At 38.5% G+C, this 144,179-nt stretch overlaps 3 protein-coding genes across 3 annotated transcripts; 1 reads left to right on the top strand and 2 right to left on the bottom strand.

Annotated features, from left to right (window-relative positions):
* Positions 1–43,122: 43,122 nt before the first annotated feature.
* TRAT1 (T cell receptor associated transmembrane adaptor 1) lies at positions 43,123–48,523 on the top strand (the record flags this gene model as incomplete). Its single annotated transcript, XM_079539178.1, has 5 exons — positions 43,123–43,228; positions 44,887–44,923; positions 46,040–46,101; positions 47,078–47,139; positions 48,260–48,523. 5 exons carry the CDS (start codon positions 43,123–43,125, stop codon positions 48,521–48,523), a joined length of 531 nt encoding a protein of 176 aa, XP_079395304.1.
* Positions 48,524–52,709: 4,186 nt separating this feature from the next.
* HJURP (Holliday junction recognition protein) lies at positions 52,710–68,958 on the bottom strand (the record flags this gene model as incomplete). The annotated part of the gene is made up of 11 exons (XM_079549733.1): positions 52,710–52,833; positions 54,280–54,367; positions 55,566–55,629; positions 56,160–57,754; positions 58,431–58,479; positions 59,205–59,303; positions 60,350–60,423; positions 65,165–65,192; positions 66,105–66,157; positions 67,369–67,435; positions 68,881–68,958. The coding sequence occupies 11 exons, from the start codon at positions 68,956–68,958 to the stop codon at positions 52,710–52,712; spliced, it is 2,319 nt and encodes a 772-aa protein (XP_079405859.1).
* A 17,947-nt stretch (positions 68,959–86,905) lies between these two features.
* GUCA1C (guanylate cyclase activator 1C) lies at positions 86,906–119,919 on the bottom strand (the record flags this gene model as incomplete). Its single annotated transcript, XM_079534072.1, has 4 exons — positions 86,906–87,036; positions 89,389–89,476; positions 92,128–92,277; positions 119,716–119,919. 4 exons carry the CDS (start codon positions 119,917–119,919, stop codon positions 86,906–86,908), a joined length of 573 nt encoding a protein of 190 aa, XP_079390198.1.
* Positions 119,920–144,179: the final 24,260 nt, after the last annotated feature.

Genomic DNA, 144,179 nt, shown 5'->3' with positions numbered 1-144,179 from the left:
GCAGCTCTTTGCTCACTTTTTACATCTCAGGAAAATTCAGACCAGCCTCTTGGATGGTATTTAAGTCACTTGAGTTAACAAAAGCAAGTGTAGAGTCTTGCATCTGGGGAGGAATAATTGCATGCACCAGTACAGGTTGGGGAATGAGCTGCTGGAGGGGAGCTCTGCGGAGAGGGACCTGGGTGTCCTGGTGGACGACAGGTTGGCCATGAGCCAGCAGTGTGCCCTTGTGGCCAAGAGGGCCAATGGCATCCTGGGGTGCATTAAAAAGAGCGTGTCCAGCAGGTCGAGGGAGGTGATCCTCCCCCTCTATTCTGCCCTGGTAAGGCCTCATCTGGAGTACTGCGTCCAGTTCTGGGCTCCCCAGTACAAAAAAGACAGGGATCTCTTGGAAAGAGTCCAGCGGAGGGCCACGAAGATGGTGAAGGGCCTGGAGCATCTCTCCTATGAGGAAAGGCTGAGTGAACTGGGTCTGTTCAGCCTTGAGAAAAGAAGACTGAGAGCAGACCTGATCCAGGTCTATAAGTATCTAAGGTGTGGGGGGCAGAATGGTGAGGCCAGACTGTTTTCAGTGGTGAATGGAGACAGGACAAGGGGAAATGGCCGGAAACTGCAGAACAGGAAGTTCCGCACAAATGTGCAAAGGAACTTCTTTACAGTGAGGTGATGGAGCACTGGAACAGGCTGCCCAGGGAGGTGGTGGAGTCTCCTTCTCTGGAGATGTTCAAGACCTGCCTGGATGCCGACCTGTGCGACCTGCTGTAGGGAACCTGCTTTGGCAGGGGGGTTGGACTCGATGATCTCTGGAGGTCCCTTCCAACCCCTACAATTCTGTGATTTCAATTAAAAAATTAAAACACATTATTTCTCATCATTGCTCATCCCAGATTGTTTACCTCGATCCTTCTGCTAAATAGCTCTTGCCAACCATTTGTTCCCGGCAGGTTACAGCACAGGGCAGAAAAGTATTCTCCCCAGACATTCACTTAGACTGAAAGCAGCGTGTTGGCCGACACCAAACAGTCACACTTCCCAACACAACTCGTACCAGGAAGGTCAGAAAAACAAAGTACTTCCCATCTGAGCTTTAACCAGACCTGAAAGCTGATCAAAGGCTCTGTGCGGTCTCTAGATGGCACTGTGACTCTAAATAAAAGTTAATCTAAAATGAACAAGTTTTTGTATTGCCAATTGGGCAAGAATTCACAGCTGCCAAGCGACTACCTTCCAGATCTTTATCTATCAGACGTGCAATAATTGCTTTATTTATAGTGTTTAATTACTACTTGGGTCACAACACAAGCTTCACAAGATAGCCTCTTGAGTTTGTTCACAGCTCATACTGCAAATACAGCCAGATGGCAACTGTTGCATGTTCTTTCCTAACTAAAGCGCATTAGCTAATTGGGGAGTCACCTAACTGCCATTCAGTCCGTGCAGTCCCAGGTGCGGTACGGATTGCCAGGTTGTTGTGTGCTAGAAACACTTAACGAGGCGTTAATTGGCTGCTCGCAGCTGCTGGAGATCTGTGTGATCTGTCAGTGCTAGCGAGTCCACTGCTAGCCATCATCTCAATAGAGGCATGGAGGGATGTATTATCCCATTATTTAAGTCAGTAGAAAGATTATTTTTTTCTCCTCAGCTTCTGAGTTAAATGTTAAAATAAAAATCAGCTTTCCAATCTGTTAGTGTTCACAATCACTACTTCCAGAAACACTGTTGTAAGTAGTGGTACACAGACCAAAAACAAGTTCAAGATCATGGAAGGGGAGGGGAGGAGGTCTCCTGCATGATCAGGGAGACTGGTATTTAAGCACCTGCTGATTTACATTGATTAAAAAACAGTAACGTTATTTCCTTGGTGGAAAGCAGAGCGGCAGCTGTCATGATGAACATTGAGGCTTAGCATTTTGTCTAATTATTCTGTGTGTTTGGGTTGCAGTTGGATAACAGCTTTGAGAATGGTACAGAATTAGAACGAAAGAACACATTTTCACTCATGTACAAGCTTCGTCTGTTGCAGTCCTTTAGGAAGGCCTGTGCATTATGTTATCCATATTACCCTCTCATTTGTAACAAGTACTTCTAAGAAGTGGTATGCGTTGTCACTACGTGGGCTTATGTAGCACACTGTATGTCAACAAGGCAAATGATAAAATGAGCACTCAAAGGAAGAGTAAAGTTAAAGTACTAAAATTCTTTTGCTGAACTCACATACCAGAGAATCCCTGTTTTATTGCCAGCTCTTCTACCGCTGGGCTGCAAAGATGATTTCAGTGCAGCAAAACTGAGGAAGCCTAAGTCAAGCACATGGTGCTACACTGGAGGCAATAAATTGATTCTGTTTCTCTCCTCCAGAAGATGGACACAGTCTGTGTTCAAACTTCATTTTTGTGATTTCTTGGCACACTCATCAACCAAGATGGTAAGAGGACTGTGAGAAATAATGATCACAAATGTATTCCACTGAAGCTCAGACAAATCTCTTGATGTTGCTAACTTACAATACTCAACAGGAACCAGAGACTCTTTCAGTGTAAAGATAATTCATAAGTAAATATTGCTAATTCATAATTACATGTTCTAGATTTCAGTGGGAAAAAGGAACTCATCAGTATAATTAGCAAATTCTCAGCTAGATTAAGAGAGAAAACTTAAAGCTCCCCCTTGAACAGTAACAACGTTCTTATAAAAAGCAAGACCCTGGATGCTTGATGTCACTTTGCTCCCTGGATATGTGCACGCACTTGCTGCAAAAGCAAGAGAATATAACCCAAACAGAGTCCTGTTCTCACCCCTTTTGTGCAGAAAGATCAGGATCAATGGTTTTGGGCTTTGTGTGCTCATGGGCACACAGTCACGCAGAGCTCCAGCAGCTATGGACCAGCAAAGATGGTTTTCAAGTGCTGCATTTAATTCTAATGTTTCTGGATGAGCATCCTCCATGATGGACCTGTTTTGGACTCTTACAGTGCCAACTGCCACTGCAAGAAGGAGCTTTAGCAGGTGTCTCCATATCAAGCAAATCTGTGCCTGGTCCTCAGAAATAGGTTTGATTTGCATTGGAGGAATGGTTCAGTGCTGTCAGTGTTGTTTAAACTTGCTGCTCTGCAAGCACTAGAATGGTGAAATTCCCAATTGCACATGAATGACTTATGAGCCCCCTCTAACAATTAGGCATTGCCTGCAATTTTGGTGCCATACAATTCACAGAACCAGGTGGACAGAGGTGGACAGTTACAACAATAAATCAGTTTCTAGCTGGTACTTGCCTCAGTTTTGATGAGAATGCGTTCTGTCCTGCTCCTTGATAGAAGTTCAAATTAAATGAGAAGCCAGTCTAAATTAATCTAGTTATTTTACTAAATGAATTCCATCTATTTATCATTCACGTCCAGAATGAAAACAGAAGTGAAGCCACTTATTTATTGAGCAGTAGTTGAAGCTTTTTAGACCAGCTCCCCTTTCCCATTGCTTTGTCCATAGGCAAGAATAAATTGCACATGTACAGTAAAAGAGGAAGAGGAGAAGAGCTTCAATAACTCTGCTTCTCATTTGTTAGCTTACACTGTGGTTCCTTGGAAATCTGCAGATTCATTGCTTTTAATGAGCTGTATTATACTAATAAGCTACAACAAATGGCTTAGCAGTGAGGTCTACTTTCTTCTTGTTCTTAAATGACATATACTTAGAAATGTAATTCCAGAACACGAATTCATATTTGACTACTTGTACATTTTCTGTTATGTAGCAACACTGCTACAACAGTAGCAACAGCTACTACAGCTGCTGACAACAAAAGCTTGTTCTCTGACAAGATGGGAATTATATTTTAGAACTAAAGTAACACTCAAAGACAATTCACAAACTAGGCTTGCAACTCCGTGGAAAGCATCATTACAAAGGCTAAGAGATGTACTGAGAAAGACTGGGAAAGAAGGAGGAACAGCACTTTATTTCTAAGGTATCTGTGCCTTAGATACCTTAGATGCCTTAGATTTACATCCAAACTTACCCACTTAGAGGGGCCCAGATTTCAATCCAAAACCATTTATTTAAATACTCCAGGTTTTCTTCTTCTTCCAGGAATATGGCTGGGAAAAAAAAACAAAACAACAAAACCCAGAAAAATAGTTTATTTCAGTTCAAAGATATAAGAAGATTATTTTGTTTCAAGATCTGTGCTTCGAAATGTTTCAGAGCTTTGCTTTGAGAAGGGGCAGCATTTAACTGTCTCTTTTCTTCACAGGAAGATGAATTCCTTTTCACAAGTACCCAGATTTGTACCAAGATTTTCTTCTGCTTGGTTGAGCAATCTTTGCTCGAGATTGCTATTAAGCAATTATTTAAAAATGTTCTCTGGTTAAGTAAAGAGAAATTGCAAGGATTCTTCAGTTAGATGATAACACCAAAACTCCAGCATAAAAACAGTCATTAGTTATGATCAAGCTGTAAATTTCCTGAGAAAATAAGTGAAGTTTTAACGAATGGTACCTTGCATCACAGAGGTTATTTTGAGCATGCACTAAGCTTTCCCCCCAGGATCCTCAGGATTAATTAAGGATCAAATGCTTTAACCACAGTCTTCCTGTAACTTTTGGTGAGCACCCTGCTAAGCAGAGTTCCTTTGGGTTATACCAGCAGGACTGTCTGTGTGCTGCCATCTTAAATGAAGCACGATGAATGGTATTTCTCTGCCCTCAGAGCACCTGCTGCATCCCACAGCTGAGGTGTAGAGATGGGGAAACAGTCAAACGCTCTGTCAGGAAAGTTTCTCAAGTATCATTATGCCTATTTGCACTTTGCCTGCCCCAGAACTGTGAAACGTGTAGCCAAGTCTGCTTCCTGCACACAGAGTAGGAGCTTGGGGGGTTTGCATAGAGAACAGCCCGTCCTACCACTTGCGATCAGCTACACTGCAATCTCGCCTGGCTGCTAATGTTTGTTATCTTCTCTGATAATTCTAATTCAAATTACAGAGTTTTGTTATAAATTAGTATTTGCTATAAATTAATTCAACTTACTGATGATAATAATTGGGAGACATTTTAAATCTATTTTGCCAGTACTCTCTTCAGAGTCCTGAACTTTGCAGGAGCTGTACAGAACTTCTAAAATAATAACAACAACAATCAGAGGACTCATTACAAGCTTTCAGCATTTTAACCCAGAACTTTCCCTGAGGCTCTCCCTGCCTTTTACTTGAATTTCAAGTTTCATTTATTTCCTTGCGCAGTGATGGGGTTAGTTGAGTGCAAGTAGTTACTGAAAGGTAACATTGTTTTTTGGAGACTTGCTTGTTCTTGCTGCTTCTTCTGTCCGTAGTTCCCCTTACTTAAGCACTAGAACTACCGTGTTTGTACACATTTACAGACTGATAATTGTAGTGGGTCATATCTTTCACTACCCCTCCTCTAGCAATTACTTCTGCTATCTTGATATTATCCATGTGCTTCTGATCTACTTCATATCTACTGCTCTATTTTTACTGCTATCTTTTCTGTCTCCTACAGCAAGAAACATGATTTGCATGTTGTCTACCTTTTTAAGATAGCTTTTGGACTTACTCATTTAAAAAACAACAACAACCACACACAAAATCACCCAAGCCATCAGCACAGTGGCAACACGTCACGGCTAGGCTTAAAAAAAGGATCTGAATTTGTGTGTACAAATCCCGCTCTTCTGAAGTTCTGCTCTCTATTGCAATAATTTCAAGTAATACTAACATATTTTCTTTAACTGACTGCTGTTAGCTATCTCAGAGCTATCTAGCATTTAGTTCCTTAGAATTATAGAATAGCTTAGGTTGGAAGGGACATTAACAATCATCTAGTTCTATCCCACTAGCTTAGGCTGCCCAGGGCCCCAACCAGGTTGGCCTTATATGCCTTCAAATATGGGGCACCCATAGCTTCTCTGGACAGCCTATGCCAGTGCCTCATTGCCCTCTGAACAAAGATTTCTTCATAATGTCTAACATACGTGTACTCCTTAGACTTGCCATAAAGCAGGTGTGTCTGCATTTGATGTCAGCAGATCAAACGCTGGCATTTGCTTTCTGCTATTACAAGAATGAACCTTGGTTTGCAGGCCACATCCAGGCCTCATACTTGTGGCTTACCAAAAGCCAGTGCGGTTCTTGTTACTGGGTTAGTGTGTTTCTAACCGGTTTCAAGTGTCCTGCCCACTTCTTAATCCAGACAGTAATCACATCCCACATGCAAGCCCCAGGTAGGATTTAAGCATAATCTCTTCACCTTCAAGAGAGAATAGACTACAGCCTGTTTTGTCATGGCAGAGCTCTAACTAAAAGAGGACTTGCATGGTAATCAGCTTCAAGGGAAGCAGCAGTCCCTGAGGTGAGACTGTCTTTCCCTCAGGCCAGCAATAGGAGCCTGTCAGAAACCATTCTTGCAGGTATGTCTTCCTGAGGCTCAGAGATCCTAGGGAAAAAGGGAAATCCTATCTGATCAAACACTCTATCCTGCTCATAAGGAGTCAGAAGAAACTTCTTCTGACGGTATGATGCAGCTCAAACAGCAACCAGGACTAGCCTGCTTTCTGTTCCATTAGTGCAGCTCCTTGCAGAGGAAATATTAACTTTAATTATAGCAGCATAAAGGAGAAAGTTTTGTGATTGCTCAAGTTGGCAGTCTGTAACTTAGGCATTAGATCTCTGCCAATACAGAAATTTAGTCATAATGCGAGTCATTGCTAAATGGAAAGAAGGATTAAATTTTCCTTTTATTCTGCTGCCAGTCAGGAGGGAATCCAGGGCATAAAATAACAGTGCAGAACTGTTGCAAGTGAAGGGTCTTGGGTTCTTTGTAATTCCCTGTAACAATAAGGTAATTACTATTTTACAATTAACATCTTCTATACTTTCATGCTTCATATAAATATCTACAATTGAGTGCCGTGTTTATGGTAGTCAACCTCATACATTTTATTGAATAGTACTTGTAGATCTTGATTTCTGGAGAGTATATCCTATGGAATTAAAGTTGGAGAACTGAGTAACAGTATTATTTTTCTCTGTAGTGAGGATGAAGACAAAAGGCTGCATTTATAAGGGATGTTCTTTTTGAGCATATTGGAGTGTGTTCTTGTGAGATTGTATAGCCCATGGACAAAATGACTTTTTTGTGTGCAAAGAGAACTTCTCTCTTAAGTATCAAATGAAGTCCCACTTTGTAATGAATCAGAAGGCCCACACTGTAGCAATCACAACATTTTCTTAGAGAAGTGCAAATACATCAAACCAAGGATGCAGGCTAAAAGGATGCATACTTACACTGAAATTATTTTGAGCAAAATATTTAATGCTCATTTTGTAAGTACAGAATTCAACAGCATGTAGTTGAAAATAAGGCACTGAGATCATTTAGGGCTCTTCCCCCATTCCTCAAGCAAAGTGTTGTTTTGCATTTGAAGGTGCCTCTGTGACACAGATGAGAGACCTTTCATAAGGTCTTTGTCCTCAGTGAACTTACTCAGCCACAGAATATATTCTCTGCACTTGGGCTTCAATGTATAACTTCAGTTAGATCACTAAAGTCAGAATAACTTGAAGTCTTGAGTACATTTCTGTATTACTACCATGTGCTTTGAGACAAAAGAAAAGCCTTAAGTAAAAACAAACCGCAAAAGCTAAGTGGTTCTAGGTCAGCTGATAAAAGCATTCCTTTCAGATGTTACACAAGACCATCTACTGTCCACACAAAACAGTAATTTGAAAAGCAGACACAGCTACATCATGGAAATTTCTCAGGCACACTCAAGGCACAAAGACAATGACTACATTTAAAAGACTTCTTCTTTATGTCAGTTATTAGAGAAACATTTTATAGCAATCCTGATCTGCCAGCTTGAAAAAAATGTATATTCCCCATGTACTCCAAACCTTTCTGCTATTGGCCAGAATGGCTTCATAGGTTGGCCAGATTTGTAGAGAAGAGCTAGTACTACATGATCTGAAGCGCACCATTTACATTTTATGTACCCTACAAGGCTGCCAATTTTTAGCTGTGTATCTGTATAAATAAACAGTCACCTCAGAAAGAAAAAACACTTCAGATAGAACAAAGGACAACAGTAGTGTAGAAGACATACATTAAGGGTTCTTAACATCTTTCCACATCTTATCCTTGCTTTTTAAAGGATAAAGACTGTATCTTCAAGTATATAACAAAAAATAATGCAGGCCAACACTGGGACATGAGCTTAAAAGGACAAGCAGGTGTGTCTTGGAGTGGTCCATATTTTTGCTTTTGCAATGGAAGGCCTAAACCATTGGGCTCCCATGACCAGTCAGAAGCAGAACTAAACTTTTGTTTGTGTTTCACGCATACACATTTGTTGAAATAAGAACTCAGAGTCACTGAAAGTAGCATGTAGCTCTTCATATGAGAAAAGGGTTCTCATGTGAAATTCAGCACTTTGTGCTACATATTTCATTTTAGACGCCTAGGTAGGCCTGAAAGAGTTTAATTCCTAATTCCTTGAGCTCAGTTCAGCATAGACAAGTCAAGCATTTAAGTAAGTATCTTCCTTCAATAACATAGCATCATTTGGACCCTTTATTCCCTGCTTTGGGACTTACTCTGACAACAAATATTAAAATTACTTCCAAAGCATACAGAAGCAAATCAAAGAGTCCCTCAGAAGTCTCATAATTCCAGCTCAGAGATGGGCTGCAAAATTAAAATATCCCTCAACGCTGCTCACGAGGCAACATATTTACAACTCAGATTCCAAACTTCTTTTCCAAGGAGAACAAGAGGTCAAAGAGGAACAATGTATATCACTAATGAAATTGAAAACAGTATCTCTTACCTTCTGTGAGCACTTCATTTTTTGTTCTCAATCCACTGTAATTCCAATTCAAGACAGAATTGCTTCCAACAAGTAAATGGTCTTGGGGATGAGATTTAGATGATTTGATTAATGAGATTTAGATGATTTGCACTGGAGTTCTTCTCTCCTTAGCTTTCACTGGTGGCAGAAGGTTGTGTGTGGTGCCCTGAGCTGGAAGGTTTTCCATATGGTTAATACACTAACATAGGCTATCTTCCTCCCTCCCAAGTGTTTTCTGTATGAATATACAGCATTCTTACTGCAGTGATGCCAATAGTCACATCATGTGGGCACTGCTTATAAACAGGTGACTCTTCGGTATTGCTAAAACCTGGAAAGAAATGAGAGATGTCCTTGTTGGCTGAGCTTTTGAAGAAAGAAAAAACCAGAACAAGCAAACCCTCAGAGCACTGTATTTGGCTATACACTAGATCACACAGTTTTTGTTTCAACAGGAAGGGTAGAATTGTTTAGTGCTTTGCAATTGAGACAGAAACGTTCATAAAGAACTTGAACCAACGCCATTATATCATGTGTGTTTCCTCACACCAAGAAGCATCAGCTGTAGCTCACTGCTGTTTATCACACCAGTACAAACATTTTAAAAACACAAATTTTGATCAGCAATTTTCATTGCCTGCAGCCCATAATGGAGTTCAGCTTTGGACAGGAATAAATTGCAGTATCTGACAGATGGATTTGCTGACGCAGCAAGCTCATTCAACGTCTAAATGAAACACAATTTCCCTAAGGCTAGAGGTTGGCTGAAAATTATTTACCTACAGATAAGTTATGTCCATGGGCTTATTCCATTACTCTACTGCTGTTCATTACAGTCCCCTCATCTACTGTGTGTTGTGGTATATATTTAAACTTAAATAATAATAGGCTGTCTGAAAAGACTTTTTGGTTTTTCACAGATTCAATAATAGAAAAGATATCAAAGCTAAGCATCTTAAAGATGAAAGAGAGAATACAGCAGTTGATTAAAAAAAATTCAATGTTTGCTCTGAAAACTATTTCACCTTTCTTTTTTTGAAGGAGATTACATTTTAGAACAAAAGAAATAATTTTCAGTGAAGAGTAATCATTGGCGAGTCAAGAGTAGAAAATGTATAGATAAACTTCACCAACTCCTAAACGAAGGTGTGGTTATAACTTTGGAGTTTCTGTTGTGTAAGTCTGTGCTTTCCAGTGTGACCGGAGTGTCTCTGCCTTGTGGAGCCTGCTGCATTCTTCACAGTAAGCAGGATTTGATAAGAGAGGACTGTTCCAAATCTCATCTAATAGAGCACTCAAACACATCCTTACATTTAACTAGGCAAATACCAAATACTCCTGCTGAGCTGACAATATGCATGCAAGACAAAACATCTGCAAAACTAAGTGCCTTGCTGAACTGAGACTAGAATACACATATGCTGCAAGATCATATCACATCACACAGGATTTATTTTCACTTTGAGCATTTACAGGCTGTAAAGTGTAACACTTTACACCAGGAAGTTAACCAATTTTAAATTTCAGACTCTATATTGCATATTTTATCACTAGGGAACATATAAAGGTTGCTCTGAAAGTCATGCTTCCTATTTATTTCCATGGAAACTACAGCAGATACAAAGAGCACAATAACACCACTTCATAGAGAAAATCCTCAGTAACAAAACAGCCTTTTTCCATGTACTCACCACCATTAGCTGTACATTTTTGCCAGAGATTAATAAATGCCTGCATGATGCACTCATAAATTCCTGTGCCAGTGGAAGTGACTCACTGTCACCACTGCTGAAACACACCACCCACCTCCTCTTCACTGTACTCATATCCACTGTTTGGTCTCCAGAAACATTCAGCAAGCATTATTGAATGCCAAGGGGTACAATATTTTCCTGTATGGAGGAATTCAGTGGCACACCTTTGCTTCTTCCACACTTCCATGTCAGATGCTATTTTGTCAGACTGCCCCTCTGCTGCCATCTGTTGCACACCAACAACATGTAAGGCAATGTTGGTGGGAAGGTTCCACCTCTACTGCTGACAGTTGCCTCTGACATTGCGGGCCAACAAAAAATAGGAGGCATTTTTTTCAGAGCAATCCTTGTATAACGAACCTGTGTTTAGAGAGAGTGGAACATAACATTTTGCAACAAGAATCTCATGAAAATTGCTTTTGCATGTAACTTGATGCTACTGTTTCTAACTTTAACCTTTGCTTTTTTTTTTTTTTTTTAAACTCTCTTTCTAATCTCTAACAAACCAAAATAGAGAGAAATAATCTACTTGACAAAACAAGTTTCAGTCATTTTTTTTTTTATAAGAGTTTCCAGGTTCAATAATATTAATAAAGAAGTGTTAAATCTATGTGAACTTAACAAGCAAAATTCATTTCACTATTGATTTAAATATATATATACAAACACCCCCTTTCATTTTCTGTTACTCACAGCTTTAAAATGGTGAACGATGCCACGATGGGTAGAAACTTGTCCAGGCTGTTGGAGAATTTTCCAGTGAAGTACCAACAGAAATAGGAGGTGACTGAGAAAAGAAAAACAACGACCAGATTTCAGGATTCTCTCACAGAAAGGATGCAGGGCTAAAAGAATGACCTTGAAGTGGCCAGGCTCAAGCACTTGTTTCTCTCCTGCTGGAGAGAGACCATTGCCCATGAACAGCTTACCACTAGATCCAGGAGATTCAATACATATCAAAATGACCTCCACAGCTACAGCCTAGAACATTGTTTATGTACTTGTCATGGCTTAAATCACAAGGCAAAAATCATAATTACAACCACCTCAGTGGTATGAAGTATGTCCACATGTGCAATTACTTGCAGAGCCATTTTTATGGACACAACTACTACACATGGTCTTCTGAATCTCAGAGAGACCCAAGATACTCTTTTGTATGCAGCTGCAGGGTGATGTCAGTCCAAAGATTTTGCAGTTAGACTAGTAAATAGGAGAAAATCATCTGGTTCAAGCTCTCCTATAATTTTACCTTTGCCATCCCCTCCTGTGCCCTGAGGGACCCTATTGCTACCACACTATCTTTTCTTCTGGGCTTTAGTGGGAGTGTAGAAAGTCAATAGCTGGAGGAAAAGAGGCTAGACAGAATTTAAAGATGGAAAGTATAAAGACACTCTGCAAATTTTGCAGAGATACCTCCCAAAAATCCAGACATCCCAGCCTGTCCTATTCCTACACTTTCCTTCTAGCCAGAGGTGGCTTGACTGACCTGTATCATTAACAAGGGATTCTGGTTGCCCTCAAGCTGGAGAGCCTCAGAGACTGGCTCCTGTACTGGCGGAGGTGGCCATCAGGAGTCCCAGGCAAAGAAGCACATATGCTGGAGAAAGTTGTGTTTCACACTTTGTGTTTCAGCAAAGCAGGCTGGGAAAAGATGACCTTAGCAAAAGCAACACTTAGCAATTCCATCCACCACTGCCCTTCGTCTCTTATTTTTCCATTTGCCCTTCTTCCTTCAGTCTAGAGATTTTGGATAAAGAGAACTGAAACTGATAACTTACCATGGGAACACTCAAACCTTTTCCCCGAAATGTGAGTATAGTTTCAGCAAATGTATTTTACTTTTGCATGACTTATCACTTCAGCTGCCAATGTCCTCCGTCATATTTTCCTGGGCATAAGAATGGTTTGCCAAAGGCCATTTGGTAAAGTAATCTGAAGTATCTTCAGGTTAGTGGGGGGAAAACAGGAATTAAGATGTAACAAAGTGGTGAGATGCAAGAGGTGCTTGGTTCAAGGCATGTTTTCTTCCACAGAAGAAAAGCATTCTAGCCAAGAAGTGAACTTTTAAACATTTTTCTTCACATAGAAGATAATCAACACTATGATACATTAAAGCATTCATACTAGTTAACTTCTCCACTAAATAAAAAAATTTAGCCTGTGAAAAGGATTTCTAACATCTGATGTAGAAAATTTTCTTTTCTGAGAATGCAGAGAACTAGGCAGGTAAGAATTTCCCTTCACCACTCTCTCCATATTGATGGAATGATCCAGTGCAGACCATATCATACAGAAGGCCTTCACTGCTGACCACTGAAGCTGTGTGATATAGTTAGGAAGACTGAAGTAACAATGGTTATTCAGGATTTGCTCAAACTGAGTCAGTAGTGTTTAGTTTTTGCATCCTACACTAACATTGGCTCAAGCAACAGTCAGCAAAACAGGCTAGATGAACCAAGCCTTTAGTCTCTAGAGCCAAAAGTAGTGTGTATACGAGAGCTACTGGCTTTTGGTTTTGCTGGCTATGGATAAACGCCGCTTTAGAAGTGACACATCAGAATTAGAATTCACAGCAAATGTTTATAAGCTGATGGAACATCAAATATTAGCAACCTTCAGACACAGCACTTCAGTAATTAAAATCTTAACTTAGCAGTTCAAAAGCTAATGAGGCATCACAAGAAAGTTCTACAGTAGGATTGCATACTGCATCCTTACTCCTATGACAGGCCATACCTTGTTTAAAATCTCATAAAAAAATCAATTTACTACCCCTTCACCTCCTGTAACACTGAGAATAAAACACATTCTAACCTGATCATGAGGCTCCAAGAGCAGGATTCTTGTTACATCAAATGCCTCTATACTACAATCCATTCCCTGGAAGGAAGGCTGTTTCTGTACACTTTAAATACTCACCAAGTGCATTATTTCTAAGGAATTAATTTCATTCTGCCTTAACAGCTGGAGTTATAGTTACAAGCTGTTTTCCAAATTTCATGTACAAGGTGCTTTTAATCTATAATGGAAGCTTAGTTCCATTCCACCAGCTTGTTTTTCAGAAAGAAAGGCAAGCAGAACCTTCTGCAACACTTTTCCCTAGTCATCCACGACAAACTTGCAGACACCCATAAAGGAGCAAGGTAATTGAAGCAGTCGATTGAAAAATGAAGGCCATTAAAGTGATCTACCAAACCTTACAAATAAATAAGAAGTGAATGAGAAAATGGAAGCATGACATCTGTAATTAATTATTATATAATGAAAGTTTACATCTGATATTCCTTAAATCTTTCAGATTACTATTTTTTAGTTCAATTTCTTGAAGAACTGTACTGTTTAAAGAGGAGTAAGAAATAAACCTTGTTTCCCTTTAAGGGAACACACCAGTCTTAATTATAAAAGCAAGAATTTACATTTAGACTTAATTAATGAACTATATAGGTCACTTCAAAGCAATGGCTGCTACTTATTTCCATGGAAACATAAAGCACAACAGATACAAAAAGCACAATCACACTATTTTATAGTGCGAATCCTCAGCTACAAAACAGTATTTTTTCAACATAATCACCACCATTAGCTGTGCATTTTGCCAGCAGTGAACAAGAGCCTGGCATGCTGCACTTGTAAGCCACACATGACACTATCAGTGCTATCAGGAGACAGCATTAATCCTGTGCTGCAGATAGTAACCCAAGAGCTTTAGAGTGGTGAAACCAAACTGCAGGTGCTTTGGCTCTAGGCTTTGGTTGAGAAGGTTTAACTCTTCACTCACTAGTTCATTAAGTCTATTAATATTCACAGGGATTACCATGACAGAGAAAGAGCAGCTTTTACATCTATTCGCTGGTTTTAATTTTAGCTTTGAATTTATCCTCCTTAAAATTTTCTGAACCATTTTAACCCTCTGTCCACAGGTGCATTTTTTTAGGTTTTTTCTTCTCACTTTCCCAGCTGTAATTTTGATTTATATGCGGGGAAATGTAAAGATCAAAACCAGCAGCTAGTGGAATGCCCAAGCTGCTAGAATGAGCTGAATTATGCAAGCTGAGTGTTTGGTAAGAAACCTGCCTACTTACTTCGGCGGCTCCCACAGCAAGCAGCTTAATTTGCTATCTGTAGGAAGATGTTCAGAATCATTGAAGACATTCCCATCCATCCTCTTCCCCCAGTCTTTGGGATCAGTTGGCTTGAAAGAGTCATTATCCCTTTATCCATCTCCCTCAGCCTCCCCATTATTGCATTTTATTAGTATGTGTCATGTGAGTGAAACATTCAGGGTTTCATTTGTAACCTGTGCAATATCCAACTAAGGACATTGCTGATAAATGAAGTTCCAAGTTCTACTTAAAACATTATTACATAATACATCAGTTTTATGTCAGAGGTACTGATGTTTTTATGGCCTCTCCATTCAGAGTAATGGGTCTGTACTCACAGGGGCTTCATAATCTGAAATTCAAGCATCTCTGAGATTGACGAAGTCATTTATAAAACCTGCATCATGAGACAAGGTTTCCTTATAGAGAGAACCACTCTGGTTTCCGCTGACAGTTTTAGTCTGCATGTTTCCTAAAGAAAATCCTAATCCTTAACATGAAAATAGCATGATGCTAATGAAGGCATTTTTAGCTTATAATCTTGCATAAACAAATTTTGGCAATGTTTTTTTGCAAATGGACACACAGAGCTTAATTTCCTGAACAATTTCTTTCTCATGCCATAGCCAACATAAGACCCCACAAATTCTGAGGCACAGCATCTGCAACAGCTCTTCTGATGAACTATAAGTTCCTTATTTGGCCTAAAACATTCTGGGAAAAGAAAGAAACGATGCAAAGAGTCTTCACCAAGTGTTTCTAAGCCCTTCCGGTGCACCTGAAAAACAGCATTTTCAGCTAAAGAAAACAAGTCACACATTACTAAATAGGTATTTTTTTTAAAATATATTACTTAAATCTAAAATGTGTTTGAATGTCTTTTATATGCAGCTCTCCAGTAGGTGAAAAAGTAAGGAAGATTTGATTGAATGTATGAAGGAGTCCAGTTGTAAACAAAGCGGGATTTGATGAATTAACCCAAATTCTCGCTGCAGGTCTCCTCTTTTCATATGATTTTTTTTCCCCATTCTTGTCCTATTGCTTTCCCAAAGTCCTGACAATGTGAACAAAGAAATGTTCATGTCAGACATTATGCTGCATTCTCTCTGTCTTTGTTTCCTAAATGCTAAAGAAGCACATTTTGTAATTCAAATTGCATTGTATTGTAAAACTTCGGTGTGAAAAACTGTTTTGCAATGCCACTCTGATTTTGCCAATACGGAAATGAACATACTTCAGATCTTACACGTCACTATAAACCACTCTACTTGAGTCTGTTTGGCCATACATTGCCTCTAGTTTCTCTCTGACTCAGCTTTCTCTTTTTAGCACTGTTATTCCAGTGTGGCATCAAAACGGGAAATAGCTTTTTAAGGCATTTTCAGGAAAATAGTTGGAAAGCTCCAACTCCACCTCAAATCCTAAAATATACAAGTGAGAAGGTTTCTTATTGACTTGTAATGGTCAAAATCAAGGAACAGTTTCCCTTTTGATGCAAAACTACTCAGAATGACTTCAAATCAGCCTTTCCATCCCATTACTGAAGCAGGGATTGTCTCACTGACAGCACCTACCAAACGCAGCATGCTCCCCTCTGAATCCATTACAATCTCTTTCACACTTTCCAAACCAACTCTATTCCAAAGCATTTGTATTTTAAGTGATGGAAAGGAAAAGGGAAAAGGAGAAGAAGAAGGAGAAGGAGAAGGAAAAAGGAAAGAGGAAAGAGGAAAAGAGAGCCACCTCACCTTAAGTGAACAACTTTGGACATTAGTATTTTCATTACTAAAGAAAAGCCTAAACACGAGGAGAGGAGAAAAGAAGGTATAGTTTATAGGTTAAGTAGATGTTCTGCTAAGAAGACTAAAGGTTCCTGGGCTTAATGCTTTCCCTAAATAAGATTACTTGAAAATAGACTTACGGATGTTGTTTATGATCTCCATGAGACCCAAATCTCTGTCCGTGCTGGAGGGACAGATGATCACAATTGATCACAAACGATCTATTTTCAGTTTATTTTGAGCTCTACCTACCATGTGTCTTTCAGTTTGCAACCACAGATAAACACAGCCCCTCCTCTAAGATGCTACCTTCAGAGAAAGGAGGCTACTGAGCAGAAAAAGCAATAAATTGTAACAATGACTAGATTTTACTTAAATAGTACAGAAGTTATGCATGTAAACAACTGAGTTATTTTGGGAGGATTAAGCTGCAAAGAGATGCGTGTGTGTGCACACATAGGTATGTATATATGCATATATGTAATGTACAAACAATATATGTATAAACACATATAAACAATGTCGTATTGACGGTCAATTCTGTACAACATCTAGTTTTTCAAACAGCACTCCTATTTCTGGCATCCCAGGGACTTCAGCACCCTTACCTAGATTTTAGATGCAATAACTTAGTTGCAATAAAATCTAACTCCAGTTAAGATATATCTTTACCACTGCAAGTATAACGTAACACACTAAGCACTTTAATTTTTTAAGTTCTTTTGGGCTCCAAGTAAAATCTCCATCTGTTCGATCACATTCACAGCCATGAAGAAATTCCCTGTTGTATGGGGACACTGATTTTGCAAGGCTGAGTACCAAGAAGGAAAGATGAACAACACTGAACTATAAAAGTCATGATTTCCTACTCCTCTTGCCTCTTTCCTGGAAAGTTGTGTATTGAAATAATCTACTGATTTAGCATTGCATGCAAATAGCAAAAGTTTCACTTGTTTTTTTCTTGATGGTATTAGAATTTAATTTTGCATAGCAACTTGCAAGGCAGGCACAGAGCCAAGAACAAACTTCAGTTCCTAGCAATTAAGGTGGTGTTCACTTCTTACAGTTATGAAGGGAGCAGTTGTTTAATGGCAAATGTTGATCTCTTTAAAATATTATGTTGATGTCAAGCTGCTTTTTGTTCCTTGGCCTCAAGAAAATAGTTTCCTTTCCTTTTCAGTGCTCTTGATAAGCCATCAACAGATTTGCCTTTTCCTTCCTCTTCCTCTTTTCCCCTTTTCCCAATGAAAATAACGAAATCCCAAGCTGAGCTCCACAAACAACATGGGTGCACCTGTTGCCTGTGTGCTGCACTGACCACGTATGATGACTCAGGAGTAATTCTCAGTGCAGCATATATAGATATATATGTTTTTTGGCCTAACATCAGGTCTGTTAGTGACTGGGTGTTTGCAGTACGCTTCTATTTCTTAACACTTCTTTGTTAGATTCTCTATTATTTTCCATTTAAATGCGAACAATACACAGTATCTCTTTGAAATTACCACTGCTCTTAGAGACAGCTAAAAAAAAAAAAAAAAGAAACAAAACAACAACAGGAGAAATACTGAGCAGCTCAGCTGCTCCTCTCAGGACAACCCACTAATGTGTAACAGTCACTGAACACCACGTGTTAATGGAATGTGTTGCTGTTCACTTGCACCACAAATAACCACCTCCTGTAACTCCCATTAGTTTCCCATTAGCCAGTATTCATAAAGGTCATTAGGAACTGACATATTTACTTACCTGGACTAGGTGGAGCTGCTTTCTATGTTCTGTGCTGCAGGCAGTGCTGCATATTGCCACGAGTTTGCACAGAAGCTTAATACTTTAGAGTGTTACAATCTGATTTTTCAAAAAACATTTTCAAGATAATCAGTTTCTTTTTTCAAAGTCATTCTCAGCACAGCAGTGATCTCACATTTGTGGTGTTTTTGCCTGAAATGAAGGGGGAAAAACAAACAAAACAACAACAAACCCAAAACGTATCCAGCTGTTGCTGCTTTGTTGTGTCTAGCTTACAGAGCTAGTTATTCAATACAAATAGGAGTACATATGTACCACAAAGTCATCTAGCTTCTAACTTCCTCTGTGAATATCTTGGCATGAGAAAGAATAAAAAGAAATGTGAAGAAATGGATTGTATCACCTACTAAAATCAGAAGACAGACAAAACAAAAGCATGTATTTTTCTTACAAAGCAAAAAGGAAGTAGATGAGGTTAACCAGCCACTTTCTTCAGCCAGAGAATTTCCAGGCTTTGTCAGACTTTGGGTAATGGACTGCACAAAGCCCAAAATTCATCCACCACATTCATTTTAACACCAGTTTTTAGTATTCATATGACATGTATGTGTCCACCTTCCCCTTTCCCTTCATCTCTTTCCATGGATGTTTAAGATTCAAGTAAACCCTAGAAATAAAACCAAGTGCCCCTGCAACATTATCCAAATGCAACTCCATTTTCTATCAATATCTCTTGATGGAAAAAGCAAGAATTTGCTTTTCATGCTCTCTCTTACTGTTGCACAGTAATGAAGCAAGTCCTAGAGCCAGGAAGAGCAGAGCTGTAAGCACTGACCAAATGAAGAGCACTATTTATGACTGAGTTCAAATGAAAACACAATAACTGCCCTAATCCAAGAGAGGGAAATTCTAGAGAAAGTACAGCAGAGGGCTATGAAGATGACTAGGAGCCTGGAGTATCTCCTGTATGAGGAAGGGCTGAGAGACTTGGCACCTGGAGAAGGCTGAGACTGGATCTTATCACTGCTTATAAATATCAGAAAGGCAGGAGTCAAGTGGATGGGGCCAGGCTCTTTCCAGTGGTGCCAGCAACAGGACAAGGGACATTGGGCACAAACTGGAACACAGAAGTTCCATATGAGCATAAGAAAGAACTTTGCTGTTAAGGTGACAGCATGGGCATAGGCTGCCCAGAGAGAATGTGGAGTCTTCTTGTCTGGAGGTATTCAAAACCCGCTTGGACGCCTTCCTGTGTATTCTAGGGAACCTGCTTTAGCAGGGGGGTTGATTGAACTAGATAATCTGCAGAGGTCCCTTCCAACCCCTGTGATTCTGTAAAGTACAGTATTTTGGTGGATTACATCCTGTCATTTCCAGGTGCAAACAGCCCACTCAAGGACACAATCACTTGCTCAGCTATGCCCAATTCAAACCAGAGGTGAAAGGCTACTGGTGTCCTCTCACCAGTTGCCCTGAAGCCTGCTCCCTTCACCACAAGTGAGTTTAGTTCTTCATCACAAAGTGTCATTTAAAATGACACTGGTGGTTACGGAGAGTGGGACTCGCATGTTTTTCTCACAGCCTCCCTTAGTGAAAGTCTTTTGAATTGGGTCCTTTCTTAAGCCTAGAATTACCATGGTAACCCTTCTCTGTATTGATATTGCCAGTGTTTCCTCCAACCATTAGTTTATGTACCCAGTAGGCAATTTCCTAAATTTATGCAGCTCCTGGTAATGAGTCTGAGCTTGCTTTACTCGGAGCCCTCACAGTTGTTTTGTTCCTGACCCTCACAAGGAAGCTGACTGCTTCCTCTCCTCCCTGGCCTAAATTATTCTTAGTAATTACAAGGAGAAAGACTAAGGTGCAAGCGAGTGGCTAAGAGGTCTTAATGTGAAGCTTGACCCCATAGGCACCATTCTGTCAGAAGGAAATTAATTTTCCAGGATGCTACATCTCCAGCTGCTACAGCTTTCAGTATCAAAAGGACAGCTCAGTTAGCATTACAAGCACTCTGCACAGCACAGTTAGCTAGCCTTTAATTTGTGCAGGAAACTTAAATAGTCTCCTTTAGCCTCATTTGTGTCTAATAGAGGTGAAATAAGGGATACAGGATTGAATGAAGATTTGAAGACCATAAGGTGAATCATATCAGCTAGAACTGTGATGGTTTAAATGGGCTTATCAGCTGGTCAGGCAGCCAGCAACATGATCCCAGATTACTCACTGTGCAGTAGCACTGCGAACAAGGGTTGGATATCTTGAAAGGCCAATGGCCTTTCCTTGTACCTTTGGCATTTATCTACTTAACCATTATCTAAATCCTCTATATTGCCAAGCTGCATTCAATAGGTTGCACAAGATCTGGCCTCACAAATCCCTTTCTGACTGCTGACGCTGTTCTCATTCACTGGGAGCCCCAGAACACATCTTGGGAAGTTGGTTACCAGTCCCATTATTTTGTGCCCTGAGAAAAGTGTCTTCTACCAGTACATTCTGAGGCTTGTTGGGAAATATGACCCGGCAGAGTCAGAAAGCATTCTGACCAGGGGGGAAGCAACTGATCCCAGCTCACTGAAGTCTTCAGCAAGTCTCAGCATGGGCTAGCCAGCTATTTCTACCACACATGCTAGTTACTTGCTAGAGATAAGGAAAGGATATGATCCTGGAGCTCTCCTAAGAGCTCCTGGAGAACTCACCTAAGCCTACTGAGACAGTTCTACTTCTGCTTCCCCCACTCGACCCCATTTCCTATTGGTTTTACCATACTTCTCTTTCCCTGTATCTCTTCACACCTCATTTCAACACTGATACAATTCCCTCTCTTTAGATTCTGTTGTTTTTTAATAGAATTGTCCTTTCATCCAGTTAACTTTGGTGCTATTCAGTGTTTGGCTACATGTCTTTTGTTGCCCTAAATTACTGCTCCTTGACACATACTTTACTACTTCCCTTATATTTATGTGCTATTTTCATTTCATAGCCTCCTGTCTGTTCAGTCCTTGTTTAACTTTCTCAGTCCAGCTTAACTTTCTCAATTTCCCCTGCACTCCCACTCGAAGCAGTAAATACTGGTTTTCAAAATAAACTCAGAAAAGCATTTGATTTCCTTTCTGCCCATCCCTTTGCTTACGCAACTGCTGCAGTAGCAGCCAGAGGGTGCCACTGAAATGAAGGTTTCTATTGTGCTAAGCACTCTACAGGCATAATAGTCCGACCAGTTGTTACTTACAATACATGCTGACCTTTGAAGAAGCTCAAGTTTTCAAAAAGCACCAATCCCAAAGGGGAAAAAAGTCAACCATTTCAAATGAAATTCTGCAAAGAACTGTTTATCTACAGCTGCTAAGGGAAGAAACATCGCAAAATGATGCTGAAACAATTTTCAAGAATTATTTGATTAAAACAAACAAACAAACCAACCCAAACCATTTTTAACGAAAGGTTTCAATTTTATTTCAAGTGAACTTGCAGTGGAAAACTCTTGGAGCCAACACTGTTTCCATCTGTAACTGTGAGCTTCCTAGGCAGTTTACTTCAACAGAAGAAGGTGTATATTGCCTTTCATAACAGCACTGTGTAAATGCCAAACTGAGAGGAAAAAATTGCTGCATGATGCTGGGTAAGCCTGCACCACAGTCTGATGCTAAACACTAATTGTTCTGAGCCTCCTTCCAGTGCCTTGGTCTCAAAGGCTTCCTCTCAGAGGCTGTTCCGACAATCACAATGCCAAGGAGTGGACCTGCTCCCAGTTTAAGAAAATTAGATTTGATCATCACAAATTCTAAAAGGGAAAGAGAAACAAAAAGTTTCCAAACTCTTCCTTTTTGCTTTGTTATAAAGTCATAGAATCTTAGAATCACCAAGGTTGGAAAAGACCTCTAAGATCATCTAGTCCAACCACTCACCTATCACCAGTATTTCCCACTAAACTATGTCCCTGAATACAACATTTAAACATTTCTTGAATACCTCCAGGGACAGTGACTCCACCGCCTCTCTGGGCAGCACATTTCAGTGCCTGACCACTCTCTCAGAGAAGTTTTTCCTAATGTCCTCTGGAAAATCTCTAAAAATGCTTCAGTCTCAACCATTGCTGCATTGCTTAGTGGCGAAGAAGGAATGGAAATTGTGTGCTTAGTTTGAAGCTGGAATTAGGGAACCAAAAATGCTTGCCAAAAAGGATGCAGAATAATTGGACCCCCTTCAAGTTCTCAGTTGCAAGACGTGCCTACGCGACCAATGTGATAAGCAACAAGGTTTCTGCAATCCCCGGCTCAGTTGGAGGGATGGGTCAATGCTACACATCCTCGTTCCCTGCATGCACAAAATCTGACTCCCACCTACACCCACCTTGGAAGAAAACAGCAGATACATATGTGAAACATCCTCCTTTGTACTTTTTGTATTTTTGCCCAAATATTACTGGACCAGAGACTAAACTGGAACCAAGAGCAATGATCTGGATTTTCCTCCCCTGTCTATCCAATTTATTTTTTTTTTTTCCCAATCTCTTTTCCTGACCCCTCATCTCTTTTCTCTCTCTCTCGCTTTCTCTGTCTTTTCAAGTTATGTAGGAATATAAGTCATATAATCATAGCTTATTGCTAATAAGTTATAGATATGTAAATTAATATATACACCTAGTGTTATGCTAAGTATCATAGTGAGATACAAATAAACATTCAGCTGATTGGTGTCATTTCACCTTAATTTAGGCTGAGGGAGTTTCAAATCCTCATCAGCTCTGATCTGATTGGGTTGTGACAAGAAGTAAGCACAAACTCTCTCTATATCATGCACATTAAATTGAATCCCAAAGATTGTTCTTGTTCTGGAAAACAGGGTTTGCAAGAAGAAAATCCCCATGACTAAATCACCAAAGGGGAAAAATCACAAGCATGTAGCATTTAGCTATCTACAAGGTAACTTCTAGAGGGTTTTTTTTCTCTTCCCTGCTTATCTCCTGACTTTATTCAGGCTGTGTGCATCAATTAGAGTTCACAGAAACTTAGAGATGGAGAGCATCCAGAATTCTGGGTTTTGTAACTTTAATATTTGTCAAATCTGTAACTTTGGAAGTTACCAGCTGATGGCTGGCAAGAGATGGACAAAAAATGAGACTTATCATAATTTCCAGTGCAAAACCTGTGCAAAAAACTTCACAGCTGTACTGCTACACTAGGAATTTCTGCTGCAAACTGTATAAACTAAGCGGAAAAAAAGAGAAGAGAAAGCAAAAATGAAGAAAAAGTAGGCTGGAGATCCCATAACCTAACATATGACTCAACTCTTCACAAATCTTGGGCTTCACTTAGAAGCTGAACACCATGATCTATAAACCTATTTTTCCATTAATGACCTCTGGCACATCTCAGCACTAAGTGGTGCTGGTGTGCAGCAAAAGAGGCAGCTGTGTATTTCTGTACCTTAGGAAGCAATGTTCCTTGTTTGCACATTGTCTGGCAATAAGAGGACAGAGAGATCACAACGCAGGAGACACGGGTTGGAAGGTCTTGCTGTTCCTCTCAGAACTCACTTGAAACAAGCTTCTAAATTGGAAAGATGAAGGAAGGATCTAACATCTTTAAAATATAAGTTTTTGGGTTTTCGCTTGCTTGTTTGTTTCTAAGATAGAAGGTGATGTACTCACACTTTTCCCTCAAGAAAGGGTACTCATAAGAATGCTTTTAATTCAGTAATCGTGGATTTGGAATGATTCAATTTCATGCCCACTATGGCACTGAGCAAGAGGCCCATATAGTAGAGAATCAGTCAGAGATAGAGACCCAACAAAGGAAATTCTGCTACCCCTCCACAACAGTGGGGCTGACCGACAGCCAGAGAAGTGATGAGTACTCCAGAAACACCTTCCTCATTTTTATGCAATGCTAAATTCTAAGGTGACCACAGTGCTGTCTGCATGGGAGCTGATATAACCCTCATGACCTGCTCCCCTGCACAACAAACCATGTCAGCATGGTCTACAGGGTGTTTCCAGCATGGAGCACACAGAACTGTTGGGTAAGGCTGCAGCCCACTCTGCTTTCAGCCAGAAGGCTGAGTGGAGCTGGCACTGCAAAGGGCCCCTGGCAGTCTGTGGAAGCTTGACAGGCTTTTCTAAGCTGATATGGAAACAAAATACCATGACGATAAGGATTAGGCAGGCAGCTGATATATTCAGCAGGTACATCCATACACATCAAGGGTGCTACCTACGCCCCTTCTTTGCTGGGATTGCTGAAGAGCAGGGCAAACCACGTACTGGTAAAACACACCTTATCTGTTGCACCATTAGCAAGGGCAGGCAATAGTGAAAACATATTGCAACTGACAACTAAAATCCAGATTAAAGCCTGCCTTCAGAAAACTGGCAGCAGTTTGACTAAGGGGAAGAAAAAGGAAAAAAAAATACTTTGTATGCAGATAGATCATTTTCTTCTGCATCAGTAGGTGGTGCTCTTTATATGAGGTATTGCAAGCTGCTTCTGAGAAACGGTGTATGCATGTCCTGGGGAGAAATCTCTAAGTGCTTTTTTTTTCCATAGGTCCCTCTTCATTTCCTTAAACTGTCAGACCTTCTTCCCCCCAGAATGGATAGGCAATAATCATATTAGCTCTCAGTCAACCAGGAACTTCAGATCAATCTCTCACGGGAAAGCCAGAGAACGTGCAGGATTTCTGTACCCCTCTGGAAGGCTATCACTCAGTAAATACTAACACGAATCTTCCTTTGGAAGTGTCACAGAAGGCATCTCACCATACTCCTACCCACAGTTGCTTTGGAAGGAATGGGCTGAGCAGCAGTGACATTGGATCTGACAAAGCCCAAACACAGCACATGCTGGTACAGTGTTTCAGGTCAGCATGTAAGTTTCACAAATCACAGGCACAGCAAAACCACCCTAGGTCGTTCTGTATCATCACTTTTTCCATAAGGCTATCAGAATCCCGTATATCCCAAACAGCCACAGTCAGATAGAAATTCTGAGTGAAAATGTGTCCTGGGATCCCCACAGGAATACCAGCATGATGGTGATGGAGCACTGGCACAGGCTGCCCAGAGGAGTTGTGGAGTTTCCTTCTCTGAAGACATTCGGGATCCATCTGGACACTTCCCTGTGCAACCAGCTATAGGGAATTTCTTTTGCACAGGGTCAGACTAGGGGTGACCTAGAGGTCCTTTCCAGCCCCTGATTCTCTTTTCTGATCCCCAGAGCAGAGGAATTCACGGTGCAGCCAGCAGCAGAACCAGCCGTCCTAACCTCCATGGCTCGGCACACATTGCCCTCGTCCTCTGGAAAGGGAGTATTGGACATTTGTTTGTTCCAGGGTAACTCATGAAGGTGAGGGATTATCACACAGCTTTTAAATAGCATCAGGGGCATGACAATACAGAAGCAAAGTTCTGGGATAATGGACAATAAGTCCAAGTATACAGATACATATAAATGAAGCGAGTTGGCACACTTACATAAAAGTGCTATAAATGATGCAGTGCAGTGCAGGACTCTTTGTCCTTTCCTAGCTGCCTTTTAAGTCTATAGATTTCTACAACAGACACTCATTTTTTCATGTCTTCTTACTGTGTCAGGCACTAAACGTTGCTCTGCAGTCAGTGTGTTTGATGAAATGACCTGGATTTATGAAAAGGAATGAACTCCTAGCACTGAACGCATCCGGCCCGTGACAATAACAGCAAGCCCACAAACCACAAGCACTGGGGCTGGCAGCACTGAGGAGGCAAAAAAAAAAAAAAAAAAAAAAAAAAGAAAAGCTTTTCAAGTTAGCTTTGCTGCCAGAAAACAAAGATAACAAGGAGATTTGTTTTACATTTAATGCCTTCTTAGTTCCATAGGAAACTTGGTAGGGGTGCTGTTCTCCAGAGGCCTGAGGCTGAATTCCTTCATCCTTGCTAGGGAAGGTAACGCACAATGAGCCACAGGGAAAGAAGAATTGGTTCCTCCACAGCTTTTTAAAAACCATTTTTAAACTCAGAAATGTATCTGTGTTTCTGTGTTAGTTGTCAGTCCTTTGCTCTTGTGCGCCTCACCAGGAGGTGTGATACTTCCATACTTCCCTACAGCAGGTGAGGGAGAGAAGCAAGTATCTGGACATGGTGTTCTTTCTTATTCTTCAAACCTTCCACAGATTTTTCCAGATAAATGGACAAGTCTTACCCGGCCATTGCCTGCTTCCAGTGCCCTGGAAGCCTGGAAGCCTAGGCACAGTCCCCATGCCAGGACACAGTGCTGGTCTCGCAGCAGACCCCACGAGGGTTTTGGGAAGGACTCATTAGCCTCACTATCCAAGGCTGAACGCGTGGCACATGTCACAAGAACTTCTGTTATCTGTCCTTTAGCAAAATGATTTCAGTTCTACTTGATGTCTTATATCTCCTATATCCCTTTCTCTATTTCTTACCACTTCTTCATCTTAAATCGTCCCTCTTTTCCTTGCAGTACCCCCTGTTGCCCTCTCCAACGAGGCCCAAGCTCCCACTCAACTCTGGATATAACAGGCTCATTGTTAAGCTCAAGCACCGATAACCCGGGGAACTTCTTGAGAACAAAGAAATTCATCTTCAAAACGTGTTGCTGAAAAGCATGCACAGAGACTCCGGAACTCAATCCCTCTGTCTGTACTTTCACAATTTCTTTTTGAGTGAGAATATTCACCTCCAGATAGCACTAAATATGGTGTGCAGATACAGCTTTGGCACTCAGTCTGCTCTCATTTTTTGCCTGTCATCCTAATGAACCAATGCAAACCCCAGCACTTTTCTGCTGGCTGAACCCTTGTTTATGATAGGTGTTTTAAGGTATAGAAAAAGGATTTTTTGGGCTGCCTAAAAAAAACGCTGCACTGCTGTGGTAAATTGAACTACATATCTTGACCAGACATTTCCTATACATCTCTATGGGCTTGTTTTTACTCCGTGCTCTGCTCTCTCAAGCTAAGCCCCCCTTTGAACGTGGGTGGGAGGAAAAAAAGGAAGGCAAATAGGGATGAGGAAAATCCACTGGTGCTGCAAAAAGACTCCCATCTCCTGCTGACTACACCGTGCTTGTTCAGCACTGAAAGCACAGAGATGAGAACAAAACAAAACTGAGCTGCTGCAAAAGGGAAGCAGTATTTGAAGAGCTCTCTAAATTAACACAGGTGTCTGCTGAAAAGGATCTGAAGTTCTGGCTGCTGAGCTTATCATCACAAGAAAGTGTTCACGCAGGACAGATGGATGCATCGACTGCTTTAAAATCCTCTAATTAAATTGTAGTTTGGGTTAAGATAGCAGAAAAGTCCTTCTGTTTATCAGAACTCAGACACTAGTAGGCAGGCACCAGTTATTGATCCCCCTCCGGGATAGCAAACATCTCCATCTCGGGGCTGCAGCAAGGCAGCTGCCAATTAGCGGCAGCCATGGTGTGTTTGTGGGGGAGAGGGAACGTGGCTGCTCTGCAAACACAGCCCTGAGCATGGCCACAGAGCATCACAGGGCCTCTCTGACTACTGAGAGACTTGTGTGTTCTAAGAAAGTGTTAACCACCTTGGTGATATAGGATTATAGAATCATTAAAGTTGGAAAGACCACTAAGATCACTCAGTTCAACCATCAGCCCATTGTCTCAGTACTTGACAAGCGTTTCACAATGTTTAAGGATTTGAATGCCCTCCTCTTCATCTCCTAAAAGGTGACATCAGTGCCATGCTGCCTGGGGCTTGTGTTTTGAGAAGCCTCTGTTCCTCCTGCTGGTGCTGCCAACAGCAGGCTGCTGCCTGTGCAGCCCGGGTCAGGAGTCCCTTGCTCGCCTCTGACCCAGGATCTCAAGTAGGCAAAGCAGATATAAAGGGACAATAGTGGAAGCACTGCGAGGCACACACCAGTTAACGTCATTCTGATAGTTCTCTGCTCCTCTCCCTTGCTGCTCCAAGTCTAAAATCGAACCATTCAACTCATCAGTACTACTACAAAAACACTGACATCAAAGGCAGTACTGAACGTGTTATCAGGCTCCCAAGAACATGCAGTAGCGTTACTGAGCTGCTGCACTACTTGTGTTATAAAACACAAGCCTGCTGGGTAGGGCAGAAAGTCCCTTGCTCATAAAAGTTAGAAATACTGGTACAGTGCCCCTTCCTGGAAACCTGGACACATTTAGCTGTAACTGCATGCAATCACCAAATTTCTCCTGTGCTTAAATTAGATGTGAATTAGCACTCTCAGCAAGTCATTTGAGGTCTCAACTTGCAAATACAGTGAAACTCAGGAGAAATACAGAGCCAAAAATTTGGCTGCATACAGAATTTTAGTTTGCAAAAGGAGAAAAAATTAATCCAGCGTATGGAGGAAATTGTGTGCTATTGCATTCCATCAGGAGAATCCAGCCTGCGCTTCTCATCTAACAGCATCTTGGACATGAACAGTCTCACAGGGCTGCTGCAGCCTTACAGATGTATTCTAAATCAGAACTGACTGCAGTTCAATGCTGCATGTATGATCCCGTTGCTTATGATACAAAGCATTTTTACAAAGACTTCAGTTTATGAAGCATTTTGGTATGTTTCAAGAATACACAGCCCTGTATGAAGCCTTTTCTACGAAGCCTTAAGAAGCATTTTAGCACAGACTCATTTCTTTATAGCTTCCCTCTGGAATTCAGCATTGCTTAATCTGAACGAATGGGAACATTAAAACACAAGATTCCATTATAGGATGGCAGCAAAAAAGTTAGCATTGAGTCACACACAGTGTTAAGTATGTGAATTATACATGCTTAACTGGGGAGATAGAAAACTTCTGCAGGAGACAAATGGGCTCAGAGTTTCTTCTGTCTCAATTAAACAAACAAACAATCAACAGTGTCTTAAAAACAACTTCCTTAGCCTGTACTGTATGGATGGACATTCTGGTTCACGTGCCATGAATGTGTTTATTCAAAAGAATTATCTGGGCAACCTCTTATGTACTCTGAAAGTTAACAATTTTTTTTTTTAATTAAATAATTCCATCTTTTCTTTGCCCTCCTTGGTCTTGTTACCAGGAAAGCTGCTTGCAAAGGAAGTCAGAACTGTTGTCTCTGCCTTACACAGTGACCTTCAGTGGCTATGACAGAATCATAGAATCACTCAGGCTGGAAAAGACCTTAAAGATCATTGAGAATATAAGAGAAAGCTGCTAACCAGAACGATCAGCATTCACCACAACTATTCCAAGTAGCTGCAGTACACAGGGTGTGACTGTCCAGCTACAACAGACCACTGCTTCCAAGGATTATAAACAATAACATATCCTCTCCATTTTAGCCTGATGTCATACTCCTAAAACACGGATTCACTTTGATTAAAGGATAGAGTGAGGTATAAAACCGATGCTTTATCCATGATGCTATGGCTCACAGCAACGATGAACAGTTTTAAGCATGCACTTAGTCCTGTACTGAAGTCTCAGAGACCAAATTGTAACGCCTTTCCCTTCCTTGTCTTACTTCATTTTTAAGCTTCAGTGATATTACTACATTCTGGTTTTCCACTGAGGTGTGGGCACAGCACATAATCAGCCTCAGCATACTTCTTCAGCCCTTGTAGTACCTAACAACATGGCAGCATTGTGTGAGGGAGGTTCAGGCGAGGCTGGAAAATGGCTGGCTCTCTCCACCTGTCTCTTCACCTCTTAGGGAATGTTGTCCAGCTCCTGGACTGCCTTGAGGAAAGCTTACCTTTCCAGCAGCTGCAGAGCATGGCCTAAAGGCTTGTTCCACCAAACTATTTGGTTGCAGAAAACTTTCTGCTACAACTTAAGCAGTTTTAAAGACCGAAGTGCCATCTGTTCCTGCAGTGCTCACACAGAGGGATGGCATTGCTGGCTGCTTTGGCATAATTTGTCCCCCACCCATTCACAATGCCTGTACTCCTGGTCAAACGCAGAGAGAGCTGAACCCAAACACATACATCAGCAGTGGTGTAGAAGGGTGTGTGGCTTTAATTTATCAATTAGATCAGCATTTGAACAGAAGTATCTAAATAGCAATCAAATCATACAGTTTCCACCTTTAAACACTTCGCTATTTTAGCTTTCAGATTACAGAAGGAGAAGAGCCATTCATGCAAATATTTTTTGCGTCTCCAGACAATACTACAAAAAAAGCACTATCTAATCCACATGGCAATAATTTTTTGCATCAAATTTTTCCCAAGCATCTACTATAGAAATAGGAAAAAGATGCAGAGATATTTATAAGCAGCACATTTTCAAAAGAGAGGAAAGCACTTAACTAGTTAAATAGACTCAAAATAAAAGTCATTAAGCACCAGATGTGAATAGAACGATGTAGTACCCTAGATGAGAAACAAAACCAAAGCTGAAATCAAAGGATCACCCTGCTGGGTTACAAATCTGAAGTGGCCAGAGCAGAGCTCACCTAGAGCCGATCAGTATCCCAACAGTGCCGTACTTCTGGAAGGATGTTATCTCCTTGGTCAGGGATCTCAGTGAAATGTGTGGCATTTGTTGGGAAAGCTTGCTCCTCCCAAAGACACAACCTTTGCTCATGACAAAATAAGGCCTCCATGATGAGCCCATAACCTCATTTTTCAGCCAACACATAGGGACAGACATTCAAGTCCACGTCCTGGCTACTGCGTTCAGAGACTTTAACCCAAAACTCCAAAAAAAGTCCACAACCAACTCCTTAAAAATATATAATACTTTTTCTGTCCTCTGAGAAATATCAAAACATGTGTGTGAGTAGAGGAGAATCACTCCACAGCCTTGCAATGCTCTGTGGCACAAGGCAGCCATTTTCTGTGCACCTGTGCGCTTCTTAACAAATGCTAATTGCTGACAGTTTTTACTACAAGGAAACTAGAACACGCTTTCCTTCCTGTACCCAAACTCACTGCTGAGCAGGAAGTAGTAAGAAAACAACTTTTTTTAACAGCTGTATATGGGGCGAGACAAGAAATTTTATCTGCTTACCAGATATTTATTTGAATAGAGGGATGGAACCACAACACTATTAATCCAAAAGGTTTAGTAGTTGAATGATTCAGGTCAAATTCACCACTGTAATGCATCACTGACTGCTTTTCAAGAGCTGTCTACATAGTCATTACTCCAAGTCTTTATCTCAGTGCACGTGCACACGGGTCAGATCCATGAGATCTCACTGGTAATCAGCTGTGTTGCAGAGATGCCTGGGCTTATCAGCAAGTGCGTGCAACCACAGAGCAGACTGAAGCATGCACATGAATTGATATTATTTTCCTTCTTACTGTCTCTGACTTTGCAGGCTCACACCCAAGAACGTGTCTATTGACTCCTAGTGCCGTGGTACTCCTATTGCCCCTTCAGCAAGTGTGTCACAGTGGGGGAGCTGAGTGCCTCGAGGATATGAAGGAGGGGGGATGGTAGAGCAGGAAACAAGGGCACTCAATTGCTTCAGATGTTGTACTGAGGGATATGGTTTAGGTGGGAAATATTGGTGTTAGGTGGATAGTTGGACTGGATGATCTTAGAGGTCTTTTCTAACCTTAGTGATTCTATGACAAAGGGAGGTGGGAGCAGACATACAGCCAGGGGTGTCTGACTGCTAACAATACCCCAACAGAACAGTCTGCCATGGGTCTCTGGCAGCTCTTGAAGAGCTCAGAAGTTTTTCTGTGTCCAGAAGAGGGATTAGGCCAAAGCCCAGGTAACAGTCAACACAAACCCTTCCTTGATAACACAGGTTGTGTGTCAAAGGGGAATTACAAAAATCCAAATAAGTGGATTATATCAACTTTACTAGGAAATTCATTTTTCTCGTGGCTTTTGAAAGAAACACTGTCAGAGATTATGTCTCTCTCAGAATACAGCAGCTTTCTGAGCAGAAAATAAAATCCACTGAGTTCAGTGAAAAAGATGCGCTTCTGCAGGTTTGGGATGAAGGGACCTGAACAGTCTGTTTGATTTGTGCTGTGCAGAAACTGCTCAGCAATTTCACATTATGCAACACAAAAAACCCCACCCAAAGCTGCACAAGTGTGCAGTGTTAGCTTTCAGTGGAAATTTTGACAGCGCAGAATTACCAAGATAAGAGAAGTTTTCTCTTGCTATCCCTCTTCAGTGTCTTTGATAATAAGGTTTTGTAGCATTCAGGCAAAAATAACCTGTGGTTTCCCCACAGGAAACCCACGATACTGCTTGTAATAGGAGCCATAATTTCAGGGCAATTAATGAGATAGCATTGTGCTTAGCAGTGGTTTAAGATAAAACACAAAATTCACAACATTGTCTACAACGCAAAAAAGACACCAATTAATTTTAGCCTAAGTGCAAAGATCCACTGCATTAGTCAGAATCACTCTTTGCAGCATTTGAGGTTGGCTCTCTTTTGGCAGCAGCTTTATGCCAGCGTTTCTGCTCATTTCTGGTTACAACTGATGGTGCACCAGGTCTGCACCTGCAATCTAAGCAAAGAGCTACACACTAAGGTTTAAAGAATGTTTCTACTTCCTTGATGTGTTCATGAGATTAGAGACACCATACATGACACTTTAGCATGAGCTCCCCTCAAAGCATTTCTGCTACGGTTATTTGCTTTCCCTAGAAAATCAGAGATGATTCATGGCAGCCCCACTTCAAACAGAAGCCTACGAGATGTAAATGACCTTTATCTACATTTTTCAAGACTTTTACTACAACCAGTATCTTTCACCCTTTGCAGAGGGGTTTTCCATGGCACCACTTACCACCAAAAAAATGACATCATTTTGTTCCAACTTTATCTTAGGACAAAGTTTTTGTTTTTTCCCTTCAGAGCGTCTGGTATGATGCTATGTTTTGGCCGTAGGAGAAGAACACTGTTGATAACACACTGATGTTTTAGTTGTTGTTGAGCAGAGCCAAGGACTTTCCAGTTCCTCTGTTCTTCATACTGTCCTGCCAGCAAAGGGTCTGGGGGGCACAGGGAGCTGGGAGGGGACAGAACTAGGAGAGCTGGCCTAAACTAGTTAAAAGGATATTTCATACTACATGACATCATGTGGAGAAACTTGAAAAACAGCAGGGAGCTGAAGAGGTAAAGAGCTGCTATTTGGGAATGGCTGGGCATCAGTCAGTTGATGGTGAGCAATCACTAGCACACCACCTGTTTTGTATATATACACGTTGGGTATATACACATATATGGCATAAACACATATATGTATGCATTATCACTATTATATTTTTTCCTCTACTTTTTCTGTCTTATGAAACAGTTTTTATCTCAACCCATGAGTTCATGCCACTGGGAGGGGATGAGCTAACGACTGTGTGGTGCTGAGCTACCTGCTGGGTTAAACCACAGCACATTTTTAAAAGAAAGCCTGTAATTTGAGTAGTGATAGAGAAAGTAAGTGTGTGAGGCCTGCAGCTACTGTCAGTTGTGCACTTTATTTCACTTTCAGCAAGTTAGAATAAATGTGCATTCTGAGGCCTTCAAAAAGTACCACTCGCTGACAGCATGAATGTATCACAAAAATGTACTGAACTAAATGAGTTCACGAGTAAATAAGAGATGTAAATATATGAAATCAAATGTATTGGAACCCTGTGCCAACTGCTTCTCCAACTACATTTGAAAAATGTTATATTCTGTTTTAGTGCTCATTTTCTATGAAACGGATAAGGCGGTCCCCAGAATTGGGGATAGCAAAGACTTTCTCACTTGAAAATAAGGAGGGCCTTTTGATTTCATGACAAAAAGGAAAAGGGAAGTGCCAACTCTTAAAGGACTTTCAGGTCAATAAGGCTGAAAACACTTTTCCCTAGAGATTTTCAGTCACACAAAGAAAATTCCAGGCTTATCAGAGGGCTGGAAGCTGTTATGGATTGCAGCCACAGTAAAAGTTCCATCCTGCTAGAGGACATCCAGAACCAGAAAAACACTTTAAACATTTAAGTTCCAGTAATAGCCTCGCTTCTGCAAGACAGCTGACCTCCTCTGGGTCTTAGCAATTTTTCCTTAATCAGCCACTGTCTGAGCCCCATGTCCTGTAGCAGTGGCCAGATAGCTCATCATAGAAAGTGGATATATGAAGGTCACTCTGAAAGTAATACGATCTATTTATTTCAATGGAAACTACAATGGGTACAAAAAGCACAATAACACTACTTGATAGAGCAAATTGTCAGCTATGAAAACATATTTTTCAACAGTCACCACTGGCTGATTTGTGTGGATGAGCTGATAGACGATGTGCTTCATTTTGTGGTGTGACAGCTGCGCATGGCTGTCTAGAATATGTCTTGTCTTTCACATCGCTGTCGTCTCTGCTGAAACACACCACCCACTGCCTCACTGTTATCACATTCATTGTTTGGTCTCCAGAAACATTCAGAAGAGCACTGATGAATGTCAATGGGCGCCGTTTTTACCACATGGAAGAATTCAGTGACATACCTTTGCTTCATACGCACTCCCATGTCAGATACCATTCTGTCAGACTGCCCCTCTGCTGCCATCTGTCACACAGCAACAACATTTAAGGGAATATTCGTGGGAAAGTTTAATATCTACTGCCACACCTCCAACACTTTGATTTTGTGGGCTGAGATAGTAACAAAGGAGTCAGTGCTTTCAGAGCAGCCATCATAGATGGCTACCACATGGTTAGCTCCTGCTACTTATCTTCCTCCTCAGAAATGTGCAGAAACCTTTCAGTTCCATATGTGCCACGGATGCAGATCATACAAGTTTAAAGAACTTCATTGTAAGTGCAAGCTACAATTATCTAGAACGAGTACTTAACAGAAAAGAACTACCAGAACCAATAACTATTCCATTATGTAGACAGCACAGCAGATTTTCGAGGAAAAAAATACAGATCTGTAACATACTACTTACCCTATTTTTTGTGTGTTTTATTCCTAACATCAATATCAATATCGCTAATATCAAGCTTAGATTCAGATAAGAATCAATTTAAGACCCATCTTCTCTCTTCTGAACACCAAGTTGCCTTTCATACCTGCTTTAGGATTCTTCTACTTCCTTTCCCCAAAACAGCCAAGAAAATACCACTTCATAAGCTTTTTTTTATTTTGTCAAGTGATCTCTCAGTCAGCTTCACGTGACCATCCAAGTTCTCTGCCAAACTGTACTGTTAATCTGACTCCAGCTGAGCACAGACTTACTCCTTCATACATGCCCATGCACACAGATATTTAATAGTACTGTTTACCTTTTTGGAGAACTTATGTAACAAGAACCATTCCCAACCGAATCAGAAGTCCATTTGACACTATTCATATCCTGGAGACACCAGCAGCATAAGTTTGCCAATGACCACATAGGTATTTCAGCAGTGAAATATACCTCTCCAGAATATGCACCCAGCAGCTTAGCTCAGGGACTTCAAAACCAGAGGAAGCAGCTTTGTACACAGTACACGCGGCACTGCTTTGTTATGCTTTTCTAAAATTAGGCACAATTTGTCCTTGCCTTTACTGTCCTGAATAACCGCATTTTAAGGAGGTTGCTGGTTTTTAACTTAGCGCAGCTGTAACAGACAGGAAAGAGAATTAAGAAGAAATATTCACTATAGATTTCAGAGCCTGCAGTGAAACGTTTCTTGCTATTGAAGAGGACTTGCGGTGTGTTGCAGGCTGCTCAGAAGAGCTTATCAAACTCATGCCTCATCCAACAGACTTTGTTGTTCAGCAGCATCTTTGGCTGCAGAAGCAATGATTTGCTCTTGGAGAACAGATTTTTTTTTAACGTGCTACTCCAGGCCTACAGAAATCCCCTGCTGCATTCTCACTATTCACCTATCCATTGTGTCCTTAATTATCTCCAAAGGAATTTATTCCTTATAATCTTCTTGTTCAGGCTAACAAGCAATTCATTATGAATCCTCTGCAGATCTCAGATTTACTTCTCACGCTGTCGGCTGAGAAACTAAGTAGCTGCCTCAATTAACACAATATATATTTCCCCACTATCTATTTTCCATCTTCTCACTCAACTCAAGATCCTTCTTTTCCTTCACTAGAGACCTCATTTTGAGGTTCGTATTCCCATCATGTGGCTTCGGGACTCTTCTGTTCGACTGAGCCTACAACATGGAATTGTTAAATCCAGCTGGTTGAGTCCTTCTCCTTCCCTAAATGCATGACAAACCTTTTACTTTCAAACATATCAGTTGCAATTAGCATTTCACAGAACTGTATCTTTTCTATGTTAAAAACTTCAGTTTAGACTACAGATGATAGCGTGCATCACTTACTGAGAGGAGCTCTCATCCTAAATCCCATTTTTCAATGAAATGTGATGTACATGTGCTTTTTCATTTAATACTGAAATAATATCTATATTTAATTTTGATGCTGCCCAAATTTGAGTAGGATGTCTGAATTTGGTAGCTAGGAGACACCAAAGCTATGACCAGTTTAAAATGTCATTTTTCATTCAACTTTTCATCAAGATAATTACAACCTCAAAAATAATGCTCATTATTTCTAGAATAATTTTTCATTATTAACATGCTTCATTCTGATAAAGCTCTGAGTAGTTAAGAGCTGTTCTTGCCTTTGGACTCAAATGAAATAGTATATCATATTAAGACTAATTTGCACCTGCAAAGAATGCTAAACCAGTAAATTATTTCTTAAGCATTAATCTAAGCCAGTTAATAGAAAAATAATATCTAAAAGTAATAGTATCCCAAATAAACATATACAGCCAAGGACATTTCCTCCTATAAGAGCATTTCCTAAAGAGGATGACTTTGCATCATTCCTTAGATTATACTAACTAAGGACAGTTTAAATCCACGTATTCTAAAAAGATAAGCACAGACAGGTGATTCCCTTTTTTTTTTTTAAGTAACACTTCTCACTTCTATGTTATGCATAATTGGAAATAAGATCAACTACTCTTAAAAAAAAAAAAAAAAAAGCAAAAACCAAAACCACACAAACTCTCAGAGTTTAAAGAAAGTCTCTTAAAACAGTTCTGTACAAGCTGGCTTCCTCTGGAAGAAGCAACTGCAATTCTGAGAATAAAATGGCTTCTGTAGCCAAACACAGGCACGTTTCGTTAAATTTAAAAACAAACATTCATGATTTACTCTCTATTTACTCTCTATCCACAACTTGCTGTTGATCATGGGCCCAGATTCATAGACTCGAAAGAACGGTGGGAGAAAAGCTGCAATGGTATAATTTCTACATCATGCCACTGCATCTTTTACTTCTTACAAAACTGTAGGCTCTCTCAGCAAAAAACTTTCCAGGCTTGGTTTAGAAACCTCAAGGTAGAAAGAGTCAAATAGCTTTCCTATGGAAAACATTCCTGTAATTGAGTTTAACAGGCACCCAAATACTTTTGTGAAATTCAACATAAAAGCAAAACAAGACACCTGACAGTATGGTTTCTACAAAAGTATGCTTGTATCATATGAATTGAACAAATAATCCTACACATACTCTTCTGTGGCAACATGGGTGGATATTACATGCAAGCACACATATAGACTTTTTATTCCCTCTCAGAATCGTATGATCAAGGAGACTGTCAGTTTGCTAGTGAAGTTGTAAAAGCCTGAGCTACATTTCCTGTTTGTAAGAAAGCTGGTGAAGAGAAGACTAGAGCCCTTTGAGATTGACGGCAACTCCAGAGATAGATTTGTGCTCCTAAGTCTGATATAAAACATCATCCAAGGTCTACCAACATAACATAAGTTGATTTCCTGTTGCATAAAGAGGTGTGGGGCATTCTTACAAGCAACATAACCAGGTAAGTCTTGTACTTTTCGTACTACGCATTTGAAAACAACAGAATGATAGAAACGTACTTTGGTTGACTACCAGTCCACTATTCTGAAGTCAAATTATTAATAATAATATAATGGTGAGGACGAGTCACCATCACTTGCTTAAACCTTCATTAATCTTCAGCAAAGCGGACAAAAGCATAAAGGCTTGTTGATGAAGGCTAAGCATTGGCATCATTTTTGTGCCTAAAACATTTACTAAACTGAGGATTTCTTATTTTATGGTGGTGCACTTCTTCCCTTCTGAAGTACGAAGTTGATATCTTATAAAGCAATTAGTTGTGCACTAATTAATTGCAGCTTAAGGAATCCTTTCCGGTGAATTAATCCTGTCTTAAAAGCTCACACAGATGGAAGCATTATTAATGTTAATTCAACATTCATCAGACTCTTAATAAGTTTCTTTTTAGAAGAGGTCATTAGTACAGAATATTATTTATCTCATCATTTAATTGGAGAGAGGAAAAATTAATTTTGTCTCATTGTTGAAAACTTTACAGAAAGAAACAAGGAGAAACAAACCATTTTATGCTCCAGCTTATCTTCTAAAACTTCGTAGTGATCAAGTAGTCATTCACACAAGCAGGTTTATGAATTGATACTATAGATGACATGTTGTTAAGCAACTCCTGCTTGACAATTATCTATATTCCCTATCTCGTTTCTCTTCAATAGGAAAGTGTAGTAAAAGAATTCTATGTTCCTTTCTGATGAAAGTACATTAGAATATGTATATATATACTAAATAAAGTACATTAGAAAATGACAGAACACAGCTTAGTATTTCTGCTACATATTCATATACTGTTAGGAAAATAATACTTATTTCTAGCCCCACACTGTAGAATCTGGTTCTTTTCACCAAAATATAAGTACATAATTAGGAAAGGATGATCATGCTCATTCCTTCAAGTTGCAATAATTGCAGAATTGCAGAAATTAATCCTAGAAAGATTAGAGTGTTTTGTTTTTGGCTTTTATCATAAAACCATAGAATGGCTTGGGTTGGAAAGGACCTTAAAGCTCATCCAGTTCCAACTCCCAGCCATGGGCAGGGTTGCCACCCACCAGCTCAGGCTGTCCAGGGCCCTATCAAACCTGGCCTTGAACGCCTCCACAGGAAGGGGGCATTCGTAGTTTCTTTGGACAGCCTGCCACTGCCTCATTATATTGTGAGTGAAAAATTTCCTCCTAATATCTAAACTTCCTTCTAGTTTAAAATCATTCCTATTTGCCCTATCAGCTTCTGCCGAGGCAAAAACTCAATCTTTACCTTGTTTATAAGCACTCTTTCTAAGGACCAGAAGGCTGCATCGAGATTCCCCTGGAGCCTTCTCTTCTCTAAGCCAAACAAGCCCAGCACCTTCAGCCGTTCTTCATAAGAGAGGTGCTCTAGCCCTCTGATCATCTTCATGGTCCTACTCTGGATCTGCTGCAACAGCTCCACATTCTTCCTGTACTGGGAGACCCAGACCTGGACACAGTACTCCAGCTGAAGCCTCACGGGGGCAGAGTAGAGGGGCAAAATTACCTCCCTCACTCTGCTGGCCACCCCTCTTTTGATGCAGCCCAGGATACAGTTAGCCTTCCAGGCTTAAAATGCTCACTGCTGGCTCAAGTCCAGCTTTTCATGCGCCAGGACCCCCAGGTTCTTCTGCCAGTCTGCCTGGGATCGCCTGAGCTCAGGTGCAACACCTTGCACTTGGCCGTGCTGAATCTCATTAGATTCTCATGGGCCCACTTTTCAAGCCCGTCCAGGACCCTCTGGATGACACCTCTTCCTTCTCTTGGGTCTACTGCACAGCTCATATTGGTATCATCAGATCACTCGCTGAGGGTAAACTTTTTCTGTTTTGCCTTTAATCCCCATTCTAATTACAGCAGAATAGACTGTAAACAAACAAACAAACAACAACCTAAAAACAAGCCAACAAATGCTTATTTATTTCCACGTCTTGTATCTGTTGGTAGAAAAAGCAGCCAAGAGACCTAAAAATTAAATAAACTACAATTAACAACGTACTTAGAAAGGCTTTTCTGTGCCTGCGTTTTATTAACTGAATACAGTATGCTTAAAGCAGCGTAAATATACATATACAGATACACCTCCAAGTTTGATCCTATTTCTGTACTAGAAATGAAAGAACAGCAGAAAAAGAATGCTTCCAGAATGTAGAGATTATTGTATTAGGTGTTCAAATTATTGATGTTTTTGTGAAGATTAAGTGTAGTATACTCCTCCCCCCTGGAAAGTAGAATTAACTTCAGACTGAACACTGGAAAAGCACAGACCACACAGAGGAGCATGCTTGTGTGAGAGATCAAGGCCTTTGGTATGCTTTCATGGGTAACTGAGAACTGATTTTGTTTCTGAAGTAGTGTTGTCTGGCAAACAAATAGATCATACTGCAAGACAGAAAAACATTCAAAGAGAAGACACTTAAGTCACTTACATGTTAGTATCCATTATACTGAAATACAAGCAGATGGAATCAGAATTTTGGGAAATTAATTTTAAAATAATCCAAGTGATGTTCAGCTAGGAACAAATTATACTTTTGTTTCTATCTCTCCCCATGTATTTTTCTAAACTACATATTAGAAAGCTAAAGTTTGTAAATTTAAAAAAATTGGTATGATTTATTAGAAATTCAGACTTCAGGCCTTTTTTTTTGCTTTAATACTTTGAAATCCTAGAGAAATAACATTTTGCCAACCTTTATTTTTTTTCCAGTCAGTAATTCCAATTTAATTCAGAAGTAAACTGTGAAAAACACCCTGCTTGTCCTCTAAAATTTAATTCTCTTGTTCAATTCAATTAAGAATTCTCCTACTCCAAGGAAATCAGAATTCCTGAAACAGAGAAATGAAGTGTAGCCTTCAATAGCAAGGATCATAGAATCTATAAACACTGGAAAGGATCACTAAAGTAATCTATTTCAACCATCAACCCATCATCAAGAAGTTGAGAACTCAGGTCCAAGCTCTACGTTAGAGATCTACTTCCTCTTTTTATTCTAATGAATCACAGAATAGTAGTTTCTGTCACAGATACATGAGAAGGAAATCTCTCAGGCGACAGTATTGCTTTTCCTCATTGAACAATGATTATTAGGAAAAGCAATAGGAAATGAGCATAAGAAAAAATGAAAGGCAATCATATAACAAAACATAGAAGGGAAGAAGGAGGAAATATTTAGGCACTGCATTAGCCATAAGGATCCTGGTGTTGACATCCAATCTGGACTACCGTTTTGGGCAGGTTGCAGACAATGCAAATTTTGTAGACCTATTGTAAAAGGTTTGAAGCACTGGTTGTTTTTGAGGTAATAACATCTTCTCAAGGTGAGACATCCCTTTTAATTCTTCCTCTGGAAAATGGGAATACATAGCTGCTTCAGTGCAGTGTCTTGTCTTAAATGTCTGTATCTCACTGTAAGAAAGTGTTTCTCAACAGGAAAAGTGTTAATGCAGTCATGGAGAGCCCTCAAGTTCCCTTGAGAGAACTACAGTAGCAGAAAAGAAAGCAGGGAAAATTGAATATTTAATTTAAAAGGAAGGGTAAATGGCCACTGGAAGGATCATATGAAGAAAAGCTACCAATCTGCCAGAGAGGTACAGCTTATTTGTTCTTTTTTAAGAAGAGTTCTGAGCAGGAAGAAAAGCTGCACCTTAGCCGATGCGACTCATGATTTGGCACCACATGGGATTATTTATCTTACTTCATCGTTGTAAGAACATCTGTGGATTGGAATAAAACAAAACTAAAAGATCTCCTGCAACACCAGCGTAATTAGGGAAAAAAACCAGAAGGGACACTTCCTAAGGTGAGCTGGAGCCAGTGAGCAAAAGAGCAATTCCTTCTATTTTTAGCAGGACCAATACATTGCCCTCGCCTACAAGATGGGAATGCATACTCCTTTACATCAGCTTTCCTTTAAGAAGTAAATAAAAACTTAAGCCCTAATGGAATCCAGCTACATCAAAAACAAATGGGAATATTATGGACGTGCTTAAATCTCACTCTGACGGTACATCTAACCTCTCCATTGACTGCTCTGCTTCTGCTATACTTTTTTGTGCGCCATTACTGGAATTCATTAAGTCCAGAATTTATTTCAAGTACTCCAAATCTAGAAGAATGTGAAAAATGCCTCTAGGAAATGTGAAGAATTTAGATTCACGCTCGTTTCACCATTTTGCTTGGCTAGTATGTCTGCTGTCAGGGAAAGGTTTCACAGGCCATTTGCAGCAAATGCTGATCATTTTGGCCATCAGACCATGACAATTAGTCTACTGTCATCAGAAAGCTTTGTGATGGAAAATTCATATGAGCTACGTTAATTGATGAATCACTAGATAAGATTTATTGAGTATGGGTTCCTTTTTGTGTTTGTAACAGGACTTCAGCAAGAGGCAGTTTTAGCACAAGGGGAGCTCAGTGAAACAGAACCACCTGGTACAGGTACTTAAGGAGCTGCTCAGGGTTTTCTCTGCAATTGTCCATGGGGTGTCCAGCTCCCAGTTTCTGCTCATCCTTAGCTACTACACCATTTGCTTTCTCAGGAAGGAGAGCAAGGATATGAGTAAAGATAAGTGGCTTTAATAGGAGATGCAAGAAAACACACAGCCAATCTTTGAAATCTGTTGCACAGAGAGAAATTCCCAGTGAAGTTCTATCCAAATTCATTTTCTGAATTTCATTCATAAACTCTAACATTTAGCAAAAACTTACTGAAAATTAGAAAAATTTCAAAGCTATTCATTAAAATGAGGGTTTTTTTTCCATGTCAATGTCTGATTTTTACTGCATTTTACAGACAAACCAGTATCTCAATCTTCGATTTGCTGTGAAACAGCATCTCTGTTAAAATTTACAGGTTTTTTATTATTTAGCAGCTGGTTTGGATATTAATTGTTTAGCTCTTCCAGCTATACTTCTTGTAGCGTGGAAAAAAAAATACAGAAGCTTGAGTTAAAGGAGGGAAAAAAAAAAAAAAAAAATCAACAAGCCACAAAAAATACAGCATGATTTTTAGATGACATGTATTGTAAAACAATTTTCTTTCAGTTACAGGAATGGACTGCCATTATTCTGTCTGGGGAGTTTTGGCCTTTCTAAGTTTGGCTCTCATTTTTTCATTGATACTGAATATTTCACACTATATGAAAAAGAAACAAGAAGGTAAGCAAGACTGTCTCTGTAAGGGATGGAATTTAAGAGCTAAAAATATCTGCAGAGAATGCTATTGATTTTGGCAGGTGTCAAACCAACAAACTACTTCTCTGAATCTTACAGTTATCTTTTGACTAGAATGATTCCAGTTGTGAGGATGAAACTGTTCAATTATTTAGGAGAGTCAGATAACATTACAGGATGATCACTAGCTGCCTAATCCGCTACTAAAAGCAGCTACTCAAATTCATCCTCTGAAGATAAACTAACAGCATGTGTATATGGTGAAGAATTTATTTCTGGCTAATGTTTTATTTTTAAAAGTGTATTTTTAAGATGAATAACTCCCCTTTTGTAGAACATTTTTTGATGCAACTGATTTAACATATGTACTTTAATTTAAAAGTGATTTTGAGTAGCTGAAGTAATACAAAATACATTTAAGAAAATTGTATCCTCTTCAAATTCCTAAAAGCTTATTTGAATTTCAGATATAAAAATTCTGTACTCACTTTATTTGGAACAAAAAATTGCTTTTCATCATGGGATTCTAGTGCTTAATCCAGTGTGTCAATAACAATAGTAATGTGTTTAGTCTATGGAACTAATTTGTTTTATTTATGTTAGAGCATGACTACAGTCATGCTCTGTTTTTGTTAAAATTAACTAAGATTTTTCACATAACTGCCTAAGGGAGTAATACCAATCAGCTGTACAATTCTCACCATTCCCATTCAGGAAAAGTGACTTTACACTGGGAAATCTGCTCCTTGTGCTGCATGCATGTGGATGGGCAGGCAAACACAGGTAGATTGAACCACTTGAAACATATTCACATGCATAGATAATTTAGGTAAGCAGGAGGCTTACACCTATAAGCAGAATTCACGATGAATAGCTGACAGGCTATTAAAAGAGAGCCTGGAGTGTTCTGGGAGAAGGAGGAGGGCGTTGCCTTTTTGTTTTTTTTGTCTTTTAGTGTTACTAGGCAGACATTTGTGTGATGAAAAATCACAGCCATTTACAAAACTAACCTTGAGCAAGGTTGCAGTCAGATTGGCTGATGCTACAGTATTCATGGTATCAGAGTTTTACCATGGCAAATTCTGGAGTTCTGGAGAACAAGATAGAAAGTCATGCGTTCTTGAGTTATTAATCAAGCTCTAGCAATAAATCTTTCTGCCTCAGTTTCTTCATCTGCAGATCTCTCTCTTTCAGAGACAGGAGCAACTCTGAACTGCCAGTAAAACAAACGAACCTTTCATTTTCTAATATAAACACATGATGTGCCTCCTTAGGCAGAGGGGGAAAAAAAAAAAGAAGAGTTAGAAGCAGAAAGAGGAGGGAACAAGAAATTAATCCCATGTGTTACAGTATACTTCTGGGAGAAGGGACTGTATTTGATGCTTAACAAAATAGAGATTGAAGACCTTCTTGTAAACTAACACAGAGTCTGTAGCATAGCACAGAAACATAACACAAGCTTTTTAAATTATTATTCAAAAGTAATTGAGTGAAACGGGACAACTGAAAGTGCTTAGATGCCACAGCTTTCAATTTCACTCTCTACAGTGAAGTCAAAAGCATGTCAATTAAGACAATTATCTGAATTGTTCTTAAGGAGCACATTTCATTATCTTTTCACTTTTTAATTTTTTTTTTTCCAGCTAAAACGTATAAAGACAATGAAGACAACACTGAAAGGTAAGCTGTATAAGTAATCCTTTTCTGAGAAGAGTAAAATAAGCAATAAATGGTGATAGATGTCTTTGAATTTTCTTCTGTGCCACCCCTCCAATATCTTACGTGGCCTGCCTGGAGATACTGGAGAACAGAATGATTGTTAAAAAAAAAAAAAAAGAAAAAAAGAAAAGAAAAGGCAGGGGAAAAATTTTCATGCAAGAGATGCCTTCCAGACATTTCATGAAGAATAAAAAACTGCATGCTGATATGGTAACCTTCAATACTGAAGGAAGCATGATATATTGTGTTAAGGCCCTATTTACTACTTGGAATCAATGAATCTATAGTAAAGAGAACACTCAGAAAACAATGAGGAATTATGATCTGTTATTTCATTCTTGTGGAACAATAATTTGTATTTGCATTTCTTTTACACATTGCATTCCAAAGCAATAAAGCAGTCTGCATTGATTCCAGATGCTGGACAGCTCCCCATCTGTCACCAAGTTTGTTGAATTTACTCCATATTAAAGTTACTGTGGAAAACAGAGATGGAAGGAATTTCATCTCAACTCAAATATATCAGGCCCTTGAATCAAAACCACAAAAGCTGCTGCTCCTCCTCCAAAATCAATCCTCATTAACATACTCCCTGGAAACTGGAAGTCCCTCTGCTTTGTTTCTTATTGCCTGCTCAGCTGAGAAACACCACTGAAATAAAGTAGCATATTTCATTACTTTATCCTTGACAAGGCACAGGATAGGGATGCAGCAGGATCAGACAACGAACCTCTCAATAATCCTCATTTTTACAAACATGTTTGAAAACATTTTCAAACAACACCAGGTAGCAAAACACAGAATGCCATTAAGAACTCAAAGTGAAACTTTGCTTTCATCTTGTTTAGGTGCATCGACATAAGAATTTCAGTTCAATTTCAATTCAGTTTTAGTTTAGAATATGGGAAGTGTCCTTTCTTCTCCTTCTGTGAAGTTGGAGTTACCATCGCCTTGGTTTTTAGGTCACATACAGTCTTCTGCTATGTGTGTGTAAAATGGTAAGGTAAGAGTAGAATAGTGGGGTCCTAAATAAAGATCATGAAACAATTTAAAATTATCTTTCTATCCCTTTTCTAGCTATAATGACTGCTACAGAGGAGATGACCCAGTTTATGGCAATCTCAGTCAAGATATTTTAGGTAAGTTTCATTTTAAGAACACTCGTCTCTTCAGTGTCTATAAGAAATGCAGAACTAAAAGCAGACTGGCCAACACATTCTGTGTTTCTCAGCAGCCTTGAGAATCTTTCCCTTTAAAAAAAATGCTTCACTCATACCTACTTATTGCCTACATCGAATTACATACTGCACTATTTGTAAGATGAGGTCATGTATAGAATTTGACTTTTTTTTTTAAAACCACCCAAACAGTACTGTTCAGTCAAATACTTTGAAACCAACAGCTTTACTATATGTAAAGTTGCACCCATTTAAACAACACACTTAGCACACACACTTCCAAGCAATCTAAGACACAAATTGCCTTCTGTCCAAAGTCAGTGCCCCCAGACAAGCTAGCAAATAGTAGCACATACCTGCTCTCAGTGCTGCCCATTCACAAATGAAAGATGTTAACAGAAATGCTGAAGCACAGCCCACGGTGGCTGGAGAGTAGGCAGACTGCTTCACTGGGCCAAAGTGAAGAATCATCATCCATACCACATTAGAGACAATAAAATCATAACTGCAGCTGGATATGGACCGGTGGATGGTATAACACTCAAAGCCTACTAGTCTCTGCATAGCTCTGAAGCTGAAAAGTTGTTTGTACTGACAAATATATAGGTATGTCAAGTTACTCTTAATCGAAGATGTTCTAACAGCTCCAAATAACGTCCAGTTAGGGAATGAGAAACTTCCTATCCACCCACATGGACAGTATTTTTTGCTTCAGAGTGTCTGCGTCAGAATTTCTTAGCTGATTGCCTCTCTATAAGCAGAGGAAGACAGAAGCAATATCTGTGTCACTACCAAACAAGTGAAACTTCTAACGTAGGAAACTGGGGGGGGGGGGTGAGGAGGTACTTCTGTAACAGAGGATTTGTTAATTGGATCTTTTAATTCTGAGTAGTGTGTCTTAGTAACAGAAATACTTTTCTGCTTTGGTACATTACAGAGGAATGTTGTTACGAGCAGATGAAGTCCCAGCCTCAAAGGCCAGTTAATGAACTACAACAGGTACCTTCACTTTTAATTTTGGATTTCTGAATCACAGTGATGTGGTCTGTCACAGAGTTCTTGCATTTATTCCATGACAATTAAGTATCAAAAATATTCCTGCTGCACATCACAAAAATTCTTCATACTTCAGTGTCTCAGTTTATCAGAGAATTTAAGCACATTTGAATTTTTGTTCAATCTGGGTCATTAGTAAAGGAGGAGAAAGATTACAAACAGATCATTTCCATCCATGTGGCATGATAATGCTCAGTCACAAGCACGCAAATCAGGCTCAGTTAGACATGCATCACATGATAATCACAAATTTGACTGATTCTCTCCTGCCCAGTATGAAAATCTATATTCCTTAACTTGTTAAAGACAACCAATTTTCTATTGATTTGTATTTTGTTGTTACTTGAAAATCTAAAAGCATACAAGTTTCAATTGAAATCTGTCTATAATTGAAGCATTCCCAAAATCAATTTTGGAGTTGCTTTCTAGGTATTTCATAAGGAATCATTCCCAGTCTCTCCCTTTTTATTTAAAGATTTGTTTTCATAAACTTCACAGAAAATTCCAGCGCCAATAGTGCTCAACAATTTGGTTTGAAAAACACAGAGAAGCAGTGGAAACGAAACATGTATTTTACACTAGAAATCAGATAACATATGCAGAAAAGTCACCCGTTACTACTTTTTTTCTGCACAAAGTCTATGAAAAGTATTGTTGCTAATAATGGGATTCCAATAAATCAATTTGAGTGAAGAAAAACAGATCAAACAATGCCCTGCATCTCAAAGAACCTGGAACGATTACATAAACTGCTCTTATTTCCCACAGAGAATCTTTGAAATGATACCTGGAAGAGGGCTTCCTCTCTGCCACAATTTTAAGGGTATGAGCCTTACACAATTGTAAGGATATAACATAACTTAATTAGCATTAAGTTACATTGGTCTGTTTTCTGTGCTATTGTAACTTAATCATTTGTACTTCTAATAATGTAGTTTACAGCTAGTTCGGGTAAACCTCAGCCCCTACTGTGATTATCAGGTAGACATGTTCAAAGCATGAGACATAATTTTAAAGCAGACACAACTACTGAATGTTAATTATAAAGTAAACTTCCTTCCAGGTGGAATCAGTTGATCAGATGTGTTACGCCTCACTTGATCACAGCACCAAGGGAAAACGCAGAAAACCAAGGAGGAAGAAAGACCCTCCATTAGAGGATGAAGAAGAAAGATCATCTAAATCCACCATTACAGCTTCCAAAGCTTGCATTTACCTTAACAGTGAGCAACTGGCTGCTGAAAATACAGCAAACATAGAAGCCATTCATGACGATCCCATAAGATTAATGGGTTTGATTCATAGGACAAATGGAGAGAACATTTGAAGTGGCTTCATGAACCAAGTATGAAATCAAAGTGAGATCTGCTTTATTAATTCTGGAGGAAGAGTGAATGATTAGAGACAGTACCCTGCCAAACTTAAATTACAAACAATGGTGTGAAGCAGCTAAGTAAAACATTCCAAATCATCTTCAAAACACACCTATGGATTAAGCAAAAAATAGCTGTAGGCTCATGCTGCCATTTTAAAGGGACTTTCCTTCTGAATACATTGCGAAAGGGAGCTGTGAACACAGAGATACCAGCTTCTACATGGTAAAGTAAAAATTAATACTTTGTTTAAAAATAACCATCGAACTTCATACAGTCCTAGAAGATCCACTAAGTTGCCTGTAGAACTCTCACAGAGTATGACTACTCTTCTACATAGGTTTTAACAGTACTTTTGAAAAGAAATGGCGTTTCACATATGCACACTTAAGGGTTCAGATGCTTTCCCAATTAAAAATAGGTCCGCATTCAAGATTGTGTATTTTCCCATGGTGAACAGTCTACAGCACGGTGTCCAACCTTTCAGCTTGCCTGGGCTGCACTAAGTGAGAAGAAACTGTCTTGGGCCAATGTTTTGGTTGCTGCTGAATGATGGGGTGTGCTAAGGACCAGCTTGGACTGCTTGGTTGGGAAGAGCCACTGCCATGATGGGATGGGGTGGGGAGTGAGGCTAATTACTAGCGGTCTTGGGCTTCATGCAGCCTGTTATATATCCTCACTTTCCTTTTGTGAGCAATATCGGCGTACATCTCGAATCTTCACTCCTCTACTAACGTAACACTTTTTTTGTATAACACGACTTTTTTTGTACTCAAGAATAAGTAAGGATACTGGCAAATGATTTCTAACCATCAGCCTTTGCCAGAGAATTTTTCTAATTTTCTATTTTATATTTAAATTCCTAGTGCCTTTGTCAATAAACTTCTTCACAAAAGTAGAAAGAACTACATGTTTCCCCATGTAATTTACATTCTATGTGCACATTCATCTTTACACTTTCAACTCATCAGAAGGTAAGCTTTTATAGAGTGGGGATTTATTTTTACGTGGCACATTCTGGGAGTCAGTAAGCAGCAGAAGGAAACAGTAACACATGTTGATGTGCTATGCCTACTCTCTAGGTTTTGGACAGTTCTGTCTTTAAAAACAAAACAAAACAAAAAACAAACAAAAAAAAAACCCTAACAGCAAGTAAATAAATACACCCATGCAGAGCATGGTGCCAAGGAGCTTGAAATGCTAAAGGGCATTCAGAGTGCCAGTGTCTAAGGTTCTGAAGGAGACAGTAGCTCTAAACCAGTTACAAGAACCAAACCACCTACAGTACAAAGAGCTAGTCCATAGATGCAACATATATACGAAGGGGACAAAAAAAAAAAAAAAAAGAAAGAGTTAAAGAATTCTGGTCCATGTTTATTTTAGTTAACAAACCTCTTTGAACAAGCTGTCTTAACTCCTCTTCTAGACCAAAAGGAAAAAGCAAACCCCTGCAGACCACGCTGCTCAGTAGTACTATTAGCTGTCTTGAGCTGAAATCAAATCAATACACATAGGTCAATCCAAAATAATGCCTCCTATTTATTTCCATGGAAACTACAACAGACGCAAAGAGCACAACAATGCTACTTGATAGAGCAAATTCCCAGCTACAAAAGTTTTTTGGTATAGCAACCACCATCAGCCATGTATTTTCACCAGCAACAAACAAGAGCCTCCATATTGCCCTCACAAAAATCTGCGTTAGTGGAGGTGATCAACTGCTGCTGTCACCACTGCTGAAACACACCACCCACAGCCTCATTGTGTTCACATCCGCTGTTTGGTTCCAGAAACATTCAGTAAGAGTTGATGAAAGTCAATGGGAGCAATGTTTTTCAAATGGAGGAATTCAATTACACGCCTTTACTTCATATGCACTTCCATGTTACATGCCATTTTGTCATATGGCCCCTCTGCTGCCACCTGTTGTGTGACAACAAAATATAAGAGAATATTGGCAGGATACCTGTACTGCCACCAACATCTGCCTCTAACATAATAAAATAGGAAGTACTACTTTCACAGCTACCCTCATAATTATAACAAAATAAGAAAAGGAGACGTTAGGTACAGTCTCAGTAACAGAACCTGTATTTATAGTGTTATATATATTTTGAAGCAGAGGGAAGCAATGTAAAACTTTCTCGCAGAAAGCTTAGCACTTAAAAGCATGTTGGAGAAGCATATTATATGGTGGCAGAAGTAGAAGACTTTGAAGGGAAGAACAGAGACAAAAGCAGAGTATTAAGTAGCACCACTGAATTTTCACAGGTCTATGCCAGACATCCTCCAGCAATCGCAACAGACTCTTGGTGATATCATACTTTCTAGAATACAGATAAATTGGATGTTGGTGGATCAAACTCCAAAATAATTACGTAACTCCTATTTGCCACTGCTGACACACACAAAAAATAATGGTACTGGGATAAGCTTATCTTCCAACACCTAAAGTTTTTCAAGAACTATGTTATGATTCCAAGTAATTTCCATAGATGAATGAACTATTTCTGTTCTTTAAATAAATTTGCTTTCATACCTGGATAAACTTGTATTCTGTTGCTTTTCAAAAGACATATCCAGATACATCCAGAAAGCTAATTACAGTTTACATTTAGAACAGATAACATGGAATTTCATACTCTCTAAGTACTTTCTCAAGAACTAAAGGGAAATAATTACCTTAACAAATCCAATAAGAATGTAGTTCATAAAGTATGTTTCCTAATGTTCATCTATACCCAGAGCCAGAATAAAAGTGACCTACTAAAACATTTCTAAAAGACAATCTTAAATTGTTGAAGAAAACATAACACTGGAATGATGTAAGATACATTGAGTGCGCATGCACATTGCAGAAATCACCCACTGAAGACTGTCATCTTACGCTAGTGTAGGCCTTACTGAAGCTGTTTCTTTATTCCATTCAACAGCACTTAAAATCACCAAAGTCTTGATTAGAAGTACTGCAACAGTGTAAAAGCAGGAACAAACAAGAAAAACGACATCAAAACCAAACCAAAGAGCACATGCCCCAAAATGAAGTTCAGTCAAATAAATTTATCCTTTTCTGAAGTTTGGAAAGTTGACATGGAGCAATACAGTTAAATAGAGCATACTTGATCTGATACCACTAAAACTGTCTCCTTGCTAAGAAAGAACACAGGAAGAAAAACCCTTGGGACCCTGCCAAATCTTTCTCATGTATTTGTTGTAGATAGGTAAACCTTTCCTGAGAATTTATTCCTGAAATAAAATTTTTAAAGCAGTGTAATGCAATAGAAAGCACCGCAATGACAGCAGAGCAACAAGATCCAAGGCTGCAGCAAGGGAGGACTTGCACAAATGCAACAGCTGTGGGCAAAGAAATAAACAAAAAAAACTGCTTACCTTCAGAAGGCCTCAGGGACACAAGGATCTCCAGGTAGGACAACCTTTCCTCCACTGCCAATCCCTAAAAGAGGTCTGGGAAGGGGTGGAACCAGGATCCATCCCCTTCTGGTTACATGGGTGCACTGCATGCACCTGAACTTCCCTGTCTTTGCCCTGCCTTCCTTCCAGATTCTCCGTTACTTTTTCAAGCCACAACTCAGCATTTCCACTGCAAGCAGGTATTTCTTCAGGACATGTATTTATTGAGAATATACGGTATGTCAGGTAGAATTTTGATAGGACAGAGAAGAACATAACAACCTAGTTTATTTCAGGTATTTTGTATTGACATGTTTGTACAACAGGAATGGAGCAGAATTCAGCAGACACTGAGTTTGTTAAGGTCTTAGTACTAGTAGATTAAGAATCAAGATTAAAATCAAAATTGAATCATAAAAGTTTATCAGCAGATAAAAAGATAACACAAATCACATTCTAATATTAAAAATACTGCTAAATATAAAATTCAAATAAATTTATACAAAGGAAACCTGGTTCCTAGCAACACCTGATGAAGCCCAAGAATCATGGGCACTGTAAGAAGAATGCTGGGTTAGTTCCTGAAGATTAATGTTACAGGGAAGAATAAATCAGCATTAATTGTGTATTACAGTAACGTTCCTATCTACTAAGGATCTCTTCCTTAAAATCCTTAAGTGGTATTAATACATTTGTGATTCTTGAGAACAAACAGACCACAAATAAAAACTATAAAACGTTATTTTCTCTGTATGCCATAAAGGCTCCTTGGTGAGTTTTGATCAGGATGTTGTCTAAGGGATTGCTACGATTTCGGTCCTTCCCATCGGTGTAGCTTAGTTTTCTGGATACCCTGTACGAAATAATAGTTTAGAATAAAGAAAGTTACACAAAAATACTTTAATTGCTGACTACTTAATGCACAAAATGAAACAAACAAATCACTGAAGCGAGATATCTGAACACCTTGACTATGAACAGCAGTGGGACTCCTTGCAGCCTTCCTATGTGTGTTCAGCTGAAGGGGTAACTTTTTAATATCTATTTTAAATGAATTTGGCTTACACTGATGAATAAGTGTAGCAATGTAGTTATAGGAAAGCATTCACATTTTCTTTTCAGAAATGTCTCTTTCATAATCAATTTCTAGATAAAGGCAGTCCTTTCCTTTCCACAACTGGCTACAACGCCATTAAAGTTTCACTCCTGGGATGTTTCTTACAAGAACAGAAGGCTAAGAATCTCACACCACAGGCCTAAGGAATCTTGCCACTTTACAGTTCGTTTAGCTACAAATCAGCAAATATGCAGTTGCACAATTAATGAATGAAAAAATAGATTCCAATGCAGATGGCTCTGCAAGAAAGCACTTTGACATTCTCATTTCCTCTGCTTTCTGAAACTTCTCTATTTGCATGCAGTAAGAAAAGAAAAACCTTTTCCTTCTTCTGAACAATTACTAATTGCTAAATAATGAACTGCCTTTCTGATTATGTTCTCCATACAAATAGCTTAAAAGTACATTCAGGCTTCCTTTGAAATTTTAATTTGCATATTGTCAGAAAAATGTTTTATCAGCTGTTGGATCATCTGAAGCATAGTGAAAGTATTTACTGGCTTTGAGACCAGAAAGGTAGCAAATTTTGTGGTGCCAAGTGGGATCTTCTGGCAAAACATTTAAAAATTATTTTATAAAATAAAGCAAAACTATTAGAGAACTTCTAATGCTTTTTAATTATGTGCCTATTAAATTGGCTTGTAATTAAAACCCCAGGAGATCAGAAACTTGAGAAACCTTCAAAAGTCATATTTTCTGTGAAAAGTAGATGTTATAGGCCAGTAATCAGGGCACTGAAAGAAGTTTTCTTGTCCCAGAGAAAACAGTTTCGCTAATAGTGACAGTCGATTTGAATGATAATACACTGAACTTTCCAGAAGTTAAGGATCTGAGAAGACTTGCCAGCTCAAGTACACAGCCTGAGTCAAAAATATTCTGTAGCTAATCATGGCTGAAATAAGAAGTACCCCCTATAATGAACACAAAATGAGCTACCAGAGTAGCTGTTCAAATAGGCAATCTTGTTTTCATTAACCATCTATGTTGGCTTCTGGCTAGTTTTTTCCACAGACGCTTGCCTCCTCGTGTTCAAGCCTACAGGTTGGATTAATTTGAGCTCTCTCGAGAATCCATGCCCATTTTCATTTTAGAAGTACTAATTTAAGCAACAACCTCCATACCATTAACATAAAAGTAGAACAGCAAGAATTTCTGACATTTCTTTTCTCCAAAGAAACTTACTTTTGGGGGCATTTCAGTGCATTTCCAGGGCTACTGTAATGTGGCATTGTCCTAGGCCAACTAGAGTGGACATCTGTATTCTCCAATTCTGGTGATGAAAAATAATATTATGAAAAGGACAAGAACTATACAGAGTAACACAAACACTATAATACATGGTTAAAATACTTCAATCATATATATATATATACTTCAATCAGCAAATTTCCATATGGAAATATTCTAATGAAAAAGGTTGTGGCAAAATTCATTTTCAAAAACATGCTATACCCCATACTTGTAAGTCTCAAATACACTCAAGAATAAGCATTTTGAAAAACTAGCTTATCAAGACCATTAGTAATAAAAGCAGAAGAAAGAGATGATTCCAGGAAAAAAAAAAAAAAAAAAAAAAAAAGGAAAAAAAAAGGAATGGATAAAGTGTGAGTTAAAATTTGAGGAAAGTAAAATAAGACAGATGGGAATATTCAAAATCTTTGTAAAACTTATGTATCAGTAATGAAAATGCAACAATGCAAACAAACAAAACAAAACAAAACAACCCCAAAACTGATGCAAGCAAATGCATTTCTTTTACCATTTTCCCTTTGTTTTGTAGTTGATAATATTTCATGAAGTCTTCCACAACATTTTTCCTTACACTTTGATTAGTTATTTGATGACCAGAGATCAATAAAAACAAAGTATAGAAAATAAATATTGGTGATTTTTACTAAGCTAGGAAAAGAGTTCAGGTTATGTTATAAACATGCAATAATCAAAATCAGATTATTAGAAGAAAACTATAAAATTAGTATCTAGAATCTTAAACTAATACAGCCTTTCAGAATAAAATTCTATTGTTCTGAATCACCAAAAGTTGCCTTCTTCAGATCAGTAATTAAATTCACCTACACAAGTAACAACAGCCACGAAACAATGCAAGTGCAGATTTTTGCACAGCTGAAGAATCTAAATAAAAGCATTTGGTTATTCAAGTGGTTATTAAAAAGCTATCAATTTTCTGAAAAGTAAAAACAACCACCAATATAAAAAAAGAGAAAACCACTAAATAATAAGCAATACTTTAGTAGGAAACTTCTTAAACTGCTGTTAACATGCAAATCAGGAAACCCTGATTTCTACTTAGATTCCTTACTTACTGAAGTAAAACTTAAACATATCCAAATATTACTGAGGAAGAAGAGCCGTCACCTAGAAATATGTGTTTACAGAGGAAATCCATAGATATACTCTTTAAAGAAGCGATTGCTAAAGCAGTAATTCATATAGCCTCTGAAACTAACCTTTCAACGAAACATCGGGAATAACAAGAAAAGTTTTATCTGAAGAAGCGTGAAACCCAGAGTCCTGAAAAGAAAGCATCAACCTACTGTGTCAGTAGAAAAAAACTCCAGTTATTTTTTCACTATTTGCCTTAGAAGAAGCAACAAGGAGCTTGGCAATAACGTCTTGATTTAAAACAAGCTTGGTAATTCCAGCAGCGCTCAATAAAACTTAATTCCATTTTATCCATGTATGTAGTAAATAAAATACAATCATTTCAGAAGGACAATATGTTAATCAGCAAGGTCACTGAAATGATCTTAACCAGTGACATGGTGTACTAAAAACATGAGAAAATCTTTTAGTTAGGATTTTAAAACAACTTTCAAAGTTACCAAGCAGTGAGGTTCCCCACAGGAGACTTAACACAACTTGAGGTTTGCACAACAAATATTGCTGTGCAAACAAATCTCCTCAAGTTCACAAAATTACCAAACCAAACAAATAGTGCTGGAATTGTGCTGTCACTAGTCTGAAGTCCTTTCAGCACTGGTCAATTTAAGTGTTTCTCCAAGTAGCAGCAAAACAGTCATTTTCACAAGATCTTTAAGTACCTGATGATGACAGTTGTGACTGTTAAAAAATCTGGTGTTACTGCCATTGTGTAGCCTAGCAGAATCCATGCCAACTGTCTGAAGATCACCATATTTCTTGTGAGAAATCTGCTGACATTTTGTTGAAAAAAAATGTTCAGGCATATTTTTCAGTCGCTTTACAGGTGAAGAAAGAAGATCATTTTGAAAATTTCCTAGTCTCTTAACTCTGGGAATTGCATATAAAGATCGAACAGGTGAGTTAACAAGAGCATTTACAGTTTCTGACATCTGTATTCCTTCATATTTCCTTAAATTTGAAGCTCTTTGGAAACCAGGAATTTTTGGAACCACCTCACTAGACAACTGCTGATAAATCTTCTCAAATGCGATGTTATACTGTATATTGGATCTCACAGAATCACTGAATGTATTCTTCATTATTCCTCCTTTCTCTTCAAGCTTCTGTGAGTTTGAAAGTGGTCTTGTCAATGTCAAAGGCTTTTGGCTTCCTCTGGAAAGCAGTTTGTAGTAGAGTTTCTCAAAGGCATCTTCGTATTTTTGGGGTGTCTCTGAAGGACTCTGCTTCATAGACAATGAGGAAAATGAGTGTCTGCGTTGCAAAGAATTCTGCCTCTCAGAAATTTTTATTTCAGGATTTATGAGCAATGTATCTGATGCAAGATAATAGTCTTTGGTAGGTGTAAAAGTATTACTGTTCTTAACAATACTACAAGTAGATGAGCAAAAACCTGATGTATCGTCAGAAAGAAAGTCATTTTTTTGAGCTTTACTTTCTTTTGCCAGATGAAGTGCCACCAATCCTGAACTGGCAGAAGATGTTCTAAACGGTGGTTCCAAAGAATGTTTGTAAGTCAAGTTTCTCAAGTTTCCACTTTTGTTATATTTTGAACTGTACAACGAGACAGTAGTCTGTAATTGATCTTCTGCTAGAAAAGTCTTTCCCATTCTAGCCAAAGCATTAGCATTCCGTTCAGAAAGTTTTTGGTCCTTTCCAAATACCAAATGATAATCTAAACTTGAATCAGAGCAGTCCATTTCCATGTCGTTTGTGTCACTGTCTGAAAATGGCACCAGACCAGATGAGTTATTAATAAAACACTGATCATCACAAGGTCCGCTATTCTGATTTAGTTTAGTTCCAAAAGTTTGATTCTGGATGTCAGTACTACTGCTGCATATGCTGGGTAGTGCTTTCTTCAATTTGAGTGGTCTGAATTTTCTTATTTTTTCTACAGTGATACTGAGCTTTGGTCTTCTAGCATGCCCTCTTTTGTTCCTATAGTGTCCAAACATGTATTTAAATGTTTTTTTCCGAGTTTCCCTTGTAATAAGCTTTGTCAGCACCTCTACCATTTTAGGATACAAGTCTGCAAGTGTTACATTACTCCAGGAACAACTTTCATCCGCAGACTGATATTCTTCCAATATACTATTATAGCAAGTTTCACTCATTTCTTGAAAAGATTGATGCCTGGGTACAGTTATTGTATCTGGTAACATAGGAACGCCAGAAAATTGTAACTGGTAGGGGCTGGAAAAAGAACATTCATTTGCCAATTCTACTTTCTTTCTGCAAACATTGCTTTGGTTGCCTATTCAAAAGAGAAAAAAACAACAATTAAGACATTTTAGTAACATAACTTAAAATATTGCATGTGGTACAGATATCTCCTATATCACTGAGCTTTTTTGCCAAGTTAAATGAATTATTAATATACCATTAGTTAGGAGAAATTAAAAAAATTTGCTTAATGACATTGACTTAACAGATTATAGAAGACAGAAATGAAATGCATTGGGGAAAGAAAAAAAAAAAAAACACCAAACAACTTTAAAGTAGCTTAATATATAGACAGAAAATGCATTTATTATAGAGGCAGACTGCTTTGCTCTCTAATTTCTGACCAGAAGGCACAGCTTCATCCTACAGATGTTAACGTATTTCTGTATTTCTTGAAATCTTTCTGTTTAACCAGTACCAATGCAGCTTCCCTTGAGGTAAAGCATGATAAGAATCATGCTTCTTGGAGCCTTCAGGCTTGAAACATTTACACCAAAATTCTATCTAAAGTTTCCAGGATCAAGTCTATAGACATGTTACTGGTTAAATACTGCTTTGACTACCAGCACATCCAAAGCCAATCCTTGAATCAAATATGAGCAGTAACAAAATAGTCATGCTTTCATTAAATTGAACATACTTCTGTTGAAGTCTGTAATATTTAATAACCAACATATTTGACCCACACCCAGATGATATAGTTGTACCTTTCAGTTCTCGTACTGGTGAAGTGAAATGACTTGATGAAGGCTCTACCTGAAAAATGAACAAAGTAAAAAAGACACATGAATCCTAAATTTATCCTGAATTTTTTGCATGTTAAAAGTAACATCAACATTTTGTTTATGACTCCTCCTGCTCTCCCCTCAATATACTAGGTCCTATACACTCAAATTATAAAAGGAGGAAAAAGCCTAGTTTAAGACTTCAGTAAGATTTCTTAAGAGTTCAGGGAAGTTATTATAATCTTTGCAGCTTCTACATTACATAGTATATTTCAGTCTTTTTTCCCAGATTTGAAAATTTATAAGTGGATATATATATATCCATATGTTAACACACACACGTCCACATATAAATTCTGAAGTTATATAAATTTATATCGATAATCTACATATCTCTGGTATATATGGTAAGAAATGGATGCTGGAACATGTACTGTAAATAAATTAAATTCAAAATCTTAGTTCTTTTTCCCCTAAAAACCTCAAACTGAGGCTTTTCATAAGATCTACTGAAGTGAAAACTAATTCACACATCAGTGTAAAAAACAGTAGGAATAGAATTCAAAGAAGTACTTGGATATTGTCTGCTAAGTTTCTTATAATGATTGCCATCAAAGATTTGAGATACTGTGATATTTACACAGGCAGCAAGCTGCAGAGAAGTTATATTAAGATTCATTGTGCTACACATAGCTACAGAATCAGTGTTTTTCTAATTAGCAAATAACTTTTAACAGAGCAGGAGAAATACGTTACCATAATCCATTTGGGAATTTTTCTTTCATTATCTTGTACTATCACATCTACTTGAACCTGTACTTTCTCTTGCATTTTCACATCATCTACATCCAGATTCTTAAGGGAAAAAAAAAAAGAATGAGGATTTAAATACAAAGAAGTCATTGACACAGGAAAGCACAAATTCATTACTTAGTTGTACTTCCAACGCCAATTCAGACGAGGATTTCCAATGACCGTGGAAGTTATTTCATTAATGTATGTTTTAATGTATATTTATTTTAAAAAAAAAAAGTCTCAAGAAGGAACTGTATGTCAAAACAGAGATAAGTAGCTAGTTTTTTGATCCAAGGAACCTACTGACTGAAAAACAAAACCAAAACAACTCAAACCCCACCCAACAACAAAACAAAAAAACAACAAAAAACAAACCAACCAGCCAATTTCCTAAAAGCCCCATAAAAACCAGCAAAACAGCTCAATTGATAAGTTACAGAGCGATTTGGTGATAAATGACAGGTGTTTTTAACTAGTGAAAATAACAAGTCAAATGTCTAGAACTTTTGCTAAACAAAATAGAAAAGTAAATAACTTTCTGGCAATTGTATCTGAGCAAGTAGAACACAGGATTGGAATGGCTTCACACACAAGATGCACGCTGTACTTTACTTCATAACTAGTTTGGGTAGTCCTGATACTTGTAGCATAGCTTTGGCAAAAAAAACCCATTAGATTCTATTCTGCATTTGTTACACTAGTCATTATTTCAGGTTTACTTTTTTAAAATCATGTTCTCACTTTATATCAGACTATCAAAAAGAACAATTATATTTAAAAGGTGTTTTTACTTTGTGATTCATCTGGTTATTCTTTTTGCATACCTACAAGAGCTTTTATCAGATTTGCCTGTTCTGTACAGCATATGGTTTTCTCTGGTGTACTATTACTCAAACATCCTAACTATTTCAATAAATAATCTCATGGAGAACGATACAAACTTCTAATTTGCTCTACTCACTATAAACATGCATTAAGATGCACAATGCAGAGTCATCTGCTGACAGTCTACTAACTCTTCAGGCAAATACAATCTGTAGAAGTAACTCAATTATTTCTACTAAACACAAAATTATTCTTTTGCATTAGACACCAGAAATTTTTACCTGGAAGTGAATGTCTTCAAATCTTCTTCTCACTGACACTATCTCAGCATCACTTTCTTCACTTGCAGTTTGATCTTAAACAGTAAATGAAACTTAGTTTTTCTCAAAATCAAAAATCAGGTTTCATGGAAATGTTTTAAACAAATGCTGTGTAACACTGACTAAAGAGGTTTCATTGCAGAAAATTGTTTCCTACTATAAAGCTTTCCATGTGTATTACATTTCCATTTCAATCCAATTGAAAAACGTGATTTATAGGCTTATAAATAACTTGTGAGAAGACAGACAAGAGTGAAGATAACTTGTCTGCAGCCAGTTCTTCAAGACATACGTTAGCAATTTCAGAAGGTAGAATATCTTCAAAGCATTGCTCTGATGGCATATTCATACACTATTCCCACTTCCTTCCTGCTACATTTCTAATTATCCCAGCAAACACAGTAAGGAAACAAATATCGTCGCTTTCTTGTAGCATGCTTTTCTCACTACTTACTATTAAGACAGCCTTAGAATTGCTAAGTGAGACTTGAGAATATTACAAAAACAAATGGAAATTTTCCAACTCAATTTTTGGATACTCTACAAGTAATTCTCAAAATGATTTTGCTAGAGGTAGCCAGATAGTTCAAATCATCACTAGCTAAAGCCTCAGCCTTTCATGACAAATATAACACTTGACTGCATTGTAAGCCCCAATTTATTGGCTTCTTTGACTGTTATATTTGTTCCATTATCACCTTCAATCCTGGAAGAGGAGAAAACCCCTGAAAGGGAAAGTGAGTGAAAAAATTCTTATGAAACTGACCTAACCACTGTGCTTTCACAGAATCATTGAATGGCTTGGGTTGGAAGGGACCCCAAGGATCATCAAGTTCCAACCACCTGCTACAGGCAGGGCCATCAACCTCCAGATCTGATACTAGACCAGGCCCAGGGCCTCATCAAACCAGGTCTTAAGCACCTCCAGGGATGGAACATCCACAGCCTCTTCGGGCAGCCTCCAGTGAGATTCCAGCACCTCACTGCTCTCTCCGTGAAGAACTTCCCCGACATCTTTCATACTGTTCTTAAATCACTAAATCAGAATGAAAATTTTTCCCAGATAACACCACGTTCCTTTTTTGTTCCCTGTCACTGCAGTCATCACCTAAAGCTCTGTGGGCTGCTGCCACCATAGAGTTAGGATAAAGAATAACATGACCAGAAGACCAGAAGCAGGTTTTTTTTTTGGAGGAGACCACAAAATTTTGTATCCTCTTGTAAAACTGCTCATCAATCAGAGGCTTGGCTTCTGCAATCTATCTAACTTGAGTACAATTATTTTATTAGAATTGAAATGTACACCAGCCAGATTATCAAAGTTTCTTCGAACACGACTGCAAATCCCTGGAACATTAATTATTAGTATAGAAGTGTGGCACAGCACAGAATGGAAGAAAACAAAGCATCCATCTTCTTCAGAGAACTTTAAGATGTTTTTAAGAGCCAAGATGGAAATAAAATTAACACTTTTGTTCCTCAAATGAATAGGTAAAGAACAATGAAAATTCATTTGCCATAAGAAACCAAAGAAGGTAGGTCCTAATTATTTTCCCTATTAACTATAGAACAATACTTATAAGTGCGGGTGAGAATTGTTTTTCTGTACCATCCTTCATATATTTTTAGAAAAAAAAATAGTGTCTAATAACTGGAAGAAACAACTGCCTTCACTTAGAAGGGTGAAGCATCCTGTATGAATACTACAGATGGACAAAAAGAAAAACGAATCAAAAAAAGTTTAGCTAAAGCAACTAAAGATGTCCTTTTTCCTTAACAGTTATCCTGACCCATTCCTGATCTTCTATATATTAAAAAAAACAAACAAACAAAAAACAACAAATCAACAAATTCAACTTTTAAGCAAGGAATCCAAATCCCCCACTTCTAAGAAGCTGATTTCTAGGTTGCACTGTATTTGAATAGAGCTGGGGACTCATTGAGGTTGCTATAAGCCTCTCCACTCTTTTTCTAGTACACCCATAGGAGAAAGAGTGGATAATCACATTCTATGAAGATACCAGAGTCTTAACTACATGCACTCATTTATCCCATGAGTGCAAAAGACAAAGGAAATTTTAGAGAATCAAGACTACAAAATCCTCTGAAACTTCTTTCCTATATTGTATTGCATAGGTTGAGAAAAAAAAGAAGTCACATTTTCCAAATGTGCAGAAAAAGTCTGTTTTACCATTCAATATATAATTTATATTCTGCTCAAGTAATAGGAGGGCAAATTTCAGTGTAGTTTTTATATGAAGAAACTAATGTACATACACCAACGTATTTTAAAAAAACACTGATGATATTAATGCAACTACTGTTTCAATCATTAAATGCTGTGTATTGAACATTCATGCTTTAATTCAGTCAAAACTGCAAGTTTTATATCAAAAAGAATCAAAAAGATCTTGTGTAATGCAAAACTAAAGTAGTAGGGCTTCTCCAAAAGTAATGCCTCCTATGTTATTACGTTGGCCCACGACTTCAGAAGCAGATGGTGGTGGTATGGCAGCAGATTGAACCTTCTGTTACATGTTGTTGCCGTGTGACAGATGGCAGCAGTGGGGCAGTCTGACACAATGGCAGCTGACATGGGAATGTGTATGAAGCAAAGGTGTGGAACTGAATTCCATCACGCAGAACAAATGTCAGCTACTTGTGACACTCACTGACGCTTTTTGAACATTTCTGGTGACCAAACAGTGCATGTGAGCACACTGAGGTGCTGGGTTGTACATTTCTGGGGTGGTGACAGTCGGTCACCTCTGCTTGTGCATATGTGCAATGCTTTAATAGTACTAGCAGTACCTCTCAAGCTCACAGCGTTCAAGAACTGTATGGACAGCGCTCACAGACACCGGGTTTGAATTTTGGATGGTCCTGTGTGGAGCTGGGAGTTGCAGACAGTGATCCTTAAGTTTCCTTTCCAGCTAGGGATATTCTGCAATTCTATGAAAACTCTACAGCATGTTCATAATGTTTTGGGTTTTTTTTTGTTGTTTTGTTTTTCTTGCAAGGGAACCTTCCAGAACTGCTATGCCTGCCTTCATTTACAGATCCATCATTACTGGTCCATCAGCAATCTTTTATTATTTTCCCCCATTTATTTCATAAAGAGAAAAAATATAGAGTATAAGATATTCCATATTTCGGTAAAACTCATGGAGCAACATTTCCTCTTTTCACATTTCAGTTTCTGTATTATTCTATATTACCTACAAGAACACTAACACTTAAACTGACCAATTAAATAAAATCCACACGTAGGGGAGCAGTTATCTTCACACAAATCTTACTTCTGCATAAGCTTATTTCATAATTAGCCTCTACGCCAGATATTGTTGTTAATAAAATTACTGAAAACTGCTTTGATATAGTTGTAAAAAAACAAAGAAACCCATGCATTAAATCTCTTGTCACCTCATTAGATTTAAAAAAGTATCCACAAGCTACAATGAAGTTTATATACCATACATATAAAAGTTATTGCCTAACGTTCTTACTGCACAAGTAACAGAAATGTGATCTTTCCCAAAAGAGAGCATCTTTATCTTCAAATATGAGACAATGCTGATACTAAGGCTATAGCAGGACTTCTCCTGACTGGGTGGACGAGACCGACTCATGCAGACTTAAAGACTGAAAATGACATGTGCACTTAGCAAACATGCTTACCCTACTCAAGATGGAGATTAAAGAAGCTTCTGCTCAGTGCAGAATTTACTGCTCTTGCTTTTTCTGTATTTGTTTCCAGATAAACTGATGTCAAATATCACGAGGGATTTATATTTTATTACATCTCAGATCTAACTGAAGCACACAGACATTACTGACTCGTGTAAATACTTTAAGTATTCAAATTATACCATAATTAATCTTGCTTCCTAGATCAACATTTTAATTTTGTAGAATGATTTAAGGTATATACCTGAACTTTGTACAGACACATTTTTGGTAGAATTACGAGAAGAGAAAGAGAGACATTGGCTTTTGTTTTCTCTTCACATATCCAGCATAGAAGTTTCTGTACTATATACACCATAACATCCCCCTGTCAAAAAAAAATCTTTTACTTTATTGGAACATGCAGCTCCTTTTAAGACCAAATGTGAAGGGGGAAGTAGAACACCAGAAGACTAAGTAGCAACAGAACATGTGCAATCTTGATTTAAATTCCTTTGTGGTACTTGATCATTTTGACGTTGTGATGAGGTGAGACATGGTTTAGTGAGAACTATTGGTGATGGGTGGATGGTTGGACTGGGTGATCTTGTGGGTCTTTTCCAACCTTGGTGATTCTATGATTGACTCATAAAGAAATATCTACATTTTCAGCAGGCAGCCTAATTCATTCAGCTCACAGAATAATCTGCTAAATTTTGGATCACTCATCATGCAACTTGGTGAGTTTCTTTTAACATATTTCTGACTATGTCTACTTGTGTTGTTCCTTTCAAAAAGCTAGCAAACTCCAAATTCCTCCACATGGACACCTAACTCAGGGTAGGATTTGTAGATTCAATGAACATCTGACAAAGGCTAAACAATACAATAAAAGCCTGTCTATGTAACTGATAAGAGACATTATTTTAATCAAGTTGTGATGATAGCAATGTCAATCAGAATTTATTTACTCATTTTAAATGTTTTATCTAGGCTTCAGAATCCTTACGAACATAAGCATTAGTATGGGTTTTTGGTCAATAGGCCAACTTATCCAAAAGAGTCTTGACTTTGTAGAACTTAACACTGTTTGTATTTTAAGCACTCTACCTGCAGTCCTTTGACTTCTTCCATGATGCTGCAATTAGAAACAGGAAAAAGAAATGTCAGAAGAATCTTAGAATAGTAAAGTAGCTTCAACTGAAGTCTTCATTTTCTTGCAAGGAGGCACTTCCTAAATAACCATTCAGTTTCCTTCAGCTTCTGCAAGGCCTTTCCAGCAAAGCCACAAATACACAGTAAAAGATGTCTGATCTTTCATACTATTACTGTTAAAATCACGATAAGAACATCTACTACAGTTACCTGGGCACAAGAGGAGCTAAAATAGAATTCTTCTTACAGCTCTTAATGGAGTAAGTCTGAAAAGTTGGGCAGACACTCCCTTGTTGCAATGTTTAGTAGGTGATACACATAAAAGAGAAATACAGCCACATTTCTTTCTCCATTAAATCTACTCTTAAGCTCCAAGACTGAATTTCACCCTCATCTCCTTGCACTATGGGGTTCAGAACAGTTTCTGTGTTAGGTAATAAGGCACACTACACAGCTTTGCTGCCTTTTTTTTTTTTTTTTTTTTTAAACAGGTAACATAGAAAGCATGGCAGCAAGGTGGCTCTTTATATTTAGTGAGAAACACTGAGCTTTTGACAAACCTCTTTTATGTTCTTATGAAGCAGTTCAGGAAACAGAGTAAGAAGTGACTGTATGTACAACATCTCTACTTAGAATAAAAATGTACAGAAAGCATGCCCACAACACTATAAATAGAAAACACTTTTCCAGCTTTACTAATAGTATATAAACATCTACTTCTATCCCTCTCATGTGATATTCTTAGCCAATCCATTCTAAAAACCTACTTTAAAGTAGTTATTGATATCATTGATTGATGCCTCTTGCATGTATTAAATGACACAACAAAATTAGAATCTATTGCTATAGATTCATAGGAAAGAGATACAGAAATATTGACTATATTATTAGGTACCTTCAATAGTTTTCTAAGCTCCTTGATTGATAGATCTCCCCATTGCTTTGGTCCTAGAAATCACAAGAAACATTAATGCAAACACAGCATTTATAAAACTATTTATCTGTATTGAGTGGTAGTAACAAGAGGATCAAATCTGAACAATCTTCAGCACAATGGCTGAAACAAAATTTAATAGGAAAACAAAACAAGAGAACAATGTAATTTCAAGTTAAAATTGAGAAGTCGGTTTAAAAAAAAATAACAAAAAACAACAAAAATCCCCACCCTGCTAGTCTAACAACAGTGAGCTAAAACCAAAGAGCATTAACAAACCATCCACTATGAAGCATGTAATGAAAAAGCACATTAGTTTGTTTCAGTAAATAAGTTTTATTTAGTTCATGCAGACTGCATGGAACTTGAGGATGTTTAGAGCCATACTAAAGTCTTTATGTACTGAAATCCATAATGACAGACCATGTGCCTAGAAGCTACTGAATTAAAACTGTAACCAAATCCAAGACTGAATACTACAGTGCTGTATGTATACGCAGTCTTCACTCTGCCCCCAGCTTTGGTGAACACTCAGTGCATCCATCACAGTGAGCTTGAAGCTGTGGTAGCACTTCATGCCTACACTGTTCTCTACAAGAACTAACATGTCAATTACACGTTATAATCCACAATTCAGTATGGACAAAACCTGCAGTGTTTCACCTCTCAGTAACCATGCTACTAAATTATAGGTTTTTCCCTCTCCGTAAGTATTAGCCACTCTAAAACAGATTAACAGTTATAACGAAACACTGCAACATATGACATGGCATAACATGATATAGATTTATGCTAAGTACATGAACATTCAGTGAAAAAGACACTACTTATCTGTTCTACCCTGACAACTGACACACTAGAAATGTTTAACTCAGAGCAGCCTTAAGAATACTAAGCAGAGCCGAAATTACAGAACCCAATCATGCCTATCAGCTTCCTGCTACTGCCTCTACTACTTTGTTCTAGCCTTCAGCATTACAAGCCACTCAAATATTAACTGCTGTTTTCCTGTTGTCTAAAATAGAGCATGCAAGGACCTGAAAAAGTGCATGTAAGCCATTCCTCCTGGTACTACTACACTCATAGCAAAGTTCACAGACAAAATGCAGTTCCTGAATGGACAAGAGCCAGAATTTGTTTGTAACTGCCAACAGCTACAGCAAACTTCATTATGTGTAAATGCACAGCATGTAAATATAATATTGAAGCTGAAAGAAGTTCTTACCATCAGGTGTGTCATAAGTGAGGGTTTCCATGGAAACAACGAAGTCATCCTCAAAAGGATAATTATACTAAATAAAAACATAATTAAATATTAGCATAAGACACTGAATCATAAAGTGACTTGAGTTGGAAGGGACATCAAAGATCATCTAGCTCCAATCCCACTGCCACAGGCAGGGACAATTAGATCAATCACCAGACCAGGCTGCACAGGGCCCCATCCAAGTTGGCCTCAAACACCTAAAGGGATAGGGCATCCTCAACCTCTTTGAGCAATTTCATTCAGCACCTCACCACTCTCAAACTTGGACATTTCCCCCTAATATCTAACCTAAATCTCCCTCCCTTTAGGTTAAAACCATTTTCCTTTGTCCTATCATTACCTACTCATGTAAAAAACTTGACTTCCCTCCTGTTTATAATCTCCCTTTAAATACTGGAAGGCCTCAATGAGATTTCCCCAGAGACTTCTCTTCTCTAAGCTAAACAACTCCAGTTGTCTCAGCATTTCTTCATAGGAGAGATGCTTCAGCCCTCTGATCAGAGGCTGATCTGATCAGAGCCCTTAGTGCTCTGGATTGTCTCCATCACCTCCAAATCTTTTTTGTGCTGGGGGTCCCAGGCCTGGACACAGTACTCCAGATGGGGCCTCACAAGGGCAAAGCAGGGGGTGAACAATCCCCTCCCTCTCCTTGCTGGCCACTGCTCTGCTGATGCAGCCCAGGATACTGTTGGCCTTTGGACTACAAGAGCACACTGCTGGCTCATATCCAGCTTTTCACCAATCGGGACCCCCAAGTCTTTCTCTGCAGGGCTGCTCTCATTGATTTCTTCTCCCCTAAATATAGGTAAATAATTAAAAACAATTTTAGATGGAATTTTAAACGTAGTTTACATAATTTTACATAATTTACATAATTTTGCTTCGACTGAAACTCTCGGTGTGTTGTTTTATTGGTGGAAGTTAGAAGCCAGCATCTGGAAACACTATTCCAAGAAAAAAAAAAAACACATTTTAACATGAGCCATTTAATTTCAAAATATAAGCCAGAAACGGGGAAAGCGGGGATTCAAAGAGTTCTTAAAGCGGAAAACGTTACAAGGAGTCGCCTGGAATTAGCTACCAAGCACAGATGTGCAGCTCACGACCTATGACAACATCCAGCCTAAGGCCAGATGAAGACAGCGGGGCAGAAGCCGCCTCGACTTTAAGGCCAGCACCCAGCACCATCCCCAGAACGTGAACCAGAGCAGCTGCGTGACCGCTGACCGCTCGGCATAAACACACGCATGCCTGCACCCCGCATCTTTATCACAAAATGTCTGTGAGGTGAAGCCTCCTGAGGGAAGCTGTCAGAGTTCGCGAGAGCGCAGCGACGCCCACGAGGACCCCGCCGCCCCCCCCCCGCCAGCAGCGCGACCCGTGGGGCCTCACCCACCGCCACCGCAACGCGGCCTGGCAGGCAGGCCGGCCGCCAGCCGGGACGCACACACCGCTCAGCTCGGTTCTCACCCGTTCCAAGATGCCGAGGATAGACGTCTGGAAGCGGGTTTTGCTCCGTCGCAACCACTCGTCCAGATCCAATGCCATGACGCGAAGCAACGCAGCCCCTCACGCCCCGCTGCCGCCACCGACAGCCTCCGCCCCTCCCACACCGATTCAAACTGCGCGCGTCCCTCCCCGCTTCCTACCTTCTATTGGGTGCCGCTCACGTCAGTCCAGACACAGCAGCCATTCACAGTGCGCTGTGCACGACTCTTTTCTCTCTGATTGGTTACTCGGGCAGTCAGTCCGTCTCAAAACCCTCCCATTAGACACGGGGCTCGCGCCGGGACGGAAGCTGAGCGCTGCGAGAAAACGGCGTTCTACATAGAGGCAGTCCCGTAGCGCGAGCTGCCATTGGCCACGGCCAATTCCGTAGGCAGCTGTTTCCGCGTCGTTCCGAGCGCCGCTTGTTTATGGACGGATGGAATTCACTATCTTCTTGTGCCCGTAGTCAAATCTTGTACCCCTAACTGTAGAGATGCAATTATGGTGTTCAAGTGAGCAGGAGTGACCTCCATAAGCTTGTTGATAGTATTCCTATCACAGAATCGCACAGAATCATGGAATGGCCCGGGTTGGAAGGGACCTCAAGGATCATGAATCTCCAAGCCCCCTGCTATAGGCAGGGCCACCAACCTCCACACTTAACACTAGACCAGGCTGCCCAGGCCCCCTTCTAACCTGGTCTCAAACCTAAAGGGATGGGGCATCCACAGCCTCTCTGGGAAGCCTGTTCCAGCACCTCTCCACTCATAGTAAAGAACTTCCCCCTGCACCTGCTCACGTTAGCAACTGTAGCCGGTAACTTCTAAGCTAGGCCAAACTATCACTTCACAGTGTGATGTGGTGAAGAGACAATTTTTAGAGTCATAGAACATCCTGAGTTGTTAAGGATTCACAAGGATCACAGAATCATAGAGACATACAATGACTTAGGTGGTTGGCACCACCAAGTTCCAACTTTGTGCCCTGGGCAGGACTGCCACCCAGCAGCTCAGGCTGCCCAGGGCCCATCCAACCTGGCCCCGAATGCTTGCAGGGATGGGGCATCCGCGGCTTCTCTTGGCAGCCTGTGCCAGGGCTTCTCTGCCCTTTGAATAAAGAATAACCTCCTAATATCCAACCTCAATCTCCCCTCTTTTAGTTAAAAACCATCCCCCTTTGTTGTATCATTACCAGATCATGTAAGAAGTCAGGTTCCATCTTGTTTATAAGCTCCCTTGAAGTGCTGGAAGACTGCAAAGAGGTCTCTTCTGAATCTTCTATTTTCCAGGCTGAACAAGCCCAGCTCCCTCAGCCTGTTTTCACAGGAGAGGTGCTCAAGCCCTCTGATCATCTTTGTGGCCCTCCTCTGAATCCACTTAAATAGCTCTACATCTTTCTTGTGCTGTGGGTACCAGATCTGAACACAGTACTCCAGATGGAGCCTCACAAGGGCTGAGCAGAGGGGGACAATCTCCTCTCTCACTCTGCTGGCCACCCCTCTTTTGATGCAGTTGGACCTCTCGGCCACAAGCACATGCTGCTGGCCCATGCCCAGCTTTTTTGTCAACCAGAACCCCCAAGTCTTTCTCTGCAGGGCTGCTCTCAATGAGTTCCTTTCCAATTCTGTACACTGCCCTGAGGAAGGTGCAGCACCCTGCATGCTTGGATCTACTGAACCTCATAAGGTTCAAATGGGCCACATTTGTAGCTTGTCCAATTCCCTTTGGATGACATTCCCCTTCCTTTAACAACCACTTAGTTTGGTGAATGCCTGTACCCACTGCCCTGGGAGCCTGTTCCAGGGCCGGACCATCCTCTGGTGCAGAACCTGTCCCTAACCCCCAGCTGCCCCTCCCCTGACACAGCTCCAAGCCGTTCCCTTGGGCCCTGTTGCTGTCACACTGAGCAGAGCTCAGCGCTGCCCCTTCACTCCCCTCATGAGGGGCTGCAAGCCACCACGAGATGTCCCCTCAGCTACTCTGCTCTGGTCTGAACTAATCCAGGGACCTCAGATGTTCCTCATATTTAAACATGTTAAGTGCCATTTCTTGTAAAAGAAGATTTTTTTTGTTCAGCCAGCTTTTTTCAGGGCTTCCCAGGGCAGCAGTGCCTCATTGTAAGGGAACAGTGTGGGTACGGGTTGTAGAGAAAGCCACACAGAATATTCACCTTTCTGCTTGATTCGGCAGCAACAGCCAGAGAACTGAATTCTGGAGAACTGGTTGCTAAATGCCCACTGCAAATCCTGCCATTGCCAGCCTTTCTCCAGCCAGTCCATAGGGTCATGGCCCTTAGGTCACAGAGGAGGGCTTGTCATTGGCATCACTGAAAGTGTAAACTTCCCACCATTATGGAGTTGTTGGATGCCATCCCATTCCTGTCCAGTACTCTTCAAGCAGCCATTTATTTTCTATAAATAAAGATTAAAAATAAAAATGTGCTCTCAGCACATCAAGTGCCCTGGAACTGTCCTTTAAAAAAATGTTTGCCATTTTGCCAATGCAAAGACATAGATGCATTTTTCATAATGGCTTATAATCTACAGTTGATTTATATTTATCTACTTACTATTTGTGAGCTCCGTTGCAATAAATTTCTTTCTGAAATGCCAGAACTACAGAAACATCAATTTTCTGCATTATTACTGTTTCATGGTGGAGAAGTTTCCACAGCTCACAAGTTCTGCAGTAGGGCTTTGCCCTTTTTCTGGAATTAGCAAGATGCAGTTTTTGTGTCATCGCTGCATGAAATTCTGTGCTCAGTGGTTAAACCATCTGTGTGGTGAGTAATCCAGTCACACTGATTGGGGGCAGCATGAAAAGAAAGGACAAGTATGGTGATTTGAAGCTAACAAGCAAGATTGTACCCCAACACTTACCACTATCACTCAGAATCATTCTGGAGATCACCTAACTATATTCTTTATTTGCCAGATATCCCCCTAGGGGTGGATTTGTTACTGTTCCCTTTGACTGAAGCTACGATTGGACTGTGTAAAAGTTTATATAAACTTTGTCAGATTTTTTTTAAAAAGTACCTACTAGGAATAAACTCAAATCTATGCATCTCAAATTAAGTTGCCAAAACCACAGTCCCAAGTCCTTCTAATCTTTCCTTCCCCCTGGGTTAAAGAGGAGTATTATTACTTTTACTGTCCTGGATACTGGAAAAGTAAATTCTACAATATTTCCAGCATAGTCATATATTTGGATAAGTCAGAATATTACTAGGAATTTTAAAAATAGACAGATAAGTCTCTCTCTCTCTCTCCATATATATGTATACTCAGGACAAACTTCATATGACACATAGTAAATAAGAGCTCAAGTCTCCCTTAGCCATTTGACCACTCTTGTGGCTCAAGTTCAGCCAACAATGCCAGGTCCCTTTCCCTTGTAAAGCCTTCCCAGGCACACTGCCCCCAGACATGGTCACATTGTGACCAAAGTGCAGGACTTGGCACTTGTTCTTATTGAACTTCATTCCATTTGCTTCAGTCCAGTGATCCAGCCTGTCCAAATTCCACTGTAGGGCCTTCCTACTCTTAGACGGATTGACAGTTCCTCCCAGTTTCATTGAGTTCATTATTATCCATGTGGAAAAATAAAGCATATCTTAAAGTCATTGATTCTTCGCTTTAGAGTCTAGGGTTGTGACGTCATTCATTGTGAGGTTTTGTGCTGCCATTGCCATGCTTTGATAATTAAAGGTTGAAATACAGTACATACAAAAGATGAGATTAATTAGTTTCTTCTGAAATTTTCTTGGGAGCCACTCATTTTAGAGTTCTTATGTCTTGTAATTTATTAATATGTAATTTTATATGAAAAATAATAAAAATAGCCCCAATTTATTGAGGTAATTGCTAACCTAAGAAAATAGAGGAAGTTGCTTTCATTTCAGTTGCTGATAGAAGATCATTCAGCCAGTGTATCCAGATTCTTCCAGATAATTTCTTTGAATCCGTGTGACACCACAAGAATGACAAAAACACTCAATGGCAAAGAACTTTTTTTTTTTTACCATTCAGGTCAGAAAATGTGAGTGGGCATTCAGCAGTTGAGTGCAAAAAGTTGTAACTAGTTTATTTGATAAGATGGTAGCAAAAAATGACCTTGAGAATCACAGCTGACAAATGTTAGGTAATGCTTTTGCCTGAAGGAGGTGTTTATACAGACTGCAACGTAAGATAGTGTATTAAACTGCAAACAAGCAAAAGAAAGGACCAAATGAAAAACAATAATGCTAAAACTTTGTGTGTTAAAACTTCTATAAGAGATAGAGCAGCTGTCCAGGAAACGGAAAATGTTTTCTTAGTGCTCTTCTGTATTTTCTTATGTCTTCTGCTTGTTATGCTTTGCTTAATTACTGAGACTATAAATTAATAGAGACTACCCATTTGTCTTTCATTTACACAGCACTTGGCATAACAACATCCTTGTCTTAAGTTCTATTCCAGTAAGGATGCTAAACATGTCGTTGCAAAATCATGAATATTTAGGAAGTGGCTTGCAGTATACATTTGAGTGGGGGAGACTGGACTGTAAAGTTTTAATTGTGCTGTGCACCATGAGGAGGCATGGATCTGGAACAGTACTGGCAGAGATGTGAAAAGGTCCTGTCCTGCAGTCACAGTATGCACCCAGACTTCTGAGGCTTTGCTGTTATAAATAGGTTCTCACTCTTTCTCTGCTACAGGTAAAAGGCATGCTGATATCAGCAGGAAATTTCCTACAGTGTGAAGACTGCCAGCATCCATTTAATCTTATGATTAAATAAACATTGCTGTCCTTTTTATTTTTCTTGCTATAAAAGAGAATATTGCAGTTTAATATGTTGCAGAAAGCCAAGCATTTCATGAAAAAATATCTTTGGCCTCTGTGTAGTGCTAGAAGCTCATCCTGTTTTGTGTCCAAACTCAACCTCTTCTGCAATTCTATTGAGTAGGTCTGCACAGAAATGGTTGACAGATGATTTAACCTCAACTCCCCTTTAATTTGTTTGAATTATAGAAGAATAATTTGTAGGACTGTTTCAAATGTGCCATTGCTTACCCTGTGGTGCGTTGCCATATGTAATTGTTTTATTCATGGTGTTTACATCAGTGATATATATTTCTGAAGGACTGTATTCTCACTAGCTCATCAGTTAGCTCAGCTTCAAGCTGTATTTTATCCTTTTAATCTTTCTCTTTCTCTTTTATTTTAATAAATCAAAACATTTGTGCTAAGTGATCATTTTCACTATTCCGCTCTGAACTCTCTCCAGTCAGTCAATATCTTTTACTATTTAGGCATCTGGAGTAGTAAATCATTTTCTGAAAGCAACCTCTGAAGAACTACAGTAAAAGCAATTTACACATCTATTCTCTGTAAGCATTGATCTTTAGATACAGCCAGAGCAGCACACTGACTATTTAAAGGGTAAACTCTTATCCCTCTAGTATATTTCTTCAGGATAACATGCTGCTCTCTTTGTACAGGGAAGTATGAAGACATAAAATAACTGTTCTTTTCCAAAAAGCCTTGCAGAGCTCAGCTTGTGTGAAGTCAGTGAATGTAGTCAGGCATTCAGAGGCTGTGGAAAACCACAGAGTGGTGGAGCCAGGAATAGCTGTAGGCTTGGAAAAGAGCTGTCTGCCAGCATGGGAGGCAGCGTAAGCATCCTAGGAAATCACAGCGTACCTCTGTTTGCAGAGGGCAGGTGCAGTGCCCTGTGAGGAGCCATGTCTTACCTCTGAGAGAGCAGGGAAGGCAAACACAGTATTTTACTCCCCCTTACTCACAACTCTATCCAAAATAAACTCATGGCAATTGACTGTCAGAAAGCCATCAAAAATCTTGCCCATTGAAACAAAAACCACTTTGCTGTGTTCCCACAGTACTGGGTGGAGGCTCCTCCAAAATGCATGCACGCCTGCTGGATGGGAAATGAAGATCTATGCCTGCCCTTGCTGTTTTGATCATTCTCTGAAGGCTGTATGCTGTCTTCTGTTGTTTGAGAATATGTTTATTTTTGTGGGGGAGTAATTTATTTGGCTTCAGCCTAATCACTCTGGGGCTTCTGGCTTTAGCAGCTTCTGACTATTTTCATCTCTTTCCTGATCTGCTGGATCTGTCTGGGATGGAGTTCACTTTCCTCATAGAAGCCTCTACGGTGCTGGATTCTGGGTTTGTGACTAAAACAGTGTTAGCAAGACATTAATAGTTTGGCTATGGTTAACAGTACTTGCACTGTGTCAAGGCTTTCTCTTTTTTTCCCCACTCTGCCCCTCTTACAAATGAGAGTAGGCTGGGGGCAGGCAAGAAGCTGGGAGGAAACACAGAGGGACAGGTGACCCAAATTGTCTGAAGGGATATTCTATGTTATATAACATGATATTCAGCAGTAAAAAACTGAGGTAGAGGAAGAAGGTGAGGGCTTTTCCAGAGTAGCCATTGTTTTGAGACTAGTGGGGTATCTCTTTGCTTGTGGGAGGAAGAGAGTTATTGTCTTTACATCACTTTGAATCTCTTGTTTTGCTGGTGCCCACCCCCCACCCCAGCTTTTCCTTCACCTGCTCAACTGTCTTTATCTTGACTCCATGTTTCTTGCATTTTCCCTTCCTATTTTCTCCCCTGTCCCTCTGAAGTGAACAAGTGGCCCTGAAGGTGCTTGGCTGCTGGCAGGACTCAACTCACACTACCTGGTTACTTCTAAAGCATTCTGTTGGCTGAAATACTTGTGCCTGTAAACTCATTTGTAAAGGTAGGTGTGAAGTTCAACCACTGTCTAAGAATAGAGCAACAAGTACTTACCTTGAAATGGTTAGTCTTCTTTTCATCAAATGTGGAAATGGAGAAATGAGAACAGAAGTCACTTTTTTATCACTGAAAAAATCAGGGCACAAAGCTCAGGAATCAGAGCTAATAATATTGTACAATAAAATCCAAAAATGAGAATGTCCTTTAAGAGGAATGAGTGCTTCTTGCCCCTTTCACTACTTTACTCAATTTCTCCAAACTTTTTATTATCCAGCATCTTGTAGAAGTACTTCCTGCCTGGATTGGCAAAGATCTGAGTGTCACCAATTTGCTGAATTAATGCCACTAGTCAACAGTCACATTATGCCTCTACTGCATAGATTTCAAGTTATTTCACAACATATAGTAAGAATTATTATTCTTGCTTAATAGTCAAAAAGCCTGAGTCAAAGAGCTAAGTGATTTGCCCATGGTTATGCATGTGACATTGGCAGATCAGTCAGTAGGCTGCAGGCACACCCTATTCTAGTCTAGCCAGCACAAGATACTGCTCGACAGTACTGACATCTAAATACTTGTAGGTAGTTCCTTTGAGTTCTTTCACACTCATCAGCATAGAAGTCTTTGGGTTTGTCTCCACTATGCCAGCCCTCCTGAAGAATGCACGACTATCTGTCACATCCCTTTGAATCCTCCTTTGAAGGAAAGGAAATGACAGTTCTGCATGACCCAATCGGAACTGGCTTGCAGAGATGAATGATCACACTCAGATGCATTGAAGGTGATATCAGAACATACTCATCTGTGGTAGAGGTCAGTAAAATACAACCAGCATGGCTACCTACCTTCTGCCCTGCATGAGCAGATTGAATTGTTTGAAAATGTTTGAACACAGTACTCATTGTCATCAACGTCACTGTGTTGATCACATCAGCAGGAATGAAAAATAAAGCCACATTTGCTGAAAACCAAATACTGGCAGTGCTTCAGAAACAGGCCAAGGGCCTATTGAAAAGAATATTGATTGAGCCAAGAAAACACCAAGCAGTTATAAAAGTTTAATCATATTCTCATTCAAGCCTGTCTTCAGTGCCAGGAATTAAAATTCTCACATCTCTCAAGGACGGAAGATGTATTTCCATAATGTTCTGTAAGTTTCATTGCTCTGCATCTGTACCAAACAGTAGAATTATTCACTGCAAATGATTTAGCTGAGATACATAGCCCTTTCGACTGTGAGCATACAAATTATGCATAAACAAGCTGTGATTTTTTTTTGAATTTGTTTCTCATTTGCAATCATTCAACAAAGAACTGGGCAACCCAGTGTGAGCCAGCAAGGTATTTTTGGGCTGGTCAAAAATAAATATTTGGTCTGCATGATTCAACAACATATGAAACCAGATGAAATTATTGCTGTTCCTCAGCTAGAAAAGATTAGTTTCACTAGAAGGAAGTGTCTGCATCCTTCTTAAAAAATTGCTCATAAACATTTATAGCTACCTGAGAGAATTACAGTATACAGAGAGTGTAAGGTTGTTTTCAAAATGGCAAGTGCCATTGCAGTGCCTGGATATAGAGGCATTATGTGCTTTAAGAGCACAATGGGAGGTATGAGCACAGCAGAGGCAGCAGCAGCTTAGCAGCTTCCCAACAGCTGAAGTTGTAACACTAGCAAGGAAGGTAGTGATGAACAGGGCATTGAAACTCCCTGTACAGATCTTGGAGCCCCTGAGCATACTGCTGTGTTGTAAAGGGTTTTGATGCAGTAGCTAAGCTAGGTACCTTCTGTCACCTGGCTGGCAGTGCTGAGTCTGATGCACCACCACGTTTGTTGGCCCCTTTGGCTGCCAGGGCACACTGCTGACTCAACTCAACTTGCTACCAGCCGGAACCCCCAGATCCCTTTCCATGGGGCTGCTCCCTTCCCAGTTTAATTATATCCATAAACTTACTTAATACACCTTTAAGTCCTGCATCCAAGCCATTAATGCAAACAATAAAGAGAATTGGCCCTAAAATGGAGCCCCGGGGGACCCCATTAGTCACAGGCTACCATCTTGATGGCTACTATCTTTCTGTCTGACCTATCAGCCAGCCCCTAACAGACAGGGTCAGTCTGACCCTCTCTATTTACAAGTAACAAATCTAGGAAGATATCTTTACTGGTTGGCCCCCTTACTACCTACACCAGGAAGTTATTATCAAGGCCTTTTAGGAATTTCCTGGATCCACTTCTATTAGTTGTGTGGTGTTCCCAGTTAACATCTGACAAGTTGAAGTCACCTATAAGGACAAAAGTAGCTGATCTAGAGGTATCTCTTAGTTCCTTAAAGGATCATTAATCTGTGTTGACTCACAAAACAACATGCAAGATCTGTACAGCCCAGCCCCTTCCACACGCACAGCCAAGAATGAACCAGGCACACAGCATCAAGGCACTTACCAAGCTGACATCTGCCTACAGGACACCTCAAGTCATCAAGAGCAAACAAGGGACTCATTTTACAAATGTGATGGTGTATTGGACCTCTGTATTAGGGACCTCTGTATTACCATCTAGCTTGATCTTTGGTTCACACCATGAAGGAGTGGAGTGCATGGGAACTATTAAGCCACAGCCTGAACCACTGACTTATCATCTGGGGAAAGGACGCTCAGCCCTGGGAGCACAGGTGAAGGCAATTCAGCTGTGTGACCGGAAGGGGTGGAGACTGGCTGCACCTCTCTTACACCCCATTTAATGGCTGACTGACACTGGAGAAGGATTTCTGGTTGGAGATTCCTCCCTTGTGGAGTTTTTCCCCACAGGCCTAGATCCTCAGAGATGGGTGTGCATTCCTTTCCTGTTTGTCCTTTTGCCATTTCATTCCTGTATTGCCTTTCCACTGCATTAATCTTTCTGACTGTAACAGGGTTCTTTAAGAAACGTTCATGTTCACTCAGTCTCCTCTAACTTTGTGCTCTTTTCAGTATCACAGAAACATGTGGAGATAAATCTGTAGCCAAATACTAATCTCATAAACTCTGCAAATACTGACTAACACCATCTGTGGCAATTTTTACTGCAGATTATTCCAACATGTGAGGCACTGCTTTCAATCGGATAAGCAGAGCCCTGCCACAGAAATACTGTCACAAGGCTTCCTTGCATTGCGGCTCGTGCTTTCAGACGTGTCTGTTTCAGATATGTATGAAAAGATGCTTTATTATCTCTCGGCAGTAAACAGGAAAGTTCATTTTCTTAGGGTGCCTTGAACGTCAATGCAAAACAGAAATCAAAATAAGTAGCAGGAGTAGCAGATCTATGAGGAAATAGTTTCTTCTAGCACAGTGCTAATCCCCAGATGCTGGAAAGTCATTTTTATCTGTTCCCCTCCTCCTTTCTCTTTGGGTCTGGCACTTTTTGGGACAAGAGGCAGAGCAGATGAATGGACACAAACCTGTTTTCTAGAACAGTGAAAAACCACCAGAAAATATCAAGTTAAGGTTTGTAATTGTGTTCTCCAGAGGCATTTACTAACACTGGCAGATTAGTAAATAGCTCTTTCTTTTTCTTTTTTTTTTTCTTTTTTTTTTTTTGGTGGAGCATTACACCCTTATTTTGTCCATTTATTCCTATCAACCTCATTTGACAGTAATTCTGATGCACCTCTAGAAGTGCTTCCTCTTTCCACTGGATGTCTTGGGAAAGTCAGTTCAAAACTTGGGACTCTCACCAGATTAAATACTTTGAAAAAAAAAAAGTGACTGATCATTGAAAACCTTGTTTTTTTTATGGGATTTGTTTTCCCTGTTCACTTTGTAGTCCTAGAGAAAAGTCCGAACTTCCTTGGTAAACAAGAAAAACTTTGTTTAGAATAGTAGGTAGGTGGTTCTGGCTGTAAACTATGATTTGTGTTTTGTGAGCTTTGATGTGTACTGTCAGAAGTTATTTCATTAATTAGAAGATCACTAATTATTATGATTGTCACCAGAAGCTAATTACTGTATAGCATTGCCATATAGGCTGAGCTGGTGAACAGGACAGAGGGAACGTGGGCCTAATTAAAAGCTAGGTCAAGACCCTCTTTTTGTATAAGCACCTTTATTATAGTAAAGAAGCAAAGCAAGAACAAATAATAATTAAAAAAACCCTACTTATTTAATTACAAATGTTTGATTTCTTTTCCACTAAACATTAGCAGCTCTTTAAAGTGAATGTGCTATAAATTTGAGGGGTTTTGAAGTCCTGCAGAATAGAAACAGACTGTCAGGAATTTGTAATTTAAATAAAGAGGAAATTCACCAATCCTTCCCATATCGTCTCCAACCATTACAGCTGTGTGCCGGAGGTACGCTGCCAATACACACGCACACAAAGAAGCCCCCAGACATAATTTTTATTGATTTGACTTGGAGACAGAGATGGAAGGAACAAGTGGACAAATGCTAAGACCAAAAAGTCATGCCTGAAGCTGAATGGCAGTTTAGTTTCTTTTGATACGCTCAAAACTATGTCAGTCCATTCCATGAATATTTCATTGTTTTTATTTTAAACAGGAAGATGATCATGGTGCTAATATGTTCCTTCTTTCAAATTCTTCTCAGAGTATTTATTTCCTTGCAGGAAATACTGTGTTGCATAAAAGGCCAATAAGATTCTGAATAAATCAAGAGTTTAATATATTCTTTAGATGTTAGTGTGAAGAAATTCTGTTCAGATTTGCAGTCAATGGAACTGTCAACTTGCATGGGACTGCAAAGGGTCCATAAGTTCACATTCATTTATCATTCAAGTGTGCTTAGTGTTTTCCAAGAAAGGTAAAGTTTAAGAGATCTGTAATTACTACACATATTCAAAAAGCCAGAAAACTAGATCACATGGAATAGGAGAATGGAATACCAAACATTTTCCCCTTAGATCTGTTGCTCAGTCTCAGCTGTGAAAAGTAATGTTTACATATCCTTGCCATTCAGAGGGTGTTCAGTGACCTGAGAGAAGGAATTGATGTTTCCTAAATAAATGGTTTCTCACAAAATGGAGAATTCTGTTCTGTGCTAAACAAATACACCTGTTGGCACACTGATAACCTGGACAACTAATTAACATGATTTGGAGAGGAGTGAAAAAAGATAAGCAGAAGACATCTTGAGTGGTTAATTGCCCTGGTATTTGAGAAATTACGTGTAATTAGTACTTAATTAGAGCTTGGGTAGAAAAAACTGTGCAAATCATCACTGTTTCAGTTCCATATTTGTGACGTTACCATTCTGATTCTTTCTGAATACTAGGCAATCTCAGAAGGCAATTTTGGTTTGCACTTTTAGCAGGAGATTGGTATGTATGGGGCAGAATATACGGCCTATTTTAGGCTCTTCATTGAATGGTGCATTGATGGAAAAATTATATTAGAGCAGCAAGGAATGCCGAATCTCAGATGAAATGCTATGTACCTTCTGTTTAAGGTTGCACTGAGCATAGTTTTACAGCCTTTTTCTCTTATCCTTTTTCTTACTTTGGTATTTGGCTTTTTCTCTATAGCATGGGTGTCCAACCTTTTGCCTTGCCTGGGCCATATGAATGAAGAGGAATTGTCTTGGCTTGCATATAAAATATATAAAGTAGTTTATATATGTAAGTAACAAAACTTCTTTGTAAAAATATATTTCTTACTAAAACATAAAAAAAGAGGGCAACAAAAACATAAAACTGGTGGGATGTTTGGCCTTGTTTTGTGAAGGCAGTGCACAGATAAGTTGAAACAGCACAGACAAGTTGATTTTTCACCTTGAAGATGCCTGTTTAACTCATTTAAATGAATGATCAAATCCATCAAAAGTGCTAAATCTGTGAGCTATTTTTCATCTTCAAGTTCTGGCATAAGTTTTCCTTTTGATTCGAAAAATGAAATGTTATCATTGGCAATCACTGCATTTGAAATGTGTCTCATTCATGGATTACAATGAGATTGAACATGACAGGCCTGAGAGTTAGTATTTTGCTATCTTCTCCACAGTGTTCTGTTCCCTCTGTAGTTTGCACCAGGACTGTGTACAACTGACTTGTGAAAAATATTACCAAAAATCACATAATGGTAAAAGTTTATGAACTAATGATGCTGCATCATTAGTTGTCCCAAGCTGCATGTTGTCCATGAGCCACAGATTGGACATGCCTGCTCTAGAGCATGTTCCGTATGGGACAGAGGTCATGACAGCTGACATCTCTTTCATGTCCTCCTTCTCTCCCTGTTCAGCTTTCCTCCTCTGCTTGTTTTTCACCCTGGTCTTTTTGGATGTTCTGTGCCTCCCTCTCTTCTGCTCTCCCTGCCTCTCCACTAGTCTGTGTGGGATGCAGTGGTGGCTCCATGTAGAGTTTTTGTGAGCAGTACTGCTTTAAATGAGAAAAGGAGTTCTGGCCTTATGAAAAGCAGTAGAACTTCATGATTTAACAACTCAAAAGCTAGTATTTCATTACAGTGCAACAATTCTGTACGTAGCAGTCTTAAATTATTCTTTGTTTTCCTGCCTGTGGCAGGGGGGGTGAAACTAGATGATCTTTGAGGTCCTTTTCAACCCAGGCCATTCTATGGCTGTCCCAGTCAGACCGTAGGAGTACAGGGGCTCTTGCTTGCTGCATGTACCAGCTTAATAGCATCTCTTTTCCTAATCCTTAAGACAGAAATTGTCAGCACTGGAGAACAAAGCAAGTGTTCACCAAAGCCTCATTATTAGTGTAGAAATGCCAGTGATGGAAACAGCATGGGCAGGGATTGGAGAAAAGTCTGTCTTCCAGCCAAACTCAAGTCAGCTACATTTTACCATGTTTAAAACCATGCACTTGAAGTGTTTTCTCCCACAGCTTTCTTACAAAGGCATGTAAAAAAGTATAAGGCTACATTTTTTTTTTTATGCTTCACTGTTTTAGCTGAAGCTTTAAAAATTGTATTTAAGAATTTCTCCTTAATTTCTTCAGCGGTTTCTGTTACACTGTGAGACTTTTAGAAATCGTTCCATAGATTCATAGATTCATAGAATCACCAACGTTGGAAAAGACCTACAAGCCATGCTGTAGATCTTGAGCCAGTTTCATCAAGTAAGTGGATGTATGTCCTAGCACAAAGGGAACCTGAGGTTTGATCATTTTGCTGAATATTTAGCTGTTATGCTCTGTATGTTATGGCTAATCTTACATAAGGTCAAAAAAGTAAATGCAGCTATGACATCTTTCCCACAGCACAGCAAGCTTTCCTTCCACTTTGTCAGGGATGCTCAGCTATGGCCTAAGGTTTTATCATGCCTGTTAATGCTTAAGCAATTTCGTAACTACAAGGCAATTTTCTCGTGGCTTTGAATTCCCAGATTCTCAGAAGAAAAAGTGCTTATTTTCTTTCCTAGCATATTGAGCTACCAGAAGAGAAAAGGAGATAATGTTAAGACAATTATGAGTTGTTTGAAGGAGGGGACTGTCACACTAATTGCCTTTCACTGTTTGGATGCAACTAAAAGAGCATAAAGTCAAAAGGATTTCTTAACAGTAAAAGAGATTATAATAGAAGAGAAACTACCAATTACCCTGTTGATTGGCTAAACTCGCCCAGCTGCACAGAGTGAATTTGAAACCTGTAATTCTTTTGAACGTGAGTATGGTGACAAAAAGTCATTCTCAGTGCACATCTATCCTAACTAACACCTAACCCCCTGTGATGATGATAGAGGCATCAGCTTCTCCAGACTCTCACAGCTGGCATCTGCATCAGTCTTGTTGATAAAGACACTTCCTGGAGAGCATATGCTGTGGTTTTTTTGTTTCTTTGTTTCTGTAGCGGTGTTCCCTTGGGGTGGGTTCTGGGTCTGGCCATGTTCAATATCACAGAATCACAGAATCACAGAATTGTAGGGGTTGGAAGGGACCTCCAGAGATCATCGAGTCCAACCCCCCTGCCAAAGCAAGTTCCCTACAGCAGGTCGCACAGGTAGGCATCCATCTTCATCAGCCACTTGGATGAAGGGATAGAGACCACCCTCTGCAAGCATGCTGATGATACAAAGCTGGGAGGAGTGACTAACACACCAGAAAACCGCAATTCAGTGAGACCTGGACAGGATGCACAATTAGGCAGAGAAGAACTTGATGAGGCTCAACAAAGGCAAGTGTACAGTCCTATGTCTGGGGAGGCTTAATGCATGCGTTAGTACTGGTTAGGGGCTAACCTGCTGGAAAGGAGCTCTGTGGAGAAGGGCCTGGGTGTCTTGGTGGATAACAGATTGGCCATGAGCTAGTTGTATGTCCTTGTGGCCAAGAAGGCCAATAGTATCCTGGGATGCGTTAAAAAGAGCACTGCTAGCAGGTTGAGGGAGATTATCCTAGCCCTCTACTCTGCCCTTGTGAGGCCACATCTGTATCCAGTTCTGGGCTCATCAGTTCAAAAAAGTCAGGGACTACTGTAGAGAGTCCAGTGGAAGGCAACAAAGCTTATGAGGAGCCTGGAACATCTCTCTGATGAGAAAATCCTGAGAAACCTGGGACTGTTCAGCCTGGAGAAGAGAAGACTGAGGGGTATCTTATCAATGATTGTAAATATCTGAAAGACGACAGTCAAGTGGATGGGACTGAGATCTTTTCACCAGTGCCCAGTGATAGAACAAGAATTTGGAACAGAAGTTGAGAAGCTCCATATGTATGTGAAGAAAAAATTATTTCCTGTTAGGGTGATAGAGCACTGGCACAGGCTGCCCAGGGAGGCTGTGGAACCTGCTTCTCTGGAGATATTCAAAACCAAACTGGATGCTTCCTGTGTGACCTGCTAAGGGGAACTGCTTTAACATGGACTGTTGAACTAGATGGTCTCTAGAGCTTCCTTCCAACCCCAATGATTCTGTGATTCATCTTCAGCACCTGTGTATCAAATAATACTAAAGCAGCTAGTTGAACTTCATGTTAATTAAGTAATAAAAATTTAGATGGAATCTTACAAGGACCCTCAAATACATGTGGAGTTACTGTATGTGAGTATTTTTTGAAATATGATATGCTATACTAAACAAAATACATTTTTCCTTAATTATACAGATTTCTTCTAAATTATTTTATATTGAAGTATGGAAGGTGAGAATGTCACATGCCCCTTTAAAATTTAGATTAAGAACAACAACAAAAGAATAAGAATTTCCTTGCAAATGATAATTTTAATACAAAACAACACTCTTCTTGAATTGGTAATTCACTTCATGTAATTACATTTACACACACAAAAAAAAGGGTAAATTCAGATATTCTTTTAAAAATCCATTTATTAAAAAAAGAAAAAAAAAAAAAAGATCCAGCATACATAGACAGTAGTCAGTTTCAAAGTCAGCAGTCATTAGTTTAAAAGCAAGAATCCAAAACAGAGCTGTTAACCACACACTCAAATTGCTTATACTGGACAACTGTATTTAAAATATTTTAAAGCCTGTTTTGAAGAACACCACCCTCATAGAATCTAAATGTAAAAGAAGGATATTAAGAAAAGTGATTTTTTGAAGCCTAGGTGTAAGAAAACTGATAATGACAGTGAGATATTAACATGTCAACAATGAATAAATACAAGAACTTAAAGTTCACACCCACCAGAAATCTCATAGATCATTTTTCTTTTTTTTTTTTTTTTTGAAAAAGATACACAAGATTCAAATGTCAGAATTATAATGTCAGAACTGTTTATAATGTCAAGTGATGCTTGCTGCATACTTTTAGTATATTTTATTGATCAAACTAGAACCTAAGATAATTGCAGATGATGGAGCATATTTCTTGTGCAAAGGGACATGGATTTGTAGTGAATTTAGATGGAAAGCTTTTTCATATGGAAATTTAGTAACTGTTTATTTCAACCTGCATCAATCCATGCACTAATTATTTTGTCTTAAGTTGATGATTCTGAGAGCGTTTAGTATTAGTGTCGTGGCACTGCCAGCCAAGGAGTACTTATAATTGTAGTGATTTGATACATCTTGTTGCAAACTTGAGAAAGAGTCTATCCCAACAGAACCAGAACCAGAACAGAACTAGAAATTTTCACTTTTTAGACAACCCATATAATTACATTTCAGAACACCGAATTACTCTTGTCTATTAAAAAGAAAGGTTGAGTTGTTTTAAACTGTTTACTAAGAAAATGAGGCATCTGTGATCATGCCATCTACAAATCTCTTCTCTACACTCCTAACAACTACAACTACCACATTCAGAGATGATTGCAACCCAGTTTGAAAGAAGGTAGAAGTCTCAAAGAGACTAAATGGCTAAAAGCTTTCGCCCAAGTATCTGGGCAGGACAGACATACCATAATTTGTACTCCCTGTCAAGGAAAGGCAGGAAGAATGCAGCTATTAAAGTCTGTTTGGCAGAAGCCAGCAGTCCCACCAGTATGAACTAGTCATGATACTTCTTACCTTTTGTCTCATGCTGCCATGGCAAAGAACCCAGTGAAAATGAATTGTTTCGCAAAGAAAAACATATAAGTGAATGGACACAAATCTCTGGAAACCAGATGATGTTTGTTCCAGTGCCTAGAAAATCATTTGTTTTAACCATTCTTTGAAATTCTAATTTTACTCTACAAAGTAAACAAAATGTAATTCCAGTGCTTCTCTAAAGGTTAATTTGAAAGAACAGTAGCTGAACCTTGCCAAAAGCATTAAAGCATCATATTATTCTAATTTAAAGATGTAATAAAATCAAGAGGATGCACATCTCTGGAATACTGAGCTGACTGAGGTATTTCCCCAAGAATCTGCTCTTATTTTGAGCACTGAACATTTAGAGCAAATGTTAAGTTAATGCAAACTAGGCTTTATTTTTAATGGACCCAGATAGAAGCCAATCCTACCTATCACCACACTAAAATAGTAGGTTAATGAACCTACACTTGAAATAATAAATGTATTAATTCCATATCTTCCAGAAAGGCTGCTTTTTACAATATCGTCACTGTTTTATTGATTACCCTGAGGTGTTCATAGAAACCAAACAAATTATTTGTACTGCATCAAATATCTTTTCTATTACACATGGGCAAAAGTTTGTGTTCTGTAGATGCCAAGGTCATTAGTGAGAGACAGAATAAAGAAATGGAAAGATGTGGAATCAAGAGTCAAAATTCCGAGGGAGAATTTTTCTTAGAGCTGGTGGGTCAGTACTGTCTGGGCTGGTTTTCACAACATCAAGCTCTCTGAATGTAAGAAATATTATCTTCCCTGAGTTGACGACACAGATGCAACATCCATCACTGAATCCTTCAGATGCTGTGCCGCCTGCCGTTCTGTATGACTTTGATTACATTGGAAAGGTCAAAACTTTTCGTAATCAATTCCATTAGATCTTCGTCTTTCTCCACACCAGTGATAAACTCTTCTAAAGTCAGTTCCCCTAAAAGGAAATCAGCTCTTTAGGAACCAAGGAATGTAACAATCATTCTCAATGCAACACAAGGCCATTCAAGCTGAGTTGCATCCCTCAAAAATATATCTCTATTCTTCCCTGCTGGTATGCAAATACAGGAAGAATATTTTCTAATACATTCCTATTTTGCAAACTCCAGAATTCAGACTCACCTTCCTCTGCTAAAACAGATCAAAGACTGCTATCGCAGAAGTCTAAGCCAACTGTAGTGCTTAGACTGAATTTAGCTGCACAGACCTATTCTTACCAAGGTAACTGGAGTTTATCTTGTAGGTGGCTTTACCAGAGACTAGGGAATGATTTGCTGAGGATTACAAGGCATGGCCTCTATGTTAACTATTAGGATTATCTAGAGCCAGGATAAGATGTAGTAAAAAATCTATTAAGTGGTTTGCTGAGAGAAATTATTCTAAGCAACTAAAATGGTGTTGTTTTTTTTAGATTTCTTTTAGAAAGTGATTTTTTTTTGGGTTCATGCTAGAATCGGGTAATACTTTGGAAGTTTCAAGACAACTACAAAACCACAAAGGTCAGTCCAAGGCATGTGTCTGTTGGCAAGGTACACTTGAGTGTACACAGTTCTCCATTTAGAAGTTATTCCAGTGATGCTGTTTTTCTCTGAGAGGGGAAACAGAGCTTGGTTTAAAAGGAACACTGATTTTTCCCTCTGGGAATGTTTAAAGTTTTAATTCAAATCATAAAAATGAATGATTTCTTACTGAAATAATAAATTACAAGAGGCCAGAAGAAGAGAAAACAGCTGGATGACTTAGTGCCTGTTCAGTTATGTGGTACTACCTGCACTGTAAGCAGGTTCATATGCACACTATTACAGTGAAAGGACACGTTCTGATGCAAGTCCTGGCACTTAGGCTGCAGCAAGAGGAGTATCTGCTATTTCAAAGTAACAATACCAGAATGCAATTGTATAAAGAGTACTGCAGTTATGGGTGAGAAGTTATGCTGGCATGCCCAGGCTCACTGGGACTGTCTTAAGCCTCAGATTTCCTTCACATAATGAAAATAAATTGGAAAACCGTCAGGAGATTTGTTTTAGGAATTGCTCCCCGCAGCCATGAGATTATTTCTTGTATTTTAATGTGATGAAGGAGATCACAACTTATTTTTTGATTTACATTTTATTTTTATTTTATATAGATGTATATTTAATAAGCAGCTAAAAGATGATGGCATAGTTTAAGATAAACTTGGAAATTTTTGTCTTATTCCTCAGGTTGGTTTAATCCTGCTGCTTTGCAGCCATTCAAAAATAACTAGCTATGGAAAGCAGCTTGAAATAGGGGCATTATGAAGAAGATTCTGAATAATTCATGTTCTCACATCTCACTGCTAAAATTAAGACACACAAATTACTTTTTCAGCTAATTGTCTAGCTCAGATACAACTATTACTTGCAGTGAACAAATATCAACACAGAGGCCAAAGTAAAAATAAACATAGTTTTGAGGTTAGATTCTAGAATACGACTTTGTTGTCTGAAGTCTATTATTTGCCTTCGCCCAAACAATGGTTCCAGTAGGTAGGCAAAAATGCTTTACCAATCATTCATATGCATCACAAGAGCATTATTTATGTTCTAATTATATATTGCAAACAGCTTTCTTAAAAAGAAACTGTAATACACAAAGTAAGACCTCCAAATAATGAACAACAATATAAAAGCCTAAAATCCTGCCTGTTTCTGATCTTGCTCAGCAATGCTTTCCTGATGTTCCTAATTTGTTAACAATTTCAGTAGATTCCAGTTGAAGGAAGATTTTCATGGTTAGAAATAGGAGGGAACATATTCACATGACACATCTTATGTTAAAAACAACTCCAAAGCAGTAAGTTAGATCTTTACTTTCAAACTGCAAGTCCAATTGGCTTAATCTAGCTCTCTTGAGAAGAAACAATAGCATGTGTCTTAGCATATGTTAACATTCAGATTCCGAAGAGACACCAAGTATGCTGTCCAAACTTTTGAACACGGCATGTGCAACCTTGCATCTTGGTTTTCTTCATTTAGGCAAGTTAAGACACACGTTTAGGCAGATTTTTGATCACATTGGTTTTGCTGAGCAGCCAGAGGACTGGCATTTTGGATGAACAGTGCAAGACCTTCACGTTTTAGCTACTACTAGGCACAATTCCTGTGCTAAGTTAATAGAGGCAATTGATTTACATTTCACTGTAAATTTGAGAGAATATACATTCAGATTTTCAGTTCTTCGGTTGTATGCTCAGCTCCCTTTCTGATCCTGCACTCCCTCATGGCGGGGTAAATACTGCCAATACCAAGAAAACCTAGATTCTTACCATCATTGTTCACATCTATCTTCTGAAATATCATGTTAGTGAATTCTTCAGCAGTCATGTTGGTCTGTCCATTAATAGCCTGGATAGCCTGGAGACAGAAATGCAGAAAGTTCTTTCAGACTTTTTTCCTTCAAGTCATGAAAACAATACACTGGCAACTGCAGTAATTGGAATGCAGCTCTTTAGTTCAACAGCCCTTCAAAAACACTAAATAAATTGCTATTTCAAGTAAATCTTCAGTAATGAGGATTGGAAATTTAATTAACATCACACAGCCTGAAGATTAGAGACTGCATTTACATATCTCTGAAGGTCTTCTGAAAGCATGTGACACCTCTGTTGTTCAATGCACTTATTCAATCCACACCAGCACTTTTTTTTTTCACCCTAGAGAGATCTCTGTGTTCAGGGAGTGCCCTATGATCTGTGTGATTTAAATATAGTATTATTTTTCACAGCTGAAAGCACTTGATGAGAAAGCCAAAGTTTATCTTTTATTAAAACATGTTTAACTTACTAATCACCAATAAAGTTAGAGTGGCAATCCCAGAAGTTGGCAGAATTCAGTTGTCCTCCAAAGAAATTTAAAAAAGAAGTCTCTCCTCTACTTTTTCTATGGCAAAGGTATCCAAGAATAAAGATACAAATGAATACTGCAAAATTCTGTCCCATTCACTGAGGCAATCATTTTTGCATAATGTTGATTATTCTGGTCGATAAAATAGAAGCTTATATGTTAATAAACGGCAGTCCAGATGCAGCAAGCACATACTGACAGAGCCAAACTCAAAATCAATATAATAATTATTTATTAAGTGACGGGGAAAATAGATAAAAATATATATGCAAACACACATGTATGTTCTATAATGGACACATTATAGACATTTTTAAAAACTTTAAAATCATTTTGAGATGAACTGTACTGTATAGAACAAATACACCAGTCATTTCTTTTGGTATTCCTGATATTATTTTAGAAATCATCATGTTTAATTAAAATGTATGTTAAATGAGTTCAGCACTGATATGGAATTCCTGACCATCAATGCCTACCATACTTTGTACGGAGTCCCCAGAAATGGCAAGAATTTTACAAAAAATAGGTACATAATCTTGTTTGTATTACTCATTCATACTTCAGATACTCCTTGATATAAGTCTGACCCCAGTGCAGCCTTCATAAGGCTGTACCTCTGTCATAGTTAATTTTGTTGTAGCACTGAGAGTAAAGCAGTCATTCCTGATGTGGTTGAATCACTGACTACCATAGAACTCCTCTAAATAATAAAATAAATTAACTAGGCAGTTAAAAGAGCGCCGACAGGGTGCAAGGTGGTCTGGGCAGAATTTTGATGGCTTATAATGATCTGCTCGTCCAAAGTTCATATAGCTGTAGGGACCAATGAAGTTTTAACTGGACTTCTTTGGTCTAAATTAGAGTCTCAGATCTGACATATCTTTTTGTATAAGCCTTTGTTTACTCATGCTTGGTATAAGCAAAGCTCTTAGCGGCTGTGAGCCTGCATTTTTATTTCTGTTTAGTGCCCATTTATTTTAATCTAACCTAAGCAAAATGACTTGTGTAGGTTTAAGTTCCTTTACTCCAGAAGAGAAGCAAACACCTGGAAGCTTGAACGGTTTTAAAACAAATTAAGCAAAAAAAAAAGAATCTTTACATTAAAATGATTTTAATTCTCTTTTCAGATAAAGCACAAGACAAAGGCAGTTGCATCAGTGCCTTCAAGTGAAAAATGGTTGAGAATATCTACATTAGAAAGATGACATTAAAAGAGAAGAAATCTGGGCTGTGCTGTGCAGACTCTCCTGCCCTTAGAACACTGTTCTTCATAAAGGGATGCATCAATTTCTTCTGTTTGGTCACATGGCTAATCTGGCTCTGGCTCCTTTTATTTGAGTCAGTAGCTCTTGAAAGTGCCTAGCCAGGCACCAGGAGCAAGACAGAATTTGGCAAAAGTAAGTTCCTTGTTTATTATCACTTTAAATAACTATTTAGATTTTATGTTCCCTTCAGCAGAACCTTGATCTTCGTATTTGCAAGGAACCCTATAATACTTTTCAGATGAAAGCAGCTACTGAAGTGCAAAAGAGTCATTCACTAGAACAAGTTGAAAAATATGGAAAACATTTTACAGAAAAAAATCACCCTGCTTTGTTTTCATAGGCTTGAAATTGACCCATTTTTCTGCAAAAATTTCTGCAATATTTGAATAAAAATGTCTGTTCACGATTTAATGACAAATTATTTTTTTCCAATTTAATTTAAAAAGAAGAGTAATGGCATTTACAGTAAACAAATCTGAAAGCCTTTCAAAAAAAATTAAAACATTGAAATGTTTTGATGACACCTATATTGTTTCCCGCATGAAGTTCAATTGGAGAAGCCATTTTTCCACAACAAAGTGGCACAAACCCTTGTAACCATCTGTTTTATTCGTTATGCTACCTCAATTCTACCCTGCCTCACGATACAGTTTATCAGAACAATGTTTTTACTGTTTCTACAGTTTTTCACTTTCACTAAAGCAGCATACAGCTGTAGACCTATGGTTTAAAGTAAAACACTACCGTTCAGTAAGCAAGAAGCTGGTAACCAGAGTGTCGCTAGCAAGAGCAATTTTGGCTTTACAACTAGTAAAATACAACACGTGTGGAACCATCGTTTCAGAGACAACACGCTATGCCAGATGCAATTGCTATTGGTCATAATTTGCTTACCGCGAATATGCTCAACAGTTCTTTTTTGTCAATACATCCGTTTCCATCAGCATCATATAGCTTAAAATACCATTTCAATTTTTGGTCAATTTTTCCTCGTATAACCAGATTTATTGCCGCTATGAACTCCAAGAAGTCTATAAATCCATCCTAGGAGAGAAAAAAAAACCAAAAAAACCTGTTTAACAACATTGGCTTTTTGCTCATTCTGGCATTCACGGAAACAGGTCATCGAATTCACTATAATACAAGCTGATTTATAAAGCACCTTAGCATAGAAATTTCCCCTGGCATTTAGAAAGGATGAGCTCAACTGGAAGCACTATAGGAAGGAGTGTTAGCACAGGCAGTTTTGTTCTCCATGGAAAGCTGTGGGGGAAGAAAATCACAGCAGTTGTTTTTGACATTTTTGAGAAGAAGAAAAAACAGGTTTGTGGTAGACTTCCACATAAGAAAAAGGGGAGTCTTGGATATCCAACTTCATACTGGTGAGATGTTTGCTATGGAGCTGCTTACTATGGAGCTGCTTATGTTCACATGGGTACTGCAGAAATGTGGATGTTTTCCACTGCAACAGAACTCCTCCAGGAGTTATTAATCTGAGAGATCATGCAATAAATATTGTATATGGTAAACAATAACCCAGCATGAGTGATAGATACTGTAGTTTATTCATATAAGCATCAGGTTTCTCTGACCAATAAATTTCACATGGGATATAAAGCCTTCAAGTCATAAACAAGTTTCTGAATAGTGAGCATGGGGGGTAATCATAGGGAAGAAGCATTTCAGATTGATTTAATTCCATACGTTTTACTTCCTTCTCTGATGTTACTGAAGGAAACTTGTCAAGGATGGGACTCCATGGTCAAGTGGTCTACGCTACCGTGACGATTCCTCTGTTTCTGTAAAAATCTGGTGAGGGTGGAAGAAACAGTTGCTGAATTTGGAGACTACTAGCTCCAACTGTTTGCCATGTGGATATAAAAAGAATTAGCAGCTGGTAAATTTAATCTTGTGATCTTTATATTGGTCAGAATCCAACCACTTGGAAAACCTTGGAAAGACTGTCATCAGCTTTAGATGGCTTGTGGCTGAGAGATTAGATGAATATCCAGTAGGTTTAACATGTTACTTATTTTTATTGCCTTACATCAACACACATCTTGCCTTCTGAGGTTTCGCAATCAGCAGGCATTAGTCTGTCCTCTAGACTGCACTAAAGTAAAAGAAAAGAAGCTTTGTAAAAGTGTGTTGTGGCCCATTGCCATGTAGTGCTTGTTTTGATTTCTGTGCAAGGTGTTTTGGCACTGTAGTACCCAAGTTTCAAATACACCCGAGTCAATGTATATGTAGATAGATATTGCACATGCATAACTTTTGCAGGCTGAACATTGCTTCACAGACTCTCTGCGCAGGTTCTGTCATTATTGCTGTATTTAATTGCTGTATTTTAATTACAGCAAATTCGCTAAAGACAAAGGTATTTCTCAACCACAGATTGCGTTAAAATGAAATTTAACAATACCTGCATGTAGTTTTCAAGCAAGTTTAAGTCCACCTCTTTGGTAAAGAGATGCTTTACCAAAAAAATGACACAGTATGTACCACAAACTTTATGTTTTTTTCTGGAACACAAAATTGGATTCCAATTTTGGAAATACTATTTCAAAGCAATACTGTATCAGATACTTTACTGAGGGCTCCTTCTACTTTACCGATTATATTTCCAACCCTGGATTTTATAGCTCTTCTAAAAATGTGATCACATTGCTGTCCCTTTATAGAATTTCATACTATTCAGTTAAATTACAGATTAATTTTAGGTTTGATAGATATTCATGGCCAGGCTCATTTTCTTTTTTTCTCCCTTACATTTCTTTTGAGTTTTGGAAAACAGTATTTTGTTTGTTTTCTTTTATGTCTTTCAATTCTGTGGGTCTGACCAAACCTAACAAATAAACAAACCAAAATACTTCTGAAATATATCTGAGACAATGTGGTTTTTAGAGAAGCCCCAGTCACATGGAGTTGTAGACATACAAAGACTGTGAACACCATGCTAACCTCAAAAACACCAGGAATAGAAATACTAAGAAGCCCAACTTTATCTGTACAGTATGGAACCAGAAGCACTGCACAGTGGCACTGATAAGAAATGTGCCATTTCTCCTTTATCCACAAAAAATGTACATGGTAGGTAGAAAAGAAAATACTTGTGAGATCTGAAAGCTGTAGAAATCTTGTTAGACATCCAGAGTTTTCTCAGATAAAAAGAAATATTATGCTTTTTGTAGTAGCATACAGGAGCCTCCGAATAGTGCATTAAATAATGGAAAAATCATAACAGTAACCTATGAAGATCATCCTGTAGCTCTATGAGCACAATAAATAGTACAATAAATGTATTATGATGTTATTAAAAGAATACTGCAGTGCTGATTTACCCATCTGCTGCTCTGTAACAAATACACATTATCTATGTCCTCACATGTCTCTGGGCTCTCTAAAGCCTCATGCTGTCCACAGTAGACATGCTAATGTATCTGTTGCTTATTAGGAAGTCACTCAATCTCTAGAAAAGGGCTACTATAAAAATAATAAATAATAATAAAAAGTTTAAAAGAATAAACAGAGCTGTTTATTAGTGGAAGATAAAAATACTTTACTTCTGTCTTTTATTGTGCTATTCCAAAAGGCTAATTCACAATATTTTTTTATTTAAAATAGTTAGTATTGGTGAAGCCTGCTGTTTTGCCATTTTAGGACACCAGGATGGAGGTGTGTGTGAGTTGATCGCCCCTTTGTACTTTGGTGGTAGTGTGTTGCCCTCAATACCACAGGTGTCTGGAGTAATGGTGAATTCATACTCACTTCCCCACCTGCACACATGAAGACTGCTGGGTTAAACTCACAAGATATGCTCTCAGGATAAAGGTAAAGGAGTAAAATCTCCTTTCCAAAATAGGAGAAAACCTCCCAAAAGCATTGCTGAGAAACAGGCTGGAGAGCCACCAAAAATGCCCCCTACACTTCTTTTATTTGCTCCTGAGTAAGACCTCCACACTTACTCCTTGGCTTAGGAAAAATAACTAACTAAATTTTTAGTCTTTAACAGCTTGATCAAGTGAACTAGAAGGTTTAAGTCAGATCAGACCACATGACTATTGCGCACAGCAGTTCCTTTGGATGCTGTGTTTAAGTTACTTAGATCTCATTGACAAGTGTTTTTGAAGTCCTTTGTAACAAGGTTTGATTCACAAAACAAGTCCAAAAGCAGACTCCTAAATTGGAAGGAGTATTTTTTGATTACATGACACAAATCCTCAGGACCTGCTCTCCCTGTCCCCAGGCCCCATGGAGAAGTGCAGGCTCTGCCTGCAAAATGGCCATCCTGGGCTTGCCCTGCCCTATCCAGGAAAGCAATCTGGGCTAGCAACTCCCCAGCAGGACTCTGGCACATTCACCCCCAGCCCCTACAGGGATGAGTTCTCTCTCTCTTCCCAATCACTTTCCAAGACCTGGATAGCACTCTGCACCCTCTATACAAGCCCATGCTTCCAAGATGAACCTCACACCTGAAGGACATGCCTTGGACACCAAGCCTTTGGATTTTCTAAGTTAATTACAGCCATCAACTGATGTCAAGCAGGCATTTATAAAACAGCATGATGGAGATTTCACTAATTATCATAGAATCACAGAATGAATTGTAGAATGGATTGTGTTGGAAGGGACCTCAAGGATCATCAAGTTCCAACACCCCTACCACAGGCAGGGCTGCCAGCTGCTAGATCATGTACTATATCAGAGTGCCGACAGCCCCATCCAACCCATCCTTAAATAACTCCAGGGATGGGGAATCCACAGCCTCTCTGGACAGCCTATTCAGGAACCTCACCACTCTCACAGTAAAAAACTTCCTCATGACATCTAATCTAAATCTCCCAACCTTTAGTTTAAAACCATTACTCCTTGTCCTATTGCTATCTACCCATATAAAAAGTTGATTTCCCTTCTGTTTGTAAACTCCCTTTAAATTTTTGAAGGCCTCAATGAGGTCTCCTCTCAGCCTTCTCTTTTCCAGGCTGAACAGGCCCAGTTCCTTTAGATTGTTTTCATAGGAGAGGTGCTCCAGCCTTTGGATCATCTTCATGACCTCCTCTGGACCCTCTCCAAAAGCTATGCACCTATGGAACTCCTTCCTGTTGTTTTTAACATCCTTCACCAAGTCTAGTTCTATGTCTCCTTTGCTTTCCTAATCCTATTTTGGCAAATCTGGACAGCATTCCGGTATTCTTCCCAGGTGACATGCCCTTGCTTCTGTTGCCTGTACTGGCCCTTCTTTTCCCTCAGTTTGAACAGCAGATCCTTGCCTATCCATGCCAGTTTCCTGCCTCACCTGCCTGCTTTCTTATTCTGAGTGATTTAGAGCCCTTGTACTCTCAGAAAGGCATCCTTAAAACGTAGTCAGCTTTGTTCCACTCCTTTGTCTATAAGAACAACTTCCCAAGAGATTGCATCCAACAATTCCTTAAACAATTGTAAGTTTGCTCTTTGCCAAGCCCATGTTCCTCAAGATCACAAACTCAGCAAGGCCATGGTCACTGCAGCCCAGGCTGCCTCCAATCTTAATGTCTTTAACAATCTTCTCCGCATTGGTGAGCAAGTCCAGCAACGGTTCACATCTGGTCAGGCTGTCCAATACTTGAACTTGAAAATTATCAACGAACTCCTGGAGTCTCCTGGATTGTTTACAGCTTGCCGCATTGTCTTGCCAGTGGATATATGGGTGATTGAAATCCCTCATCCCCCCGACAGAATAAGAGTCTGTGAGCATGAAATTTCTTGTAGCTGATGCAGGAAGGCCTCATCAACAGGTTCATCTTGATCAGGTGGCCTGGAGTAGAGCCCAAACACCAGATGTCCCTTATTGGTCTCATCCCTAATTTCAACCCACATATCTTCTACCTGCTCCTGACTGTTTCTCAGAGGGAGCTCTTCACAGTCTATCCACACTTAAGCATAAAGGGCAACTCCCCCAGCACTCCAATCTCACCATCCCTTCTAAAAGCTTATAGCCCTCAATGATGCTGTGCCAGTTATGTAAATCATCCCACCATGTTTCAGTGATTATACACAGCAGAATTTGTCCCTTTCATTTTAGAACACCTGTAGGCATGTAGGCATCAGGCTAATTTCAGAACAAGTTTCCATGCAGTCAAAAATAACAGTCTGAGTGCCTTGATTCTGCTTAGCAGAAGCTTCTGGCACTGCCTGACTCCTGGTCAACCAAAGGCTGTTCAGAGATGTTAGGATTAGAGAAAGAGGACCAAAAGCAAGCAAGTAAAGCCTTAGGAGTCTAAGCTCAGTTCCCCACTATTGGTGAGGTTAGAAGATATGTGAACTGGAGCTGGGAAAGTCTGGAGAAAAATATTCAGGTGAAGAACTTACAACTAAATTGGTTTTAAGCAGAAGTTAGTCTAGATCAGGCTAATCACAATGATACAGCCCACATACTCAAAGGAATGGTGGCAAGGTCTGAGGATTTACCATCAAAAAACTGTTTTGTTTTTTTTGTTGTTGTTTATTATGTGTTCTCTACATGCTTGAGAATAACTGTTTTGAAAACCTAGCTAGAAAGTAGCAAATGACAGGTGACATCTTCCTTTGTGCCGAACACATTAAGATTTACGTACAGCTAGACAAAGGCAAAATGGTGTAGAAAAATGGGGTGGTTCATTAGTTACGGGGTCTGCTGAGACTACAGTAATTTAATATTAGCTTTTTATGAGATGTTTTTTGTTCAGAACGTTGGCTTATGTACAATTGAGTCTGCTGATTTTTATTCAGTCAGGACAGCCTGCAAAGGAAAAGCAGGACAGTAAAAGAATGGCAGCCTTATGCAACAAGAATTAGTACTCAAACCCTGTAAGACTGAAAAGGCCATTATGCTTTGATTCCTAGAATAGTGTTGCTAATCTTCACAGATCCTTAAAAAAAACTCTCACAGCTTCAAATTATTTGAATGCAGATTAAAAATAATTGACTTGGAAACTGTGAATACACAGCCAATGCAAAACAGTCCAGTTACTCAAGGGTGGGCTAGAACAGCCAGATCTGGGCATTTTGGCTGTGTAGCTCTTGAACATCGATTTCTGGTAGCATTGATGCAGCCCTACTGAGATTGCTGCTGAGTTAGCCAGCCATCTCTTGCGGCACACAATAGTTACACATACAGAAAAGTGTGGTTTCTATTCCTGTAAAACTCTACTAATTGTAAATTCATCATCTTACTTAAGAGTACTGAGGACTCATATAATAACATACAAAACAAATTGGGGTCTTTTTTCAATTTTGCCACTGAAAAATCTCTAAACTGCACAGAACTCAACCCAACAGCAGGAAAATAGCTCAACAGACTTCATCTGGATTAGCAAGAATGCAAATATAGACTGTTTAGGTATTTCAAGCCCAGGGTTTAGAATGTTAAGCCACCTACCCTCCCCACCCCTTATACTATTACCCTCCCTCCCCTCTTAGACTATTACTTAAGCCTGATAATGCAGAGGGAAGCACTTAAGTATATATTGGCACAGGTCAAAGAGCAGATTACAACAGCTCTGAATAAATTGTGTGAAATTTATAGCTAATCCTGTGTGCTCCTCCATTTCATAGTACTGATTTCTCCATTCTCAGAAAAGTAAAGGTGGATTCATTTTGCTCCATTTAATCTTCCCCAATTTCAACATGTCCCTAAGTCTGATGTCGGAGTTTGGGGCCTGAAGAGGACTCTAGATCTCTGCCAGGCTATGGCTGGAATCATCAGATTCCTAAGTAAACAAAGCTAACATATGTCACAGTGACAGAGGGGAAACTCTTGACATGCAAAGGCTGTTAGGTAAGGATGAAGGAAGAAGCAGGAAATTAGGAATGGCAAATCATTACACGGTTTTGTGATAGGTGCATACTCTCTGTTACATAAAGAGGCCAGGTTATATTGACCAAATTGTTATGCAAAGTTCTGCCTTGTCCAGATGAAGACGACCATTTTCTAAGCTTGGTGGCTTAGAAAATACCAGGCTTTCAGGATTGCTGGCAAAATTTGCGGAAATCCAAAATGCTAAGGTGACCAACAATTACATATTTTTTAAATCTCTCCTTCCCCCGCCATCTGCCCAACCCCTTGCAATCACTTACTATTTTCTTTCAAGGTTATTGAGCAAGGAGGGAGACAAGGATGTCACCAAGGCACAGGGCTGGGGCTTACAGCATGATAAAACAGTGTCTAGGAGAGCTGTGCAGAAGAAAATTTTGTGCTCAAATGATGTAGCCCTCTGCCATCATCTCTTGGATGATTCAGCTTTCTCCACCCCTAATGTTGAGCCTTTGCTCGTGCTTTTAGGAGCAACTTCCTTGATATATAACAAAGCTGTAGGTAAGACAGAGTAAACTAAAAAACACAACCATAATCACAAAGCCTTCTATTTTTCAGCAAATTTCTTGCTGACAGTTCAAGCAAACTTTTCTTTTTTGACAAACCTATAGAAAAAGAACTCCAAGGACATAGATGCATTCTAGGGGCAAGGATACTCTCTTTTTTAGTGGCAAAGATGCACTCTTTGGCAAATAATCACAGGTGCTCCTGCATCACATTTTAGGAATTAAAGTCTCAAAGATTGTATGCAAGAAGAAGGTTCCCAAAAGTTAAACACATTTCCTATTATTCTCTGAACTACTCCGTATTATCACATAAAGGACCTCAAGGAAGGAAAAAGTTAATACTCTACTTTCTTTACCTCAGAGGCTTTTTTCATTTCTACAAAAAATGAGAAATTATATATAAACTTCTTATCTCAAGAAAGCTGTATACATTTAGTGTCACTAATTGGGTTTGTAACCAGGTTGGTTAAAACAGATCATCTGATTTCTGTTGCACTTTTTCTGCAATTCTTATTCCCAAATCTCAGATCACTGACATTGTTTTCACCAACGAATATGTTAATCACAACTGCGCATACTTTTGGGCTTAAGCAATGCTTAAACAATAAAGGGGAAAAAGAACAAAATGTAAACTAGGAGTAGCCTTCATTTTCTCTACACATAAATAATAAGGCAATAAATAGAAATAAATGACAGCTGTCCTTTTGAAAAAAAACTTAATATTTCTTTAAAAAAAACCACATAGAGATTAATGAACTCTTTCCCATTAAAATTACTGTTCTCTTTATCTATATAATAACTTAACAAACAGTGTTTAAAAGTAATTATGATTAAGCGTACAAAGTTAATCTTCATTGCCTGCTCATATAATGTGACAAAATTACAGTGTTAGCTGGTAATGGTAGTAATATACTCAGTAATGACTGTAGAGTACATTCTAATTTGTTTATACTTAAATGAAAATTTCAGAGAAGCCCTACATACATTGTTACAGAAGCGTAATTGCTTCAGTTTTGTGCATGATTTTGGTCACTGAGTAGCTGCAGAGAAGACAGCTCTAAACCTTTCCTTATAATTTCCTTTTGTAAAGGACCTACTGGCTGGGCTGACTTAACCCATGAATCTCAGGTACTCCAATGGGAACTGGACACTGACCTCATTTTAAGATTCCACTTGAAGAACCAGCTTTTCCATGGTTGATGATGCAGTGCCTTTGCCGGGAAATTACTCTGACCTAAAACTTTTAGACCAGAACTCATACCAACAAATCTTCATTTAAGAATTCAAAAATAATGACATTAAGCAAGGGGCAGTTCTACTAATAGTGATAAAATAGTCTTTAGGCTGGTAATGTCACACTATCACAGCATAAGTTAGTACTATTACAGCAGTAAGTCCTTTGACAAAGCACTAGAAAACAAAATTAGGGTTGCACAATTGTACCAAAGATTGTCTGAAAGTTCTTAGAAAGTAAAAGAATACTACAGCTTTTTCACAGTCAATATAAAACTGGATTTTAAAAAAAATTCTAGAGGTAGTTAAGAAGTAAAACAAAGACATTCTTTAAGACAGACAATAAATGAGTAGTGTTTAGAGGAACCAGACTAAATAGTTGTAGAGCATTGTTTCTATTCTATGAATTTTTTTTAATAAGGGTATAGTATCTTTAAATGGCACTTAAGCACAGTGACAAAAATAATATAACTGCACTACTTTGAACACAGCAAACTATAATCTCATACTTACTTACAGTAATCAGACTAGTTACTTTATGTTTGAAATAAACTTATGCAACATTACTCCAAGATTAAGGCATAGCAAACTGTCCTGCTTTATTGGTTTTGTTGCTTTCATTGCACTGTGTCCAAAACTAATGTGAAAAGGATATCTACACTTACATGACAACTCCAAAAAGCTAAAATATTTCAAGAAGAGCTGCAGACTTTGAAGTAAGTGCTGTAGACATGTTGCTTCTGACAGAAAGACTATTTCTTGCTAAGATACATCTCTGTTCTTATTTTAATCTAGCCCTTTGTTTAGAAGCTGATTAACTGATTGACACACAGGTTTTATTGCAGACTCTACAATGTGACAGCTATGATTGTTGCAAATAGTGTTTTTTAAAGTATTTCCTGTTGTGCAAACTTAATTAGAGGCAATTGTGAGAATGAAGAAGGATTCAAAACCAGAAAAAGCAAGAATCATATTACTCTGAACAAAGCGATAGCACTATCCACGTGTAACACAAAAATCTTAAGTAGAAAAAATAAATAGCATGAAATGTAGTGTGTATTGCCAAGAACAGTACCAGCCTATATGCCTATATGGCTCTTGACCACTTGCTGTAGCGTGTAATGCATTTGTTGCTGCTGCAGCCTTACATCTTTGGTTAAGCTGGTTGGTTAGAGTAAAGTAGGACAAAAGTATTTGCCCTGAGAGTTTTTTCAGCCTGAAGAGATCCCTAAAATTATGCATGCAGCTGAACTTAAATTTGTGCAAATATTTGAAGACTTAGAATTAAAAAAAAAAAAAAAAAAAAAAGTCTGAGAAAATATTCCTATGGTTATCATCCATTGCCAACTATCACATCTAATGTGAATCAACTTTGGTAATGTCTCCAGAGATGAGGGGATGCAACAGTGTAGGCAAATCCTTGGTTACCCTAGGAACATTTAGATGAAGACAGTGCAGGAAATGAAGCTCAACTGGAAAACAAAGTTTCAAGCAAAGGAGAGTTGGCAAAAATACCCTGAGTAATTCTAATTAAATTCATGGGAGATGGGAACAGTTAATGTGTAGGTTTCAGGTAGTGTTTGAAGTATTGCTCACCAGCAACTCTTTATGAGTTTTTTATCCTTTCACAGGAACATGGAAGGCAGCTGTTGTGTAGTGATATGTAACCCTTGCATATTTGGGTCATGTTAAAAAAAAAAACAAACAACATTTTCATATCAGTGAAAATATTTTTCTGTTTCTTATTATGATTAGGAATTGGGAAAAGTGGAGAAGCAAAATAACCCAAAGTCATTTAGTTATATTAATCACCAAAACATATATGAAAAATATTAAATATTTCTTTGTATGTTTTTCTGAGAATATGAGCTGCACCTCTTCTTTCACACAGAATTTCATGTTCAAATTACTTGCATTTCCTTCTGCTATGATATCCAAGAATAGAAACTTGCCTAATCCAATTCATGCCAACATAGCCCAAGAAGATAACATCTATTTATAGTTAGACCACAAATTCAGACAATGAAAAGTCTACCTGAAAATCACTGGAAATCAAAATAATAAAGGCACAGAAGTACTGTAGGGAAGGAGCTAGGATGAGAAAATGAGAAATAGCAATCTGCCTCCCAACACTTGTCAGCACTGTGCAAAGTAGAAGGGGTGAAAAGAAACTTTTCTTTGGGGGAAAATAAAAAGGTTTTATATTTAGTTTTCATTGCTACATACATCATTTGAATCTCTGAAATCTGTTATATATTCTCACAGAAAACCAAGTATACATCAATATATTTGCCAACTACTTAAGTACTTTAAATAAGCATAACTGTTTCCTCTCTAAAATTCATCACTAGGCTACATAAACCAGGGCTGCATGACAGTTATGCCTGAACTGAGATGCACAGAGAGTAAAATAAGCACTTTAGCTTATTTTTATTTGCTACTTGTCTTTGGTTGTAGATTTTTCAATTTTTATTACAAATAGCTTAAGAATGAAGACCGTGATCATTTTTTCCATAAATGGCATAATTAACTATGTCATTTAAAAATGAACTTTTTTTGCACTTACATTTTAAAGAAAACATTATTTTGGTAAGCTGTGACAAAAGATAAACTCACCATTTATTATACTGCCAATGCCGTGATATAAATAATGCTTACAAGTATTAACATATGAGCTGTGAAAAAACAACTACTGTGCTACCGCAATACAATTTTCCTGTTTACTGGCAACTTTTTGTTTAAATGACAATCCTAAAAAGGAGAAAGATGTCTGTAACAGACCAAAACTTGAAGGACTAAGGCTAGCAAGGAGGTGAAATGCAATGCAAAAATGCAAACTTTATTTTTTTCCACACAAATCTCACTGGCTTCCTATGAGACTAATATTCCACACTTTGCTTGCTAGAAGTTTCAAACTGAGCATATACGAAACAGATAAGAATGCCTATGGACTTTTAAAGAGCGTTTGACCATCATATTCACAATGGAATACCCCAAGCATGGATGACCCCAACTTGTCTCAAGAAGCATTAGGCTGCTATAATTGGAAGTGTAGATTAACCTCAGGCCTAACACTTCAACACAGCTTTCTGAGGAGATTCCTATTTGTATGAAAACAGAAGCCTGAAATAGAAGTGAGAAATAAATATTTTATCCTGACAACGTAGGACTTGATTAAATGACTTAAGTTTTCCAAAATGAGTTTCTTTAAAGCAGGCCACAGATGATATAATAGCTTCAGCAATAGAGGTCATGACTATTTTAAATCATAAAAGCTCCACTTGCAAACCATGATATTGTCTGGCCACAAAAAGTTAGACAAGGGAAAAAAACAGGTCATGTATCTATAAATGTCAGGCGAAATATGAGAGAAAGTTCAAGTTTGCCTAGCTAAACAGCTCTGATATATAAAAGGAAAGAAAAAGGAAAACATTTATATCAAGAAACTTTATATACTCCAGTGCTCACTGTGATAACAACCCCTTTATTAGAAAATAACAACCAGACAAGAGTGAAAAGCACAGGAAATCAAATTTTGAATACAAACTTGAGAGATTTCTGTAGTTCTGAGTGAAACTGAATGTGGGCAAAAGCCCAAATAATCAAATTATTTCTGAATCCATATGTATTGTTCATGCAACTATTCACATGCATTAACTTCGGTGGTTTGCAGATGAAAAATTATCATCTGTTTAATACTGTGCAATGTCTAAATGTTCTACATAATATTGTAGAAAGATAATGACCCCTTATTTGTAGAACTGTAGTTGCTATTCAAGAGACCCCAGTGCAGTAAGCTTTCCATTGACCTCTCACTCTTCACATATCTGTTCTTAACTAAAAGCACTTTCCAAGATGAAAGCTTATTTTTCCACCAGAATCCTCTATAGATGAAAAAAGCTGTATAAAAGGTAAAGGACAAAAAGTGAATATGTGGAATGAGGAGATCCGCTTATTTTACTTTATCAATAAAGCATTCCTTTCTCCTGCTCTAAGAGGCTGCTTTATTTCCAGCTTCACCACATAAAAACCATCATAGACATATACTTGAAGAGTATTTGATTGATATTTGTTATGTCTAAAACTGTGCCTTAAAAATAGTGGTTATCAGTCTTGAAAAAAAGAGTACTGTTATAATATTAGAAAAAAAAAATCAGAAATTCAGGCTGTAACAGAAAGGCAATCATTATACTGCACAGAGATAAAAATACAGCAAATCTGTTGGCATGGGCTCAGGTTATAATTCCTACATCTCTAACTCTAACATTACAGAACAGAAACAGAGGGGAAAAAAAAAAAAAAAGTAGCAGAAAATATTCTCTTATATTGGCTATACAGCCATACTCTGCTGTCTCACAAGGACATATTTCTGAAAAGTGCAAAGGTTAGTAATTCAGTGGGTAGCAAAGCAATTTTTCTGAGATACTGAATTCCTGGCCAGTATCCTATTTTTCCATCCTTTCCCCATGACTTATCTTGTTTCAGCGGATGAAGATGAGGATAAAGACAGTGACAGGTAAAGTTTAGAAAGAAGTAACAAGAACGTTCCCAGTAAAAGAGGCAAGTTCCTCTCACAGATGAAGCAGTTGAGATCTTTCAGGACAGAGATCCAAGAAGCTATGTTAAAAAGACAGCATGTCCTGCAGCTAACAGTCCCAGCATGGCTCCTCCTGCCTCCTTCTGCCATGTGATATGTACTGTCCCTTTACATTTAAAACACATTTATTAAGTACCTGTTTGCATCTGCTCACTAATTCTTATAGGAAAAGTTACTTCACTGTCTGGCAGCCTTACTGCTTCATGTATGAGTGATGAGTGTCTGCAGAGCAGGGTGACAAAACTCTGAAACACCATACAGAGAACTGACCATTAGCAGGGTGTTGCCATTTTGTGTCCAGCCATTGCCCTGGCAACTACATGTGAGCAAATTCTCCCTCTGAAACCCACATTTATTTCACTCTTCACACTTCTACATCAATCCAGAATCTTAAGGTCTGAAAAATCTGCAGAGCATGTGTTGGTAGATACACTGCAACATTGTGATGAGAACCTACCAGCATAAAGCAATCCTCAAGACAGACCAAAAAATGCCCCACACTTGTCTGCCAATCAGGCAGTTCATGTTATCTTTTACCTTCTTCCTTCACAACCACATAGTCTAAGGTCACCTACACCTCATGAAAGGTGCTACAACAAATACTAGATGGACAGAGTTTTGACATTGCCTGTTCCCTAACAGGCAGCTACATTAGGGAGAGCAAACTGCAATCACAAGCACTTATTGCAGTAGCTGGAAGAGTAAATTGGAATTATAGCCAAGAGAATTTGCTTTACCTCTTCATTCAGTCTATCAAGTCTTGTAATTTGCACGCTGTGTATTATCTCCTTATCTTAATTACATTTTCCTCTTTGCCATACACTCAATACAGTACTTCGGGCAAATTTGTTTTTCTGTGATGCGCTTCATTGGTTAAGTAGAGATCATATTTTCCCTTTTGTCTAATATTGTTGTGAAAAAGGAGTTCATTAACTTTGTATTTGATCGTATGAATATTTTTATATACTCACATACAAGCATTGGATAAGCAGTGGATAGAAGAATCACCAGTGAACCTCAAATTACATCTCATCTTTAGAATTGCTTCTTGACATTTTTAAAGCGTTCCTGAAAAAGTACTAGCAAGAGTTCTACTCAAAGCCCACAAAGGACGGTCCCACCTCTTGGCCTCTGGTGCATCACAGCAGCAACCCTGTCCACAAAAGCAGTTTTTTGAACAGAGCATAAAGAAAAGCCTGAAGGCTACAACTCACAAGCAATAGTTTACGATTAAAAAAGAAAAGAAGATTTACCTGGTTCAGATCAAAGATATCAAACACTCGTTTAATGTATAGATCTCCCTGTGGATCCAGCCCTTGCAGATCAAGGAGTTTCTTGAATTCATGCAGGCTAAGTTGCCCAGATGGGCACTCTCTCATAAATTTGCTGTAATAATGGTGCATCTCTGGGATAGGGCCATCACCTGGTAAAGATTCATTGGCACCCATATTATTATGCAGATGTCTCTTTTACTCTATTGACAATTGTGTCTCCCAGGTTCAGAGTCTTGCACATCACCAGAACTCAGGCAAGTAACTGCATTTAAAGGGCCGCAGTAAACCTCTTACAGCTAAGCTTCTCTTTTTATTTAGTGACTCTTTGAACCCATGTGAGATTACCTTTAATGCCTGGTCCTAAACAAGATGGGATTTCATAATGTGGTTAAAGTAGAAGTTTAGATTACCAGACTCAAATAATGGTTTGTGAAAATCCAAACTCCCACTAACTACAAATACACACATTAGAAAAATTGGGAGATTCTCAAAATGGTTGGCTAAGAACAATTAGCAACACATAAAAGTCTAATCCTGGACTAGCTGCAAGAAATAGTTATAATTTATGCCATAAATAAGGATGAAAAAGTTGAGACACCAAGTGGGCAGCTCACTGTTACATCTTCACTGCAGGAATATTAAAAGCCTTTCTAAACACAATCTTTTGGACTCTTCCTTGAAGCACTTCTTACCATGGATATGCTAGTGATTTCTTGCACCTGTGTGCAATTGCACCATATTTGCTCCATCAAAGCATGATTTCCAAGTAAAATATAATTTTCTGGTCATCAGCATAGTGATAGATCTTGAACAAAAGAGGAATATTTTATTTCTTCAACAAGAATCAGCTCAATCTGCTGATTAACTAAAAGGTCCCTTGTTGTAGGTCTGTGCTGTAGTCCTGCATTTTGTTTTATAGCTTTCTGTACAGCTTTTTACAGGAACTGAATTATTTCTTCCTCTGTAAGATCAGGGAAGGGGCTGGGTATCAATAATACTTCTCTACTGATTAGCTTCTATATAGGGAGATGAGCAGCTCAGGGGCATTACTAGAGCTACAAATAGTAGTGTAAAACTATAGGATGTTAGAGACATAGGAACAAGGCACTCCCACTCATTCTTTTCATTTGCAATCACATGGTGAAGTTAAAGAGCACAGTCCTGTGAGATGCTGAAAAACAGCAACGCCCCTCCAACCGAAAGAGGCCAGAGAGCAATCAATATTTCATGGGACTGGGCCTATTTTTAAAGAGATTCCACTTGATCTTCGTGGGTTTTGCTAAAGCTCTCTCCACAGGAACACTGTGAAGTTCAATATCATACTATATAGTGAGGTATATGTGTAAGAAAGCTGCACACTCCTCAAAAGTGCTCAAGAACTTATGAAGACTGAGCAGGAAGATAAACATTGTCCCGACTTCAGACAAAGTTGGTTCAGTAGGCAGAGCATATACAACAAACTAGGTGGTGGTAACGCAGTCCTTTCACCAGAGACCAGCTCTGATTCCTAGAGCTTCTTCATGATGCCAATGATGGATTGTGGGGATGCATCCAGGTAAGCATGTGTCTGCTGAGTTTGTGGGGCCAGGGGGGTGCAGGGAAGAGCCCCAGACTGAATGAACACTAATAAGGGAGAGCAGGAGAGTCCATATAGGACTTAGACCATATATTGGAGCTGGAGTCTCTGAGCTGAGGTAAAAAAAGGAGGGGGACATAATACGATCCCATCCATGCCACAAAGAAGGTCTTCTCTGCAGAAGGAAGAGCATCCTAGCTTACATCATAGCTTATATCCACTGCCTGTCTGCAGATGAGTGTAAGGTGGGGCAGTGGTAAGGAAGAAAAAGGAAGCAAGGACAAGAGAGGTGAAGGGAAATAAGCAGACAAACCTTTTAGTTATGCACAGTGACAAAAATCTCATTTTTTCTTCCTCAGTCATCATAACCTGCACTTAAAGCAGTAGACAACCACTGTGTCAAACACCACAGAAAGACAGAACCAGGGATCTGATTTAGGCTGCTAATTTCATGAAATGAGATTAGTTAAACACTGTCCTTCTCCTTACATCTCTTCTCTCATTCAATGGCAGCTTTCTTCACGTCAATGGCATCTCTTCACGTTACCTTCTCCAAAACCTGGATCCCACTTAGGCAAACAGAACATGGGAACTGCCCACATCAGTTGATCCCTCTTCACTCCCTCCCATATTTCTCACCCTTCCACACCAAAACAAGTCTAAGGAAAGCATATCCATGATGTCTGAGGCACATGACAAAGACTTCTGCATTGACTTAAAGATGGGGCCTTAAAAGTCAGACTTTTGTCAGATTTTGCACTTTCTCATAAAAAGCATGTAAGGAATTGTTACTTTAAAATCATTCCAAGTTTACTTTAATACTTGTTTTCAGGATTACCTGTTTTCATTTAATAACAATAACTAAAATATTTGTAAAAGACAGCAAAAATGCCTGAATAAAGAGAGATCTGATTTATAGTTCACTCTCACAGCATCCTTCACCCCGAGTGAAGGACTGAAGCAGTATATAATAGCTAATATTACACCTGACAAAAAAAAAAAAGAAAAGAAAAGAAAAGTGAGTTTTATGGAGCACAAAAAGGCAAAAATTTATAGCCTGCTGCGTAGTTTTACAGCACTTAATAAACTCACAAAGTGTGTGCTGAGATAGTAGAAGTTCTACAGAAATTGCCTATTCCTGAAGCCAATGGCAATGGAACATTTCTACTTTTATAAACAAAGAAAAAAAGAAAAGAAAAAAAAAAAAGGAAAAATGTCATAACAACAAGGAATTGAACTGAAGAAACTAATATAGTAAAGCCATCTCAAAAGCACTAAAACAATGGGTATAGTGTCCACCATGTATATATATGTGTGGGAAGCCCAGTGAAGCAATTTCAAATAAGCAATCTGTGTCAAAATGAACTGATGCTAAATTACAAAAATAAAATTTCAATATCCATTAAAATCTACACTGGAGATGGCAAGAAGCTTTCTGTACAATGTTTGTATTACAATAAAATACAATTTGTACAATGTTTTACGATTTAAGAAAGAAGTACATACCAGTAAGAGGGAGACTATGCATTTGCACTGAAAATGACAGTCCTATAATAAAGATTACTGGTTCCAGAACAGACTGCTGCAAAGCTGAAAGAACACAAGGCACACAGAAAATACACTCTATAGGTAAAGCAAAATTGTCTCTGTAGGCAAATATGATACAACAAAATAAAAATAGATTCATGAATCCTGCTCTGAAAATTGTATTAAATCTCATTGTATTAAATCTCAATTGTATTAAATATCTCAATTGTATTAAATCTCATCCCTGCAATTGTATTAAATCAGTTTTGAAAGGGATGATGCTATTTGATTTCTTTACAAATTATTAAAAAAAAAAAAAGTAGCTCCTTTAACATAGGTTAAAAATAGTGGTTGCTCCTCTTTTTTCTTCTTCTCTTCACAACAGGGTGATCAGGAACAACCTTGATAAGAAAAATGGCAGAAAAACAATAAAGAAGACATTCTTTCTCACTTGGGTATTACGAAAGTGGTGGCGATTGCAATTGTAAAGAGCAGATACTAAATCCTTGTGTTGTGAAACAAGGTCACACATCTTCAGACTGTGATATATTCAACTGAATACTACCTATATGAAGTGTAAGACAAAAAATGACAGCCGTTAGTGCTTAAAGTAGCAATTACCAAGCATTAAATGCACTTGAATAAAAATCACATTGTTATCTTAAAGTTGTGTTACCTTTGCCTATTCACTTTTTTGTCTTCTTGATTTTTTAATCCATTCAGGCTCTTACCAATGCTTTTCCTTCCTCAACAATTCTTACCTGCCATTTGTTCTGAAAAGTGCCATTTCTCTCTCCCGCATGATTTGGCTTTGCTGCTGGACTTTGCCTCTCTTTTTCTTCTTGCATTCCTTTTCCCCCTTGTGCTTTGCTGCTATCAGATGATGTTGTACTGTTACTGAGAGCCTATAGACACCTGCAGCTGCTGTTTATCGTCACAAGGCATCTGTCACTGCTTGTTTCAGTTGTAAAGGGGAGCTACCTACAAAGCACCACGGAAAGCCACATTGCAAAATTTCTCATATCCCTGTCTAGCCGTCTGAGTTAGGAGCATATTTCCCATTTTCCATCCTGTCACCTTCCACCATCACTGCCATCTCCGCACATGCATATAGCTACTTCTCATCCCTTTCTCACCTCCTTCTTAAACAAGAAAGCTTTGCTGGTGAAGCAGGTTTCTAGCAGGACATAAGCTCCAATCTCTCTTTCAGGAAGGAGAGGATTCGCTAAATTCCTGCTAACTCTGGCATCAGGAGCAGGAAAAGAAGGGTTTTCACTGTTTCCTATGGTTTCAAACCATGGTATATGCATCAAAGTATGTAGGGATAGGTGTAGTTACTTGATTATTCTTTAAATGAAAATGCCAATCAAGCAGCAGTACAATTTTGTCAGTTAACAAAGTTCATTCTATGCCTTCTATTATATGCCTACATACAATTAATTTCTTGGGATTGTGTGTAAATTTAAAACAGAAACAGAAGGCAGTGACCATTTAAAAGTACATCTACAGAAGCCTTTTGTGTTTGATCCCTTTGTATACTACTATTACAATATCTACGGTTATTCCTGACATGGAGATTGTAAGAATAGCACAATGATACATGTGCAGCTGATGAGATAAGCAATTGTGCTTACTTTGTGTGTAGTCTAGCCTAGGCTTTTTTTGTCATTAAATTACGCACTTAAGAGATACAATTCTGCTGATCTGGTTAGCTACACACTACAGCACACCAAGGTCTATAAATAATCAGCAGACCGTGCATAATGATATAACATCTTATACTTAGTGCAGAACCATTTGTAGTGCAGTGGTTTTCATTTGAAAGATAAGAAGTTACATCAGGCTGGTGGCCAGTCACTAGCAGAATTCCCAAGGGCGCCATTTTTCAGGCCAGTTGTCTTTAAAGTGACTTGGATACAGGATTTTGAGTGGTCCTGTGTGGGGCCAAGAGTTGGACTCAACTATTCTCATGGGTGCCTTTCATCTCAGGATATTCTATGATTCTACTCTGGCACTTCATGTAGACTTCCAATTTGCACTTAACACAATAAGAGGCCCCTTATGAAGCTGTTTATTTTCATTAAAGTTTCTAGTTGCCAATAGAGGTATCCTTGTAAGGTAGATCTGCATACAGGTTCAGGAAGAGTTTCTTTTTGAGTCTACTGCAAATTTAACGATTTTCCTGAACTGGCAAGAGCTTAGAATCATAGAATCACAAGGTTGGAAATGACCTATAAGATCTAGTCCAACCGTCTCCTCATCACCATTGCCACCACAAGCACTAAACCACATCACGCAGCACGTCATCCAGACGCCTCTTGAACACTGCCAGGGACAGCGACTCCACCACCTCCCTGGGCAGCCATTCCAGTGCCTGACCACTCTCTGAGAGAAAAAGTTCTTCCTTACGTCTAATCTAAACCTCCTCTGATACAACTTGTGGCCATTACCCCGTGGCCGCAAGTTGTATCAAAGGAGGTTTAGATTAGACACAAGGAAGAACTTGGGCTTGGGCTGTGCCTTGTTGCGAGGGCATCAAGGAACTGCTATTAGGACTGGTAACCTCTGATTGAAGACAGAAAAGCAGTGTGAATTGTCCTGATTCCAAATGGAAGAAACAAAAAGACCCCACAAATCCCTCAAACAGTCATATGGTGATAATCTGAGGAAAACCAATCAAACACTTGATATCGGAAAAAAATTAAATTAAATTAAATATCAGTTTCTAATTACCTGTAACTGCCATTAGTTTATTAAAAAAAAAAATCATTTTCAATTTGGGTTAATAAATTCTTCTTTCAAGAGTTCCAAAAATGTTTGTATTAAGGGTTATATATCTGAATTAACTCCAACCCCAATTATATTTTGATGCCACAGGCTGTTTTCATAAAGGATTTTGGCTTAGACAAATTGATTTTTTCTGGTTAGTAATGTTACATATAGCTCTTTAAACAACTCTAAATCATTGCTGCTTCTTTTTATCTGCCTACACAGCACAGCTATTTGGAAGAACTTCATCTATTAAAGCATCCTTAATTTTCTTCCCCCACCAGCAAAAAAAAAATAAATAAATAAATAAAAAAAATCCACTGAGTTAAGCATTTCAGAAGAGAGAAAATATAGCCAATATAGAGAGACATCAGTAAGCATTTAATTAAAAGGAGAGGTTGTCTTCTCTAATTAGGTACCGTTGCTTTGATCAGAGATGCTCTCCTTGTTGTCTTAAGCCTTACCCAAGCCTAGCAGGCACCGAGCAGCTTGCATCTCCTAGTGGCTGCAGTTAGCAATGCAGTAGTTTGTTACTGCTGCTAAAAAGCAGTTGCAAATTAGTGATGAGCGCTTCCTGTCCAAGTGCTCTCCTAAGCCTCGGGGAAAAGTGAGCTCTGTAGCGTGAGACCCTAACGTGCCATTCCTGTTCTCTCCTTTTTCCTCTTACTGCAGCTTGGGAATCTACCACATTTATTCCCACATGCTTTGGCTTTTTTTTTGTTCTGGTGTCAGCTCCGTTTCTGGTGAAGAATGAGTCTGTCACTAAGATTTTAACTATGTTTTCAATACTTCTTCTCTGCAACCTGCATTTCTGTTTCACAAGGGTTTGAATTAATATACTAAGAAGAGATTAGACATTATTTATTCTTTCCACTCTTCAAACAGTTATTTCTCTCTCTTTAAATGTGTACCTTGTTTTTGTTCTTTTGATATACGTATTAAATATATATATATTTAACTGTTTTCTTATTTCCCCTCATAGAAGACTGGTATCAGCTTTATTCTTGTCTAATCCTATTTTTTATTCTACTTTATTTCACCACACATCTCAATTCTTTCAATGTCTCTTCTACAAGAAATAACATCATCTTGGAAATTCTGATAATTCTGGAATTATTCAAGTTTATCTTCCTCCCTTGATCAGACTTGCGCGTTCCTTCTTGGTTATTTGTTTGTTTCTTTGTTTTTTCCCCAGGAAATAAATATTCCATACTGTTGTTCCACAAACTTTCCAAATGAGAATAAAAACAGATAATAATAGGTAATAGAATAAAGAAAAAAAATAAGATTCACTGTAATGATCCAAATATGCAGCTGAGTAAGCCTGAAGAGATTTTGCTTTGGAAACAGTGGGGAAAATAATTTTTTAAAAGAAGAATGAAAAAGAAATATTCACGCAACATTTCAACAGTGAAATTGGGGAATTTGATGCTTTCAAGACTCTAGGCCAGTCCTATTTGCAAGGAATCAAATATTATTTGGTAGATTTTTGAAGAGCTCTTCTCTTAAATAACCTCAGTGACATAAGAAAGAATCCAACAAATCAGGTTTTCTCCATTTAAGCAGTGTTTCAGAGCTACTGGAAATTAATGAGAAAAAGAATCCTGGTTATCTGTCTCTTCTTATTTGTTATCACTAGGCCAAAGTCTTCGACTGTGCATACTAACATATGCATTTCATGATGAAAATAGTCCAAGAAAGTTTCTTACCTGGTTCATGTAAAAAATGTGAAACACTTGGTCAAGATATCAGTTTGTCTGAAGGTTTGTATCACAGGAACCATGTGTTGTCTTAAATTCATGGAGAGCAAGTTATTCAGAAGGTCAGTCGTTCATAAAGCTCTTGAACCACTGACTGTTTTCTGTTGCTGCAAAATCATCAGCTGATTCTTTGGCACCTGTAACATCGTCCACTCTTCTTCTCCATCCACACCACACTGTGAATACTTGCACAATGCTCCTGTGTGCCCTGGCTTGCTGCCAGCTAGAACTGAACCACAATCTAGGAGCTGCAAAACTACCGTAAACCTCTCAAAGATCCCTGCAGATCTAGATTAGAAAAAAATAGAAACTCCATAGGATCATCCGCTGTGATCCGTCTGAACCAGACGGATTTGTCAATAAGCATATACTTCTCCCTTGCCAGAGCTACCTTGACACCTCAGTGAGTTAGTTCTCAGGGCTCAACTTGCATCTGTCTTGAAGACATGAGATTTTTGCTTGTGTTGTGTACAAACCTGCTTCAGGTTTCCAGCCTTGGTACTCTTGCAAAGCTTTCAATACTTTGCACTAAAAATGCTCTGGCTGTGATAACTTTTGAATGCTTCACAAGCAGCTAAATGGTGCTGCCATGTGCTTTGTTTGGATGGTTTCTCTTTCAGCCCTTTGGAAAACAAGGAGAAAAACAAATCCTGCAAAATACTAATAATATATATTGGGACTGTAGTGTATGCTAGAACGTGTTCATCCAACTGAAAGACCATACAGAACATACTGGAAGATAGCAATAGCATTAGAAACAAATGTTCTGAAAATCTCTTACAAGAGATATCAGGTTATTTCAGTAAGAGAAGTGGTGAAATTCACACATGAAAATGAAAGTACATAAATCAGTGCTAGTGAAATTTAGGAGAGGAACATTTTAATTGAAAGCAGACTCTTCATGACTCTCCAATTAAAGTACGTGCTTTGAATTTGACTTAGATCCTATCTAACCCAAGAATGAGTTAAATACTTATCACATCATCTTGAGGTAAAAAGAACTAGGAATATGCCCTTATATATAAAATCCTGAAACAGCAGAAATAACAGAAGTGTAATCAAATTGCTTCATTTGCATAATGCATTTAACACTCATGTTCTGTTCACACAATCTCAGATAATGCAGTGATATAAACTAGAGTATTTAAAGCATGTATCAGAAAGTGGAAGTTGATAAAACTACCTCCAGCAATTTCGGGTTCAGAGAGAAGTTTGCAGTACACTGATGTCCATTATTTGCTTGGAATCTCAGTTCTTAAATGCCAAACACATACAGCAAGATATTAGATGGCAAATTTGTTTTTGCATTAAATAACATCAAAGATCTGGCAAGTGATTTTTGCCATCATGGCAATAAACAAAATCTGGTCCTCTGGCAGAAGAAAAAGTAACATATAGATTTTAGAAGAAACAAACAAACCATCCCTGCAGTTTGCAACTTTGAAGTATAATTGCATCGCAGTAGGCAAGACAGTCTGAACAATAATGAATAACTTTTGGCATTTTTAAATGCTATGACACTTGAGAATTTTGATTTATAAGAAATTTCTTTCACAAACTGACAAAATACATACTTCTTTATTCTATTAAGAAGTAAACAGTTTCTGCTGACCAAATGAGGTAGGCTGATTTTCCACTGAAGAGGAGGGCAGAGAGCCTTGGTTCTCCTAAGGCGCAAAGAGCTGAGTCATTTTGTAATAAGATCCTTTGGCTCAGCAAGGAAGGGAGTCTTAAGCTGTATTTTTGCATTAAGACCAGAATCCAGAAGACAAATGCATTTTGACTGTATAGCACATAAGTCATACTCCTGTTAGGGAAGCGTCAATATGGTCAGAATGATCAAAAACAGCATGAGGATACCATTTCTGAGAAAGCTCATTGCAAATCATAAAAATCCCCTGTGAATTACTCTTCACGTGGCTGGTATGCCAGCAGGTCACTGTTTCATATAAATTGGCTGAAGATTGTAGAATGACTTCACAGGAAACATTCATTACATCAGATATCACATCAAACGAAACAGATCCAGTGTGAATTCCAGAAGAGAAGCTCATGAAATGCTGGCACATGGATAGAAAGCTCCTCATAGAAACATAGAATTACCCAAGCTAGAAGGGCCCCACCAAGATTACTCAGTTCAACTCCGGGCTCCACCCAGCCCCAACCAAAATCCAAACTCAGTCTGAAAGCAGTGTCCAAATCTCCCTCGAACTCCAGCACTTGGGACCATGCCCACCGCCCTCTGGTGCAGGCTGTGTCCCTAACCCCCATCTCTGTCACGCAGAGCAGAGCTCAGCACTGCCGTTCCACTCCCTGTGAGGAGCTGCAGCCGCCATCAGGTCTCCCCTCAGCTCCTCTGCTCTGAACACACCCAGAGACCTCAGCTATTCCTCATACACTTTGCCCTCCGGACCCTTCTCCACTTTTGCAGCCCTCTGTCTTTCTCACATTGTGGCACCCAATGCTACACCCAGTGCTGGGAGTGAGGCAGTACAGCACAGAACACAGCAGGACAACCCTTTCCTTTGCCCAGCTGGCAGCACTGGGCTTGATGCACTCCAGGGGGATTTTACCCTTATATAAAAGGTTTCCATTGAGATGTTCACAAGACTTTACGTAAGAGAAGACTAAGACTAAATTGCAGCTCATCTAGATGTCGCATGCATCTGAATCTTTTGTAGCTATACTGTTGGAAAACACTGGAGTTCAGTTAATGCATTTCCTTAAGCTACTACATTACATAAATGGATTGCTTAAGGAGAAAAATTTGACAGCCTTTTATCTGGGAGTAGATGTCACATTTTTAGTAACATTCCCGACTGCAAAAAGATAAAGATGGCACAATCTCAAGTATACGGCTATTGTAAATGTGTGCTGACAACCCTGCCTTCTGAGAAACCTTTCCTTGCCTTTCTGCTGCAACAACTCAATTAAGAAAATATACAATAAAATCTATGCCTCAGATTACAGTAGCTAATGGCAGACTGTTAAAACATCTTGCAGAACTGGAAATGAAGATCAGATCTTTAGCTGGAGCTTATTATTAAATAATGAAGTTAAGAGCTTAGCATATGCAGTTTTATAGGGGATTTTATGAAGCTCTAAAGGCCAAATTGTTGTTTGATTTCATCAAAATGGGGCGAAGACTTCCAAATAGATAAAATATTGAAACATCTTTTTCTGTCTAACATGGAACATTAATTAAACAAGCTCTTCTGGGAACAGCAAAAAAAAGCCTACATTTATGTAGATTCTGTCTACTCCTGCTATATCTCTTAACCCTGGTGCATCAGCTCCACTCTGTATTTTCACCAGGCAAAAGAAAATAACAGCCTGATTATTTTTCCTGCCAGCTGCTGCTATGAACAATGAATAAAAGCAGAATTCTGTATGAGTAGGGCAATTACTGTGGGTTGACCCTGCTACCCAGCTGCCAATTTTAAAACAACTTTAGGATAGAATTTGTCGAAATTTCTACTCTTCGAAATTTCACTGAAGTATGCCAAGTGAGTAAAAAGCTATAGATTGACTAGAACAGGGGATTAGAGACTGCTAGATGGGACCAGGTAACAATAAAACTTTGATGTGTGTATAATGTGACAAGTTTAAGGAACTTAACATTCACCAGTTAACTAGAGCAATCTACTCCTTGGGTGCTAAGCTACTTGGATGGTAAAGGAAATTCTGTGATCCATAATTGTAAAAAACAACCAATCAATTAAAAGACATCCCTATTTTTAAAAAGCTGTCCCCTTCATAGATTGGAGTCTGTCTCCTTCTTTCTTATAACCTCTATGGATACTGAAAGGCTGCTACTAGGTCTCCCCAAAGCCTTCTCTTCTCCAGGCTGAGCAGCCCAGCTCTCTCAGCCTGCTGTCAAAGGGAAGCTGTTCCATCCCTTGGATTGTTTTTCTGGCCTTCCTCTGGAAATGGGCTTGTCCTTACAATGGTTACACTTGCTTTGGCCAAAATACTTGTTTCTTATGGAATCAACATAGACATGGAAAGTTATTCTCCATAACTATATTTGTTGGATTTTAATACTTGAAGTATGTAAAAAACAACAATCGTTCTTTATAATTACATTCTCAATACCATGAGTATTATAAACAAGTGAAGAAAACTGTTACAATTTCAATCATATTTAGTAATTCAAGGGCTACAAATATTCAGAGAAACTGAATGAAATGAGGTGGTAAAGAGCAACTGTACCTTTAAGTTTTGTGACCTAACTTACTGCCTGTACTGGTTTCACCATTTACTGAGTAGAATGGGTATTTTCAAGGATAAGGGCCAATGTCAACAGAGGTGACAAGTTCTTATGAGCATATCTGTTGGAGCAAAACTATTCCAAAAGATGCTTTCTTCTTCTCACCATCTCTCACTCAGTTTTTCCATATCAAGAGGCCAGTTTCCTGATGCCTCTAGTTGGTCTTGCACTGGTATGCTATCTTCTTCACAGAAACCTGATTTGAAGAACTGTTTATTTCACATTCTGGTTTTCTGAAAAGTAACTGAAGGTCAGGGCTCAATTTTCTGATACAATAATGCTTTTACTTATTTATGTAGTAATCAGTTTTCACACCATAATGGGCTCGTCCTTTCTTTCAGCTGGAAGCTGACTTTGATTGTTGTTTTACTATTGACAATTCAGCCTAAATGTAATTTTAGTCAAGGACAAACACTTCTGTAGGGGTTACAGATGACTCTCCACTTCTTTTGTAGTATTTAATAAAGTGACACTTTGGCTCAGAAAGGAATAACAAGGCACAATTTTCCGTATGGGTCTCATGGCTAGAAGGAATCCAATGAACTTTGAGTTGGAAGAACAAATTATGACAGCACAACCAACACCTGCTAGAAGCCCTTGGGTTCACTTGGGATGTTAAAATTGGGAAGAGGGATTAAAACTAGACAAATGTGTCTTTGGGAAAGGTAAATAGACTGATACCAGTCTAAGCCATTATAAGGTGCTCAAAAAGAGTATAGAAACATTTTATCTGGTGATGGAAGAAACCCCATTGCATCTCTGTTGCACATTCTTAAAGCAGTAACACTGAGTGATCCAGTCTAAAACTTAGTGCTCTAAAAATATTTTTCAAGTAAACTAATGTAAATAAACTCCAAATTACAGAAATACATGTAAAACAATAAAAATCCATCTTTCAATGGTGAGAAATTATTCAGCACATAATAGAATATATGCTATTTCCAAAATATACTTGGAACAAAGCATTCAAAATTATCTGCCAGACATTCACATTTATTTGTCGGTAGTTTTCCGTTGAATCTTCTGATCGACTTCCATTACTTCTGAATAGCCAGCACTACCAGCACTGTAAGACATACTGCTGAATGCATCAAGTGGTACAGCATAAGAAAATCGTGAAATTAAAAATGAATTCTTACCTGATTCATGTCAAAGGTGTGAAATACTTGTTCAACGTAGCTGTTAGCTTCTGGAGTAAGTCCATGCAGATCCAAGACATGCTTAAATTCATGCAAACAAAGTTGCCCAGATGGGCACTCCTTCATAAATTTTGTATACCAGTGGTGAATTTCCATGGCATTAATGTCATCGGCTGACCCAGAAGCACCCATAGTGTCAAACATACCAAGTAACCTTTTTCAGTATTTATTCATCCAAGCGTTCACTCTTGCTTCCCAACAACAATCATTCAAACACCAGCTCTGAATCTGAGAGCTACTTTAAACCTCTTACAGAGTGCTACCAATATAGACTAAGTAAATATAGCACCCTAGCAAGATTACCAGCGCCCAGTTTCAGAGCACCATGGTTTTATTAGCTGATCACAGTCTTTGTGCACAGTCAGTCTGCAGAGCCTCGGGAGGACATGAGGACACATTATGCTGTTGGAAACTGTAGTGCTTAAGCTATGTGACATGCCTAACATCAAGTAAGCAACACAGAGGGATTTTGAGAGTAGATAAAGAACTCTTTACAGTAACTTGTGGAGTCTTGATAGAAACTAGAACATCTAGTAACCTAAAGATTGTATGGGTTGCACTCAGTTTCTCTTCTCATTCTTCCTTTTCCTGGGATAAGAGCACAAAGGACCATATACTGAGTATACTAGAGGACAACAGTGTTGACCAAGTCCTGCTGTGAGATCTGATAATGCATCTGTAAGAGCTGAAAGGTCTTTATGTAATAGAAAGCATATAAATTATGCTGTGGTGATTTTCAAATACTACCCTTAAGTAAAGCTTCCCCAGATAGTTCTTCTATCCTTATTACAATATTTGGATAATACTTTGTGTACTTTTGGGACAGCTGTCTTATAGCAACTGACTTTTCATTTTTAACACTACTGTATATACCTCAGACCAAATATAAGTTTTTACCTTAAATGCCAAAACTGTAAGATAATTTGACTTGGATAACCTGAAGAAACTGAAAGTTCTTGTACGCTAAGCATAAAAATCATGCCATCTTCTTCAGGAAGCTGTTCTACAAGTTTTGAATCTTGCCTAAGCCGTTGTTGTCTTAAAAATATCTCCCCCACTGCCACTGCTCCAGACAAAAGTTTGTCATAAAGTTGAATACTAATAAAATTAATGGAGATAACATTATTTAAACTTTACATTGCCTGGTCTCATAAGCATCGGTTTGTATAAGAAAGCAGACTGATAGAGATGGAGAAAGGTGACCTGCAGTAGAGGGAGCGTAAGGCTGCTTTTTTTGCATAGAGATATGCTTGCAGGAGAACACAGTCCAGCTCCCCATGAAGTTATGTGTGGCTGCATGAGCTCAATTTTCATTGGGGAAAAGAGTCAGGCTGGCGTAGTTGTGAACAGCCGATCCAACAGTCACTAAAGGCAAATCTTTAACAAATTTGATTTCAAAACTGCTAAGAAATTAAATGCTACTTTGGTCAGGCCACCAAACCCAGTTTTCAGGCAACACAAGGGACAAGCTGTGGCATACTGGTTGGGTGGCATGATTGAACTTGGGCCAAGCTGCCTCTGTATGTTTTGAGGAAAACAAAGTTAAGAGTAGTCTGCATGCCTTCATACACGCTCACTTGGTCATCTGGTATACTGAGTTCTGTTTAAGTCTTTATGCAAATAAAGATTTGAAATACACTAATGTAAGATAAAATGGCAAAGAAAAGGTAGCTTGAAGTAGCAGCCTTCAATCTTTTCTCTGTCATCAAATCTAAGATTTCCATAAACTGAAAATGCCAACACAGAATTTTTCAAGTGCATACCTACTAAATTTCTCATACAACAAAAAGAAGCAGCATTTTAAAGCTCAAATATAATTCAGACTTCCATTTCTGCAAAAATAACAGGCACATTCAAAGTAAAACAAAAACAACAAAGTTTTCAACTTCCAGAAATGATACATGAATTTTTTTCCTCCCAATATAAGGCTTGAATAAAAGATTCTACAGTCATTCTTGTACATTTTCATTTTCAAACACAATTCTAAAAACTGACAGCATAAATGTAAGTATCAAACTAAACCAACTCAGTCCTTGAAAACATATGGCATGGAAGAATCTACTAAATCTGTTGTGTTTGTTCTTACAGAACCAAAAGTTAAAATGACAGAAATTCACATTTTAAGTAACTCTTCAAAATAATTATCAAGCTCTGCTAAATAAGATATTTGAGAAATAAGAAAAAGAATGAAATATTGAACTTTAACATTTAATAAAATAAGCATCTGAACAAACAAGGCATGCTTATTAGCAAAGGACATAATTTAAAAAAGGAATAAAACAAAATGGCCAGAAAAATAGAAACAGCAGTGCAATAGTCCAGGAAAAAAACCCTAAAAACATGCAATAAAAATTGAATGCAAATAGGAGAAGATGGTTTCAAAAGAGTTCTTGTAGGCCATGTTGTGTTGGAATAGCTTTACTAGTGATTTATAGTGATTATGTACATACAGAATAGAAGGGTTATGTTGGCAACATTTTTTTAGCAATTTAATACTATCCTTGTTTCCACTCTGAGGAAAACAGACTTCTCTAGTTAGAACACAATTTTCTCAGACTCATTCTACTTGTGCACAGCCAGGTTATTGTACTTCCTCATATGTACAACCCAACAAGCAAAGTCCAGAAGTGTAATGATGCAGAATTCTGAGGTAGGTCCTGTAGACCTATAGGTATATGTAATAGAGAGAAAAGCAATCAGAAGAAGTAAGGAAACACAGGACCAAAAACACTGACAGAACTGTATAACCTTACAAGAAAGGATGGAAAAAAATGTATTGGATGCCATAAAAGAAGTACACAGCCTGGAAAAGAAGAAGCTGAGCTTATACGTATCAGGTTGAAAATCAGAATTTAATTTCCAAGGTCTCCTCATTTGAAAGACCTCAACATCAACAGTTGTGCACTGAAAGCAACTACTGGAGTAGTGCTTGTATCAAATATGTCCCATATGCTTAGCTTTCCCTGAACACAGCTGGAGAAAAAAAAAAAACAAAACAGGTCAACTGTAAACTATCAGCACCGTGCCAGAGTACACCCTGCACTTAGACCTTCATGATGTATTGGAGAGATTCAAGATTACTAATACCATTTATAAAATAAATGCCGTTGCATCTCTGATAAAGTGCCTCGTTAATCTTGAGTTTTTTATGCATGATGCAATGAAATATAGGAGGAAAATACAATGAAGCATTTGAAAACTAAAATTGCAGACAGTGAAACACATGACATCATGACAGACATCATGAGATCTCTCATAGAGAAGCTTCAAGAAAGTAAACTCTAACCCCATTATAATCCTCATAGAAAATTTTCAGTAAATCTCTCAAAGAGTTACATATACATATATATGCATCCCCAATTTCTGCAATTCACAGGAACAAGAAACTTGCACTTGAAGGATGTAGAAAAACAGAATCATTTCGAATTTTTAGCAGATACCATTGCTACAGTGACAACAAACTTACCTGTAACCAAAAAACCTGCAGGTCACTGAACTGAAATCTTATTTTCCTTTGAGCTTAATGCACCTTATCTAGAATTATTTGAAAAATCCTTGAAAAAAAAAAATTGGCAAAAGATCACTCTCAAAAGCCCAAATGTTTGCACAATTCTACTGTGGAACAAAGTATAACAATTTCACTTGCCACAAAATGCTATGGGTTCAAATGGCAATTAGACAACTATGTGAGAGAAAAGTCCATGAAACCCATTTATTGACTTTGTTATAGGACTGAGCAGCCATGGGCTTCAAGAAACAGGGTGACTGAGGAGAATCTGTTCATCAGGAATATCCTGGTCATTGCCAGAAGTACTTCTGAGCTGACTAGAAAGTACAGCTATTTTTATATTCCAGACATGGACCAGAGAACATTTAATTGCCTTATCTTTATCCAGCTGGTGTTCAGGCTGAAGGAATGACTAGCAATGATTTTGGAAAAAAAATAACATGTTTCAGAAGAAGGTTCTATCCTAGATGGATGTCTGGCTGCAAGATGGGGCAATCCCAGCTTATTTCTAATTTATATGTTTATCATAAAAGCATTGATGTCAGTTATTTTTTTCCTTATAGCTTTCATTTTTATCTGCCCATCATTTTTTTTCAGTGTGCTCCTATGTGAAATTACACAATTCTGAATTTACAGTAATAAGCGTGTAAATTTCTGACTTATTACTGTGCTAAGTCCTATGTCTGTTCTGTAAATGGCCAAAGCAAGCCACATGGAGGAATATGACTGCTATCAAAGACATACATACAGAGACAAAACTGAGTGTCACTGATACCAGCTAGAAAGAGAACAAAATCAGAAGAGTTGTGACAGTACAGACCAAAAAGATGACTAGATAGCAATTAACCTATAATTATTTTACTTATATGTAATTATTTTATTAGCTAGTTATCAGTGTAAACATTAATAGATACCTCTTGAAATTAATTTTGTAAACTGTCTCTAAATGGTTTGTGAGATTACTCAACTAATATTCTAATTCTACTAAAGTCCTTTACATAAAGAACTGAGGTGACATCATTGTCCTTCTGGAACTCTTATACAACACTGATACCACTTTATCTTTCAAAAAAAAAAACACAACAAAACAACAAAACACAACAATGCAGAAAACAATTAAACTCATCCCATTCCCATCACTTCATGGGTAAAAAAAAAAAAGAGGCAGAACAAATAATAAACGTTATTAGTCTTTTAAAAGCACACCAAATATTGTTTAATTAATGCCTTTAATTAATGCTTAAAAAATGATTGTACGAATGAAACCGAACACATGTAATATGCTCAATACCACTATCCCTGAGAAGAAATCTTTCATTTAATAAATAAATCGTAACTTGATTTGACAGCACTAATTGCATTTAATCTGTCACTCTTTGCAGGGGCAGAGTCTGTGATTATCTAAACATCGAGATCAGTGCTCTGTGAGAAGGGATTCACAGCATACAAAACATCGTGTTCCTTCTGAGTGCTTGGGCACAGAGAGACTCAGTGAGAAACTGGAGCAGGATACCAGGGCAAGGTCCCCCAGGCTACAAATGATCCATGTCTACTTGTACACAGACATTCAACCAACTTTAGAAGCCCAGGACACACCACTTTTTTTCTTCTGCTTACTAACTAGAAATATTTGAAATGGAATGCATTTACTCCATGAAGGCAGTTGAGTAACTCTGCCATCTTTTCCCTCAGGCTACTAAGTATTTCTGAAACAACTGCTTTTGCAATTTACAGTTTTGCTGTGGTTTATAAACATACTCTGCTGTGCGGATGCTGCAAGTAAAGGACAACATTATTTTCACTTTTTTTTTTTTTTTTTTTTTTTAATTGAATGGAATTCTTCAAAGGCACTGTTTTGTTTTGTATCCTGGCTGAAAGCAAACCTGTATACCTTATTTGGATGCAGGAGTTTAATGCAATCTTAGCAAGTTCCTCAGCAATACAAAACTGGCAGGTGCTCAAGAGCGGAGAGGCCTTGCAGAGGGATCTTGGTGAAGCAATTATCAATAGTGTGAACTTCAGCAAGGGTAAATACAATTGTTGCACCTGGGGTTGGGTAATGCTGTCCACCAACACAGACTAGGAGATGAATGGCCGTGGAGCAGCTTAGCAAAAAGGGACCTGGGGTGACAGCAGGTTCAACAAGGTCCACCAGTGTGGACCTGGCAGCCAAGAAGGCAAACTGCCTTTTAAGATTCATTAAGAACAGTACAGTCAGTCAAAAAAGGCAATTCTCCCACTGTATTTGGTATTGGTGCATACTCACCTTGAATATTGTGTTCTGGACTCCGTAGTATTAAAAAAAAAAAAAAAAAAAAAAAAGGTGTCAAGATACTTAAATTTGTCCAGAGCAGTGCAACAAAGCTTGTACTAGGGCTGGAAGGCATGTCTTGAGAGGAGAGGCTGCAGGCACTCAGGTTGCTCCATCTGGAGAAGAGAAGGTTGAGAAGTGACCTCACTGCCCTCTGCAGGGCCCTGAGGAGAGGATGCAGAGGGTGGTGCCTGGCTCTGCTTCTGGGAACTGATGGCAGGGTGGGAATGGCACAGAGTTTAGCCAGGAGAGGTCAGATAGGTACTGGGTGCCCTAGAGAGGTGGTTGATGTCCCACGTTTGTCAGTGTTCAAGATGCATTTGGATGATGCCCTCATTAATGTCTTTTAACTTTTGGTTATCCTTGAAGAGGTCAGGCAGTTGGACTCAATGATCTTTGTAGATTCCTTTCAACTGAACTAGTCTGTTCTATTCTAAATTAAATTTCTACTGAGAACTACTTAAAATATACATTCAAATGCGGAGAATTGTTAAATAGCAACCCATCATGGCTAATAATCCATATCAAAGGAAGGAACATCTGGTAACATACATCCATGTTTCATGTATTGTCAACAGCAGAATGGATTCAGGTGATTACAAGAAATTTATAACCTCCAAAAATTTTTCTCAGAATTTGTGCCAGTCAAATGTCAGCTTTTTCATTATTGTGTCAGACTGAAAAGGCTGGGAAGTTTTGTTTTCTTGTCTCTTTTTGTCTGAAAGGATCCCAGATAGTTGAAAATAAGACCTCTTAATAGGATAGGACAAAGAAAATAAAGAAGAAATTGATACAATTTTATCTTACGATCAGCATTTGGCATTACACCCCGAGAGTCAATTCAGGAAAGTAAAAACAGCATGAAATTTAATTTAAAGGAAAGACATGAGAAAATATTTTGGCATTTTATATTTTATATTTCTCTAGAGGAATTTCATCACCACTGTGCTATGCAGCAATAAATGTGCTGCAAAGTTGTCTCACATCATTACAATATTAAAGTTAGTTCCCAATCGTTGCAATCCTCAACAAATTTTAAGATATGAAAAAGTGCCAGTAAGTACAGCATTTATTCAAGTGTTTTTTGTTTATTTTTTTCCCCACTGTATTGACAAAGAGAACTCCTCTGCATTTCACTCTGAAAAATGGATGGAAATACATATCTGAAAATCTACATTTCACTAAGAAGTTGCACACTGTGAGTGGGAAAGCACAACTTTGGTGCTTTTAGAAAAGGAATGTAAGTGCATAATCAATGCATGCAATTAAAATAAAGACAGGAAATCTGGTAGCGTTCAGAAAGTAAAGATTAATGTTTCCAGACAAAATTGCTGATGCATTACAGATTTCTACTTTTCATTTTTTAAACCTTATTCATCATCATGTAATATGTCAGCATATTAGTGTTGACTGTTAAGAGAAAACCACTGGCACTCTGATCTCTGAAAAACTGGATTCAGGCTTGCAATACAAATTTGAAAAGAAAGAAGGGAAACATGGATTTAATTTCATGAAAAGTACTTAAGTGGAGGTCACATTTTCAGTTTGTGAAACCAAGTAGGTTCCTCTGAACCATGGTGTATAGGTGGAAATAAAGACCTCAGATGATTTTCAACCTAAAAGATGTCATTTTTAGAAATTCCCTTAATAATTCGGAACTTCCATTTTCTTAGAGACTACCGATATCTACTGAAGTGATACAAGCTTACAGGAAGACACAGGACGTCAGTAAAAAATTCTCCTGTATTACAAATCATACATTCAAGACATAACAGCAAGTATGAAAATGTTACCAAACTATTTTCCACACAAATACATGATAGAAAGGGGGAGAAATTTCTGTCTCTTCTAAGTTCATTTACTTATTAAATCACATCTCATCCTTGTAAAACATATCACAATGAAACATATAGATTATTTCTGTCAGAAAGTGCTGCTTGCATGAGCCTGGAAAACCAAATTTTAATAGAATAACCTTTGTTCTCTGAAAGTTTATATAAAGCACCACGCTGACCTAGTTCATCTAAGACAGAAGGCAGAGCTCCTGAAGCTTAAGTTTTACTCAAAGATTGCCACAGTATTTTATGGCAATAACCAAAAGTTAAAGCTGAGCTTAGGTTTTCTGATTAGGCATAACCCTTTGTCTCCTCCACATAATTTAAGAATACTCTGGAGTATTATATGTACTTATGTTATTAAATTCAAGAATATAAATCAAAGAATGCTCTATTCCTTCTCAATTAGCATCCACAAAGAATAATTATACATATACAATACCACATCATCTTGGAATATTAGTTAATTGCATATAGTATTTTTATTTTACCTGTACATAGCATAATTCTGACTTATTTAATGGTTTGGGAGAAATGATAAATAAATAATGGTTATTCATATAAATAAGGAAAAAGGATTAGATTCAGGAGAGAAATACTGTATGTGCACGAAGAGAGTCGAGAGAAATTTGTAAAAGAAACAACAGCCAAACAGGAAACAGACAAGAAAGACAGAAAAGGAGAAAGCAGTATTATCAAACACCAATTAATTCAGGAGGATATAGAAGCCTAGAAGAGCAATCTAATTCTTTACAATCATCTGGAGAATAACTGCATTTTCACAGCTGAGTTATCCTCCTATGACTTAAAGGGGATACTGAAGTATTTAAAAATAATTATTCTGTAGTACTGGAGAAAAAAATGCCAGGGCAACTCATAAACCTGCCCTCGGATAGTAGTATAAACTTCCCTGGCGCTGCAAGACAGTATAGTACAAAACATAAAAAGGTCCCACAAAACAAATCTCTGTGCCTTGATAGGCAAGCAATTTGAACTTTGCATGAAGATATCTCATCATTAACTTTCACCTTAAAGCTACTTGGAAGCTGTTCCCTCTCTAAATTGAATTAGCAATATTTAGAAGCCAGAGAAAAGCAGCTTACAAATGGGCAGACTGAACTGCAGCTTCCCTGAATGGTCCTGCAGTGGTGTCTTCTGAGTTCATCACAGATCTGTGAAGTTTTAGAAGGTGGGCAAATATTTGTCCACAAGAAAACACAGCAACTGGGCACAAAGCACACGTAATCTGAACTAGTAAAACTAATCAAGCTGAGTACATATCCACCAAACTAGGATTACCAGGAGATATTTCAAAAGCATATATTTACTGGGGGAGGGGTTGATCTTGGCTCACAGCCAGCTGCTCTCTCACTGCCTGTCCTCAACAGGATGGGGACAAAATAAGATGAAACAGCTCATGTGTCTAGACAACCACAGAGAGATCACTTACCAGTTATTGCCACAAGCAAAACAAAATTCACTTGTTGAAAATTAATATAATTTACTGCCAATTAGAATGAAATAGGATGTTGAGAACAAAGACAGAACTAAAGAAAAATGTCTTCCCCTATCACTCGTTTTCCCAGGTTCAACTTCAAGTCTTTCATTGATTCCCCACTCCTCCTCCTCCTGCTCCACAAAGCACGGGAGGAATGTTGCAGGCAAAAAATCATAGAATCATTAAGGTTGGAAAAGACCTCTATGATCACCCAGCCCAACCACCAACCCATTGCCACCACGCCCACTAACCATGTCCCTCGGTGCCACAAACACACAGTTCTTGAACACCTCCACGAATGGTGATTCCACCACCTCTTTGGGCAGCTTGTGCCACTGCCTCACGGCTCTTTCTGAGGAAAATGCTTTCCTAATATCCAACCTGAACCTCCCCTAGCACAACTTAAGGCCATTCCCTCTCATTCTATTGCTAGTTACTTGGGGGAAGAGGCTGACACCACAATGACTCCTCTGTGCAGCTGCTTCCTCTTCACACTTTCCCCTGCCCCACTGGCAGTCCTCTCAGTGGGTTGCAGTCCCTCAAGAGAAATGTACGCCAGTGTGGGTTCCCCATGAGCTACTTCTCCTTTAGGGCATGCCCACCTTCTCTACCATGAGCCATAAAGTGGAAAAGGAGAGGAGGCTGCAGGGAAACAACTGCTATACTATGCTGTCCTCCTTAAGCTGCAGTGGAACTTCTCTGTCATCTGGGGCACCTCTTTCCCCTCCAACTTCTTGGACATTTGTGTTCACAGGACAGTTTCTCACATTTCTGTCCTCGTTGTTACTTGGTGTCTGCACTCCCTTCCTCAGGCTGACCATGAGGTCTGCATGACCTACTCACGCCCTATGGAGGGGAAAGCTTTAACTTCTTTTAGCACAGTAAGGGAAAAAAAAAAAAAAAAAACCAAAACAAACTTATGGAGGAAAAATGAAATCCTGCATGCAAACTGCATTTGAAAGACTTCAGTGCATGCCATTCCATTCCAAAAGCTAGCAGAAAATTTACTTAGTGGGCAGTTTCCAATTTAGCACAATGTTAAGTAGCAGAAATGTCTCAATTTTATGAGAATTATTTCTGTTTTTCAGCCAGCTGTATAAGATGACACTAAACCATCTGGCAGCAATCGTGTATAATTTTCTGTGTTTAAAATTAAAAAGCTAGACCAAAGGCCAACTCTTTCAGTGCTATTCAGTGTGTCTTCACCTTGTGCCTGTGCTATCTAGTGCCATCAATGTGTCTTCCACACAGTGCCAACAAGACAGATTTTTTTTTTTTTTTTTAATTAAATTTACATTCCTGGTAGAAGAAGGCCACATTTTAGAAAAATGCTTCCTTGTATGTCAATTAAGAAGCTGCAGAGCTGCAGTAAAAATATGCTGGGATCAGAAACAGCACATACAGATACCTGATTTAGTCACTTAATATCTCAGTTTCCTCCCAGTCTGTTTACTCTGTCTTTGGAAGAGGTATAGAAGAAAGATCTTCCCCTAGGCAATGTACAGCATATATACTCATATAACTAGCTGCATGCATGGTAGCTGGGAGCTCACTATGTAGAGCAGAGGAGCAACAGGATAAAGATTTGAGAAAAGAAACAGTAAAGGAGGAAAGAAGTGGATGTTTCAGAAAGAATACCCATACTGCCTAGCTTACATTGCTTAATAACCGTCCTTGTATTATTAGATACCCTAGGATTAATGCAAGTCGAGTTATGGATACTATTCAATAAATGAAGTGCACCCAGATCACAGACAGATGCTTATAACATCTGGCAACAGTACTACAAGCTTATGTGCTTGCATATTCAGTTATTGTGCAACTTAACTCACAGAATAAGTGAAGCTATTTTCTTACAAACTTAATTTAATTTGCAAAAATTCTGACTGTAAAGGCTGGCACTGATGGCATTTTAGATGCCTGTTCTGATATCAAGACAGATATACTTTCCCACATAAAGTGTTGAAAGGCTGAGTTTAATGCGTTTCTCCATGGCGACAAAAAGTCACCTTAAGAAACTACTGGTACTGCTGGCAATTTTATTGGACAATTACCCAGTTTTAGAAACATGATAATGTTAAAGCTGTGGTGTCATTTTTATAACACGTTTGAAGAAACTGTTTAATGCATGAACTAAAACCTGGCAGTTCAGTTATAGCACGTTCATAAACTTTTCCAAACAGTATCTGCTGAACCAAATAATAACAAAGAAGCACATAGTAGCAGTTTTTCCTCTGTTCAAGTTACTAAAAGCTTTTTGAGTGATTTCAAGATTTCTTTAATTTCGGAATTATTCTTCTCTCAGAAATTGACAGCACCTCTATTCACTTAAAAAGAAATATCACCTTTCTGCTAACAGATAGCTTCTTCATGGCTCCACATCTTCACTTCACATGCTGTTTGTTCTTGAATAAGAAACCTGATTAAATTTTGCCTGTCTAATCCTATGCTTTATCAGGTAGCTGTTCGTGAAGAGCAGAAAATTACTCTTTGAGTATGTTCACTTTAAGTTTGACCAAATGCCTCACAGTTTCAATGACTAAAGTAAGAGGCATATTTCCATACTCCTGTAATTCTCTCAATTGCTTAGCACATTACTTTTTTTTTTTTTCTTTTTTTCTTTTTTCTTCAGGAGACAATTGGTCTAAAAAATATCTTCAGAATTTGGCATATAACTGTGCCTTTTACTGCAGCCTCAGAAGTCGATCCACAAGTAACTCAGTTTTACGCTCTGTGTAGAACACAGGGCGTGATGAACCAAATCTAAAATGCAGTAAAAGGTGAAAAAGTACTTGTCAAGAGAGTTTACATAGAACTACAGCTACAGTGCATCTAGTTTTAATTCAAAGAGTAAAGGTGCAGAGATGCTTTCAAATTCTCATTCCTCCTTCAAATCATCATCTGCCAAAAATCTTTAGGTACTCAGTTTATGCAGTTTCCTGACTGCCAAGTTCAGTGCTAAACCTAAGATTTCCTCCCTCATCCAAGGTACATACAGCTTGGCTCTTTATTCAATTCACTGTCCAGAAGAAGGAGCACTCTTTTGGAAAAAAGCCCTGAACACCTGCAGTGTGCAGCTATGAGTGGCTACACAGAGAGACGGAAGTGGTAGTAAGAGATGAAAATCCTTGCTTCACCCTGCTAAATCCAGCATTACACTTCAGTGCTGTGACAAGAAAGGAGGCAAATACCTGCCAGTTTCATCCTGCTGAAGTGCTGAAACCAGGATTAGTTATATAATGTCATAAAATGGGAATTGAACTTGCGAAGGAAGAAATCTCTCAATTCTCCGCCTTATTAAAATGACTGCTTATGCAGCTGAATAGCATTTCCCCAGTGAGAACAAACAGAGAGGAACCAAGTCCTCAAAGCTGCAACTCTTGCTCAAGCCTAGCCTTAGAAGAGCACTCTCTAGATTAACTACACACCGTCTGAGCAGCTCTGCTTAAGAATGAAACCATAAGGCATATCCTACACAGGTGAAAATTTCATCAGATGTTTCTTATGTTCTGAATATTCTGCACAGTGCTTAAGCTTTGTTTGTATTTTTATGGAAGATTTGAACCAGTGACTGAAATCAGGGCATGTCTCAAGGAATTCAAGATCCAAATCCACTAGCACACAAGATAAGTACAGCACGGTTGCTCAGATGCTCACCATAGAAAAGCTTACCTTAAATGAGAGGTTGTTGTTTCCAGCATCCTCCTCCACATACACAAGCAAGAATCCATGAATGCTGCCACTGCATCCCATCTAAAAGTGTGCTCAAATAAGTGCTACAAATAAACAGAGCACAAAATCAACTTAGAGAAAGTTGGATATAACTTCCCATTGCCTTTATTCAGTTAACATCTTAAAGTTGTCACTGTAAACATCAAATAAAATTTGAAACCAGGGAGATCAGGAGATCATACTGTCCTTATTTTTGCATGGCAGTTGTAATTTGGCCCTGCCAAACTACAACAGTACTAATGCCTCATGGGAAGAGGTGTTGCACATCCTCCAAAAGGACTGGAAGAAATTGAAATAACTGAGGGGAAGGCACCTTGGGTACTCACAATCTTTTGATTGGGATCAGGAATGTAGGTTGCTTGGGAAAGCAGTCTCCCTGACAGGTTGACTGTGTAGGCCACTGGGTGATATGCATAGTGTAAGCCAGAAAAATATTGATTAAATTAGCTGTTTGTAAATTGGAGCTCAATAATATCAGACAGGGCTGAACAGAAAACATTCCTGCATCCAACAGGAGATAGGTAATTTTATACCAGGAAGACAAATGAATGAGTGTTCTAAATTTTATTTAGGAGCAAATAAGAATTGCTTGGTGGATTGAAACCCTAGAGCTTAATTGACTTTACAAGCCCAAAATCAAAAAAGTAATAGATGAATAGGTACCTTTGCAAAGAAATAAGGAAGAAAAGAAGCAGATTAAATCATTTAAGAACGAGCCTGTATGATGTTTTTGCAATTTTTTTTTTAAAGTGTTGGATATTTCACAGTAAGGTATCTAATATTTGGGTACTGAAAAGCCTTTTTTTTTTTTTTTTTTTTTTTTTTTTTGACTCATCTCGTCCACAAAAATTAAAAGACTTTGAGAATTCTACTAAAAATAAAGCTTTATTCACTGGGCTTCCTTTCAATGAGTTTTTATGAGGAGAACATGGCAAAAGCAACAATTCCCACATTTTCAACATATACTGTAAACTGCAGAAATTAATACACCACTCAGCAACAGGCCAGCATACTATATAAAGATAAATGATTGAACTACTGCAGAAAATATATTTGTCCTGATACCACCTTATTCTGATATAGCAATATTTTGATACCCACATTAATCTTACTGATGTTTTTTTTTCCATTTATCTTACCTCTGTATGGCAGGTATCTACAAGTTTTTAAACTCCTTCATTCAACAAAGCCAAGACAGTTGGCTGAATGTTACACTGCATGCAACCATCCTGACAAGCCCAGGGTTAGGCATCCAACAGCTCCAGCCTCGAGAGTCTTACGACAATAAATTTATAAGAGCAGATGTGGCTCCATGCTTTGCAAGACTACATGTTGTGTTTGGCATGCTGGAGTTAAACAACTACAGTACTTACAGCAACATGAAGTAGGAATTATATTGGTCTAACTGCACGCTAAAAAGCACAACTGAAGCTAAATTAACATGTTTAAGTGATCTGAAATCTTGAGCAAGTCCTTACCTTTACTATATTGGGAAAACTGTCTGCAGCAGAGAGTCTTGAAAGAAAAAATCGTAACTGTTCATGTAATAAGTAATTAATCGCTAGTTTTAAAGTTTTATTTCTCAAAATAAAGGAAACTGTTTTGAACAAGAATGTCAGATTGACTGTATTATCCATATATTAATGAATAAAAGAACAGGAAATAAAGAGAAATGTAAATAAGTCACTCATTTCCAGAAAAAACAAAACCAAACCAAAAACAAACCCCAAACCAAAAAACAAACAAAAAAAAAAGCATGAAAAAGCATTTACCAGAAGTTTTTCAAAATTGTCTTAGTTTCAGCTGGGATGGAATTGTTTTCTTCAGAGTGTTTTGTATGATGCTGTGCTTTGAGAAAAACCATTGTAGATAACACACTGATGTTTATAGTTGCTGCTAAGCAGCACTGTACAGAACCAAGGCCACTCTCAGTGAAGGGCCCAAGGAGTTGGGAGGGAACAGGATTAGGACAGCCAACTTAAACTGGCCAAAGGGATATTCCATACCATAGGACATCATGAGGAAGGAATTTTAAAGAGGAGTTCATCTCGCTCTCTTCCACTTCTTGGGGGGCACTAGCTGGGCATCAGTTGGCAGCTGGTCAGAAATTGTTTGTGCATCACTTGTTATATACATTCATATATATAAAGATATATATAGTCATCACTATGTTCCTTTTCCTTTTCTCTATCTTAGTAAATACTTTTATGTCAACCCATGACCTATTTTTTTTTCCTGATTCTCTTTCCCATCCCACTGGAAAGGGGAAGAGTGAGCAGATTACTGTGTGGTGTTGAGCCACTGGCCAGGTTAAACCACAACAAGAATCAAGTAGAATTATGATTTATATATTTAAAAGAGTAGTTTCAATGGGTATAGTAAGCAAAGTTTAATAAATAAGACTTAGTTTTAAGTTCACACTCAAATTGAGGAAAAGGCTGCTAGCAAGCAAGCATTTCTATTTCTCTTGGTGAAAGGAGAGGCTGCTGCACTAACAAATGGATCTTGATCAGCTTATGAACAGAAATGAATGACATAGATGATTGTGGGATGAGGAGGTGGGAAATAATTTCTCAGCAGGATATTTCTGATCATGTAGTCCTCAGATAATACTAATACTCTAATTTTACGTTTCGTAAATTAAATGTCATACTGAAGATGCTCCCAATTTACCAGCGTGCCTGGTGATAGAAATGAGTGCCTAGTCTTAAACAGCTCTGGAAATCAGTTCGTTGGTTTTTTTGTTTGTTTTTTTCTAGTCTGTATATAAGGTCAATTAAGTACATTTAGTAGTTACGAAATCACCAAAAATAGAACATAAATCCAAGACATCAGACATCATTCTCCAGTGAAATGTCATCACTGAAACCTGAGGGTATCATTATCCCCAGCTCTGTCTCTCTTTTATACAGCACAGTCCACACTACGCAAAACAGGTTATGTTTTGTGCCAATAGCTGCAGGTATTCCAAGTACCAACATGTCTGGCAAGTTGCTTCCTGTTTCATCTGCAGCATCATACCCATCAAGCAAATACGTGTTTCTGCATCATAATCATGAGGCTATAAGACTTGACCAAGAACATCAGCTAAATTATTTGAAATTGTTACGTAAAAATAACTTTTAAACATGCCTGCCTTCAGCAACAGTAGTCACAATTAAAAATATATATATTAGCAACTACACAGGAGTGTCATTTTGCTCTCCATAGAGTGCAAGCAGAACAAAAGGCTCTTCAGCATGCTATTTCTTTCGGGTGAAAAAACTTCTAATAGGCAGATGAAATTCAGATTGGTTCATTGCTGTTCCACATGAAATACTTGCAAAATAAGGTTTGATTCCTGCTATGTAAATAGTTTTGTCAAAAAACTCACTCAAAAGCAATAAGATCTCATGAATGCAGATTGAAGCTCAGAAGAGCATTTTTCTCCCCGTTATCAAGTAAGGCCATCTCTTAACTCTCTTCACACCGAAGTCTTCAGTCTTAACTTACAGCATTCAATCTGAAATTTATAAAATGTCACTTAGAATAAATTTTTCTATGTTTTAAACTACACATCTCATATTGACATGGATATAACTAAGAGGAGTTAAATACTGTTCGTTCATCCAGTTCAATTCGGGTCCTACTTTTCTTTTGTTTTCACCAGAAAAAATTCCACAGATGTTAATGGGTCCAGGATGGAGCAGCTAAGCTATAAACATTACCTTGCTAGTTGTTTGCAACTTCAGTCCAAAACAGTTTCAGGCACTAGCTCATCATTATTGAAACATGAAACAGATTATGAAACAGTCTTTATCTTGACCCACACATTTTTCTCCTTAGCTCTTCCAATTCTCTTTTCCATCTCATGGGAAGTGAGTGTGGGGGTGTGAGGGATTGGTTAGTGGATACTCAGTTACTTACCAAAGTTTAACCCACCACAATATAGAAAACAAATATATGCATGCACATAAGGCATTTAACCAAAACTGGTGAAAAAGAGTGAACTTATTGTGAGGTGTTTATCTTAATTATCTCAAATATGTTCATTTCCTGAGAATGACTAAATAACTTTTGTATGCATATATGTAGGTGCTTAAAAGAAGTGCTTGAGCAGAAGAATCCTCTTAAGAATGGCTGATAGAGCTGAAAGAGCAAAAAGATCCTAACCCCCTATCCGACAACCCACAGCAGCAGCTGGCCAACCTCTCTGCCCTTCTACATGGAAAGTCCAACAAGAAGAAGCAGGAGCAAGACTGATCTTGCAGAGAAAACAGATAGATACGGGCTCTAGATTGAAGACAGAAACTGAATTCACTGTTTGACTAGAGGTATAGGTTCACACTATCCTACAATTTCCTGTCATTTATGTATGGCCCATAACTGCTTCAACTGCCCTGTTTTATTGCCTACTGAAAAGTGAGTGGGTAATTTCACACTAGCTCTTGGACATTAGGTTTATCATACTGAGCTTAATCTTAGAGTATGCTTTGAGAACTGTCATAAATTTTAGAAGTGGGATTTGTAATAGAGCCAGTCACAGTTCTTTTTATTACTGAGGAGATAGGAATTGCCATCTGAAAATAGTAGAGGATTTTCACAGACTGACTGGGATTGATTTTCTTCCATTCACGTGCACTGTCTCTTATCAGCACAGATACCCTGGAAAGATGTTTCTATGATAGGTTTGTATGCATTACTGCAATGTACTTTGCAATAAAGTCAGGCTAATTGTCACTTACGATCAAATCAGACCAGCCACAAAAAGCTAATCTCAGGTTTAGAAATGCAGAAGCAAGGCATGGAGAGTCAGGAAAGATTAGTACACAGAAGGAGACGGACAAGCTTTTAAGTTAAAGCAGGCACCAAAACAAGCAAAAATATAGAAGAGAACAAACCAGTGAGTCCCTGAAGTCCAGATTGATGTTGGTGTCTGTAGCATTTGAGGAAAACAGCAGAAGGAACAGCAAGCTTAAGTACTCTTGTTTGACTTGTGGCTATAGTAAGTTCTCATGACTGTTTAGATGAACCTTAGCAATGCCTTTTCCCTGATGTATGTTGACAGAGCGAATGACAAGGCCCACAGGTGACTGAAGAGACGAGAAAAGGAAGTGACATCATGCATCCCAAGGAAAGTATTGATCAAGACAGATGTAACTTACTCCAGTTCTTAGCATCACAATCCTACAAAGAGAAAGCAATACTGTAGCAATTGTTGTCACCATTCAGACATCATGAGAAATGTTAAAAATAATGAACTATCTGTCTGAACACATAAAAGTGAGCATGGTGTAAAGCAGAGTTATCAGACATTTCAGCTAGACCTGAAAAAGGAATAATGTCTGTTCTATGAACCATCCATCAAGCCTATCCTACATTATTCCATTCGACAGAGTAAATAGCTGAATTTCAGTATATGTGGAATTGCAGATATCTAGCAACTTGAGAGGAACCAGGCTAGTTTTTATATACAAAGAGATTGAGTATAGCAGTAATGAAAATTACTGCCTTCTTCTATTCTGTCATGTCTTGAAACGTAAAAGTAAGAGAAAGACTGTGTGCAGACAGTTAAGCTAAGAAGGTGGGGTTAAAGATGAACAAAAACAGGTTGCAGACTTCCAGCTTTGGGGCAAGAGAAGCTACTAAGGAACACAAAGCATTTAAATCTTATGTTCATTTTATAGCATGGAACAGTGTAATTAAAAAGTAATTACATGTACACGAAGTAGTAGTGATCAGCTCATCTAATTTTTCACTGACAGTCTGGAAGTGGACTGTTAGCTGTGATCACCTAGCTGTTCTTTGAGCAAGTTATAAGAGTCAGAAATATGTATGTTTAAAACATATAGAATCATAAAACATCTTGAGTTGGAAGGGCCCCATGAGGATCATCAAATCCAACCCCCAGCTCCACATAGAACCATCCAAAATCCAAACCCTTGTGCTCAGGCACAGTCTAAGCTTTAGACCTGAGCTGCTGTATGCATTTCTTCTGACCTTAGAGATCACTTGTTCTGATGTGGGTTGCTCCACTCCTTTGAGATCCAGATCTTCCTGGACACACTGAAAATGGCCTCATTCCAGCTCATCATATGGAAGGGAAAAGAGAATACCCTGACATCTTCCTCCATGTGATAACTTAACCATAGCATCAGCCTCTGAAAAAGTTCTGTTCCATAGAGAAATGTTACAGCAGGGTCCAAAGAATCTTGTTTCTACAAAACCCAGGCAAATCCAAACACAGGATCCCTTTGCACTTCAGTAGGGTTTGGACTGGGTCCTTAAACAGGAGCAGTTCAATGCAATAAGCAATAAGGCAACAGACTAGATGTCCTTATTTAAGCTGTAAGCACATTTTAAATGATTTGCAAGAACATTGTTGCTTTAGCTTAATCATGAAAACATTTACAGTAATTTCCTGCACACCAATATTGATCAGAACAGCCTGTAGACCAGGCCCTTATTTCCTTTAAAAATGTTTAAGTATGCTTACAAGAATGGCACTGTGGCTCAGGCATTCCTTGTATCAAACTGCTTAAGTACTCAGACTTATCAGAAGGATCCAATGAAAACACTGAAAGACAAACCTCAAATATTTGAGATATACAGGTAGTTAGAACTTGATTAGCACATTCAAGTTGGAAACATGGCGAGCTGAAAGAAAGTCAGCTTAATTGCAATGTCAGTTCTACCCATCCTCTCCAAACTTGCTCTGATCTCCAAGTCAAATATTTCAAACAGCAAATCAAACTCAACTCTTTCTCTGTAGGAATTAGTTCAATTATGAATTTCAGAGATTGAGAACTTGGACTTTTTACGCTGCAGATCATCAAGCAGCTTTTTAAAGTCTGCCTCATAACAACTACAGCTACTGAGCAAGGAGCATGCAGAGCACTGCGATTGCTTTCCTCTCCTGTCTGGTTCCAGACTTCATGTGGGAAGGAATGGGGTGCCTGGGACGGGAGACTTCAGGAGAATATGTACTTGCCCTGTCTCTTGCACTTATAAAACTCTCTCCCTTTCCTAGCTCTGCCAAAAAGAGATAGCATTTAAACTATATACGCTTTATCATATCTGTAGGTGCCTGGTACCTCCACATGTATCCACATCAATCTGCACAGTAAGTTTCTACAGCTACAGCTAAAAAAAAACCCCACGCTGTTCTAGAGAAAAAGCTGTATGCTTTCCAGTAAGAATGTTCCTTGAATTACTGCAGAGACCAGCCTGTCACTCAGCCAAGACTGCTGAGGAGGGATTTGCTCCCTTTAGCACAGCCTGAGGAAGCCCCAAGGGCATTTCTGGCAGGGGGAGCATATATGGTTGAAAATACAGCTGGCTCCATGGGAGTGCTGCATTCTTGTCATTGACTGTGGCAGAGGAAAGCCAGAGGTAACAGTGTGGGACCACTGATGTTTTAGAACAGGGGAGGTCACTAAAAGGATTCTTTACTCTTGCAGACAGTGAGACACAGCTCCAGACAAGCTGCTGGACTCCTCAAGATGCTGCTTCACCCTCTCCTCCAGTGTGCAAGAAAAGGAATACCTGATGCTGCCACAATGCCTACAAAAGAACAAAAGGTGACAGTGAGGATGGTGGCACTAAAAGAAGCTGTCACCTTTCAGGCTTCCTAGTGAGATGGCTGATGTCCTCACTCCTCACCTTGCATGCCAATGTTCTAGAGGCATTTAGGCTATGTCCTCAGTAATGTTCTTTAACTTTTGGTTAGCCCTGAAATGATAAGGCATTTGAACTCAAAGTTTGTCAGTGAAGGCAAACAAAAAGAAGTACAAGGAATCAGAATAAAATAACCAAAATAGCAAGTAGTATGTCTGAAGATAATTATGCAGTAATTTTGAAAAGGTAATGTTTCAAAATGAGTATCATAGTAACTTGAGAAAAAAAAAAAAAGCATTATCACTTGTAGGGAGTTTATATCCACTCATAATTTATAGGAAAGTCAGAATGTTACGTAGGCATTAATCAAAGACAGATTAGAATCAAATGATATGGAAGAGGAGAACTCATATTATGGTTAATTCTTAGTCAGTAAAATAAATATTTCAGTGTAACATGAGAATATGTTCTCACAAAATGAAAGCAGTGAGAAGTAGTGTGTATGGACTCAGCTTTTGTGAACACTTCAGCAGCACAGACCCTGTGTTACAAAGAAAAGACAGCAATAAGTCAATTTCATTTGCAACACAACTTGGCAAGATCTGTAAACTCAGGCTAGATAATATGAACTTATATAACGGTTCTGCCACACGTTCTGCCTCCCAAAAATGACAGTATTTGCATATAGTGAGGACCTTATTTGCAGGGCATGGAATACAATGTAAGTAAAAGCAACAGTTACAGTTCATCTTGATAAGAACTGCTGCCTAAACAGCTTCCTGTAAGAAGACCCCAAAATGGATTAGTTTCAATCTCTGATTAATGACACACACTTTAGGGATTTGCTCAGCATCAGATTTCTGTCCCTTATGAGAAACAGTTGTGAGTTATAAACACTCAAAACTTTACAGACAGTTAGTTTAATGGAAAGAAATTATTTTACTTTCAATCCATTCTTCACAAAAATTCTCCTCTTAAATTGGCTGCTAATTCTTAATGCAAGCCTGCTATCTATCCATACTGCAATTATAAAAACTGCGCCTTAATATGAAACGCCTTCTCTTTCTCCACCAGATATCTCATAGATTGGCAGAGATTTCTTTTCTTCAATTATGTATAGCGTTAAGATTTTTTTTTAATGTGTGGATATAACCCTTTGTATTCTAAAAGGCTCATTCTTTGCTTCAGTGAAACACTGCAACAAATTCATATTAAGTATCTAATATCTCCTAAGCCTTTTTTTTTTTTTTTTAAAATTTATCTTCCTTTCATGATTTAATCTTTTTGATACTAGAGTGTTCAATTCATACTGTTTTCAGGAAGTGACTTTTCCTGTATTTCTTTATAATTTCGAAAATCAGCCTTTGGCTATCAAAGCATTTTATTTCTAAAAGCAAATACATAATAGATGTCTTCACCTCCTATATATTTTATGAGTGGGATTTTTTTTTCTTTTTTCTTTTTTTTTTTTTTTTTTTAATTTCCTCTGAAGATGGAAAGAAAAAGAAGAAAATATAAAGCTGCTATTTAGAGATTTTAATATTATTTTAAGTTGATTGTGTTAATATAATTGACTGAAAGGAAGTATTAATTGAAGTTACCTAGCAGGTTTATAGGTTGACTTTCACTGCATCACCAACACAATGTTTTCAAGAACAATCCAGGGCTTTAAGACAGCTGATCCACAAGTAATTAAGGCAAATGATATCCTAAGCCAGAGATTTAGAGTGCTCAGTCACCCTGTTAAGCGTATTACTGTCTTCAAGACATTTAAAGCCCATCCATGCTAAAGACCATTCACAGTACTTATCCTACTACATCAAGGTCTTGTATCATAATTTAAAAGAAACTTAAATTCATATTTAAAATCATAAAGGTCGGAAAAGACCTCTAAGATCATGTAGCTCAACTGTTCACCCACCACCAATACTGCCTGCTAAACCATGACCCTAAGTGCCATACTTACACATTTTCTGAACACCTCCAGTGACTCTACCACCTCCTCAGGCAGGCTGTTCCAGTGCCTGACAACTCTATTTCTGAATATCCAACCGGAATCTTCCCTGGCACTACTTGAAGCCATTCCCTCTTGTCCTTTTGTGCTATTTATACACAGCTGCTTTCATTCCCCAATGGTAGCACAGTACTGCAGAAGATTTAGGATTACCTCCGTGATTGGTTTTGAAATGATTTCTTCCCATATAAGTTTTGATAATTTATAGAAATTTCTCACACAGAATGGTCTGCTGTCTTTCACTTCCATTGTAACAACACGTATGGTTCACAGAACAGTATTTTCCTCTAGACTGGAAAGAGATACCTGGAAAATTCAATAGAAAACAGATAGGTTGGAGACATTTTTTAGCTCAACAACACATATGTTGAATCCCTTCTGGTCTGAAATCATTCCCTGGGATGTTGTCTTCTATGTCATGCTGAAGATTATGTTCTTTTTGCAAAAGGCCCTGAGTTTTTTATGTGATATTTCAGATGCAAGTGTATGTCATACAGTATGTATCCAGAGCTTGGAAGAGATGTTCTGTGTACCCTTCTGGACTGTGCTTGTGCCATGGATTTGTAGGACTACGGAGAGGGATTGCTGTCCATTCAACAGCACAAAGATACCATTAAATTGTCCTATGAATTACTGCTTTCATATAGCAATTACAAGGTGCATTGTCAGCTGGCATTTCTGGGGAACATAGCTCAATGTTCAAGCACCTTGGTTTCTAATTCTGACTTCCATAAAGTGGTCTCTATCTTCGAGGCACCATTTGCTTTTGCAACATTCTGCTTGCAGTTTTGTAAATAAAAATAAATTAAAAAAAAAAAAAAAGTGGAAAAAATAGGTTTTCAGTTATCAGTTTATTGGCTGACAACCCTTTATCCTGATGATAGCACTTAGCTTAAAGACAGGTTAAAGTTTCCAAAGACTGAGATCTAACATACCGCTTTTGCTGGAGTTCAGAAAACAAATACAATGCTAATCAGCTCACAGGTAGCCACAAAATTACTCACTACTGCTTGCTGCAAACATGGCCAGGAATTATTTTATCAAGTTAAACCAATATTTCATTTAATCTCTAGCAGGATTCAACAATGAGAAAAAGCAAATAAACCAGGATGCAAACAATCAATATGCTCACATTCAACAAACTTGAAGTGAAAGGAGGAAGAATGGGCTGTGAGGGGATGATTTTTTTCTGACCTTTTTGAATGATCAATGTATATCCTGGAGCATGAAGACTGACAGTACCAATACGCTTTTATCCCTGTCAGATTAACTGCATGTATTACTCACATCATTTCTTACAATTTAGACTTGTATTAGCATGAGGTTTTATTTAATGCTTTATGACATTCTATTTCTTTTAGCACAACACAGAAACATCAGGCAGGTTGAATTATGCGAGCCATAACAGCACAGTGTTATTTTCACAATTGTACGTGTGTTATCATTCTGATCTTTTTCTTTTGGAAATAAAATCTGAAGTGCTAGAGGACTGATCTCTGTCCAAAGCAAAACCATTTATTTAGTTCCGTATTTTCTTTAATGTTTGATGATATACATGGGGGTGGAATTTTCATCTGGAATAAAAATGGTTCTGTCTTTTTGATGCTTGAGGGAATGAGAGAACAATGTAATTCAAGAGAAGCTGCTTTATTGTTTAGAATAATAACCTGTAGCAAAGTACTGTGAGCTAACTGTCTGAAAAATGGCTTAGGAGCTATTCTAATGAAAAAAAAAAAACCATAGATATGAACAAACCTTCACAGGAGCAATGTGATTAGTCCTCTTGTCACATGAATGGCCTGCAGTATCACAGTGTAAGATGCAATTGCCAAATCTAAGAAGCATCAATTCTGAGTTGATCTGATCACTGTAATGAAATTACCAACAGGGAAGGTGAGCTTCATTATCAT

The sequence above is a fragment of the Tetrao urogallus genome (genome assembly GCF_951394365.1).
Source record: "Tetrao urogallus genome assembly, chromosome: 1".
Classification (NCBI taxonomy): Eukaryota; Metazoa; Chordata; class Aves; order Galliformes; family Phasianidae; genus Tetrao; species Tetrao urogallus.
This window is presented reverse-complemented; position numbering and strand designations above follow the sequence as displayed.